Source organism: Phoenix dactylifera, chromosome 18, assembly GCF_009389715.1.
Source record: "Phoenix dactylifera cultivar Barhee BC4 chromosome 18, palm_55x_up_171113_PBpolish2nd_filt_p, whole genome shotgun sequence".
Lineage (NCBI taxonomy): Eukaryota > Viridiplantae > Streptophyta > Magnoliopsida > Arecales > Arecaceae > Phoenix > Phoenix dactylifera.
This window is the reverse complement of record NC_052409.1, coordinates 4,949,546-5,078,565: the sequence shown is the minus strand read 5'-3', so window position 1 is coordinate 5,078,565 and position 129,020 is coordinate 4,949,546. Positions and strand designations below refer to the sequence as shown.

Here is a 129,020-nt window from a genome sequence, read left to right as displayed (position 1 = left end):
TCCTCTCACGCTGCCCGGAGTTCCGCTCCAAGAGCATCTGCCTCAAAAGTACGCCATCCTCCTGCAGCTATCAACCTAAAGCAGTGGTCTCTAATCACAAATACAACACTAGCACAATCGCCGCCCTCTAGCAAACTACCATCGAAATTCACCTTCATATGTATAAAAATGTTTTTAGATACGTGCCATAGAGCATATTTGCATCCATTAGTCCAAAATGTTTTGTCTTCCGCGGAAGCCCCTGAATTTTATGTTCTGTTTTCCATTTCAATTGTCCTCCTTTTTCTTCTGGTTTAATTCCATCAAAATAGTAGCTGCTCACACAAATTCAATTCTTGGTTGAGTAAACATCTTAAAGAACTTATTCCGGTTTCATTTGGATGGAACTTATTTAAAGAAGAGCGTAACAAACAAAAGAACCACATGACGTAAATCACGTCGCACACCAAAGGGGTCCAACGACACACAGAATATTGATCAGAAGCCCAACCAGACCAACACTTTCAGCAAATAGTGTATCAACAATAGGTTACTCTAATCAATCAAAATCAAGAAAAATAACATCAGCAGTAGGAGATTTCAGCAGCCCAAGGAAGAGCAAGACAGATTCAATTCAGTAAAACTCTAAATTTACATTTTTAAGAGAAAAAAAAGATGCAAGTTCCGCTAAGATCCTGGCAAACGAGAGTGTAAGACAAATAAATTAATAACAAATAATGGATTCTTATTAGCTGTGAGTTTGGTTACAATGATCATTCAAAGCTCTGTAATCGGATCAAGGAGAACAAGATCATCTCCTTCCCGTAAAAAAGCGCAGCCTGACCAAACCTATCATTTAGAGAAGGAGTTCGATGCCTGTGTAATGATATCCTGGAAAATCCTTAGCCTTTTCCCCATTTTCCCCTCGTTCAATGCCTGACCGGTATCAGTACTATCATCCTCAAGAACAGGAGCAAGAACTGCCGCCACAATGGCGTCATTGAACTCATTATTGTCCGGCAATTCGGGCCACCAATCCTCTGTCCCCGCCGTAACAAAGACAGATTTCCTTCTGTTGCCACCTTGTTCACTTGCTTTCTCCACAGGTATTCTGGGTGGGAGGGACTTCTCCATCACATTGCCCGACCTGGTCCTCTTGAGCTGATGATTGATCATCCCATTCAGATCTTTCATCATCCTCGACGAATAGAATGGCGGTGCATCGATGTCGAGCTCGGCGTTCGATGAAATGTCGAGCTTCGCATTGCTTATTATTCTGTTCGTGTTGATATTCTCATCAGCGAAGCGTTCTCGTGCTGGTGGCATCAAGTAGTCGATGCAGGGATGAGGCTGCCAAATTGAGGAAGACTCGACGAATGCGTCGAAGATCCTGCTTTGATCAGACCGATCCTTCGCAGTGCGACCGTAGAGTTTGGCCTCGAGATCTTGGAGCATCTCCTGGGCCCTGTCGTAGGCTTTCAAGTGGGAATCAGCTCCTCTCAGGCTATCGACTGCCGCCGGACTCACCTGTCTGAGGGTCTCTTTGGCCTCGGCAATCAGCCCTTGCTTCATCAAACAGATGCCCAGGTTGCACATCTTATTGCTATCGGGGCCCATCCGAAGGGCTCTTCTGTAGGCTGCCTCAGCTTCGACATAGTTCTCCTTCTGCATCAGTGCCCAGCCCAGATTCCCCTGCAACCATACGATATCATAAGCTCTAAGTTGTGATCTGCCCCACATAAAAGCCAAATTACATAGACTGAAAATTTTTTAGAGATCGGAAGGAAAGAACTACAGAAGGAAGGTCCTCACCAGAAGTCTGGTTGCTTCTTGCTCGACAGAGACCTGGAATTTCCTCCCCTGAGACCGAGCTGTCTTTGTTCGTTTCCCATTAAAGGCCAGACCTTGCTGGATAAGTTGCAACTTGTGCTTCAAGAGAGCTATCTGCTCGTCCAATCTCCCACACCTCTGTTCACATTTCGACGAAGTCGAGGCGTTGGTTCATTGAGCATTATATCAGAAGCGAAGAAACGATATAGAGAAGAGTGGAGAATAATGAAAAACCTTGTAAAGATCCAAAAGAATGTTGTCCAAGGACTCTTGGGCTTGATCCGAGCACCGGCTCCTAAGCGACTTGATAGCTTCGATAGCTTCTTCTGCTCTGTTCTGCTGTTTCATTACGATCGCCATATCCTTGAGCGCACTATCGACCCTGTCCCCAGCATTGATGGAAGCCCAAAACAAGGCAATTGCCTTCTCAGGGTCCTTATCCACTAGCTGATCCATGAAGGATACCGAAAACAGAAAAAAAAGGGAATTAGAATAACAAACATCAACATGTCGAATTTTTTTAGATGAACAATAGGGGTGTACCTGGACCCGTTTTGCCTTCACATAAGGGGTGTCCCCGACTGGGACTTTGTGGGTAATGTGGAAAAAATCGGGCTTTGGCCTCGCGATTGGTCTAATGGCCGAGCAAGCCGCTGATTTCGATGGCCGGATTCCGGTGGGAACACTGATGTTCCAGGGGTCTTGCATCATCTTCCTCTCGTCTGGGTTTTGCTTCACTTCTTCACTGGGGAATAAAAGGATTTGTGCGAGGAGGAGTGGAAGAGAAGAACAGGGAGAGGGAGTTTTGCATACGCTTCACGGGATCATGGTGTTAATAGCAATCGTGGGAGGAGAATTTGGAAAACGCACGACCGTTGGAAAGAGAGAGCCGTTTGAAAACTAGCCGTTGGGGCTCGACACAAGCGGGTGCCCAGGTTACCGGCTCAGCCGGTTCAGTGGCACGGAAATTAAATTTAAGCAATTCTACGCACTTCGGAAAAAAAAAAGAAATAAAGGAATAATAAGATTCGGATTAGGTTCAGGTCCATTGCCCAGTGGAAGACAAGATTCCCACTGGGCCTGGATGCAATGCTTGGAAAGCTTTGAGATTAGTGCACAGTATACTGTTTACTTCCCCTGGGCCACTGGTCAGTGCGTCTGCCGTACAGGTTATCTGAAAACCCGTCACGCATTGCAAGCTTCCCTGCCGTGGATCTTGCAAGTAGAAATTTTTTTAGGAGATGGCCACTCTCTCTCTCCATTTTACTTGATTAGTTTTTTTTTTTTATGGGATTTTTACTTAATTAGTTGATTACATAGGATGTATGATGCATTTTAGTATTCAGATTTTTATTTCGTTTACATGAAATGATAAATATATTCCTTATTTTAGTTCACTAATTTTACTTTTAATTAAATATGAGAAATACTATGAGATAATTCCTATTATTCAGGTGATTGATTGCCTCTATCATTAGATAATGATATGGTGTATTCTCGTTATTCATTTAACCTTTTTTTTTAATGATTTCTTCTATAAAAGCTTTAAAATCTCTCAATTTCAAACAATATTTTACTGATGTGGCTTCTTTAACTATATAGCAGAAGCTTAACTAATAGAGAAGAACCTATTCCAACGGATAAAAGCTCAGTATATAATGCTAATAGCTTGGAGGCCAGCTCTGTGCGGTTAACCAAAAAATGCAAAGCCTCCATGCCAAAAAAATTGTCATATTTTTTTCCTTTTCACATTTACAGTAGGTATTGGATAAAGACTGAGTTCTTTCAACTTCGAAGCATGGAAAGAAAAAATATATGAAATCTTGTTCACCATTGAGTTTCCTAGTCTTTTTTTTTTAAAAAAAAAATCACATACATTGTACATATACAAGATCTTGTAAAATATATGAAAAATCATATGCGTAATATGTGTTGAGATCTACTTAAGTATAAATCTCAAAACATAGAAGATTAGAAGAGTTTTTATTTATTTTTATTTTTTTTATGAAGAAAGTCTGTTTAAGCTGGGTCTATAGCAAGCAACCCAACCTGATTTTGAGCAGGACTGGTATTGACCTGCCAACCTCCATTGTAGCCCAGAATTATGCAGGCCAACCGGACCAACAACTACATGTTGGGTCGAGGTTCAGGTTAACTTGGCCCTTATAGTTCATCCATTGGCGTAGGACTGCATCCGTTTTGTAGGAGACAAACCTGTCAAGTGGGGCCCTAAATATTAGGTATAATCTATGGCGCATGTCACCTGTGAGCAATCTTTGCTCATTAGCTCAAGCTTCTAAGTTACTACGTGCTTATCCTTATGTTAACTATGCTTGATTCCAAACGGTCACCAAGTAATTAGCTACAGAGAATCTTCAACCTAAAGAAGCAAGAAGTGATTTTTAATTCAAGAAGAAAGCAGAACATCATATGTTTGTTTTAAAATCTCGCCAAAGATTACAGCATGTGCACATAACTAGGAATCTTTTTGTGGCAGTACATTGCGATATCAATTGTCAACACATCTTACCATCAATTTCATTTTCCATTGAATAACTAGAAAGCCAATATCGGTCCCATGCTTGACTTTGTCATTCTATGTGATGCTCAATCTGCAAATTTCCTGATTCATCAATGAATCTTCCACCAATATAATTCCTGTTGTTTATTTGGATGAGGGATCATTAATAAGTTTCTATACCTCTGCTATGGTTAAAAACATCCTTGTATCTTCTTGATTACTTGTGTCGCAAATGGGTCGGGTTGAGGCATCACCTGACTGAGGCCCGGACCAATCTGATTCTTTAAACTTAGGGGGGAGACTAGGTCAGAAAAATGATTGCTTAAGATTAACGTGGTATTTGACCTGGAAAGTAGAAAACTTGGTCCGAGCCTGAATCCTCAGACTAGTCAGTCTGCTGTTTTAACTCATAGTAATATGGTCCAGATTTACTGAAAAAGAAAGGTGACGACTCCAGACAAAGCGCCAGATTCTAGACTTGGTCTTTGATTACCAGTGAGTTTTACGCAGACTTTGACTGAAGGGAATAGATGAACGCGTGGAGCTCTTGCCTGTGGGATTCGGGCACTCTGATGTACTCCCAAGCTTTCAGCAAGCGGTTTACCAAAATTTTCCCCAACCACCACGTTAACTACAACTTGTTTTAATTGACTTCAATGCAGCATAGGCACAGAGATGATTGAGGCCCTCTTCTTGCGTAAAGATACTTGTTTTTTTTTTCTTTTTTTATATTGATGGGAATAGGAACATGAGGTCTGGGTGGATTTGACTCTTGAGGGATAGGTGAACCATGAGAGCTTGGGATTATTTGGAGTTGCTTGTGGGAAGGGGAGCAAAGGGGAGGTTGGGAGATGTAGCAGTGTGGTGGATAACTTGGATAGGTCATGTGTGGTGGGGAATGCTGTGTCTCCTTGCGGAAAGAGAAAACAACAAAAAGGCCTAATTAACGTACCTCCTCCTCCCCTAAAGCTAGCAACCAAGACTTGCACCCCAAGCATGTGAGAAAAAGTGGAAGGTAAAGCAAAGCCCATACCTCAACCACACCATTCGTCTACCCTCCTTTTCACCTTCCCTTGTACCTTAGAACCCCCTCATTCTTGCAGAGAAGGAGAGGAGATCTTGTGAGGACCTACACGGGCGTATATTTAGTCCCACATCGGTTATTCGCTAAGAAAATTTTGGGTATTTATACAAGATTAAAGAACTCCAAATAATATCTTCCAGCTAGTCTTTTTGGATAAGGTCTTGGGTTGTTACAAATGGTATCAGAGCAAACTCAGCTCATAGCCTATATGGACTAGAGGACACTACAGCACGAGTTTATAGAGACTGACCACGAGCCGAACATATTGCTTGTGATTAAATTTGAATAGATTTGAATCATGACAAGGATGACAGTGCTTGAATGGGGGAGTATGTAAGAATCCACGCTTGTATGTGTTTAGTTCTATATCGGTTATTTACCGAGGAGATCTTAGTTACTTATATAGAACTAAGAAGCTGAAAAAATATCTCCCGACTAGCCTTTTTGGATGAGGTCCCGTATTGTGACAGATCTTATGTGTGTTCAAACTACTTAATTTCAATTTCAGGCCCACAAGCAATACATGTGTTCAGTTCTTCATACTAAACTGACGACTTCTTAATTTATTGTTATAGAATATGGTAAGAAGTGAAAATTCAGTTTTCACTTTATAATATAAAACCTAAACACATGTCGATTATCAACCATATATTTTCTCTCCATACATTTATGAGTTAACATATATGCCTAGACATCTTAAACACCCCAAACCTACGATTTGCATCTAAAACTCCATTGGATGATCAAATTGTCCAATATATTTACCTCACCTCTTAAACATATATAAACACCTACCATGCCTATGGATGTTCGGCCAAAAGCTAGCCATTATCACGACTAGAACAATTCCCTACTCTTCTCTATACCTTTGTAGATTCTAGACCTATCTTATTTGTGCTGAAGTGGAGTAGATCTGAAACACATTTAGACTACTTAATCAGCAAGCAGAACATTAGCCAAATTTCTCAGCTTGGGATGTAAAATATGGGGCAGATCAATCCCATCGGCATGTATAGACATCTCGAGGGTACGACTACAGAATACACTCCATTGGGAGATCAAAGATTTCTCTAGTCCTACTCCACCTCTGTCCTATGCATGAACATTTACCCATGCTCGTAGATTTCTGACCTCAAATGTGAAGAATATTAGTATTGCAAAGACTGATGCTGAGGTTACATGTTAGTTTGCAAGTTAAAATATGACCTGAGTGGCTTAAGATAGAATTGCAAAATTTAGTTACCCATTTACACAAAGGTTTCGGTTGTGGTTACATCTGAGTTGGGTTCAAGTTTTACAACTTACAAGCTAGCAAGACTTACATATTTTGTGCAAGTTATGGATTAGCTAAGTTTAGTCACATTGTTTTATCTTGACTCAGAAGTAGAAACATCCATTTAGGCTTGCAGGCTGAGTTTAAATTAGAGATTCAGGTTTTGGGTCTAGGTCAATCAAGTTCGGTCTACGTAATCCACTTTAGACTTTGGAGAAGAATGAACAAAAATCTAAAGCAGACTCGAGGTTTTACCAAAAGTTTTTAGGGGCACAGAATTAAGATTCATTCAAAATATCGTGCATATTACAACATGGGTCATTAATTTATGCAGTCACAATCATGATGGTCCCCTAAAGAGCCTCATCATTTAAGATATTTCTTCTTTTTATACCAAACAATTAGATTAGCTTTGAACTATCGAGCACTTGCTCAGATGGTATCACCTCTTACCTCTTACCTCTACTTTAAAAGTGGTCCGGTCATTCTAACCTTTTGTTCCCTGTCCGAACTCAATTTCTATATTTTGTCTATTTACAATATTACATCCTAAGCTGTTTAGCCTTTGGTAACTCCATATATAATATATGTTCTATAGCTAAAATGCAAGCTTTTTCATCCTGATAACTCAAATTTTCTTGCTCTGTAAAGCTTTCAAACATGTCCATCGATCTTAACCAAAATAGTATACCCAATTCAGGCTCTTATTCCCAAAGGGAGAAGCAAGGCAAACCTATTAATCAACATCATGCATATATAACTTAGAAAAAAAAAAAAAACATAAAGATGCTAGTTGATCGAGTTCGGTAAAATCTCTTGGTGTTCATATAAGATATTTGTATTAATTTATGAACTCAATGATCTACAGATAAGCACTTTTTAATCAATTAGAGAATTATAGTCATTCATGACTCATTTCACTTGGGATCACAGACGTTCGATTAAATATCAACTTGCCATTGAAGGATTATTTAGCCTAGTGGCAGTTCCCAGGCCACCAATTGTTTTTTCCTTTTTTTTTTATTTGTGGGAAGGGGTGGGGGGCAACAGCTAACGACCATGTAAAGGTTGACATAAAAATTAACTGCTTTAAATGATGAGGATAACACATGCCATCGACTTGGACCATCCATTTGGAGGGAGGAGTGCATCCGGAACCATAATTTTTATTTTTTTCAGATAAACATTAAAATATAAGAAGTATATAAAATTATAGTGAGTGAAGAAGAATAGTAAGACAACTACCATCCGGTTGTTTAGAAATATCCGAGCTATAGCCTATAATGAGACGGCCTTGCAAGCAAAGCATGTGTAGAGGCCAACAGTGCAATAGGTGGCCTCATATGCGGCCAACCACTTCGAGAATACTCTTTGAATGGAAGAGATGGAGCTATCTAGTGCACTTCGGAAGTTGTTATCTTTTGATTTTTTTTGACTGTATTCATATCTATAATATATGATATATCTGTTTTAGAGAGAGAGAGAGAGAGAGAGAGAGAGAGAGAGAGAGAGAGAGAGAGAGAGAGAGAGAGAGGGGAAAAGCAATAGTAAAGTGAAGGAGCAGTAAAGGGAGAGTGGAAATTAATCAAGCCTTGTCATCCCCACTGTTTCCAACCTCGCTTTACACCTACCTGAGGGTGGAGGCACCACTGATATGGTTGTGCCTTGTTACACTATTAGTAACACGACAAGGGAGGAGGCCTACTTGCAGCCACTCCCCTTGTAACCTTTTCTCGCCAACTAGCGTCAAGAAGACCTCCCTCCCAAACGGCCACCCCTTTTGGCCGGAGTCAAACGCCTATAAATCCCCATCGCCCTTTCCAAGAGGGAGCTTGCAGTGCCCACAAAAGAGTGGGAAGAGAGAGAGAGAGAAGAAAGTTGGAAAAGAATAAGCACTAAAGAGTCATGGGGAGGTCTCCATGCTGCGAGAAAGCCCATACCAACAAGGGGGCATGGACTAAGGAGGAGGATCAGCGCCTCATCGCCCACATCCGAGCCCATGGTGAGGGTTGCTGGCGCTCGCTCCCCAAGGCGGCCGGCCTCCTCCGCTGCGGCAAGAGCTGCCGCCTCCGATGGATCAACTACCTCCGTCCTGACCTCAAGCGCGGCAACTTCACTGAGGAGGAGGACGAGCTCATCATCAAGCTCCATAGCCTCCTCGGGAACAAGTAGGTCATTATAATTCTTATCATCAAACCCTATCTTCGATATTACAATAAAAGGATTTTAATATAATCCGATACCACGTTATGAATAATCTCATAATCTTCTGAATTCATACAGATGGTCTTTGATAGCTGCAAGGCTGCCAGGGAGGACAGACAACGAGATAAAGAACTACTGGAATACGCACATAAGAAGGAAGCTGTTGAGTAGAGGGCTGGACCCTACAACCCACCGGCCGATCAGCGAGCGTGCCTCCAATATAACCATCTCCTACGGGAGGAGAGAGGAGAAGGGTGCTGTGTTGTGGCATATGGAGGAGAGGAGCAGTAGCGAGGAGTCGTCGGCATGGCAGCGGCAGCAGCAGCAGCTGAAGTGTCCGGACCTTAATTTAGAGCTTTGTATAGGCCCTCCCTTCCAGCAAGAACCAGTAGTAGTGGAGCCTGTAAGGAGGAAGGGGAACCTTTGTTTCAGCTGCAGCTTGGGGTTGCACAAGAGCAAGGAGTGCAAGTGTAACCACGTCCTAGGCCTCAGCACCGAATACTAGATTATAGAAGCCTTGAGATGAATTAATAGGGCGAGGAGTATTTTAATTACACTTCGGAATTTTAGAGGTTAAGGGGAGAGAAGGGAGGACAAACTTAGAGCTTGCATCTTGATGAGAGTCTATCTATTTCCTCTTCTATTTTGTATAATTATCGATATATAATACTAGATGTCTCTGATTATTCATAACAATTGCATGGATTCGTCTCGTGGGTGTTTGTTATTGCTTGATATCTTCAGTATAGGCATCATCCGTTCCTGATTCCTATATTTCTTTTTAGGTACTCCTTGCAGCTACCTACATCTTTTTTTTTTCTCTTTCTTTCTTCTCTATATGATTGGTTTACTTGGCAGGATAGCACCGATAAACATGGCGAAAATGTAGAAATGGAGAGACCATATATGTTTGCTCTTGTTATGAGATCTTTAGGCGCCTAGTTTGGTCCTGTTGTATCCAAGTGTTGCATCCCTGTCCCCATCTCATTTAATGCATGTGGTTTGTGGATAAGAGGTGAGAGCAGGAGAAGCCGGATAGTGGGGAGGGGGTAGGTAGCCCTTCTCAATAAAGAATGGTGAGGAAGATAACCAGAAAGGAGGTTGCATTCATTTATCAATCTCAAAGGAAGAAAGGTGAGGTTTCTTCACCCTAGATATAACAATTGTGTAGCAATAACAAAAAGAAAGGTCGTTCTAAAAGAACCAAATTAATAAAGGTGCGGAAGATATCCTAGAGAGCCTTTATCCATGACACTCTTCTTTGGAACCATATAACAGCTAGGATCCCTACCCTAAACACAATATAACATAAGAAGCCAAATCCAATCCACTGTTCTTTTTTCCTGGCCAGATTATTGCATATATTCGATTTTCTCTTGATGATGGTCTCTAAATGTGCCCTTTGAGGAGAAGGTATTCAGTCCCTCAGACATATTTTATTTGTGACCTCTTAGATGTTTCAACGATCCCTTCCCACCATGTTTGTTGGATTCTTCCACCATCTAATATCAAAGAAGAAATAGTATGAATGCTTGCATCGTCTAATATATTGTTGTTTTGTGATGGTTTTTCCGTGCAAGCTATTGTGCTTGGATATGATTAGCATTTGGGCTATCGAATCCTGCACAAACAATTAAAATTAGCATTCTCAGTACCTCTTTTCTTCTTAAACTTTTGGAAAAGAAAAACATAGTCAGAAGGACATTGTAATACCATCCATCAACAAAATCTATATGGCAATCATCTTAAGTTGTTACATATTTTATACTTCGCAAATGGTTCCAGGAATCATAAGACAAAAGTAGGTGATATGGGAAAAGAAAAGGAAAAAGTGATGCCGAAAATGAGATTTTTCTTGTTAAACAAAATTGCTGGAATGACACGAGAACTTTCATGGAATCCGGTGATGAGTTTTTGGTCGTTTCCATCCTCCATATTATATTCTTCGATCGTTTTTTTTTTGTTTTAATTTTATCGGTTATATTTTAGGAGATCTCATGTGTTTAGTGTGTTGGTCTCTCTTGTGAAAAGTAAACAATTGATTTTTCCAACTGTTTTGGAGAGACACTTGGTTGCATGGAAAAACATGCTTTGTAATGGCTCCATTCCACGCGTCAATCTCTTGAAACGATTTTATTTAATCAGCATCATCTTAAACCATCGCAAGTCTGTTTTTTACTTCTTCTTTTTTTACACATCTAACTTCATTCATCACTGCACAAGACTTCAATGCTAAAAACCACAATTAAAATCGTCTTGAACAGTCACCTGATGATTTTTCTATGAAGAAGCCTTTGTTAGTTGACAAGTTATTGATGAATTGTAGATGATTTGAAGACTGGCCCCTGAGAAAAGAGGGAACCGAGTGCCGGAAAGAAAGGTCCAACTGAAAGAGTCCTTTTCCAACGCCCACCTACCTTTCACTTTTTCAACAGGTTAGGTAAGGCCAAAGAAGCATCTGGGTTCCATTTTATCTTCGATTTGTTACCCAGAGCGGAGAAAAAAAGTTATATCCTGCACCACAAGATGTGGCTGTACATTATGCCAATCAAATCGATTTATTTCTATAGATCTCATCCATCATATATTTATTACGATAATTGATCTATAATTTGATTGGCATGGTGTATAATAATGTTAGTGCATGCGGTGCAGAATATAATTTACCGTGAGAAAAAAAAAAATATGAGTCTGTCCTTTGTTCATCCATATAAATGCATCCCTTGTTTATATAATTCCTTTGTTTTTCGCGTCAAGCCTAATAATAATTCCAACCCCCACCAACAGCAGTACATGCATGAGGCTGGTGGCGGGCCCTAGGGTGCCCTGTTTCTAATGGCATCATGCTAATACGTTGCCACTCGATTTTCTTATATTTATAGAGTTGCCACTTCCTACGACCCTTGAACTAAATTTCCTTGTCCTAGGCTCCTTACCAACAAGTCGGCAACTGTGTTGCCGGGACTCAGGCTCCATCCACACACTGCCTGCTCTCCTCACCACACGCACTTCTCTCCAATTGCAAAGCACTACCAGTAGAGCTCCATGGGGTCTTCTTTTCTTCTTGAGCACTTCTTTTCTTCTTTGGCCTTTGGAAGAAATCATGGGGTGTGCCCCGCTGCATTCCTGCATGTAGCGAAACGACCCCCTCTCCTGCCTCTCAACCTAACACCCACCTCTTATTTATCTTTTATGCTTAAGAAGCTTACCTTTTTTCTTTTCCTTTACCTCACCTTTGTTAAATTAAAAGATTGCATGCTGCTTTTTGACACGACCACTACAAGTCAAAAACCAAATCTTACCCGGTATGTTTTACAGGCCAGTTCTATCGTCCTAAAGGAAGATTCGACCACGGTCATTAGCTGGATCCGAGGGGGTCCAAGAGGCAACGGTTGCATCCACCCTTTGCTCCGGATATCTAGACAATGGTGAGGGATGGAGGGACTTTTCAAGCCAAATATGTCTTCCATGAAGCTAATGGAGCCGCAGACTAGGTGGCTGCTTATATAGCAGCCAGTCACTCGGGTAGTACCATGTGGGCTGGAGATGAAGAGTTACCCCTGGCACTCCAAGGTATTTTATTTTTGATTTTATTGGATGCATCCATACTCGTCTGGTATAATCCACTCGCCTTAACAAAAAAAAAAAAGCAAAATAAAAAACCCAAATCGAGTAACACAATAAGAAAAATAATAATAATAATACACAATTTGGGTCTTGATCTACATCCATATGTATTAATTGATTTGGAGCACACTCAATTGCTTTCTTCTTTTATATTTGGAATTATAAAAAGTAAGTGTAAATCGATTTGACCTTGAACTGATATCCTAGAATAATCAAGCTAGTCAGAAAGAGGCAAGAGCATGGAAAAGGGGATAAAGAGAGAGAGAATGGATAAGATAGGAAGACCGGAAGAGTTTGCAATTTTGGTATCTGACTGGTAATTTGATTTATATCTGAATTCTAGTGTATTCCAAAAAAATCCTTAAAATTGAAAAAAATTACATATTCACCATTTTAGTTGATATCTATGTGCACTGCAAGAAACTTGGACATTAGCGATGCTTTTTTTGGCTATTAGCGACGCTTAAAAGCGTCGGTAGAAACTATCCTGACGCTTTCCAAAGCGTCGGTAAAGCGTCGCCTATGCTACAGTGGAAAAAATATTTTCCGACGCTTTAAAGCGTCGCTCTTTTCCGACGCTTTAAAGCGTCGCTCTTTCCTGACGCTTTAAAGCGTCGCGAATTCCCATTTGCCAAAAAAATACCATTTGCGGTCTGCATCTTCTCCTCCTCCATTCAGAAATACAAACAACCTTTCCAATCGGTACCTTCATTCCATCCGTGCAGAGTGGTTGGGTTTGGCTATATAAACAGTTTTTTTTTAGATCCGCCGATGTGGGAATAAAATAAGGTAATTTTTTGGCTTCCGACGACGCTTTTAACGACGCTTTTAAGCGTCGTTATTTAACAACGCTAACAGGTGTCGTTAAATGTGTCGTTAATTACATATTAACTTCGACAACGCTTTTAAGCGTCGTCACTAGCCGACGCTTTTAAAAAGCGTCGGCAAATGTTGACGAAAAAATTTTTTTGCCGACGCTTGGAATAAGCGTCGGCAAATAAGAGTCGGTAATGTTCTTTTTTTGTATAGTGGTGGTACATTAGGTCACCATCCAATTAGGAAGATAGATCTATACTGCTCATTTCAAAAAATGAATAATTAAGGAAGAAAACTATACCAAAGCAAAACTCTCATAAAAATAAAAAAAAATTAATGATTTGATTTGTTTCATAGAGTGAAATTGTGAGTATCATAATATTATGAGACAAGTGACAAACAATATTTTATGAATTGCCATCTCATGAAAAATGATATGATTATTGTAATTAGGCCAACATGCTTGACACATTAGATCATGTAAATACGCATCTTTTTTCAAAAAAACTTATCGTATTTTGATTTTGCTCCTAGGTAGTTGAGTTTTGCAAGAACTGCTAAGAGAAAACTAAGACAAACCTCAAAGTAAAATCTAAGAGATTTTACTGAAAAGGACATATTTATAAATAATTAATTAAAAATACAAAGATAACAAAGAACCTAATTAATAGGCAGCTATGAAAAATGAACATTTTGATTTTCAAGGGGTTAAAGTCCTAGCCCCTGAAAGGTGGCGAGGCCCTCTTATATATAGATAAATTTCTCAAGATCATTACTAGTTTACCCTCACTCCAACATAGTCACAAGTTCAGCATTTAACAGCAATTCAGCCGGAGATTATTTAGAGTAACAAAGTTTTTTTAAGAAAATCCAAATTAGATAAAAAAATATAGGAGAATATATAAGGCTATTACAATATTTATATACTTGTGTTTATGTGAAAGTAAGCTGCAGAAGGGTAGTCGAGGCATCCTGTGAGTCATTTGGCGTTTACCTTGACTCATGCTTAAAATCAAATGGTTTTACAGTTCCATGGTGGAAGACTCGTCGAACTCCCCTTTTCGGCTGGAAAAACTAGTCATCATTTTGTAAGCCATCAGATGGTAGAAATGTAGATGGCGCCTAACTTGGCGTGTCTTTGAAATTGGTGGGTCCAAACTCTGCTGACCCGAGTTGGTGGATAGAAGTAGCGGGGGAACGGCGACCTCACCACACACCCTCCGGAGGAAATCCATGGCCACTCATAAAGCCAGACTGAGATGGGAGGAGCTAACATCCCATAAATGTCCCCACTTCAGATTTAAATGTTTAATCTATTTAACTTATTTTAAGTCATTGTAGATCGAACTAGTTATATATTTAATAAATAATCAGGTTCGGATCTATATTTTTTGATCGATTTAATAAATAGAACAAATTTGGGTTGGTAGATGTTTGATCTATCATATGTCTAACCTAATCTGTATCATATCTGATCCGATCCGATTGCCGCCCTTATTGTTGTATCCCCAAAAACTAAGTTTTCTATGAATCTAAGAGGACATGATAAAGATGTTTTGGCCCATTCAAAACCATAACCTCTGATTCATGAATCGGAACTCAAACCTGAATTATAATTTTTGGGAGATGCAATTGGGGCATATGAAATTGTTTCATGCTAGAGCCATGTTTGGCGTTACCATGGATAACTGCCAACATCAGTCATGGATCACGAAGATTAAGGCTAGAATGAATTCTCTACAACCCTAGTTGTAATTTGTAGGATTCATGTAGTAATGGTGTGTGCTTGTAAGAGCAAAGGAAATAATGAACTGGGGCTTGCCTTAGAGGGCAAAACTCTCTTATTAGCAATTAGAGATTCTCGATTTGATTCTTAAATGGTGTATCTTTAGAAAATCTAGATCTAAATAATTACTGGACCATTTGATAATTCAATGCAACATCGATCATTTATCAAGCATCAAGATGTATGAAAGTATAGATTTTGTATGCCTATATCAATGTGCATCACATCTAGCTCATTTCTTCATATATTCTATTACATGATTAACGTCGGCATTGTTGGGAAGATCAAGAGGAGACAAATCTTCTTTTGATGGAATTATTTTAATTCGAACTCATATTCATATAATCAATGAGTAACTTGTTTTTGTTAAGTGCTCGATTTTGAGATAAAAAGGTTGCATCTACTAAAATACTAAATACTCATACAAGCAACGCTTAGATGTAGGTGGCGCCCCTTAAAAAAAATGCATTGCAATTTAATAGTAGAACATAATAGTGTCTTTTGTTTATTAAGTAAAATATATTGCATCGATAATATTGATATAAAAATAATTGTAAATTCTGCAAACTACAACTAATGTTTGTAGCACATATGGAGAAGCTAATCTTTTACAGGTTAATAAATACAATTATGTGCTATGGTGGTATCCTTTTTGACAAAAAAAAATCGTATGGATATTAACAGATACCTCCAATTACATAAATATAAAAATTGGCACAATTATTCACTAGGGAAAGGATGGTTTGCACTATGACTAGTGGAAGAATCTGATGCAGTTTTGGGGCAACTCCGTTGGACAAATCTGCAATAAGAATCCTAGAACATACTCATAATCGCAATTTCTTACAAGGTTGGGAACTTTCTGAGGAGGAATCTTGTGACAAGGCACTATCATGCTCGTGCTTGAAATCATATCCTATACCATATGCACCATATATAGTAGAGCACCACACTAATCACAACCATTTATTTCTGTAACAGTGCTACCAAGATAAATGCTTAGTAAATAAGATTTATATGAACAAGCAGCTATGATTGGTATGATGCACTATTATATCGTACATAATTTCTCTGTTTAGAGGGGCCTTTGAGCTCCTTCTCAGGCTTTTTGGACTTGTGCACAGCTTAGGATGATCTCATACAAATATGGGTAATCCAAAGTCAAGTCACATCCAAAATTAATAATAATTGAAAGAAAACAGTTGGTGGAGATACCATGAGGTGACACCACCGGTTCTTACCTGGTGGAGAATGAGAGCTTCTTCACATTCTAAAAGATGACCTCTATATATATATATATATATATATATATATATATATATATATATATATATATATATATATATATAAGTTAATAGTACGATAATAATAAATATGACCAATTATATGGACTACTGTGATAGATATTCTTTCTAATTTTATGTACATTTTATTTTCTAGTGTCAAGAAAGTATATCATTGGACCAAGCATGCAGTGGTATACTATGTGTGATGCCGTACATCCCCGGCATCACAACCATTGCCAATAAAAAGTGAGGCATATCAACTAATTTTTCAAAGAAAGCAATAATTCAACAACTCTCTACATTTTGAATCCAAGTATATTATTGTCCTATTGGTGGGACTCTTACTGTTCATAGGTTGGACCAATTCAATCCTTTTTTTTTTGTGAAGGAATGGACCAATTCAATCTCTTCCTAAAAGTGAGATAAGCTGAGAGGGACATGGCACAAAGAGTGCAGAATACAGTATGGGGTGTAGATAGAGCACCACCACTTGCATGATCAGTGGCATGCAACTACAAATCTTTCCATATGGATGCGAATCCATACAGTGACACACCGCACATCTCATGGTCCCAACGCTGGACCCACTTTAAATTGGATGGGCACTTCATCAAACAAAGGTAGAACCCAAGAGCCTAACTCTTAGTGGGGTTGTTCTCCCCACCACTGCATCCATTAATGGAAGAGGGGGAGGAATGGAAGGGTCATTGTCTCCTGAGGCCTCCTCCTTCCCCACTCACAGCAGAACAGAAAGGAGAAAGAAACATTAAGCTTATCCTCAAAGCACTGCAGCACAAGGATAGTGGGTTTCCTCAGAGAACACAGGAATAGTGAGGATTCTTTTTGTGCTTACGTGCATGGCTTATGCAATGGGACTGGGATCAATATGGTCTCTTTTTTTATGCACTTTTCGTCCCAAATCTCAGGCCACACGTAGTATGGGAGAAAAAGTTAGAATAACCCGAAGATATGATCAGAAATTATGCACTCCAGATGACAAACAGTTAACGCCATAAGGCTCTGTCTCTCGTGGGCCAGCACACAACCACTCTACTCCTTATACGGTAGTGCTCATCCCAATCCATATCCTCCCCAAATAAGTTGGGACTTGTTATGTCGGCATTAAATACTTTCAACTTGTCCTGTGGGGGTGTTGTGATCACCTCTCAAGAACAATAAATATCAAGTCGTTGTTAAGTTCGGAACCTGGATATAATGTCCCACTTATTTAGTTTTCTTCAAATTCATATGAGTCAAGGTAAGTTTTTGCACGCACCAGATAAAGCAGCAACAATTAGAAATTCTTTTGAAATGTTAATAAAAATCTAAAAGCTTTCTTCTTCTTCTTCGTCATCTTTTTTAACTGTTGGTACCCATAAACAATTAGCTTTACTCAACTTTTCTGACGAAAAGTTTTGCAAGTGTTTGAATATGGGTTATTATTGCAGGATAAAGGATTGAACGGTTCTCTTGTTTGTGACATAACTATTTCTATGATTCTTCCCTTTTCTTACACAAAAAAAAGCTATTTCTTTGATTCTTAAACAACAGTTTCTTTTAAATCATTTATTTTGACTGGCAGGGAAGGATTAAATTTCTTCTAAGTCAGTCACAATGGAATTACTTGAGCTTGGCATGTCTTCAGCTTTATGTGGATATATATATATATATATATATATATATATATATATATATATATATAGGCATCATGCAAACTAAGAAACACGTAAGGGGCGGCAATCGATGTATATCTAGAATGGTCACACCTTGGTATCTTTATGAGTTTTTTAAATGCTATATAGTTCTTTTAGGTGACATTTGCATGGTGAGATGCAATGGCCACCCCACGCCCAGCTCGATGGAGAGAAAGATGCATGAGAACAAAAGAATCGGAGTATGCAACCTCGAGCTTGCACCAAGAAATTATATCCTGCACCACATGGCTTTATACCACACCAATCATAACATCTCATTTTTGTAGGCGCCATTCATTATGCGCTCGTTTCGATGATTGGCCTACAGACATGAGACAACATGATTGGGATGGTGCATGCATGATATAATTTTCTCCTCCCAATCTTTTTGGCTTCACGGCTAACCAAAGACTTTTCCAAATTTAATTAGCAGTTAAAAGGATGCATCACCCTCTTCCACCTTCATACCCCAATTGCTTCCACCATCCACTCTCCTATCATTTTCTGACACAGTTCCTCTGAGGCTCCTCTAGATTCATAGGACCAAGATTTTGTACTAGTTTGTCATGTTGGACTATTAGAAAAGACACAGAAAAATGATGCAAGGTGAGGGTAAAATACACACGAAAGTATCACCTGCTATGTTGGAGGAGCAGTTCATGACTTCACCAACTTACCATGTATCACAAAAACTCCTGTATATTGCACTGTGTAATCCCTTCTATCATGTCAATATATAAGCCTTTCATGTGCCTTTCATGTTTGATCTGAAAGAAACTTGGACAACCCAAGCTAGCTATAGGCATCTGATACGTAATAAAGATAGCTGATGAGTCCTCTCAAGTCCTCCATCATCAAAACTGGGATCTTTACCATCATGTCCCGCCAATCACAAACCTCCACTTATTAAAGCTATAACAATTTACATGTGACAACTATTATTGATGATTCAAACTTGTTGAATCTAATGCTGGCAAGTAGATACATGGAGATTTAATTAAGGTTGTAAATCCAACTGCTAGATTGGTCTTCGCGTCTGTAATGCACATGAGAAGTCACGGACGGATGTGACCACGATCTGATTCAAGATGGACAGATACGCATCCAACTTATTGATGCATTTCTTTTGTTTCTTTCTTCTAAAGAAACTAAAAGAGGAGAATGAGGATGGGTCTGGCATGCATTTAAAGAAAATTTGATGGTTAAAATGCCCTGGCTGAGGGGACAGGCAATTGAACGGACGGTCGAGGAAATGGATTTAGACAGCATCTAAGAGGCAGCAAATTCGGCCTTGAAAGAAATTGCATCATGGTTTTCTCGCGATGACCAAAGCCTTTTCTCCTACGCTCCATCTGAATAGGGAGATTTGGACAGAAAGGAGGAGAGAGAGTGAAAATCCATCATTCAGATAATAAATCAAGGAGAGGATGTGAGAGAAGAGGAGAAAAGACGGATAGAGAGACACATATATGTCCGTTGGTATCTTTTGTCTTGAAAGTCTCTTTTTCTGCTAAGATTTTTTGTCTCGAAAGTCTAGCTCCCATGCACCAAAAAAAAGTCTCTCTCTCTCTCTCTCTCTCTCTCTCTCTCTCTCTCTCTCTCTCTCTTCTACTGTACATTCAACGGGGAAACAAAATATTATGGAACTTCCAAGATGGTTCCCCATTCGCCGCCCACAGAGTGCTACTAGCATAGTTAGCCACATATATGGCCATCCAGTTTGCAATTCCGTTGGCTTCTCTAAACACATGCTTTATCTGAATCACTCCTCCGTTCCTCACCATCATCCAGATATCGCGAATCAAGAGATGGTCAGCAGCAACGATCTTCGGACTCTTCTGAATCCAGCTGATGACCATAATCGAGTCATCCTCTAAAATGACTGAACTAGCTGAGAGCACATGATGAGCGTGTCAAAAATTCGCCCAGCTCTTTTCCTCTCAATTCTTCTTTCTTCCATCGCATATTTAAAGAAGGTGCTAAATCTATTACTTCTAAAAGACATTTCTCCATTTTTCCATCTCTGTCCCTACCCGGTTTATCTCACCTTTTCCTCCCAACAGTGGAATCATCTTCAACATTCTACCATTTTGGTTGCTCAGTAATTTTCTTTTAAAACAACAACAGTGACTAACAGACTTCGTTTCAAAGTGTTCATCCAACTTAGCCTTGGATCAAAGTTCCGGGCACTAAATTCCTTATTTCAATCGTAGTATTTTAAAAAGGAGGATGAATAGCTCATGAAACTTGGATTTTATCACAACGAGCGTTCCCTAAATCCATGTTCAACATTCTCCAGCCCTGACTAAATATATGCTCGTGTCAGCTTAATGACGTTTCTTTATTTGTTTGGCAAAAAATAAAATAAAATCTCCTAGCCAGTTCAATCATTCCTGCGTCCATGAAAATCCCTTCGAATTATATACTTTGACCTTTAAAATTATTTTCTTAAAATTATATTAGAACTCTTACTTGCTTCATTAACCTTTGATCATATTGTAGTCTAAAATTCACTTTGAATACACTATTCAACTTACGCAAGCTTCACTTGAAACTCCCTACAGATTAATCTTCAACACCTACTCCATCTCCATGTGTTTCCATCAATTTTTGACCCTGATGAATCAAAATACAAAATAATAGATTGTATTTAAGTTTGTCTGATGCTCACATTCAAGACAATCATATTTTAGCAACTCATGCACCTTCACTGCCATGCCAAACATCAGGTTCTGATGCCGTGTCATTACAAAGAACCACCACCACAAAATTTTTAAAGCCTTGAGCACTAAATATGTTCCACCAAGCTCATGGGTATGGACATAAATATTGTCACCACTAATAAATGAGATCCAATGATTTAAATACTAAAGGCCGGCTACAAAGCACCCTGTTTATGCCTACCATTCCAAAGCTTATTAGCAAAAATGTATTCAGTTATCCTTGGCATTTAATCATGGATCCAAATAAGTGGTTCCTCAAATTCCTTTGGATGGCATATATTATCTGAAGTGTTACATCCAGTAATGGTAAATAGGATCTTGCCATTCAACTTCACAACCTCTCCTAAATTATTTCTCCATTGAGACACCACTCCCCAACTTTTCCTGTAGAAGAGAATGATGAAGGGACCAAAAAGACACAATAAAATCCTGCCAATATAGGTAACCCGGAAGCATCTAGGAGTTGCCTGCAGTTTTCATGCAACCAAACTCGATGAATGGCAGAAATCCTCCACACCGATGCAAAGCAGTGGTTCAACCATAAGCAGGACCACTTTTTTCCACTTTTTTTCTCCAATCAACTTCACATTGTTTGGCAGCAATCTACTTTGCAATCATCATATGCAGCCCATGCAGTCAGACAAATTGAAGATGGTAATGAGGATCATCACAAACCATACCAGCAACACACGAAATGGACTGACTACCAGGTTTCTGCTCTCATGTTCAGCTTACATGCTCACTTTCGCAAAAGCTAGCTTGCCAGCATTAAAATTGTTTCAACAACACAGTAGGAAATATATTTGGACCCCTACCAGAAAGAAGTGATGCATCTCCAGGTTGTTAGCCGCATGGACCAGTTGGCTGCTGCCTTGCATTGGTGAATTTAGATGCAAAGAAATAATTTTATGTTTTTAAAGCACGGCAGCAAGCATCAGATGATTGTGAGCCTGTACTCTCGACCTGTTCAGAAGCTGGAAGTTGCTGTTGCCACAGAAAAAATCATCACAGCATTGTACTTGCATCCCTTCTTCCCCCTCCTCCTCTCCTCTTAATTATACTCTATTATCCTGATAAAGTAGGTGAGGCTTGACTCTTTTTCTCACAAAAAACAACATGGGATGAAGCAAACCTGGCTAAATAAGAATAATTAGGAGACAAGACCATGCAATTAACAACCGATCAAGATGACTGGAGGATTGGCAGCATAATTCGGTATGTCATAGTCCCATAGATAAAAAAAAATATGTCAGTCATGAAAACAAGACTTGACTAGCAAAAGATTTGAGTTTCCTATATTACCCCAGCATCCAGAACACAAAAAACAAGTAAAAAAAAGATGGTTTTGAGAAATAAAGAACAAGCAACTGAAAAATCCTGGGATTTATGGAAACATCCAGCATCAAATTTCCTTAGAAGGCGCCTTCTTAGCAGCCTCAGCTGCAGCTTTCTCAGCCTCAATCTCAGCAACAATAGCATCAATTTCAGCTTCCTCAAGTTGACGAAGACCCTTCTCTCTCGTCATTACAGCAATTTCTATGTTCTTTCCTCCACTCTCAACGACCTTGAAATAAAAGATAAAAATAAGGAGATTATTTGTTGTTTTCAAATATGGATAAAGATGAGAAATACAAAGACAGCATTCTTTAACACAGAGTGGGCAAACAAATGACATTGAATACAAACAACAGCAGCAGCAGCAGCAGCAGCAGCAGAAGTAAGAACAACAACAACATAGAGAACCGTCATGCAAAAAGCCTAGTTTAAAATATATGCTGCAAAAAAATTTCTACACAATAGGTTGGGCTCAAGTAAGGAGAGTGGTCAGAAAAAAGAGATGCAGCCTGAAGGAGAGGGAGCATACTTTCAATAATCTATAGAAGAAGCACAACAATTACATCTTTTCAAGGACAATTCGTTAATTAAGGGTCTTTACCTTATAATCCATATTACATTAATATTGAAGAGTGGAAGTAAACAAATGTACATAAAAGAAGACAAAGAAAGAATTACATGGATCTTGGGTCCCTAGACATAAGGACCGAAAACATACTCACTTTGGATGGAGAGGACACTGCACGAGAAAGTCAACACAAAGTCTTGAAATCTTTATTTGTAAACTTTCTTGGGTCAAGTGCACATATGAGGATGTGAACGTGTATGTCACTTTAGCCACCTCCTTATAGGCTTATGCAAATTAGGCCTGGCCCATCTAACCCTATATTGGATGGTATCAAATCAGGCCGAGCTATGATTTTTAGGCACAACTCAGTTGCAAGACGGGCCTCGGTTGACTAAATGCTAAATTGACCTTACCAACTTAGCCAAAACTTAATAAATATATAAAATATTAATATATTATATACAATAATTATTATATATCTTACATAAGACATTATAATTGACATCTTGCAATTAGGATAACCAACAACTGGGTTTCCTACATAGATTAAATAAATAGTCCACAACCACCGATCTTTAACAGCAGGGAAATCTCAAAAAGTGTTTTTAAAAGCTAAGTTACTAAGCAGGGATCAGGTTTGGGTGTTGGTGCAGGAAGTGGGTTTAGGAGTGAAATTTCAGTTAAATTTGAAGCGCGCTGATAAGCAAAAGTATCTGGGAACTGAAGCTAGAAGTATAGCATTCTGTGAAACAATTATTTTTAGATATGAATATTAGGGGCTGCTCAGAGTGGAGGAAAGTGGAGATGGACTGATGGAACTCCATGCACCCAACAAGGGAGATGGGGGATGGGCGAGGTTCGAAGCTCCTTAGGATGGTCCTCCATTCTCCATGATCGGGGGATGGAAAAGCTAGGGGTTTGAGCTCGACAGTGCGCGAATTGGCTGGTTGTTGAAAACCCTAGCTAGAGTTTCAAGGGAGGGAGGAAGGGGAGAGAGAGAGCGAGACTTATTGAAGGCATTGGCGGCAAAGCGAATGAGATGCTCGAGTCTCAAACGACTGAATGAGGGAGGGAGGGGGGCGAACAAAGGGAGCGGATGGGGGAGAACCATCAATGTATCGAACCATCGAAGTGAGCCCATTTATAGGTCAGCTGATGTATGATGTTGAACCATTCCAACTAGACGCCAATTTGGTTCTTTATAGATCAAACCGCCCAGTTTGAGCCGGCTCAACTATCCATGTTTATAACCAACCAACCACTCTTGAATACATGATATCAATGAAGAATCACCTATAAACATTTTTCAAATGCCAATGTTTTCAAACATGCATTACCAACACCAAGATTAAGCATGACTCAAGCATGATCTTAAAAAATCACCAGGTGTAAATAACAATATAGCCACATCCCTTATGTAAAGTTTTCCATAAAAAAGTTTACCAATGTTTTATGACCCACCGGAAAACTGAAAATAGCTTCAATATTCCATTCACATGTAGGACAGCTTAAGTGTACTTCAAACACAGAATATGATATAAAAATGGTCAGAGACTGCCAATAAGAGGCTTTATGAGGCTTTAGGGTTTAGTATTTTGATCAATAGCAGACTATCATTCTTGACCTAATTTACTTAGTTTCTCATGCAGGTACAAAATTGTAAGTAACAAAAAGTAATTATCTTCCCCATGTGAAGAGTACTTAGTGGCATTTTCTCATCAAGCAATAATAAGTAATGTTGTTATTTTGTTAAACCTTTGTAAGTGTTAAAAACATTAGGAAGCTTATGAATGACATTTTTCTTGAGGCATGTCCTATAGAGCAAAAGAATATATGTTAACCAGACATAGAATTTATCAAAACTTAGATGTCTCCATTTGACATGATTGTAAGGAACTAAAACAAAAATTTAGAAGACAAAAATGATGCATTACATAGAAATGTAACTTGCTTCAATTAAAGAGCCATTGATAATTTTCTAATAAGCATTAGATGAAATCCTGCCCTCTAATTTGAGGCTAAAAAAATGTATATTCTATGTAATCCTAATTTGGCCAAGAGATTGGGCCAAGAGACTGCTCATAGTGAGAATCCTAATTTGTTATAGATAACATACAGTTCTATTATCATGGACCAAGAGGAACAACCTTATGTAGCAATTTTTTCAATTGACATGCATCTCTAATTTTCATAACCATAATCATCAAGCCTCAATCCAACTATTTGGGGTATTATAATTCCTATTTAGGATCATCTATGATGTTATTTTAAACTTTTCGATATCTTTCCTCACAACTTCCATCCAATTTACCTTAAAACTTGTCTTCCTCCAATATCCTTCAAGACAAATTAAAGTACTTTTTTCTTACTGAAGCCCCTTCAAATTTTCATTGAACATGCCAATGCATCTTAATTGATTCCCCATCATTTCATCCTTAATTTACACAACTTCAACAGCTCCTCTAATATACTTATTTCTTAACCTGTCTTTTCCAAGTCTACCATACATCTATTTTAAGATTCTTATTTCTATTATACTCAATGTTTTGAGTCATACAACATTGTAAACCTTATCATTGTTCTACAAAATTTCTACTTAAGATGTAGTTAGCATCAATGATCAAACACATGATACCTCAAAAGCACCTCCCCTCTTCACCCAACTAGCTCTACTCTTATTGCATACATCTTCATCTTTTTGTCCATTATTTCATATAGTAGATCCTAAGATTATGAAACAAGTTACTTTGCGATATATCTTGTCCTTCAATCTTAAGTAGGATCTCATCTTCATTTTTATTTTCAAAAAAAAAAATGCATTCCATATATTTTATCTTTTTTTTGTGTTGATTTTTAAGCCCTTATTGTCTAAATATTTCTTCCATAAAACCAGTTTAGTATGTGATATACTCTAGAGCACCTTTGGATTTTCAATACATACCAAATTTCAACTGCCTGAACATATATCTAACTGCAGAGAAACAAGAGGCCACAAATTCAAAAGTAGGAAAGCATTAATAGCAACAAGAAACATCAAACATAACATATAAAATAGCAAAAATTATCAAAAATCCTAGATTAGGATGCAAATGTCAAAATGGACATATCTCTCTGTGGGCAACAAAGAAAATTCATTACAATTTCATACTTTCTAGTGATAATAAAGTTCCCCTGATCGCCTATAAATAATTCCAGAAGGTGTATTATATTCTTGGATGGAAGCATGTGGATGGAAATAAGGAATCCCAGAACACAAAGCGCAGAACTAGATAACTTTTCTTGCATATATGTCGCAAGAGATTATTGAAGTTCTTCATTTACTTTAGTTAATTCGGACTTTCGACTTTGAGGTGTTCCAACATACACTTAGTCCGCATACAACTTAGTCAAGTCTCGTCCATTTTGAGGGACTCCAAAAACATGTATCCATGTCCACAGCAAATATACACCTTCGAGGAGAAGGCCTAGTATTACTATGAAAACAGTTCTAAGCAATCTTAAGCACGCAGCTTTGACTACTTGAAGCAAATGAACATCCAGTACAAAACAGGATCAAATGCCAATAATTTACCTCAAGCAGCGCTCGGATGGCCAATTTCACCGTCTCCTGCCCAGATGTCTCCTTGTAGTTCTTCTCCAAGAACTCCCTCATGGAGTTGGAGTTCCTCCCAGTGGCATTGGCCTTCCAGGCAGAGAAGGTTCCCGAGGGATCGGTCTGGTAGAGCGCAGGGACCCCGGTGTAGGGATCGAAGCCAACGATGAGGGTCGAGAGGCCGAAGGGCCTGACGCCGCCGCTCTGGGTGTACTTCTGCTGGAGCCCGGCGATGTAGCGCGTGATGTACTCGACGGTGACAGGGTCCTCCACCGTAAGGCGGTGGCTCTGGCATTCGATGCGGGCCCGGTTGATGAGGATCCGCGCGTCGGCCTTCAGCCCCGCGCAAGCCAACGCGATGTGGTTGTCCAGGCTCACGATCTTCCTCACCGATCTGGAAGAAGATCAAAACAAGATCAAAACCCTAACCCTAGTCCTCACCCTGAAAAGGATGGGGGTTTGAGAAAAAGGTGGAGGCACCTGGAGTCCTGGAGCTTGGGGGTGGCCTTCTTCTCGACGCCGAGGACGATGGTGTCGGTGCCGCGGACGCCAACGGCGGCGTTGCCCTTGCGGACGGCCTCGAGGGCGTACTCCACCTGGAACAGGTGGCCGTCGGGGGAGAAGACCGTGATTGCGCGGTCGTATCGAGCCATGGCTATGACGACACCTTCTCTTCTTCTTCTTCTCTCCTACGGTTTATTCGGGTTGCTTTCTCTGTTACTCCTCCGTGTGCTTTGTTTCTTGCAGCAAGAGCAAACAAAGAGCGCAAGAAGGAGAGGGCAGAAGGTAAAGGGGGTCGGATATGCTGAACCCGATATCAGACCGGATATGCTGAACTGGGTATCCCGGATTTCTGAGACCGCGGATATCCCCTGGGAGCGGACTTCCGTAGACGGTATTTGGTATTATTCAAAAGCAATAACCTATGTCAAGGTATCGAAAGCTTCGTTAAGTATAGACTTTTCGTTTTTTTTTTTTTTTTTTCATTCTCGTTTATATGATCTTGCTATTTGATAGCGGTCTTGTTTGTCGATTTTCGTTAAAAAAAATCTTTGAAAAGTGTAAAATATCTAGAAAGATGTTACAACATCTTCCCTTCTCCATTTTATTTCAATTTTTTCAATCTACCGGATATGTTTTTGTTTTACTTTTTATTCAAATATAATATTTCCACATTTAGTCGAAATTTTTTGAAGTTGTGGTTTTATTAGAATTATCCATTTCAATTACAAATTTTGCACTAGCAACGATAAAATTTTCTCTTGCATTTCAACTACACAAGCACCCACTATTTATAAGAAGTTAATTCTTATCGACATATTGTTGATGGTAAGAATGTAATGTTTTTTATCTCTTATGCAAGCCTGCCTGCATTTCATGAGAAATTAAGATACAAACGAAAATATTATGTGGCATGTATATAAGACACTTCAGATAAGACTATAGATTTAGTATCCTTTTTAACTGCGAGTTTATATAGTTGTTGACCGAAGGGATTGTATATATGCCTTCATTCAAATTGTTGAACTACTCAACTTCCAAATTGACGGTATTTCTAATAATATATTGTAATAAGTGGGAGAGTCTTACATGCATAAATCCCATGAGAACTCGCTAATTCCTTTTATAAGCTATTTATTAATAACTCCAATTCAACTCAAATTAAAAAAGCTTGGTTGAGGTTAGCTTAATTACAAAACAGGCCAAGCTTGAAGCAGACTTGGCTTGCTTGAAGCCTTAATACTACCACCGTTTGTGGTTCTTGAATCCGAATTCTTCTATCGAGCACAAGTTGCATCATTTTTAAAACCTTGCTTTGCATATGCATTATCATGACATTATCCTACCTTCATCCATAGTCCTAAGCATCATCAGCCATGAAGTGTTGGGCTACCCATCATTTTTTGTATATAATCTCCTTGTTGATAAAGCTACATCATAATAATTTTCCCTCGTGCTCAAGCAAAGAAACAAGAGGAGCATGGCAGCTAAAAATGGAAATGCCTTCATCATATGAGATTGTAATCGTTGATGCTTTCTCTCCCATACACAGTAGCATGAGACTACAAGTTATCAATCTCGGTCCCAAACAGGCCGATCTAATGTTATAATTTATATTGATTAATAAAAGAGATGCCACATGAATTTATTAGTTTGAACTAGTCTTTCTTGTAAGTTTTTAGGCTGTATGTGGTAAGGGACATAGTTAGGCCCATTGTATACGAGCTATTTAATGAGAGATACTTAGATGGAGAGAAGCCAAGAAGATCGAATAGGATCCGGGCTTTGCATGGATCTCTCTCACTCTCAAGGAGAAATCGCATGAGTTTATTAGCCTTCCTTCTCCTAATGTGAGTCCGCGGCGCTAAATACGCGCTTGGCCTCAGCCAGGCCTACATATGCACGCTCAAACGCGCGCCCGCACGCACAAAGGGGTTGCAGGACGGCGGTTGAGAACCAGGGGACTCGCCGTGGTGCCCTAGGAAATGCGACTCCGCTAGCTTCCTCGGAGCTCTTCCCATCTCCATTCTCATGCCACCAGCTTCGGTACCACCACTCACCCCCCATCTCTCTCCCTGCTTAGATTTCATCCTAGACCGAGGCTTTTTTTTTTTTCTTTTGGCTAAGGGTACCAGTTGGATTAGTTTCTGCATAATGATCTTCTTTTTTTTTCTTTTATTCTATGCACTAATAGGCAGGGTTTGGATCACCTTCAGTCCTTCACATTTCTAAGCCAATATCATATCATGTTCTCTATTTTGATATCTAGATTGTTAAAATCAGCCTAACATGTGAAATTTTTAATAATGAGGTTAAAGAGTGCGCAGACAGGGTTTGAACTCAGGAGCTCTGCTCTGATGCCATGTTAAAATCACTGCTTGTCCCAAAAGCTTGAGCTAATAGGATGAGGTAGATTTATTTATATATTTTATATTTTCTTACATAAATTAGCTTCAGCTTCCATAATAATGAAGCGGATAAGTTGTCCGGCACCTAATTTTTCAGAAAACGTATTCTAGTAGTTTGTGGAAAGATAGGTTGCGAAATTGACTAAGGAAACCTCAGTTGCATTTGTTGAATGCGTGAGAAGATAATTCTGTACCCATTGATGAATCACTAGAATTTGGATGCACAGAATTTTCCTTATGTTTGTGCTCATACTTCAGTAGTTAGTATACAAGATCTGCTGATAGATGGAATTAAACAGTACCATTCATGTTTCAAGTGGCCTGCTGGTTGAATATGATGGATATCCATAGAATTAGGCTCATCAAGAAGCAGCAGCCAACAAAAATTTGATGCCAACGTTTTGTTACAGTTCCACAACTCCAGGCACCAAAATTAGAAATTTTCAATCACTGTTGTGAGGAGTTTTGCAATGCAAGATCTGCAGTCGTCTTCGAATATAATTGCTTGTAACTGTACAAGATACTATTTGTTGCTGAAGGATTTATGAATAAAACTTGTTCTCTTTAACAATTGAAAGCTTAAACATTTCTTTCACAATGACAAGTTCTCTGTCAAACATCTCTCTGAGTCAGTGAGAGAACAGTAGATACCATCAACTTGCTGTCAATTGGTTTTGTCAGATATGCATCCATCCCTACGTCCAAGCATTTGGCTTCATCTGATGACATTGCGTGTGCTGTCACTGCGATGATTGGGATATGCAAACCAGTTCCTGCCTCGAGATTTCTGATTGCTTTTGTTGCCTCATAGCCATCCAACTTGGGCATCTGCAATCCTCATGCACAAACCTGACTTTAAAATCTTCACTCCATTGCCAGCAGGAGATATTAATTAAAGTATCTATATGGACATCTCAGGGTGTGTTACACATCTTAAGTCTGATTGATCCTCTATAGTATGGAGATCATGGTTTTCTTATCCATTTTTAGGAGTACAAAAGGAAGATTGATTGGTTGGCATCACCAGAAGAGGAAATCAGATTATTGGATTTTTGTACTCTGTTTTTAGAAAACATCACCATGCAAACCTTTTTTGTTCTATCGATGGATCATAATTTTGATTCATGTGTATTATCTTTCTTGAGCATTTCAGGAAGAGCCATGTTAGAACTGAACATTACTTTTGTTATGGTCTGATATATTTCAATGACCTGTTCCTTAACAGCTTAAGTTTTTGGGATCTAGTGTAAGTTAACATGGTATCTGAGCCAAAAATATCCTTTTATCATCTTGACTCTTTCCTCTTTCATTCATTCCTGGTTGAGTTGTTCATTCTTGACTAGGTTGTGGCTTCACGCGCATGGTCCAGGTCGCACATGAGGTGGAAGGGGGGAGGCATTAAGGCCTGATATACATTATTGAGCCCTTCTTAACAGCTTAAGCTTTTGAGATTCTAGTGGTAGGTTAACATCTTTATTGTCAAGATAGGATAAGACATACCTTTTATGTCTCCAAACAAAAATATGAATACAAAATTGGCTGTCTTTCTTTTGAAAATATTATTGCGTGAGTTTGATCCTCTTTTTGCTAGCTCCGCTTGGTATCATGACTCCTAATGGCTATTTGAAAGTTTGCATGATAAATCTGTCCCCCCAGTACTGTTTGTCCTAGATGGGACTATATCTTCAAGAATGAAAATATAAAACTTCTACTAAAGAGTCATCACATCACGCAAACCAAGTTACAATATACAGAATGGTTTACAATCCCAATCATTTAACTTATGGATTAAATGAGTTAGTTAACATGATTAGGTCTGACCTTATTTGACTCTGATATGAGTTCACAAGCAATTTCAGTTTCTAGAGCACTCATTTTACACTACATAGGGAGGCTACAGAAAAGGGCTAAAACAAAAAGGAAACCTTCAATCAAGCATTCACATGTATAAATTTGAGAAAATAGAAAAAGGTAATAGAGAAACATAAATCAAGCATTTCCATATTATAAACTTGGAAAAAGAGAAAGGTAGTAGAGAGGAAGGTTCTGAATGTGTAACATAAAGCTTATCGTAAGAATGATACCTGACAATCCATTAGAACCAGATTGAATGATGGATATGTTTGCAATTCACTCAGTCCTGCAACACCACCTTTATGACTTGAATTTTGTCTTTTAATTTCTTCTGCACATAACATGCATTTTATAGCATCTACTGCCTGCATTCCATCTCCTGCAGTTGTAACTTTGGCTCCTTTTTTCTCCAGCATGGCTGTTGCAACTCTCTGTAGTATTTGGTTATCTTCTACAAGTAGTATATGTAAGCCTTCAAGAGGATTTTGATCTGTAACTATTGAAGCTACACAGTCCCCCTTATGCACACTATACTGCATATCCTGACTTTTAAGGAGCCTTGAACTTCTACAAGTAAGTTCAGTCAACCTTTCTGTGCTCAGTTGTTTTTTCCATTCCTTCTGCATGGGTATTACCTGATGATGCCACATTTGTTTTTGCCATCATTTTCTGTTTGGTTTCTGCTTTGTCATACAAAGTAGGCTTGGCATTCCATGGATATTCTTGCTCTATCATGCTTTCTCCTTCATCGTGCAGCTGATTCAACTTAAGAAAGGCATCTTTGTTGCCAACTGCTGAATGGGGTTTTATATCTTGTAATTTGTCATTTATTGAACTGATCATGCTCTTTTTGATGTCTTTATACTCATACCGACTTGAATAGTCCATGCTTTTATTTCCATGCTTGTCAATTTCGATGAAATCTTCTGACATATTTAGGGAGTTTTCCATTGCCAATGAAATGTTGGGGTTTTTTATAATTTTATCCAGGGAGACCCTTTGAGTAGACATTTTTCTTGAATTAGAATTAGGTTGATGAGATTCTGGCATTCTTTCTATTATTTCTTCTTCACTAGAAAATGTATTCATTTTTGAATTTTGTTTATCTAGATTGGATGCGTCAGAATCATCTGAACTGATAGCATCAAAATGAATGGAATCCAATTCATGGCTTTCATGCAAGTCTTCATCCATGGTTGAGTTTAACAGATTCCTACCATTTTGGTTTTTGAAGTTTACCTCATTTACAACAGCGTCCAAGATATGGATCATCTTTGTCTTGTATAATGGTTTGCTAATCATCAAAAAATGCCCTCTCCGTCGCAGCTCCACCTTGATGGCATTGGAGGTATTATGGCTTAACACCCATGCAAATTTTGCTTTTCCGCAGTATTGCTCTAAGAAAATCAGCTGCTGATTCCATATGTTTGTACTTTGGTCTAGCAGCGCTGTGTCCACTACAATGAGAATATCTGAACCTCCCATTTTGTGAAGATTGGTTTCCCTGTGAACGACTCTCATTCTGCTCATGTTTAATGATTCGCTTGTTGCACACTCCATATTTTCTTGGAAAACTTGCCGAAGGATTTGGGTTAGTCCATTCCATTCAGATGCTTCCCATGTGAAAACCCCCTTTCCCCTCAACCACTGGGTCATAACAAATCTGCTTTGTCTGCCATGTAATGCCAGCAAGACCTGCACAAGTTATTCACCAAATCTAGTTACCATGGAGACAACCTGGGAGATGTTGAATGTTGAAGTTCTGTAAATATTGTGGGGAATTTACCCCTGATGTTTACTGTCCTTAAACTTTTGGAGCACAAAGAATAGTGTTTCTTAAGAGTTTCTTGTGATTTTAGATATTACAATTCATTATTTTAAAATTCTGCACATTTCTCCATGCTAGAAAAAATCATAAAGTCCATGCAATCATCATTTGAAAATTTCTGCTTCTAGTGGAATTTTCGAAGTTCATGATTTTCTCCTCCCCATCGTCTTATAATTTTCCATTTTAGACTTTTATGATTTGGAAACCAAACACCTCCACAAAAGAAAAAACTCAACTTTCAAAATCAGAAAATTTTTAATCAAGAAAAAAGATATTAAAAATTTAAAACCTTCAAATGCAGCCTAAGATGTTTGTCATAAACACAACAAATTAGCAGATGGATTGTTGGATATGCACATCCATCATCTTACAAATCTCTCTGTTACTATGTATATCATATATGCTTCCCAAATTCACATCTTTTCATCCAAAATCCATCTGTTCTTCTCTACATCTTTATGTTTAGAATTGACACATTCTTTTCACTTTTTCCCATCTGAAACTTAGCCTAAAGATAACAAAAGGACTCAACTATTTTGCTATTATGTTGTTGATCAGTAACTTTTGCTTGTGACACCTATATTTGACCAGGCTTGATTGTTAGATTATGGATGCCATGTGGTCTTTTAATTGTGAGTACCACCCCAAGAAACTAAGTGATGGAAACGAAGGATTCAGCCAGAGTGAAAAGGCTGAACACCCCACAATCTACCATCACTTCTTTCTCCCATCTTTCTTCTTTTCCTTCCTAGTCTCTCTTAGGCTCCAGTGCCTTGTATTCTTTGTTGTATGCTTTCTCCTCTCTAGATATACTTTGATATTCAGAGTACAGTTTTTCAGCAGATTTATTGGATAGCAGGTATCCAGGTGTTTGGTTTGGTATTTGAGTGGTGCATATCATTGAAGTGCCTCATCTTGAAAATTGCAGTTATTGCTTCCTTGACAAGTATCCAAAATCAGGTCTTAAATCTGATCCTTTGTCTAGGCTAGAGCAACCGGGAACTTCTTGAGTCTCCTCATAAGTAGCTCTTGCATTGTATATTGAAGCCTATACATGCTTTCAATACTGTAAATATTCACATAAGTTATCCTATAATGTTATTTTTATTAATTGACCTATTAAAGCTCACTTAATTATGACCTGGAGGTCATAGGTTTGAAGCATGAAAACAGCCTCTTCACATGCAGGATAATGCTGCATGCATCTGACCCTCTCCAGATCCTGCAATGACAGGAGCCTTGCGCCACTTGACCGCTCTTTTTGTTTTTAGGGACATGTAGAATCGTCTTATTTGCTCTGTCATATCTATTTTCATTTTTCGTTTCTTATTTGTGATGTAACTAGCATATCTGAAATATTAGGTTATGTTTTTTGAATATTGTGATATTACCTGCTTTTCCTTCATCTAGCATTCTTCAAATCTTCAAACTCTCCCTGGATAGATATGCTAGTTCTTGAGCTGAGTCACTTATTTTTTTCCATGGCTTTTTAATATTTTCCTTCCTGTGGCATACTACATGGATTTTCATATTCTGCTTAGCCCAGATTATATTAATTCTTGGTCTTGTATTTCCATTGATAATCATACTTGCCTGCTACTAAGATGTTGTACCATGCTTGCTACAGAATTGAACAGCTGTAGATTCTATAGATGTTGATCCTACTTCGCACTCTGCTTAAAAGAAGCAATAATATCTCTTGTAACTGCAACCTTTGGATTTTTTTTGGCGACCAAACATACTCTCCTCACTTTCTTTCTCCTTTTCTCTAACAAGTTAGCCACATATAAGTCAAATGTATAAAAAAATGGACCATATTAGGTTTATTTGCATGTAATGTCATGCAGAAGCCAGCATAGTAACACATTTGATTTTTTTTTTCTTTTTATTGGAATGGATTCAACCATCTTTTATGCAGTTCTTATGTGATTACTACCCAGTAAGCAACAATCTTACCTTTCTTTTTTAAAAAAATGTTGGGATGTATTTGTGGCAAAAGGGTGGTTTCTGATGAGAAAAATCAGTATGCTAGGAAAATGAAGAAGAATTTAGGTAATTTAGGTATATTGATTAGGCTACTTACCTTTAAACTATACTTGCCAAATTCTGTCTGGAAGCTATTTACATTGCCATCTTCAGGCATTCCAAGGACCAAATATAACTGCATCAAGGTCCCCTGACCATCCTTCTTCGCAACCTTTATTTCTCCGCCCATCTTGTTTACCTAGGAACAATGATTGCATACAAACTTCAGCATCTTCCATGAGATGAAAAGTTGTTTCATGACAGAAGTAGAAACAGATAATGTCATATGCTAATTTTTTAATTTGCAAAGCATCTTTTATGCGACTATGGCATGGAAAACCAGTTATCCATTCTTAAAAGAATATGAGCAGTATTTCTTGAAGTAGTGGCAGGTATTCATCTTGATTACAGGTGATGAAAATATCTTTGTTCTAGACCTCTGTGATTTTATGATCTAAAAATTCAACAGATTCCAAGATTCTGTCAATGTATCTCAATGATTAAAATCTCCTTAAGTGATTGGCTATGTCAAATTACTAATAATGAATTCCCTCTCTGTTGTTGGTGAATGAAGTTCTAATGCAGAATATTTTTTTAAAGAAATTTTATGTTTATGCATTGATGGTTTTGAATGTCTCAAGCAAGGATTGGGGTGCCGGCCATGCACTCGCTGCCAGCCAACAGGTTCTGTATCAACAAGGAACCAACTCCAGGCAATTGCATAGCGTTGAACTCCTTGGAATGGAGCAGTATCATTAGATACCAATTGCACCTGTAGGTGCTGCTTTGTTTTGCTCGGCGTCGAGCCATAAGGTGTACATAACAGTAATTTTTTCAACTAGAATGCTTCTTTTAGTAGTGCTTGAATTGATCACCAAAAAAAATATAGTGCTTGACTTGGAATTTCATCAATATTTGTCTTATATATATATTAACATGTATACACATGTATAAGGCTAGATGACTGCAATAAAATAACAGTTTGATTTTTGATGCTTCAAATATGGCCAACCCAACTAGAAATAGTTTTTTCGAAGAAAAGCATGAAGCCCTATGCCAAGCTAAAATTGGTCGTGCCACAAGTTGTGTCGGCCTGTGTTTTGTATCAAGAATAACATGTGCTGTACCAGCTGGTGACTGGCATGGGTACTGGTGCTGGCTTTAAAACTTTGACTGCAAGCATTCAATACCACCTATGATCATTCTGTTTGAATATCATCCATTTTAAATGATTTTGACAGAAAAAATTGAGACATAGAATGCCAATCTTTAAAATGTAAAAAAAGAGTAATCAACTGTGACACGTTCACTAAAAAAAATCTTTTTCTAGCTAATCATTTATCGGGAAAAATTGAAAAACTCAACATGAAACCGCTTAGTATTGGTTGCTGTGGAACTGCTTTCCCTGTTATGTGACAAGTGTTTTTGGTAGTTTAAAGGTGAGATCTTGTTAACATATGGAATCAACTTTAAATCATGTTTCAGCTTGGATATTGGTGATGCTGCCTGCATTCACCTTTATCCAGGTTCATTGGCTAAAATAAATGAAACTTATGATGATGCTTTGAATTTCTTACTGAAATATCAAAATTTGATAGTGCTTTGTTTGGGTTTCAAGGAATCCTATAATTTGGAACCTTCATTCTTGCTTTTTTGCTTGACTCTGTAAAACTACTTTAGAATGTGCCAATAAAATTTTAATTCATTTTAGTCATGTCAGCGATGTTTAACTCACCAAGTTGCGCACGATACATAGGCCAAGACCGGTTCCTCCATGCCTGAAAATGATAAGAAACAACAAAAAAACATTCTCATATTAGAAATACACTATTTATTTAACCTATGATCCATGTCAAGATACGCCGTCTCAGTACCGGGCCCGTACTGGTGCTACCCCCCGTCACTGTGTCAGTACGCCCGATATGGGTTAAGGTTCAGCGTACCGAGTCTTAGTACGCCCCCCTATACCATGTACCGGTGCTGAACCGGTATGTTGCAGTATGCCCTGATTCATGTACTTATTGAAAACTGACTTTAGACACTATCAAAGATAAAGTATTTGCAACAAAGTACACAAATAGGATATAGGTTAACCTGCTTACGTTCGTGTAGTTGATGGATCAGCTTGCTCAAAGCTTTCAAATACTGATTCCCATTTGCTCGGATCAATTCCTGCAAAGCATTGGATTCCAAATTACTAGCTTCGTCTCACCAATCACCAGGAGATGGCCAACATGAGGAATAACTGCTTACCACAGCCTGTGTCTTCAACTTCAAACCACAGAGTAATTCTATCATTTTTCTGGTACTCCTTTTTCAAAATACTCTCATTTTGCTTTAATTTGTTTCTGGGTGCACATTGTGACATCTTTTGATCTTTGGAACCCTCAGGCTGCCTTGAACAATTTGAGCTTTCACACCATCCACGCAAAATAATGTGGCCCTCTGAAACCCATTCAAAAATGCTGTCTGTTAGCATCCTCTAAACCCAAATTGAACCCTGAAAGGAAAATCTGAAACGAATCTGAAACCAATCAGTATATAGGGTTTAGGATTGGGTTTAGGCATGATCTTTCTTGATCTGACCTAAAGCTGACCCATTTATGCTCCTGGAGGGGGGAGACATCTGCTGATAGAAACATCAGCAGAATTTTGGATTTTTAATTAAGTTGACTATTTTGTGATCTTCTGAGAATTTTTACCTGGAATGGTGTTCAGTTGCATAGATGCGGCATTAAAATGACAGTGTCGGGTTTAGATAAATTGCTCCACTATGTTGCTTCTTGTTTAGCTAGTTACTGTTCAAGTGTTGTGCTATTGATAAAGTAATGTTTTTCTTCAGGATGGATGGTATGATTTCTTGCAGCTTTACTAAATGTTCAAAATCCTACTTGTAACACATCACCTTTCTTTTGTTCTTTCAGGCTTGGTTGCAGAAAATCAGTAGCAAGTATCTCCTTCAAATTGTTCGTGAACAAAAAAGACATCACGATGATTTTGTGAAGTCATCAATCTTTACAAAAGAATCAAATAATCATTACAAAACTATTTGCTTCAACCAGCCAAGGAGCACTTCTGAAGCCTATATAATTTGTAAAACCAAGATCACTTTGTTTCTTCTTAGCTGTGTGGTTTGTTACTCTTCTGTGGGATATTTATCTTTTCTACTTGTCTAATTTACACAAGTATATCAGATCTCTAGTGTTTCTTGACTGATAGCTGCACTGTGGAGTCTACTTAAATAAGCTCTGATTCACTGATGGTGACTCACTTCATAATCTCACTACAAAAGCTTGTAAACAGCATCTCTGTTTAATATATATGTGCTGATATTTCCTATATAACTCACATAATGCTCGTTTGTTGCTTTGTCAATCTCCATATATTGACTTACCGGAGATTGCTTATCGCTTGTTGCTCTTATCTTCCTTTTATATTAATTTTCATACATAGGTCAATGGGGCTCAGATGTTGATGTTCTGTATTAGCAATTCATGACCAGTTTCTATGCTTATTCATAAAACTTTCTTCTTGAAAGAGTTGCTGTTGATTCTGGTGCTATAAGTCTTTAAAAAATATAGTGAAGCAAAATGCATTTATAAAAAGATAGCCACTATTCCTTACAGAGAACATGAAAACTTACAGAAGGTTTTATTCTAGGCAATCATGCGAAGTATGGTGACATATCTACTTATCTGAATTGGTTTAGCACAAAAAGAGTCCTTTGCAGTAATATTGCTCATTTAGCATAGAAAGAAAATAAAAACTGGTGAAATCCAAATTTTGTTGATACTGTTAGATGTTGATTTGAATTATCTTTGGAATCTTATCATGATTTGGGGGGGTTGGGAATTATTTGTCTTGTTTGTTCTTTATGGAGTTGTTCTCTTTTTCTTTTTCATCTTTATCAAGACTCTTTTTAGATGAGGTTGGAATAGTCAGTAATTAGCTTCTCTTTTTGGATAGAAGTTGGTAGAAGCTAGATGGAGTTAAAATTGAACATAATTATCTTGATAGAACATAGAAGTTGAATGTAGCCTCCCTTTGTAAACAGGGGCCCTTTTTTTGTTGGTGAGGGAGGGGGGGGGGGGAGAAGTTGCCATGCATGAAAAAAGTGAATGAACCTTGCCCTCCAATTTTGTTTCTGTTCCACTATTCCCATCTTTCATCTCTCTTGTTTTGCTAAAAATGCCAATAGATCTCTTTAAGACAACAAGGCGTGTTCATTTCTATCAAAATTCATGTATAATTTTTCTAATATAAAGAGTAAATGTGGGAATATGATTCATGGCTGATGTAAGATACTAACCTGATGTGAACTTTATGGAATTGCTGATAAGATTTGTAAATATTTGAACTATTCTTGCAGAGTCTCCTCGAACTACTTTTGGCATGTCATCTACAAAAAAGATTAGGCATGTGGCAGTGAATAATATGATAATGCAAATGGAGGCAATACCCCTGAAATATCAGAAGTTAATACATACACAACTAGTTATATTTTTTTTCCTTTTTATACACAGCCTTTCAACTCTTTCAGATGGATATTTTGGTCAAATAAATAAACTATAATATGCCACATTAGGTATCTATACTAAACCCCCTGTGAACTTTGAACCATCTTTTGTATCAAAACCAATCGTCTTGTTCTTTGAAGCAACGCCAAGTAATGCAGCTCCCACGGGCAGTCAATTTCATCATTAGTTTTAAAAAATCAGTTAATTGGGAGAGTAGTTTCTGTAGATTTTAGCTCTTATATAATAATGTTTGAAGTTAAGGTGTAAGAGAAGATCCTGATATCTTATATCACTTGGTCGGGATATTTCGGCAAACCTTTGACTGCAATTAGCTCAGCCTGTTAGACTAGTCCTAAAATTTAATTCAAAAATGAATGTCCCTGTACTGCCATTGATTCCCCTTTTTGAAAAAAATATAAATTATCCAATTTTTTGTAAAGCACATACCTATATCTCAAGGTTGGAAAGTTATTCTGGCACAACAACGGACCAGCAAGTACATGAGGCTGTTGAAAACCCATAGATTTGGTACTTTGAAAATGGACTAACTGCAATATCTAAACTTTTTATTGACTCGGATCAGGAATACTTTCTAAAGGATAGCATTCTCAACTTTCATACTATTTGTATCTAATAAGGATATTATTTTTAAAATTATGATGTTTATTTATTATCAAACTTTTATAAAATGTTTTCTGGAGCTCTAATTTAAAATTAGTAAGCATACCAGAGAGATCTAGTATAGTCTCCACATTATGGTCAATGCATTGCACTGAGAACATATCCACAAGTCCTTCAAGTTCTCGCCCCAAGTCAAACTCTGCTTCTTCAAGTACTAACTTTCCAGATTCAACCTGCAATGACATTATGGATTATTATTAAATGGCTTGCCTGACTCTGATTTCGTCTTAGATAATAAGTGAGGACATTAACGGAAAAATTTGTCAACGGTAAATATGCATGTTATAAAAGTCTTGTTGGTTGATTAAAAAGATGACTGGTAGTACTTCTTAACAAAAGGCTCGATGCATTGATCAATATTTGAAGCCAAATCATACTTATCTTGATATACTTTACGTACAATACAATATAGGGGCTTCTCTCAACAACTCCAGTATCAATTTATTGTGACATTCCTTTTTTATTAGTTCTTCTTCTTCTTCTTCTTTCTGAAAAATATGGTGGGTATGCTGCCATCTAGGTTCAAACCTGGAACCTCTCCCCAGCACATTCAGTGAGGAGAGAGGTGCCAACTGCCAGCCAGGGGACCCAAATCCTGTTGCCTGTGAATTTTTCTAACAGAACTTCTATATTGTACAGTTCTTAGCTTGGGTTAGTTAACATGTTGGTATATAAACTTTATAATTTCAATCCGATATATCTAATATTTCTGGAAAATGGCTAAAGCATGTGGATTTATTAATTTGAAAAGTTTAGATGTTGCTTGATCATGTTCTTACTTGTTATTGAAATCTCTAGCTCGCATATATTTCCTAAGTGTAAGTGTTTTTCAGATATCCACTTCCCCAAACCCACACCAGCACTCTTCCGTCCGCTCTTGATTCTGGCACCTAGAAGTAAACCTTGCAATGAAGTGGGTCTTCATAGTTAAGAGAAAACATAGGACATTATACGCACAAGTTCTGGTGCCATAATTGGAGGTTGAAGAAAAGTGTCAGAACACTGCAGAACTTTTTTTTTCGAAAGAGAGCATGAATTAAGCAGGAATCCTGAAGATGGAGCAATCAGATTCATGATTCATCAAAAGTGTTAAATTCCCATCAGGAAACTGTTTTATTTCAAGTTGTTTTTAGAAATCAAATGGATTCAACTAGAAACTTAACAGAGTTGTTACTCTTTCATTACTTGTTGATGTTTAGATGGTTGTCTTTCTTGATCTTCTTTAACCTGGATGTTTACTTGTGCATTTGGTAGGTAGCATGAGGATTTATTTTTATCCCTGTTTCTTTTTTCTCTAACTGATTTTACTACATTGAAAAATCATCTATTTTCTTGATGGTGAGATGGTTTAGACAAGTGACAGTTTCATTAAATTAATAGTATGTTTTAGGAACAGCTTTTTTGTTATAAGAGGGATAAATTACTTTGAAAATCATTTGTATCTTTTAAGTGCTTCCAGCTCTTGGCACTCTTGGATGACCTAATGGTAGTTCTTCAAGTGTAACATTGAAGAAGGTCCAAAAGGTGCATAACTCTAGGCCTTAATTAATTGACTTTTTTGTTTTGAGAATATTTATTTTTGTTTTTCTAAAAGTGGCTATGTAGTTGGGGTCCGAAAATAGAAACTCGGTTAGCTGGTATGCTAAGTTTTTTCTAGCTTGCAGCCCTCATGATGTATACATTGTTAACGACTAAGTCAAATCACCAGAACTAACTGTTTAAGAAGCTTATACTATTGTATAACACCAATCTGCTTTGCTGAGAAGGAAATTTGGTAAATGGCTAGTAATGAGATGGAATAGAAAAGGATAAAAGTGAAAGGAATATGGAGATGATTTGTATATAAGATAAACAAGTATGCTTATGGTTTTTAATCAAGAATTTCAGAAACACAAGTTCTGATCTGACAATACTACAATACCAAGTAATTGTTAGTAATGTGTGCATTCTGGAATGACAATAATAGAATGTACCAGAAAACAAAATGCAGCTTTAAAATAGAAAGCTAAAGGAATTTATGATAAATGCTACGGCTCTCTCTCTCTCTCTTTCTCTCTGTCTCTGAGAAACAATTCCATAAATTGAACTATTGCTACCTTACTGAGATCCAAGATGTTATTGAGAAGCCGAAGTAAAGCAGTTGAGCATTTGCGAATCTGTGTAAGTGTAGCAAATTGCTCATTTGTAAGACAGTTATCATATATAAGAATGTCCAACAACCCAATAACTGCAGCCATTGGTGTTCGCAGCTCATGACTGTAGAATAAAAGAACAAAACTGTTAAGTGGACAGCATAAAAGTGATGAATTCATAGAACAAGCTTTTATTTGTTTGAGCAACTAAGCTAGCAAAAACTTTTCAAGTGCACAAACAGATTATGCTTGATAATTTTTCAGTGTCATGATATCGCCGGCAGCAAAATTTGTTCTAATATGACTAAAACTAGTGCAAATGAGATCATGCCATCATCTTTTACTAGTTCAACTGAGATGGAAAGCAACTAAAAATGCTAGAAATGGTGAAAAGGTGCAAGAAGGAAACCATTCAAAAGGAAAGGCTTTGCCTCAGAATCTGACCCAACATATTAAAAGGGAACACACATAACTGAAAAATGAAAAAAGAAGTATCACGGAAAGTCTCTAGGTTCTTTCATGTATATGAGAGAGAGTGAGAGAGAGAGAGTTCAGTATTTTGAATGAGAAGTAACAAATCCAGCATCTGGTTATTTTCTTGGAGGACATAGGTTTGCAATTGGGTAAAATTCGACCAGAAATTCAAAGAATAGAGAAATGCATTCAGAAAAAAATACATGTTTACAAATTTAATAGATACTCTCATAAATGTGGATACAAAGTGTATAAAGATGAAAAAGAACCAAATTATTTCTTTTATACAGCATTTGTCCAAGATTGCAAAATAATTTCTGGTACAAGTCAATATGTTCTCCTTTTGTAAATCTGGAACATTCGACATGCATTCTTTGAAAAAAACAAGTGACTGGATTCAGGTCCATAACTCACTGACCAGGATTACTGCAATTCGGAGATTGTGGGATTGAAAATTGCATAACTATGGAATAAAGAATATTAAATCAATGATGGTGATTGTAAGAAGTGTCTGCTTGAGATTTATTGGATACTAAAACTTGGTAAAATAAATTTAAAAGTTACATGGCAAAGGCAGTTGTGCATAGTGCCATATTAAATTGTATGTTATGTAAAAATTTATTCTATATGCAACAAATTGTTTCAAACCTTTTAACAATAATAAGAAGATCATATATGATATCATCCTGCTAGATAATCATTAACTGTTTAATCACCTCATGTTTGCTAAAAACTGGCTTTTGTAGTTGCTTGATGCCTCTGCTCTCCTTCTTGCATCTAAATGACTTATTAGTTGTGCTTTCAGTTTCATTGCCTTTGAGACACCACTTGTCAGTATCAATATGCAAACACAGCCAATAGCAAGAATGCAAATAGATGCAGATATCAGTATAACCAATGTTGTAAATCCTATTTGGTCAACATCTCCCATTATGTATTTTCTTGGAATAATGATCACCCCCACCTGCAGAAAGTTCCAATTATCATAAAACTTTCACAGAAAACTGTGAGCATAAATACAAAAGAGACTGATGAAACTTATGGTACAATATGAACTCTATTGAAGGTAAGTTAATCAATTTCTTTCTTCTACAAATTTTAAAGTTTTCTTTGTCATTCTTATATGTAATCTATATTATACCACCAAAAACTGTAGTAGGAAAAGCCTATTTATTTATTTATTTATGGGATAGGAAAAGCCTATTTAAGTCATCTAATTCAACCATTTTCATGGAACTTTGGTCCTAAACCTATCTGAGTTCTACACATAAATTGGTGCCAGTAAATATACCTGTGGATGGGTATTGCTGATTCTGAATTGAATTAAACCTTTCATGTTTTCCCAGTCTCGGTCTTATCCAATCAAATGTATAGGAGTAACTTCTACATCCAAAACATTAAAAAATAATGTGTACTTATAAGTTGTATCAAAACTTAACTTACGACACCTATCAATAATTATTTATTAGGATTTTTTGCGAAGTACTTGCTCCCCATGTAATTGCATAGGGCTGCAAGAGCGTTTGGTTGGATAAGGTTTGGCAAAACCCAAGACTGATCCATGTCTGAATTGAATAAAAAAAATTGAATCTGAGCCTTGTCCAACTTCCATTTGTGTTGGGCTGGATCAGGTTTAAGATTTATTTTAATGATCCATGAGGTTTTCTTGGGTGAATGCAGATGACAGTAACCCAAACACAAACCGTTGAGCACATGTGTAGATTAGATTACTTGATATTACCCTGAATATATCATGTGAAGGAAAAAAGACCAATATGCAGGCAATCTCAATAACATATTCTGCATAAGATTAATTAAGAGCCACATTATTAAGTTGTTCTGAACAACGTGTTAATGATTAGTTACATAAACTTATAACTACAGAACAATATTACCTTAAATTTTTGGAGGGTTGGTACTATTGAGAAATGGCATATTTTTTCACCTTCAGGCTGTCGTGAGTTTCTAATGGGTCTTATATTTTCCAAATATTCAATCTATATTTGAAATGGTCAAACTTTTCAATCTGAGCCTAACCGGATATCTTAAGTTTGGATTGGCTTGGGTGATTTTCAGGTTGGCTCCAAATAAAAAGAAAGGGTCAATTCAATGCCCTTGCACCATCCATTTCCAAGCTAAAATTGCAAATTTAGGTGCAACTGGGCTTTCTCCTTCGCAGCAAGTCTCCAAAGCTGTTCAGAGATTTTTAATTTCAAAATAATGACTTTCTTTTTTTCCTTGAATTTGAGATTTGAGTTTTTTTCTTGGATATAGATGTTTTATTGTTAGAAATAGAAGGTTCATAAGAGAAAAAAATGGAAGATGGTCAGGCAAAAGAACATGAACTAGGAAAATTCTACTCAGAATAGAAAGTTCCAATTTTATTTAAGATCTTTTATGAAATTTTATAGAATGTGAAACACCTAATATTGTAAATCATTACTTTTTTAGGGAAAAATCATAGATTTTTAATTTCAAAATACATGAAAATTATGAAATATCATGGTCTTGTAGTTCATCCAAACAGACCCTCAGTTTTTGCCCTGTTTCTGTTTGACTCATTTTATCAGTCTGTATCTGGATATTTATCTTATACTGCCTATCTACATGCTTTTTGAAAATAAAATTTGAATCACTTGATATGTCTCTGCAAACAAGGAATCCTTGAAGAATATGAAGATATTCTAGTATAAGACTCCCCTCACTAACAATATAGTGGCAATATTAAGATTCTAATGAAATAAAATACTGATAAGTAGCATAAGTGTTGTTATCACAATTTGATAAGTCTCAGTTATTATTAATGTGGACAGTGATGATGATGAAGAATGGATAATAATCTCAAAGGAAGACCTTGTGTCATATCAGTGTATTGAAATCCTATTATACCAGATTTTGTAGAAAAGCCAAGATGCATATCTTAAAATTAACATACGTTGTGTCTTCTGCAGACTTGGAATTCTTACCAAAGGGAGCCTTTTTAAATTTAGGAAAAATGAATCTATGTAATATCGCTGATTTCCCAACAAGACATTCTCAGCGTGAACTTCATGATTGATTGGAAACTTATTTCCATTCGCTCTCTGTAACCACTCTGCTCCTGCTCTTGTAATATGATCTTCCAAATCAGTAGCCATCATAAGCTTCCGACCAGTTGTTGTATTCCTCAATAATGGAGCATCTGTAGATGTTGCAAGTACATAACCTTCCAAAGAAGTCAAATACATGTAACCACTGTGGTAGTCTACAAGTTCCTTCATCAGCTGACCGACGCTTTTAAGTGCTGTTGTGACACCAACAGCTGCCATTAAGCTTCCTCCAGTAGGATGCCTGACTGGTAATGCTGCTGAAAGCAGTGGTGAGTCTGTAAACTTGCTTACAGCTACATGCCAAGAAGCGGCACCATCTCGTACTTCTGGGAGACCTGCAATTGTAATCAGATCATCTGGGGGTATTTGCCTGCGGTCACCCTCTTTTTCACCAGTGACAGGATTGAGTCTTTCTCTATACCAAATGGCAGAGGCATTTCTGTCTCTAGATTTGTGAATACGGCCACCTTGAGCTTCTCCTTCACTTACAAGTTCAGAGTAGATGTAGAATGTATTGTTGCTCAGGTGGTCTCTGTGAAATGCCTGGACAAATCCATTTCTGTAACTTATGGTTATTGCATCAAGAGCTCTTCTGCTTGCAAATAGTGCCCATGTTACATCCTTCATCATTTGATATAGCTGTTAAGATCGAAGTTACCAATTAGTTTTAAGTGTTTTATATAGGAATGCAATTTTTGGACAAATGATAAAGCATGAATAATATATCCACCTCAACTTGTTCTTGGGCCGATGGCTTGTCATAATGACCGATGACATATTCAGAAAGCTTTACTTGGGCCATTGTTAGTTCTACAGTGGAATTCAGGATGTTCCACATTCTTAAAATAGGCCGCTGTAGAAGTTCGTAGCGAAGGCCATAAGCTAAGCTATTTATCGACTTTGTTGTATAAACCCTTGTAAAATGCCAGGTCAGCATGGTTAGCATTCCAATTAAAATGGCCAGCATGACCTGCAGTTTGAAGAAAGAAACGTAAATATGTAGTTATATATTACATGCATGTTGATTTCTATAGAAGCATATTTGTTTCGGTACAATATAAAATCATTTTGAGTGCCAATTATGTAAAAATTGTTGTTTCTCTTTCATGAATTATTTGTTTACAGTTTGTAACATACTGATAGCAATAACTGGGTCAATGTGCTGTATTGAGCAACTACCCTTCAATCAAGTTAGTAACATGACACCATCATGGAAGATTTCATGTCCTTATCGATATCCAAGTTTAAATTTTCTTCCAGAGAGAGCCTCAACTGGAGTCTGCATAGGCCTCAACATATTCATGATAGCTTAGTCATACATGCTCTTTTATTGAAAGAAACGACATAAGAAATAGATGTATTGGATGAATACATTGGTTCATTATTCAGGAAAAGAATACAATGGCCATTTGCACCTTAGCAGCAAATTACTTGATAACACCTTTTTTACATGATACTAGGCATTTTTTAAATTTAATTATATACAGATTATTTAGAAATCAGACAAGCCTCATATGGACCAGATCTGTCATGTTACTGAGAATTACTGAAATTCAAGACAGATTCAGTGCTAGAAAACAGATTGCATGAAGCAACTTCGGAGAGTATATTTACATGTATAGCAGGGAGGATCAATATATGTGGCCAATTGGGAAATTGAAAGACATGGACAATGAAGTGATGAGCCCTCAGTTTATATCGTAACTATCTTAAACCCGTTGTCTTATGCTTCCAAAATCATGGTTTCCTTCATATTGTTGAATGCATTCTACTGCATCTCAGAATCCCAAACTGCTGTTTGAATTTGTCTGCATGGATGAATTTATAATCACCAGGCTGGTTCGCAGGCATATGTGTCATGCAGCAGTTTTTATCAAGAATACTCATGCCTTTGCAGGAAAATAGAACTTACTTTCAGAATCATACTGATCTTCTTCATGATTCTTTTTACATGTATTTAGTCTCAGAGGCAAGATCCTAATTGTTTTCTTGCTTTCAGAAATCAAACCAAAGAGTCAGCCAAACCATTTACCATGATGGCCAGGCGTGCAACAAAGATGCTGTAGTAGGAGGAGAGACAGCCAGTAGTTTGGTAGCTCAATTCCTCTTCTTCTGCCGCCTCATGGGTAATTCTCCTCTGTGGAAGGGTGGATGTTCTGCTCTCTCTGCAGTTGATGAAGTTGTGGAGCTTCTTGAAGAGCATCTCCGATGGCCTCATCGCAGCTGAAGAAGTCTGATGTGCCCCTTCTGCCATGCTTCATCCACCTGAGAAAAAATATTCTGCATTACCAAGTATCCATTGTTGTAAAGCAATGCTCAGTGTGGCCCGGTTTTGACACTGTGATATGTCAACTCCCACTTAACAAGGATCCTGTAGCAAATTCCCAAAAGCAGTTTGCTCATATCTGATGCTCCTTCCATAATCTCTCGACTGTTCTTATACTTTAAAGGTTGGCCGGCTGGTGCACAGAATTTAGAATGAAAGAGATCGTTAAAATTACCCCGATGACCTTGACTAATCTTGGAAGTGACTACCTTCCCTTATCTGACTTAAAACTTACTGTGCCAAGGGTGATTTCCTCTGTTTGAAGGAGTTCTCTATTGGATGGTTGATTTGGGAGTTGTGTGTTGTTGGTTTAAGTTACCTGTAAATGTAGCTAGAGAGAGCCCAAAAAGAGGTAGCTGATAAAACTAGGCTTACAAACAGTAGTGCATCCAGACACACACTTCTGCTATCATTATCCTTTTGCCATTTTGATGCCTCCAGTCTGTAGGTGATCTCGACTCCAAGACCGGATGGATGCGCACGAGATGTGCGAAGAAACATTATTGGAAGCAAAAAGATCTCAAACTTGGAATGAGATCTAAAATGAAAGGATCTGATGATTTGCAAATGTGGAATATGATTCTCAAGCCATGTTTTTCCTGTTAGGCTGCCAATCACAGCTCTGACAGGAGATGGCTTTTTCAGTGAAAAGATCGGAACTCGGATCTAGAAAAGAGATCTTAGCTCGCATGGCCTTTATGTTAGGATAAAGCAAGTGCAAAGTTGTCATTTTATGAGCTACCCAAGTATATCATAATCCCACGATAAGATAAGATTAGGTTATGATGATGTCCCTTCCCTACTTGTAACTACTCGTGACTCTGGTCGGCTCTAAACCAACCCTCCCAGTAACTTCGGTGTTGTATTAAAAACTGTCTCTCGAGAACAATAAGGTTGGAAACTTTTTTTTTTTAAATCTTTTAGAAGAATAGAATGGTACCAATGAAGCGAGTGAATCAGAAATCCACTGCTTTGCCAATTTGCAAGTGCCTCGACCACCTGAGAAGCCAGTAAGTGGAGGCAGTGTCTTTGCCATTAGTAATGGAGCATTTTGGAACACCCATATGTCGAGCCATTCTTTCTTTTAAAGTGAGCGTATGAAGAACTTTTCTTCTGTTCGAACTTCCAATATGAAGACTCATTACGTGGGGATAAACCAATCTCAAAGAGGAGCATGAAATAATGGATCGAAAATTTTGTTTTTTAGTTACCATAACAAAAGCTATTTTGCTTTGCTCGATTGCAACGATTAGGTGCATAATTAAACTAACCCTTATTCTTTGAAGCAATTTGTATGCTTGGGGTGCCTAGATTTTTGACAAGAGACTTGTTCTTTTGTGCAGGCACCTGTGGATTGTCCTGCTGAAAACCATCTTGCTCGTTCAAATGGAATGTTTATGATCTTATGTGATAAATATTTACATAGTCATCATATAATATAATAGTGATGTAGCAAATTCGATGACAATCCAGTGATAGCACCTTCTCACATCCAAAAAATATAAAAAACCAGTGATTTAGAATCTCCTAGCGATGTGTGTGTGTGTGTGTGAGAGAGAGAGAGAGAGAGTTGTCATTCTCATAGGTCAGCATATTGCTGCCATCTGAAGGATTATTGAATTCAACAGCGGATCTCTGGTGGAACAACAGTTTATATTAGGCAGGAAGCAAAGGAGTAGCATCTGCCATTTTTTATGTCAGAAGTAACTCAAGGAACAGAAATATGGATTAAGATTTTTGACAGCTTCAACACACAATTATTATTATTAATTTGAAGTGCTCAGACAGGACAGCCTAATTATGACGTAGCATCTCACTATCCTGCTATTAATCTCAAACTCTACATTAAAAATAGATTTCTTTAAAATTAAAAATATATGCTGAATTATATTTTTATAAAAGAATTAATTAGATAAGAGATTGCAGCCATCTATAACCATGTTATCTCTTGTGTGTGTTAGGCGTGTCGAACTCTAGTATAATAAGATAAGGCCAGGAAGATGATTAAATAATTTGTATGCTTTCTCCTCCTAAACCATTCCAATGTGAATGCTTGATATACAACATTGATCCCTTTTCGAAGAATAAATATTTGATAACATGATATCATAGTATTGGAGCACGAGCCGTGAGCTCAAATCTCATTTACGCCAATTTTGCCCGTTTATTTTCTTAAATCTTGGCTCATTTCTTAACTCATTTTTATTTTGAGCCATTTTTTACTCGTTTTTATTTCGAGTCATTCATGACTCACTTATGTTCAACTCATTTTTTTTAACCATCAAGGATAAAGTTAACATTTTGATCCCTAACTAACCACCAACACATGTATGGAGCTAAAAATCTAGGTTTATGCCAATTCCAGAGAGCTTCTCGGGGAAGCGTAGCAGCATCTTTTTCATATATGAGTAAGAATATAATTGCATGAAGTCTTTAACAAAGATGAGGCAACCAAAAAGAGGGGGAAATAAGCATTCAGAATACCATAAATCACACCTTAAACAGACTGTGGTATCCCATTTATGAATGTAACTGGAGATCCAACTCCTGTGCCTTCCAAATTTCTCAGAATAAAAAAGAAAAGGTTCCCCATCAAAAGCTACTCCTATCAATAATTTTCCACCATTAACTCTCATTAGTTCCTCCCAGCAAAACAACTCATAGTTTCCCCTGATAGCAAGCACAGGCCAGTTATATCTCACTTAAACAAGAATTTAGTAGAAGACACAGCTAACCACAAATTAAAATAACAGCATGCCTGCTTATTTTGATGTGATTCTCCTGCTATTGTTTGCACTAAGCCCCATGGTTAGTCCTGACATGGCAGTTGTTCATCCTCCCAAAATATAGAGTACTATGAAAATATATGTTGACCGAAAGCATGCTAGATACATAATATAACAGAAGTGGAGGAGTTGAGTAATATATAACATGAGAGAAAAACAAAAATAAACACTTGAGGCCATCTATTTAGAACCAAAAAAAACTCAACAAAAATTTAGCTGCAGCATGCAAAGCTCCAGGAAAAGGAAAGAGAAGGAAGCCAAAATTGCAGCGCACACAGATGCTAATTTCTTTTAAGCTATTCTCGCTTCGACTTCAGTTCAGCAGCTGCTGCCTTTACAGCTGATTTTGCTGAGCTTGTGGGTTTAATGGAGCTCTTAGGGTCAAAAGCTCCATTAAATTTATACTATCAGATAGTGTGTAGATTTTTTTTTCTACAGCACAATTGCATGGCACATTCGATTAATAGCATATCAAAAATTTTGTTTTCCACACATCCTATATTCATTTCACATTCAGCAGCTAATTTAAAATCAATTTCTAGAGTCTCATTTGTTAACCCTACCCCATCATTAGTAAAACTGCATGTCCTCCAATCACAGATAGTGTACATTCATTAAATATCACAACATCATTATTCCACACTGCAATTTTCACAACAATCAGGTGACAGTTTTCAGCTGGGTGGAGTGGGCAGACTCTTTAGAAGAACACACTGGCATACAGGAAGCAATCTGAAAACGAGACTATGTACAGCCCACAAAACGCCTCATAGCAGTAATTAGGCAATTGGTTTTTCAGACAATATTTTTCAGACAGCAAGAAGATCGATTGCTGTCGAGGCTGTTGGATTGGAGAGCCTGTGGACCACCTCCCTCATGGTTGGGCGTGCCACGCTTTCCTCCTCCACGCACAGCATCGCCACCTTGAACAGATCGATGATTGAATCTAGAGGACATGGCGAGAGCCTGCGATCCACCACAGAAAGCACCGCTGCAGCATCAGACTTGTCTGTGACCTCTGATATTGTCTTCCGAACCCAGTGCACGATGTCGACGCCTTCCCCGAATGCAGCAGGGCTGACGGGTCGACGTCCAGTGATCAGCTCCAGGAGCACAACACCAAAGCTGTAGACATCACTTTTCTCATCCACTCGAAGAGTGTATGCATACTCTGTCATAGGCCAACTTCAGGATGTTAAAATTGATTTTATCCTTTAGACTTTTACAAGTGCAGTTAAGCATCTCCAGAGTTTACGCATAGAAAATTCTGTATCCATGCCCCATCTGCATCTGTTCTTTAGTGGGAAGCCATTCTGTAATCTCATATACAGCATCATGCGGGGAAAGATGACATGTATCAAAATAACAATGCAGAAGATTGACCCAGATCAAATGCTGGAATTTTTATGCATGCAAAGATGATAACAGTACCTTATCTTAGTTAGAGAAATCAAAATAAGAAAAGTTTTTAGTGTTTTATAGAAAATAAATATTTTGCAAAGATGTGGCATAGAATATGCTAGGACAGCACCCAACAGTGATAACTCAGCTGGTTGGTACCCCACTCCTCAGAGCTTGTCGCCCTCAAACCATATTGCTCATAAAAAGAAAGAAGATGTTAGGGCAGTAGAGTTGAAGATCCCTAGGCTTAGCATCCAATGCTTCTGTAGCCATTGCCCTAATCCTTTGCACCCCTAGTAGGCTAGTCCAAGGAGATCTCGAAGATCCGGGGGCATGTTGTGGTTTATACTTCAGAGCCTCAGAATAACGAGGATAACTTGAAAGAAAATTTTATCCAAAAAAAAAAAGAGAAGAAAAATTGTGTATCAACATCTTCCATGTACCATTAATGTAATTACGTCAATATAGCTTGTACAGGTTGCTTGTTTCAAGTGCAAAATGATAGGATGCAGCTTGAGTTGGACTCAACCCAACCCGCTTGCTAGATAGGGTTAGGTTGACATTCTGTTCTATGAATTTGGACTTGGCGTGGACTCAAAAATTCCAACATGGTGTCAAGCAGGGTTAGGTTAGGTTTGACTTTCAACCTAACCTAATTTAGCTGAATATGATCTGCTAAATAAATAAATAAATCTAAGTTTTATATCTTATATAGATTATTTATATATTTAATGATTATTTTTAATTTTGTTAAATTATGTGTAAGCGCAACATTGAAATTTATGAATGATAGGATCTCACTTTGACAAATATTAATCCAACAAAACATTGCAAATCTTTCCCATATCTTAAAATTTCTATTCAACCCACTTTGATCCAACTAACATGATGCAACTTAACTCAACTAACCTAACCCAACCCAAATTTAGTTTGGATTGGGGTTGAGCTATTTGAAGATAGGCTTGGGTCAAAGTCTGCCCTAAATTCCAGCCGAACGATCTGAAATGCAACCCTAAAAGATGAAAAATGGTTTAAACACCATAGAATTCTCGTACAAAAGAGCAACACGAGGTACGATAGAAATATATTGGCGCTAGTAAAAGAAGATCTCATAAAAAATATTTTTTTGGTCTATCAAAATTTGCCACATATATTTCTACCACTTGGGTTCCAGAAGATTAGATTAGCCACCAGCAATCACCATGCCCCCGACAAAGGCGAGGTATAAGAAATTATAGGCCATTAATTATTGAGCCTTCCATGCTGCAACCACCTTTTACCGTTGTGCCTAACGTTGACTAACGTTGACATCCTCCATACCAACGAACCGGTGTACAAGTTTGACGGAACGACGCAACCGTTGGTTCGAGTAAAGCAGCCGCATCAATCCCATCATAGACATCTACATCGGAAAACCCAACCGCTAGAAGCTCGCTTCTATATTAAATCCAAAAAATCGATATGACCCATGCGGATCCCACAGTCAAAAGGCCCATTTGTCTTCAAGCCTGTAGACTTCTGACTTGCGACTAAAGACAAAGCTACACGCCCAGACAACGACGGAAAGAGGAAGGCAGAAGGACTTGGGGTGAGGGTGCGTACCTGGCGCGATGTAGCCGTAGGACCCGGCAATAGAGGACATGCACTCGGACGCGCCAGGGTCCTGAAGAAACTTGGCGAGGCCGAAGTCGGCGACGTGCGCCTCAAAGTTGGAGTCGAGCAATATATTATTTGACTTCACGTCCCGGTGGATGATGAGCGGCGAGCAGTCGTGGTGGAGGTAGCACAGCCCTCTCGCCGCCTCCACCGCGATCCGGCAACGCGCCTCCCACCCCAGATGCGCCCCTTTGCCTCCATGCAGCATCTCTCCCAAGCTCCCATTCGGCATGTACACGTACAGCAGTAAATTGGTCTCCCTGTTCGACACGAACCCCAGCAGCCGGACGATATTTCGATGCCGGATTCGGCCTAAAGTTGTTATCTCCGCCGTGAATCCCCGGTCGTGCTCCCCGACGCCACGCCCAACCAGCCGCTTGATCGCCACCTCGGTGCCGCTCGCCATGCGCCCACGGTAAACGATCCCGGCGCTGCCTTTGCCGATGACGTTGTCCTCTTTCAAGCACTCCATGACGTCCTCAACCGTGAAGTTGAGCCGCTGGAACGCCGTCATCCTCCAGGCGCCGGACCGGCCTTTTCCTCCCCTCGCCTTCCACACCTTGAGCGTCGCCAGGCCCACCAGAATTATAACCCCCACCGGCACCACGACGCACGCAAAGAACCGCTTCCAATCCCATCCTCGGCCCCGCCCCGCCCCGGACCCACCCCGAGGATGGCCCCGGGACAAGCCGCACGGGATCGGCACGTGCAGCGGGCCACCGCAGAGATCCGGGTTGCCGATGAACGAGGTCTCGTTGAACACCAAGAACTGCCCCTGGACCGGAATCTCGCCCGAGAGGTTGTTGTAGGAGAGATCGAGGGTGGTCAGGCTCAGCATCCGCTGGATCTCCGACGGGATCTCGCCGGAGAGATGGTTTCGGGATAAGTTTAGTGTGTTGAGGTTCTGGAGCTCGGTGATCGCCGCCGGGATCTCGCCGGTCAGACCGTTGCGGCTGAGATCGACGGCCTCGAGCGTCCCGGTGCACCGGGCGAGATCCGGAGGGATTTCTCCGATCAAGTTGTTGCCGCTCAGGTTAAGCTTGGAGAGCTGCTTCAGATCGCCGATCTGGGGCGGGATCTCGCCGGCGATCCAGTTTGACTCCAGAGATAAGGTCTGGAGCCCGCGAAGGTTCCCGATCGCCGGCGGGATCGGGCCGGAGATCCAGTTGTTGGAGAGGATCAGCATGCCGAGCTTGTCCCCGGCCATCCTCGCCGGAAGCTCGCCAGAGAGGTAGTTGTCGCTGAGCTCGAGCATGTCGGCGGAGGGGAGGTCGAAGAGCCCGGCGGGGATCGCCCCGTTCAAGAAGTTCTTGGCGAGCCGGACGCGGACCAGCGACTTGCAATCGCCGAGTTTCTCCGGAATCGGTCCGAAGAACGCATTCTCCATCAAAACGAGCAGCTCGAGCCGCCCGCCGGCGCAGAGGTCGGGAGGGATCGTCCCTGTAAGGCGATTCGTGGCCACGTCCAGCTTCATGAGCCGGCCATTCCGGCCGAGCCCTTCTGGGAGTTCGAAGGTAAAGTTATTCTCCCAGACCTGGAGCACCTCAAGATTCGGGAGATCGGCAATGAAGGGCGGGATGCGGCCGCGGAGGTGGTTGCGGAAGATATTGAGGAGCTTGAGCTGCTTCAACCCCGCGAAGCTCTCCGGCAACTCTCCGGTGAGCTCGTTTATCGAGAGATCGAGAGACTGGAGCCGGTCGAGCCCGCCGAGCTCGGGTGGAATCGTGCCGGCGAGGCGATTCCACTGCAAGAAGAGCGAGTCAAGGAGCTTCAACCGTCCGAGGCTCGCCGGAATCGGGCCGGAGAGGTTGCAGTTAGCCATGTCGAGCCGGACCAGAGAGGTCAGCATCCCGAACTCCGGAGGAATGCCGCCCTCGTACATGCTGTAGTAGCCGATGTACATCTCCCGTAGATTCGTGAGACGACTCAAGCTCACCGGGACGCGGCCAGAGAGGGCGTCCCCGTTGAGGCCCAGGTACTCGAGGCTCTCGATACTACCGTAGGACTCCGGGATCTCTCCGGAGAAGAAGTTCCCACCGAGGTGGAGGTAGCGAAGGCCCGGGAGCTTGGCAAGGCAGCGTGGGAGCGGGCCGGAGAAGTTGTTGTTATAGGCGTCGAGGACCTCCAGTGCGGGGAACCCGCCGTCGACGTCCGGGAACAAGCCGGTGAAGTTATTGTTGGAGATGTTGAGAAGGCGGAGCGCGGGGAGGCCGACTATCTCCGCCGGGAGGCGGCCGGCGATGGAGTCGCAGGCGATGGTGAGGTTGACGAGCCGGTCGAGGCGGCCGACCTCCGGCGGCAGAGCGCGGTGGAATCGGACATTAGAGATGTTGAGGGCGACGACGCGGTCATCCGCGTCGCATGTGATGCCGGAGAAGGAGCAATGGGTCGAGGCGGAGGGGTCCCAATCGTGGAGGCCATTGCCGGCGGGGCCTATCAGCCCATGTTTGAGCTTCAGCAGAGCATCGAAGTCGCCATCACTGGAAGCGAAGAAGAGAGGGAGAGAAGAGAAGAGGACGAAGAGGAATGGAGTCAGGTACGGCTTCATCTCTATCCCTTGCTCTATTTTTGATGTTCTCGTGGTACCATCTTCCGGCGGGAGAGGGGAGGGCGAGCGGATAAAAGGCGACGGGATGGGGTGGTGTTGGAGAATAAGCATCAGGCGAGTGTTGGGTTCGTGGCCAGAGAATCAAGAGGGAAAGAGAAACACCAGAGTGGGTGCGAGTGGGGCGGAGTATAGAGAGGAAGAGGCTGCATGCCTGCATCTCATGATTCCTAACGTGACCGCGGCTGTCGTGCAACGTGACAGAACTGTCGCGGGGTGTCACGGATCTAACGGCCGTTACAGAGGATGGGGGAGGAGAACGGGAATCAACTGAAGTTTCCGCGAAGCGTTCTATCCCGTTACAACCATGGAAACCACCTGGAGCCCCCACGAACAAGAAGATAGGGGAGTCGGTTTTATTACGAGAGCCCACCACTATAAACTTATGGTGGCGGTAGATGGCAGATTTTTGACATCTTTATTATTTGAGTTGAGCTAAAAACGGCATAAAAAGGCATCCCTGTGTGAGGTATGCTTTAGATGCGGTCTGCATCCTTCTCTAAAAAATTTCAATTATGATGATCGAGTAGGTTCGAGGTCGGCATGCTATGACCGATGGACAATATTTGGTCCACAAAATCTAGAAGTTTGTGGAGAAAAGTAGCTCTTTCTAGGTCATCCATATTTATCGAGAGATGGGAGATAAATAGTGAGTGGCCTCCTTTGCCGCATATTATTCTAATAGATTTCTTTAGGTGAACCAAGCGGAGATCTCTGACTCTTTCCACTAGTTTTTTTTTTCTAACTTCATTGGTTGTACTCTTATACGGCTACTAATCAGTCATTATATTTGATTCAAAGTTTGTTATACTGAAGTAACATTTTCAAATTTTTATTTATTTAATAGAAATACTTTTCATATGATCTAAACCTCTTTCAAAAAAAAAAGAAAAATTTTGAATTTGAATATTATTTTATTAAAAACAGTAATATCAAAGAATGGTCAATACTTATATTATAATATTACAATATTTTTTAACTGAAAAAAAGAGTGTAGGAATCAGTTAAAATAATAAATAATCTGTTACAACAACTGTTATTTTTATTATTATTACATAATATAAGGGAGAGAGTAACGGCGAACCGCGACGGATCTCGTTACTGTTTAGCGTTTGGTCCGCGAGGGTCAGGTTAGTCGAGTGTCAGAAGGGTGGGTACTGGGTTGGTCTGACGGGTCGGGGGGGGGGGGGGGGCGGTTGGCGGCCTGAGCTGGCTAGCGGTTCGAGATGGCAGGCGGCGTCACGTGGGGGCCGCTGCCCGGCTCGCTCGGGCAGGGAGGGTCCTGGCTGACCGTGATCTCTTCCTCTTTCGCTGCCTTGGCCCGGGGGCAATTTTGAATACCGAAGTGGATATCGCCTTTCTATTGGGAGAGACGTGGGAAGGAAAGGACGGGCCCCACCGGCCCAGACCGAGACGGGTTCTCTCTTTCTTCCGTTTTACGTTACATGGCGTGTTATGTTTTGCAGGAACACCCACTATAATGCAGGATTTAAAATTAAGGCAAGATGGAAAAGTTAAGAAGGAAGGGGAGGTTTAAAGTTACGGCTAACATATTAACTTTAGCTCTCTCCGTTATGTTATTTACAATAACGCAGGAAAAAAATTATGGTGATTATAAAGTCATTTTAGTTTTGTAACTGTTCGTTATAACACAAATATTATTATTTTTAAGAATTTTTTTATGAATATTCTTCTAAAAATTCAAATTTGTATGAATATTTTTTAAAAATTTATATTTATTTCTGTACCTTCATTAATACTGTTTTTGTACAAATACTCCTAATATAACGATTTTTCTAATACTGTTAATAAAAACCATATTTATTTTAATTAAAAATAAAATAAAATTTTGAAATTACTTTTTTGTCCTCTATCATGATCGGCTTATCAATGTTTTTTTTGCACCTATATCTATTAAAAATATTTTAATCATTTTAATTTAAAATTGTTAATTTTTTAACAGTATTAGATGGTGCAAGTACATATACAAAAATAAGAATAAAAAAAAGATAGAATAGTAAAACAAGTATTTTACGAGGGTATACATGCAAATATCAATTTTGAGAGAATATTCATGCAAAATTAGATATTTAGAAGGGTATTCGTGCAAAAAAACTCTTATAGTAATACCAATTTTCCTCCAAAATAGATTATACAATTTGAAAAAATAATATTTTTATTATCTGAATAGTGAATTTAAAAATAATGCTGCTATGTTTCAGCTACAATCTATTATAATTTTATTTTAAAAGTTATTTTGTGAATATTAGAAAATTAAAATCATATATAGTAGAAGAAATAATAGTTATTATAATCATTATAATGGTTATGAAGCTTTTTTATGTGGATCTATTATAATGGAATTATTTTGTTATTAAGACCTTGACAGGATGACCTAAATGAGGGTAATGGAGTGTCAGCCGACAGGAGAGGGGATATTAGGGGGATAATTTGGAGGCAGAAGCCTTGAATCCCAATGGATGTTAGGAAAAGTATAGAGCACTAGCAAGAAGAATTTATTCTCCTTTGAGAACGGGAATCCATCTTTTAGGAACGGATGGATGCCGTTCTACCATTGTGGGAATCTGGATTGGGAGAATAAGTTTTTTTTTAAAAAAAAAATAGAAGGCTTTAGTGGGGAGTACACAGGCTTCTGGAAATCAAGCTTTTTGCATTTATTTAAACATTACTTTGCCTACAAAGAACAAAATTATTTGAGGTTTAATTGCTTAAAAAAAAAGGGAAAGCATAGTTGACGGTTGCAACCCTTGCACCGGGGAATTAAAAAATGGGCCTGAAACGGGTTGGGATAATGCTAAAACTTTTGCATAATTTATTGGAAAAAATTTAAGATCTTTGTCTAGTATAACTAAGGGCTTTCTAAAATACTGGGGAAAAATAAATATCATATGCAGTACATGATAAACTACTATTAGACGGTGATTTCACACGCCAAGTCAGTGGAAAAGATCTAGTTTAATTTTTACCTATTTTATAATTGACCCAAGCTCAACCTAGCTCATTAGTGAGTCAAGTTTGAGACATTAATTACAATATATTTCTAGGATTTAGCAAAAGCATTTGGTTGTAAGGTTTGTCAATTAATTTGAGCAGCTCAACCTTGGTTCAAAATGAGCTATAATTAGACTTGGTTCCAATGCAACTGACCCAAACTTGACCCTAGTTCAAATGCTCAGAATTAAACTCAATCCATGCCAAAAATAAACCTATCTTGATCAAATTTCGCAATAAAATGCATAGAATTAGTTTTAAGACTAAAATCACAACCCTATGCCCAAGTGTGCGCACGCATGCATGCACGTACATATATCTCTGTCTTAAACTAATCTTTGCCCGTAGATCTCTATATTATGTCTAAATGTATTTTTCTTGTCTTAATTTTAGCTATTATTTAATAAGTGAATATAAAAATTAAAATTATATAACAATATCTAATTTGGTGTGCAAATATAATCTAATTATTTTTTCTTCAATGATTATGATCAATTAAGCTGAAATTAAGCTAGACAAAGCACCAATTGGGATCATTTTGTAATAAAAAAACCTTTATTGAGCCAAATGATGGGCTGATCTCAAGCAGCCCATATTGTTCAACGGTGATAAACCGTATTGTTTTTGTAGGCACCGTAGCCGGTGGAGTCCTCATAGCCCTTATGACCTTTAACCGTGGGTCATGAGAAGCAGAGGCATCAAAAAGGATCAGAAAAAAATCCAATGTATCACGGTTGCGTAAACTCGCTCTGACCGAATCCTGTTAATCCAAAGATGATCGACAGCAAAGACAGCCTTTGGTATAACTTTTTCTTTTTAAAAAAAATAAAAATAAAAAATCTGTTTCTATTTTTTGTTTTTCAGATTTCTGAAAATAAAAATTATGTTTGGTATCACTATTTTTTTAAACAACTAGTTAATGAGTCAGCCGAAGGTGGCGGTAGAGGAGCAGGAGAGAGGAGGTGGGTCTGATGGAGGAGGCTAAGAATGAAGGCCATGATAGTATCGGCAACCTCCTCAATATGGCTAGTAACGATGTGTACTAGACGGAGGCCGATATCTGCGGCGAGGGCAGAGTCAATGGTTCAGTCGGTAGAGGCGATATAGAGTAGTCTTTAGTTTCTAAAATTTCATCAATATAAATGTAATATCCATTCTAATTCTATAAAAAATAAAAAAAATGAATATGAGAATATATTCCATTCTAATTCTGTCTCCAAATTTTTCTTCCAAAAATTTCCTTTCACCTATCTTACAGTATGTAACTAATTTCTATATGAGTAAATCTGACCATTTAAAAAGTCAAAAAATTGGAATTCTAGTTTTTGAAAAAGAAAAAGTATAAATTGGCAATCAACTCTTGTAAGAATGACAATACAAAATGTGGGAATCTCTTTATTTTCAACAAATTATAAAGTCCACGGTCAAATTTCATCCTAGGTTTATATAGCCATCATAAAATCATAATGTTTGTCTCAATATAATTATGGAGGACGTATTTTTCTATGTGAGAGGATTTGATGCCACTTATTTTTAGTGTGGATGATTTTTTGTCAAAGAATTCCATCCAATTCCTCCCTCGATTCAAGTAGTTGGGTTAAGTGCCCCGCTTCCCAACTAGTCTAACTATAATCTGTCATTTTTTAAAAAATATATGCATAGCTTTAATAAATTATTAATATTAAATCCGTGTTGCTTGTTTAATTATATTTTAATAATTTATATTTGCTATTCTCCTGTGCTGTAATCTGAATAGAATGTTAGATGTAATTGTCATGCTGTTTGTTTTATTCAAAAAATTTTACTATGATGATTCATTGTTCATAAAAAGAATGAAAATATTAATCATGTTACAGGTCTGTTATAACTATAATGGAATTAATAATAAATACAAAAAAAATTTAGTATGAGATGATTGGGAATAAAATTGAAAAGTAAATATAAAGAAAATTAATTTTCCATTCTTACTGGAAAAAAAAAAGAGGTGTGAGGTAACCTGGACCCTAATTTTAGTTCTCTCGATTCCATTTTTACTATTGTCACGTAGGACTAGGTTAACCCATCTTTGCAACCCACATATGCTACTATCATGTATTCATGTGGCTTGAGAAATTCATGATTTCTTTGGTTAGGGTATTCCAGATTACCTCAGAATCTAATAATTTTTATAAATTATTTATCTCAAAAATAATTATAAAGAAAAATAAATTTTATCATATTTGGTTGGTGAAAAATTACTCAAAAAAATATCATTAAAAAAATTACTATGCTTTATTACAGATAATCTTATATGAAAATGCTGTCAAATTTTCAATAATGCCCTTAAATAAATATTTTATGTAATAATATTTATTTCCATAGTCCATTTGTTGGTTATTTATAACCTACTTGCATAAATACTCTCAACATATATTAGAAAATATATTTCTTGTTACAATTAAATTTTAATATGTTTTGGTATATAAATAACTATACTAATTAAATCATTTATTATATTTATTGATAATTAATAAATATTTGCTAATTATTTATTCACAATTAAATATTTATTAAATAAATATATTAAACATATTATTATGTATAAATACTATTAATCAATATATAAATATATTATAAATATATTAATATAATATAATATTAATTATATATATAATATAATATTAATATAATTAATATTAATTATATAATATAAGTAAGGGTATTTCTATCAAGATATGATATTTTCGGATAACCACCGGTTAGTAATCCAACATGGGAAAACAAGTACGGCCTTCTTGGTGATATTTATTTTACCTTCTCTCTTAAAAAAACAAACATGAGATCCATCATTTATTTTACCATCATTTTCATCTATATTTTCTACCAAACATAATAATTTGATGTAGAATTTATTTTTTCATGTCAGATTACTTCTGACCAAATGCGCCCTAAATTTGGACTCAAGCTAAGCACCTCAAAAAGATTTATTGGGGACACAAGAACAAGGAGCCACAACAGAGACATAAACCATAGAGGCCCAAATCCAGAAACTAAATTGCACCGACAGGAGGCTTGGCTGACACCTTGGACCAGCTTGATCCACCGAGCAGTTCAAGTACAGTATTCTATGAGGTCACGGCGGCCCAAAAGGCCTATGATATAAAATTTTGGGCCCAAGAGGCCCAAAATGGTACAATATTCTCATATAACCCCGCTTTTTCGCATTCCGGCGACCCCTCCATCCACCTCCATTCCTTGAAAAGAACCCAGGCTCTGTTCCTCGCCTCCGGCCGGAAACCAAGCCCAGCCTTCATCGCCAAACTCTGCCACGGGTACCGCAGAGCAGGGCACCCAAACGTTGCAAGGAAACTGTTTGATTGAATTCCCGAGAAGAACGTTGTTTTGTGAGGATATTGGGTCTGGTAGGATGTCATTTGATTGTTTAGGGGATAAGAGCTTGGTATCATTTTGGACTGCAATAATCTCGGGTTATATCCGGAATGGGCAACCAATTGAAGGGCTGCAATTCCTCAGCAAAATGAGAAGAGAGGACAATTCAAACTCGATTCAGTTAACAGCAGTCACTTTGCTGATGGCTTGCAGCGAGCTAGCTAGTCTCGAGCTATCCCGGCAATTCCATACTTATGGTTTAAAATCAGGCTTGTTTCTATACAATTCAGTCCAGAATAGTCTGGTGGTGGAATAAGGAAAATAGCTTACCTACCGGGAGAAATATAAGAATCTGAGTAAGTTGGTCAATGAGAAAGCTGACCAACTTTTCCGGGCGAAAGGTAAAAGATCTAGAACAACTGTTCACATTTGCCGTCAAGCATTTGGCAATCAGTTGGTGACAGCTGCAATATTGGATGAAGAAGTTGACACAAAAGAAGATTATACATAGGCATTAATCTTGATTTCTTTCAAAAGTTCTTTATGTACTAAAGTAATACTTATACGAACTATGAAAAGTGGATAGAAATTTGGCACTTTTTCCTGTGGAAAACAAGGGAAACAACCTATGGGCATACAAATTTGTGATAGCAACTGCATATGCTGTCAAAGTCGTACGCACACCATAAGACCACCCAAAAAAATACAAAAATATGTACTCCTTTGATCATAAAATAAATCAACGTAACTTATATGTCGCCAAAGTCTTGCATGAAAAGGCGTACAAGGGAAACCGATTTGTAGAAATATATAGCTCTTATTCTAAATATTTTAGTATCCTTAATATATATATATATATATATATATATACATATATATATATATATATATATGTCACCATCCAAGCTGTCATGGTCTCATGGAGATCAGAATATCCTAAAATGAATGAGCACTCGGAGTCTCGGATATGTTACATACGTAAGTCCAAGTATTGGTCTTCCTCTCTTTTTTTTATTCTTTTTGTTTGCCTCTTAACTATAAAAACCCATGCTTAGGCCACCAAAGTTCAAACTTCCCCGGTCATAAATAATATATTCCTAGTAGAGGATAAGATAATTGGGGGGTCGAGAGGTGAGAGCATGGACCACCTCTTGATTCAGAATATAGGAATGATGATGAGAGATGAAAGGGCCTTTCATGCCAAGTATATATTCAGAGAAGATAATAAGGCGGCCGACTAGGTGGCTGCCTACGCGGCCCACCACTCGGGGTACATCCTTTGAACAGAAAAGGGAGAGCTGCTACTGGCACTCCGCGAGCTGTTGTATTTTGATTTTATTGGGTGTATTCGTACATGCACCGTATGAAGTACCCGCTTAAGCAAAAAAAAAAAAAAAAGAAAAAAAAAGAAAAAAAAAAGATAAGATAATTCATGTAAAGGAAGCTTATGCTAATGGGGAATTTATTCCACCCAAAACCACACCCTTTTCTCACACCTCGAAGCCCAAAGGACTCGCCTTGGAGTCAAACTATCCATTGTATCGAGACCATCCTTCACATCATGCTTAAAGCCTCTTTACCTTCAGCATATTCCTCCTGCTGATCCTGATCCGGTTTGGACCAATGCAAGATTGTGGGATGGGTGGAATCATTGTTCTGGATAACAGATATCTTCTCCATTACAATGGGTGATTGATATCAGGATATTCCAGCAAATGGGCAACTTATGGTTTTGAGTTTTTTTTTTTTGACTTCCATATATATGGAGTTCTTGAAGTAATTTTAAAAAGGGTTAAAACATTTACATATTCTAAACCTATGTGTAACACCCGAGTGATCGAAACATCGAGGTGGTGCTGAAAAATATGATTTACTATGATTTTAGGCACCAATATATTGATGTCCAGTGACTAAGAACAAACCACTTAAAAGATAGAAAACTTAGAATCATGTCCTTCCATTCTATTTGATAATTAATTTTCAAAGAGTTAGCAATTTTGTGTTTAGTTATTTTTTCAACATAATAAGGCATTTTTTGACTTGTTTCATGCATCAAAATAGAAGTAATTCCCCAACATAAAATGGAGATCAAAACTAGGAATGAGTGCAAAATGGTAGTTAATCTAAGTCATGATTTCCCTTCAAAATGATCATTGATACGAGGATAAAATAGCATGGTTTATTTATTATCAGTATTGGGTGGTCCAAGAGCTTTGATGATGGTGTATAATTTTTTTCATTATAACGTTCATGCTCATGTGAAATGTTAATTATAATCTAAATCAAATTAAAAATCATGACTTGAATAAGAGTAAACTTTGACTCAAACCCAGTTGATAAACTACCAAGAGTCCGGGACTTCGAGTGGGTTAGGTTAGGTTCAAGTTTAGATCTAGTAGATTCAACATGAATTGCAGAGCTGATCATGGGCTGAGCTTCAGGCCTAAACTCTATTACTTTTTAATCAGACTTCGGGCTAGGCCTATGTAAAATTTAACATTTTTTGTGCCCAAGCCTGACCCATGATTGGCTTTAGTGAATTAACTCCAAGATTTAGATCCCCAAAACCAATCCCATCAATTTGGGGGTCAAGTTCATATCAAGTTCTTTTCAAGTAAAATTTGGATTTGGCTTGAGACAAGGTAGCCGGATATTTTTAACTATTTTCTATCTCTTCCTTAGGCTAATCCAGCCAATTCAAGTCAGGCCTAATTTGAGGTGTCATTGAGTCAAGATTTATCAAACTTGGATTTTATCAAACATGGTTTGGAATCGATTTCGTAGCTTGAATTGCAAGATTAATCTTGATTTATTTATCATTATTTCAAGCTCAATTTAATTTCTTTTGATAGCAAAACAATGAAATTCAAGCTTAATTTCAAATCGAGCCAAACATGAGTCTACTTAATCGGCTCGATAATCCTAAATCAAGCTGAAATTAACTCGAGAATAAATCAAGGTTAGTTGAAAGATTATTCTTTATTTAAAGTTTTGATTCAAACTTTTGTTTGGATCTCAACTGATATCTAATTTGTCCAAATGATAAAAAAAGCATCAATTAAAACTTTAATCTAATGGCCTATTATATATGAAATATGTAATGTATATAATTCAAAATATATTATAGACTTATTGAGCCGAACTTGATTAAGCTGGGTCAATTTTTGACTTGATTTGGAATTAATTTTGAGCTTCTTTTGCTGGTTCAAGTTTAGTTTATTTAGCATGAAATCGAGCTTGATTTGAGCTTTTCTTGACCTAACCTTATGCGAAGCCGAGTTGTGCATCTCAGTTGACATCCCTAGGTCTAAATATTTGATATTCACATTTGAATGTGGTCCTTGTGTATACGTGCTCAAAAACTCATGATTGACGGGTGGGTTTCCATTTTGAGCATGGTTTTGTTCAAACTAGACGAGTACATGTTAGGCCACCATTCAACTAACCCATATTCATCCTTACAATCTACCCAACCACACTTTTATCCTAGACATCATCTCCAAGGTGAATAAAAGTGCAAACCATAGAGTTAACTTAGGTTGCGTAAACTTTCGATTGATGTCCAATGGGACTTCAAAGTATGTATGTGTGATGTGGATTAGCAACTAAATTGATACCATTTTGCTCTAACTGCTGTTTACGTTGTATCCAGTTTGTGCTTGAGGATGAGTCTTAGAGCTCGATTGGTTCGCGGGAAGCATTTTTTTTCTAGGAATATGATTCCTGAAAAACAGATTTCTGAGAAGAGGATGTCTAGAAAAGTATTTTTGGCATATTTGATTGACCATGAAAAAGTGACAGACTTCTAGAGTGTTTATGTTTGGTTGACCATCCACTTTCGTTGAAAAGTTATGTGTAATTCCTATTATACCCTTAATAAAAATTAGGTCTTTAATGCCTCTTTAATACTGAAGAGCTTTTTTAGAAAAAAAATAAAAATGGAGCGATTTCCGGCTTACGGAAAAGTAACTTTTTCATGTTTCTCATAGGAAAGACTTTTCAATGAAACATGGGAATCATATTTCCATGAAAATAACTTTTCCGTCTTTCTTCTTTGAAAACTCCAACCAAATAAGAGTCATCTCATTACTTTCCCATTGATCACACTTTTCCCTCTTCTTTTTCTGCGATTCAAACGAGCTCTTAATGTATTGATAAGATTGCTTTATTGTAATTTAAAATATAAAAATAGTCTTTCAACATGTAAACTAAGATTGCATGAATCCGAACATCTCCCGCTCCTGCAATAACCCTCTTCATACTTCATAATGATAGGAGTCCCGCGCATTAGGCCATTTTTTTTAAAAAACTCTTACAACTTTTCGAGTCCATGCAAAGCACAGTGGCATCAAGTTAGTTGCTACTTTGATGCCCTGCAATATATTTCTTTGAGATCGAACTAGCAAGCCCAAGATATTAATTTATTCAGATGAACAAAAAATAAATAAATAATTTTTCCTCTCCTATTCTTATGAGCATACATTAAAGTGGATGCCTTTCAAACCGTTTATAACAGGCCCAGACTGGTGCGACCCAGCGCTAGACCCCATGGCATCATTGGGTGCTCGTATGCAAGTACAGTCCGTTGGACTGAGACAGTTGGACGCGAACACCAACTGTCCACAGCGGTGTGATAAGCCCCCGGCGCACTTTAATGAGCCCACTGCACGGAAAGCGACGGTACGTAGCCCTCCATCTTCATCACTCGGGGGAGCCAGCTGATCGGGCCCCGCCGACACGAATTGACGGCTGACCAAATGCCGTACCCCACCCGCTCGCCTGGCCGCCGGTTCATCGATGCGACGCTCCCTCGCCCATCATTTTCCCGAATCCCGACGCCCCACAATCCCTCGACGTCCCAACGAATATAATATACTATTATTCTAATCCGCTGGCACATCGAAACAAAGCAAAATTACCCTCCCCAGAGACCACTTCCTACGGGGCCCAAATATCTCACCAAAGCACCCATGCCTTATGCAACATGATACCAATCCCTAACAATTTTGGTCTTAAATCTAGGTACAATACCTAATAAAAATATATACACATCGATGATGTATATTTAGATCAGGAGCGGTTCAATATATTTAGAAATCTAAGGCCGTTTTGCTTTTGAGGCATTTCTTACAGTGAGCGACGAACTCACGGTGGGATCTTTTTTCTTTCCATTTTGCCTTTGAGACCTTTCTTGTTGTAGGTCTTCTTTGGGCCGGAGCCTTAGGCGATCACCTAAGTTGCTTAAGAATTGGGCCGATCCTAATTTAGATCAAAAGGCATAACCATTTGCATTTTTTTTTTGCTAGACTAAATGTATCATACAATACAGATACAGATCAATCAAAAAAGTCGAAAAACAATAGCTTTTGGAGCGCAATGGATAACTTTCTCTCTCCACCACAAAATATCTCTGAAGTGGTTGGCCACATACGATGCAAGATGTCTCTAAGCAGCGGATGGTAGTTCTCCATATTGTTTGGGAATCATTTGCATCATTATATATGTTTACAAAAGCAGTATTTAAGCAGATTTATATGAGAAAGTTCACAGTGATATAACAAGGTTGGTGCATTTTGTAGGGTTTTTGGGTGCGAAAGACTGGTCTTCGTAACGCCAATTGGGCTCTAATTGGGGTTTTGAATCGCCCAAGGAAAAGAAGGCTAAAAGCGTGAGGGACCAAACAACACCGCTCGCTTTAGAGAGTACGGACCGCTATCCCGCCCGGACAGCGAGTTTCGCAGAAAAGAACCGGCTCGATTACGTGTAGTATTCTCATTTGTCGAAACGGCGCTTTGGTGTTGGCGACTGACATCGTCGTGAGGTGGGTCATTTTCTTTGAAAGCGCTGGTTGGAGTCAGTTCGCCCGCGTCGGAGCCCCCTGACCGGATGCAGCCGGTCAGAGACCGGACGAGCCGCGTCCGGTTCCGTGTCGCGAGGCTGTCACGCGGCCTCTCGCCGTGCTGCACGTGCCGCCCGGTGGGCCCCGGAGTTGGAATAAAGTTATTATTATTAAAATTAGTATAAGGCCGAATAGGAGGAACAATTGGTACAGAGGAGGGGAGAGAGGGGGGACGGAGGGGTCGCGCTCAGAGCCAGAGCGGGCGCTTCGAAAGCGAGGGTTCGAGGCGAGGGAGAGACGGCGAAGAAGGCGCGAGGGACAAGGGAGAGAGGAAGAGAGGGCGGTGGTCAAAGTCGGACTCCCTCCGTCAGCGGCGCTTAGGGTTACGGCTGCGCCGCGGTGGTAATCTTCTTCGGTAACGCTCCGCGCCTCTCTGTCCGAATTACTCTTTGATTTCTGCATCTTTTGCTGTGTTTGTTCTTCCGGTTTGGTTCGCGTGCTCTTCTTGTTTTCGCTCCGTGGAGAGGTCGGATTTTTTGTGACTTTTGCTGTACTCCGATGGTCATGGTTGGTTGATCGGTTTGTGTCATTGGCGCTGGGAGGAGGATGAGGCGTAGGGTTTGGAGTTTTGAGCGTTCTCCAGCGGATTTGTCTTTGTTCCTTTATTTGAGGGTTGTAATGCTCGATTTTTTGTGTTTTAATGGCTTCTCATCCTAGGTAGAGCTTTTATTTTATTTTTTAAAAATTGTTTTGTTATCTGTCATTTGCCTTCAAATGGGTTTTTTGGCGATCGGATGAAGTCTGTGTCTATGATTCAGAAGTCTTCTGCAGTTTTTTTATGGTTTCCAGTGATGCTGTTTGGGGTCTGCTTTGGTCTCGTTTTTGTGGTAGATGGATTTATCTTGAAATGTTGGGGTAATGGATTTTTAAATGTATGAATAGGTTAAATTTTGATATTCTTTTGCCTTTTTTTAAGGGTCTCCAGTGAGGCTGTTTGATGTCTACTTTGTTCATTGGTTTTGATTTTTGTGATAGATGGATTTATCTTCGAATGTTTTGAGTACTATTTTTTTTTTTTTTGAAATCCAGAAGCAGATCGAGTTTTGATGTCTGAGCATTTTTTTTAGGGTTTTCAGTCATGCTGTCTGATGTCTACTTTGTTTCATTGCTCTTGATTATGTGTTGGGCGGATTATCTGGAAATGTTGGAATCCTAGATCTTTTAAATCTAAGATTAGATTGAACTTTAAATATCTGTGGGCATTTTATCTTCCTTCGGTTGTTCCATTTATTGTCGATCATCGAACTTATTGTGACATGTGTCCTGAATTGCAAGTTCTGGCTCCAGAATCTTTCGTTATGAAATGTATGCATGTTGTCGGGGCAGTGTTCGATACTAAGTCATTGTCTGGGCAGTGTTCGATGCTAAGTCATCATGAAATTTGTCGGAATGCTAATTTGTGAAATTTGTCGTTTTCACTATGTCAACCAACTTTAGTTATATGTCAGTGCTGCATGAACTTTCTAAGAATGATTAGGAATTTACTCTGTATTTCAATCATTGATGTCTGGTTAAGTTCATGGTGGCTAAGCTGATCTTGATCATTTGATGGCATTATCGCTGGTATAATTATTGATCAAAGGTTGCTATTGTGGTTAGTTGGGAGCAAAGAGGCTATAATCCCTTATTTTCCAAGGCAAAAGCCATTATTGCTTGGCCATTAATAATGCCTGTAACGGTAGGTAGAGCTGATTAGCAATTGTTCAGCTTGGGTTGTGCTACAATCACTGTCATGTACATGTTGGATCGCTTACCTTTTTTTTTATTTGCACTGGTTTCTTTTTTTCTTCAATGAATGATAGTATACTGCATCATAATGTATCTTTTACTGTTTTTGGATATATTTTTCATAGTGCTGATGCTCATTATTGACTTAGGCTTGCTTATTGACTGTTGCTAAGTTCATTTTGTAGAAAATTTCAGTGCCGTTTTTCATTTTCATACTCTGCAATGCTCTTGTAATGATTGATTTAACTTGAGGATCATAGGTGCATAAATAATTTCAACAAGTTAACCAGCCTAACCTGTCACAAATCTCAAACTTCTCACCATATTGGAAATCTTGTGCAGAGTGCGGGCAGTCCCTTCCATGTGTTATTTGTCTTGCGTCTTTCACCTTCTCACCTGCTACTCTTGCTTTTGGTAGGAACTAGAATATCGGGCTAAAAAAGCTAGCCATTTTTTCAGACTAAAAAAATAGTACCAAAAATTTGTTAGCGAGTGTGATCATTTCGTAATCAGTGGTAGCAGATATTTGCTGGGCAGAGCTAAATTTGAATATGCCATGGTCCTTCTTAATAATGATGGTTACATTAAGGTAAAGCATAGAATTTCGTTTTCTTTGTTTTTATTTTTTTAAAAGAATACTGATAATGAAAGGATTTGTTCTGAAAAAGTCAACTTATTGTTGCCTGTTTAAGAAGATTGGATTTATGTCTTGATACATGATTTTATTGAAGCTTGCAGTGACAGTGGATGTAGCGCTAGGTCAGAGTGGAAACGTGATTTGAAGCAGTGATCCCAATGGGTAAAAGAAGGTTTTTTTAAAATATATCTGGTTATTGTCATTGTTGATATTATTACTGGGGACTGAATTTTAACTTAGGAAACTAGAAAAAAATAACATATCGATAAATTGATGTTTCTAGTGACGAAGTGATATGTAATTGCTGAATCTAAACTACAATCTGCAACCTAATATATTACACCTGAATTTAGAGGCACCGGAGAGTATCTAATTAACTAAATTAAATGATGTTGAAATGAGAAACTATTTTTTTGCTTTTCTACAAAGTAAAAAAAAAGAACCTTATGTGAAGTGCAGATTCTTGAATTCATGGATACAAGATAGGCGGGCTAGTAAGAATCACCACTGAAAACCAGATTAAATGGCAGAGAGCTAAAAAGGTAATAATGGGCTGCTAAAGAATTGCCCGTAGTGTTAACATCACTATATCTGCATTTGGCAAGCACTTTATAGTATGGGAAAATGAAAATTTGAGCTCGAAAGGTGCAATCACAAGCAGCTATTCGTAAAATTGTACTGTACAATATATTTTATGAACATACTAAATTGATGAAAGACGTTTTCCTACATGAGCAAGTTGTGGGAGAAAGAGCTAAGAAATGCTTTTGTTCAGGTTTTTTATGTTTTCCTTTTTTTGGTGAGGTTTTTTCCTTTTTCGTGTAGCTATAATTTATGTGAAATTGCATCGATAATTGAGAATGGTGTGCATGGCATATGATGAAATATTCTCATCCTTTTCCATCAAAGATGAATATTCTCAACAGTTCCATGTTGATGACAGGAGAATGGAGCTAATGTAAATTTCTGCCAATTTGACTGCGTGGCATCATAATTTCTTGCAAACTTTTGTAGGTTGCAAAAGAAACGCTGCAGTAAAATATCAGGTTTTTGCTCTATTATCCTTGCATCATGTTATTTTTTTAAATTATTACAAGAAAACAGATTTTTTTAGAGTTTTAAGATGAAGTAAATTTAAGAAGAAAAAAAGAAACAGTACATAGATGTGCTTTTATGTCTGCCATTTTTTGCTTTCACCTCCATATCACATTTTCCTCGTATCTTTTAATGTTCTAAACTCTGTAACATGTACACATGCACATCCGTCCATTGACTTGGAGTTGTTCAAGATATATTCTGTATTAAAAAGTAAAACTCTATTGTATTTTTATTTTTCTTATTTTCTAAGGGTGTCTTCATTCATTTGGTCTAGAATTGAATATCATCAATGCTCTAATTTTATCGGCTTGTGCCAAGTGCCAACTTGCTATTTTTGCATATCAGTTTTTGGCTAGCTGACCCACTGTTCCTTGCATGCTTTATTCACTTCACTGCTTATAGTTTGCCTTCTTCATAGGGCATCATGTTTAACAAGAAACTCTATCAGGCTATTCTTTTTGTATTTTTTATGGAAATAGATTTAATGGAGCCTGAAAAGGAGGATTCTTTTTTTTTGTGGTAAAACTCTGGCTGGTTTTCATAATACTTGTTCTTATAAAAATGCTAGTTCCCAAACCTGCAAAATGAGTTTTTGAGATAAAGAAATGACTTACCCTACAATCTCCTTTTCTTCCAAAAGTTGGATTTTGTTTAATAAACCTTGAAGACAATCAACAGTTATTATAGGTATCTTTATCATTAATGACTTCTTTGACAATATTTATGCTACCTGGACTCTCACATCACCTCAGAGAATTCAAGTTGCAAACGTATCCTCTAGTTACATACATGTCAGACTCTTAGATATTCTTCAAATTGTTTAGTTATTGCACCATAATAACATTGGAAATAGGCTTTATTGCTTTTAGAGCTTGGACAAGGAAATTTATGTCTCTTGTATTCTTTAGCTAATTTTGGAGCTTGAAGGAGGAAGATAGCCTAAACACCTTTACAAATAATATCTTCCGTTGTTTTCTACTATATATATTTTTTAAAACATGATATATCTAATTTGTTATTTTTTGCCGCATATCCTTGTGTCTTCTTTTTCTTTTTTAAGTCGGACTATCGGATACATGTTGGGATTCTCCATGTCCATGCAAAAAATTGTTAGCTGTGCAGTAGGTAGTGCTACTATAGTTGTTGCCTCGTAGATAAGTGGTGCCCATTTTGTTTTCCTTGCGAGATGCCAAAAATTGTAATGCACTGCTAGTACTTAAGTTGACAGCCATGCCTTTATTTTAGTACATATATTTGCTAACTATATGAGGATTTTCTTTTTTCCTTTTTTATAGAGCTTTAGCAAGTTATAGAATATTTATAGTGTACAAATTAACTTGACATGTTATCTAGACGCCAAGTCAAGGTACGTTGTCTCGATACTGGGCTCCATACTGCTGCCACCCTGTAATTGTGTCGGTATGCCCAGTACGGAGGCCGGTCCAGCGTACCTAATGTCGGTACGCCTCTGTAGGTACCAAACTGGTATGGTACGGAATGTTCCGTACCGTCAGGCTTGACAACTCATTTTTATAACCAATCTGTGTATTGCATCAATGTCCATGAGTTACGTCAATTACCTCATGCCACATGGCAGGAGGAAACCGCCCAGATCTTTCTTCATTTTCTTGCCATATAAAGACTCCTACCATTTTCTTTTCAGGCGCCTATTACTGCACATGAGAAGTCCCTTGAAGCCTACCTAATGCGGGCTTGACAACTCATTATACAACCAACCTGTGTATTGCACCAATTTCCGTAAGTTATATCAATCCCCTCATGCCACATGGCAGGAGGAACTTTGCTTCTGTGCAAAATGGGTGCCCCGATAATTTCTCCAAGACAAATCCTACTTTGACCATGTGAGCGAGAGGGACCTTGCTAGCTTGTGGCACGTGTGGGATCCATCCACTTCTAGATGCCTTTCTACTATTAAGGATGTCAGATCTGTCACAGTATCGATATTTTCCTCTATTCCTTTTCGAAATAAGACTCCTTGCCATGCTAGAAAGCTCTAAAGAAGTCACTAACTCGGGGAAACTGATCTTCTTTTCTTTTACTCCCACATTAGTAACTTTGTATCTTGAAGGACCTAATATACTATGAGGACAGTACTGTTTTTGTATGCCGATTTAATTGACTGTAATCAATCCAACAAAACTGCAAAAATGCATAAATATTTTTAGGACAGTCATGCTTACCTTGTCTTTGCTTAAGTAAAATCTTCTTCTGGCTCCTTAAAGTTATTCTCTCTCAGCTGTCTAAAAGGACAGGTACATGTGGCTCAAGAGTTTCATGGTTATTGATAATGAAATATGCATCCTTATCAGTGTTTTAAAAGGGGGCTACTATATGCGAGCAGTCAAGGGACTGCATAGCGTGTATGAGTTTGCTTGCCACATATGTGAGAGCACATGCAGTTAGTTTTAGAGATTTAAAACAAATAAAATACATTAAACACAATAAAAGCAACAACAATGAATAATATTTTGTAGGATAAATAATAGCGATATTAATACCAATAACTATAAAAGTTAGTGCTTATGACTTAGTACTTAATAGCTCATAGCAATCGTTATATTAACATATTAATTTATACCTGTATTAGGCTTGCTGAGGCCCAAGTCTAACCAAATCATCAATTTGAACCATCTCCATCTGCATAGGCCCACATAAGAGTGTGATGAATGTATGGTCCTAGAATGCTAAGTTGGCGATATATGTAGCTGCATAATGCTAGGTGGGCTGCATATGCAGCCACATAGTGCTAAGAGACCACCTTTTCAACCTCATATGCGGTATGATCACTTACAGTGACTGCATGCAGACAATATGATGCGGCTGCATATGCAGCCTCATGGTTCACATTTTAAAACGCCTTATATCTGCTTTCATGCATTTTCCTTACAAATATTACCATTTCAGGCTTTTATATTTATCTTGATAGAGCTTATTTGCTGATGCATGAGCAATAGTTATCTAATGAAAAACTAATGCAAACCCTAGGATTTGGATTTAAGGACTTGAGAACAAGGAAATTGGGGGGACTGGAGCTTCTATGGTTAGGATGAAGGATGATGTAGTTTAGTTTGCCGTGTTAGGTTGAATTTGGTTGTCTGCAATAAACAACTTAGTTGCTAATTAAATTATTTGGAAGAATATGGAAGAGGAAAAGTGCAAGATGAAGAGTAGTCCTATGTTAGCTCGGTGAAGATGTGGATGTCTTTGATGTGGACTGTGGAGAGCTATTAAAGCATTTGTTGTATAAACTTATAAGAAAGAATGGCTTATGGATATTGTTGGACAAAGATATGATGGATGAAAATAATGATATGGAAACAAGTTTGGGAGGGTATGACTGGACTGATGTAGCTATCTCTTGCAGCATATTGGTAACTAGTGATGTTCATGGAAAAACATCAATGTTGGGAGGCTATGAATGGACTAGCATAGATATCTCTTGTGGCATACTTCAAAGTAGTGATATTAGTGGTAATGCAGGGAGTAATACACGATACAAGATGTCAAATGGTGAATGTTAAGATGTGTTTCCATGATAAGAAGGAAATTTCAGTATTTAATGTTCAACAGTACTTAAGTTCAACCGGCAAACTTATGGTGTGGAATGGTTTTGTAGACCTGGGTCAGAAGGCATGTCTACAAGGCCACTGTTGTGGATATTGAATATTTTTAATTGTTTGCAGGATTTCTTCGCTCAACTACTTTTAAGATATAACCTCAGCTGGGCATGAAACCAAATACCTGATTGATTTGGAGACACCATAGTATGCAGAGAGATGACATGGTGAAAACAAAAGAAGGAAAACCTGCTCGAGAAGCAGAACCTGCTCAAGTGTGAGCTGATTTTATCGAGAATGCATAGAAATGTTAGTTACCATCGCAACTACACAGTTGATTGTGGAAATGGAAGTATGATGGAAATGTGATAAGGATATTGATCAATAGATTAAAAATAGAGCAATTGGAACAATTTTATCACATATTAATTACTATGAGACCACAGATGGAATTGATGATTATGAGATGTTATAATGCGATTATGATTGTGAACTGTGGTTGCCTTGGTGGATGCACCCTTCTGTCTAAGAAGTAGGGTTCCAGGTTCGAGTCTAGGATGGTACATTTCCTGATTTTTCTTTTTCTCATAGTATGATCATCATTATTGCCTTGGATCTATTATTTAAACAAGTGGACAGATGGAGTTTGAGTTGATGGTCAGCTGCAGTAGTGATATTATGGTGCTATATTAGTGCCCTTGTGGTCTTTTATTAAATGACAATAAGCTCTACAATACATTACGGAAATCAAGCATGCTAGATGAGTGAAAACAAGCATGGTAGATGAGTGTAGTAGAGACGAGAGTAGTGAGTTGGATGTGTGATTGATTTATGGATGATGAGTAGAGGAATGGGTACTGGAGGAATGATGGGAGTTGCACCAATTGAGGAATAAGCATTGGTTGATTGACTATTATTGTTTGGTTATGTTTCATGTGCAATGAAATGAGGATCTTAGGAAAGGGAGGTGAAGTTTGGGCTGAAGGGTCAAGAAAAAAGAGGGGAATATCTAAAATAACACTAATGGAAATATGAAAATATCTGAAAAAGCTTGTGGTGACAGCAGATGTAGGCCATAGTTGACATGGTTGAAACTTTTTTCCCATCAAAGTTGGCCCAGATAGTTGTGATATAGTTCGGCTGATGTAGTTAAGGAACTTATGAGGAAGAGTTAATATTTAGCATTCTTCTCTTTGAACACTATATTCTCTTAATATTCAATATGCTTCTTGAAATATTTGACATGTGAATGAAAATTATTTGATGCACATCAGAAACATTCATTTTTAACTATTATGTGATAAAGCCTAAGTGTTAGTGCATAAACATCAAAAGCTATTAATTATGAACCTTGTAATCACATTATTGTTATAGGACAAGAATGGGGAATAGATCATATCTTTTGCACGAAAGAAAGATTCACCTTCCTTCATGCGAATCTACCATCGGATTACCCACCTCACAGATCTCAAAGCTCTCTGAACTCCATCATTCACCCACCTGCACATATCTCAAATCGAGCAGTGGATGATCCAATGATGGATTTGCACGAAGGATGGTGATCCTTCTTTCGTGAAGGATGGTGAATCCTTCTTTCGTGCAGAAGATACAAACCGAGTCCACAAGAATGCCATAGATCTACTGTGTGTCTGTGTTGCTGAGTAAATTTGCTCCCTGGAGCTCCTTGTTGATACACTTTCTATTGATTTTTGAAAATTAAAATGGTTTATGACTTACCATCATGTTTTTTATGATTAATCAACTGATTAATCTATGTTCTATTTTGCAGAAAAGGAACCACATGAGCTTGACCACTAATTCTTATGCTCATTTCACAACTAGGAGATGGGAATATCAGCATGTCACAAGGGCTGCTTGATTGAATCTTCCAGATCCTCCTTTGTTTCTTCAACCAATATGACACTTGAAGATTTTTTTACTCTTACTGAGATGAAGGATGGGCTTTCAAATCTTGCTAGAGTTGAAGAGCTAATTTCTATGCTTCAAAAGCTAAAAGATCATATTACAAGTAATGCTGGCGATGCAGCAAGACAATGGTCAACTGTTGCGGGCACCTTAGTGGCCACAGGAAACAATGAATGTCTTGATCACTTTGTTCGGTTAAATGGGCTTTGTTTTCTAAATCAATGGCTTCAGGAAACTCAAAGGTGCAGTAATGATGTCCGTGACAGTGCTGTGGAAGAATTGATAATGAAATTGTTAGCATTGCTTGATAAGCTTCCAATTAACAGTGAAAAGTCAAATGCTTCTGGAGTTGGGATTACTGTTGAACAGCTCCTTGGTCACAATAACCTTAAAATCAAGGAGAGGGCAAAAATACTGTATGATAAGTGGAAAAATGCAGAAACTACTGAGGGAAGTTGCAGTGACCATGACAAAGGTGAAAAATGTCAAATTGAACAGCCCAAACCTTCAGATAGTGCACAGACTATTGAAGAGGGCATATCATCTGCATGTCCTGTCCTTGATATTTCTGCATGCAAAAGTGGAGCTGATGAAGGGAATTGTAAAGTAGAATCAGTGGGGAATGAATCTCATCACTCAAATGTTACCAGGTGTTCAGACATTTTGCAGAAACCTGATTCCATTAGCAGTGAGAAAACATGTATTCCAGATCAAACTCCACCAGCAACTTCTTCAGCTTCTGCTGATGCAAATGCAGCCTTGGGAGATGTGAATTCATCAGGTTCATCACTTATTTCAAACTCTTGTCAGGAAAACATATCTGCTACAGAAGAATCTTCTGTTTGCCCTGCAGCAGGATTGGCCTCCTCTGGCACATGCAGTTCACAATTTGTGAAGGGAGGAGATGATCAGCCCAATGTATCAGTGTACAAGGATGCTTCTGCTTCTGATGGTGTTAAAGAGATGGAGGTGAATATAATGGAAAGTAAACTTACTGAATCTACTCAGAAAGAGAGAACCAATGTTCTGCCATCTTCCGGTTTAACTGCTTCTGCATCTCAAGTGATTGCTGCAACAGAACGCACTCTATTGTGCAATTTAGATTCTAATAAGAATGAAGCTCGTCCATCAGAGATGTTGGAGCCTGCACCAAACACTCTAGGTGCTGACTGCAGGATGCCAAAGTGTTTGGGCAAGCCAGTTGCTCATGTCACAAAGGGCTTTCAAGATCTATCTGGTAAATCATGCGTAATTGGAAAGCTAGATGATCCTGAGAATTCTCGACAGAGGGAGGAAGATAATGAAAGTGACAGTGGCATTAAAGATCCTGGCAGCGAGGTTGATTTGAAGGCAACCAAAGGTATGGTGATTCCCTGTGATTCTTCGAATGTAAAGGACACTAAAGCAACCCGGATGACCAACCAAAAATCAGATTTGGGTCTTGAATATGAGGAGATTGATGCATTGGAAGTTGCAAGGCAAGTTGCTATAGAAGTGGAACGGGAGGTTGCTGACTATAGAGAACCTTTTAGCAGCTCTCCTGAGGTCAATTCTGGAGGGACGATGGGTGCCCATAGTCCTGATATTGAAGAAGGAAAGCAGGATGAATCAGTGATCGGCGAAGTTAATGGAAATAAATCACCAGCTCATGAAAAAGATAATTCTGGCAATGCTTCTTCTCCTAAGGAAGATGGTTCAGGAATCACAGAGAATACTAGCACTGATCCTGAGAAACCTGAGCAAGATTTACAATCCAGTAAGTTGAGTTTCTCTGCCCAAGAACCAGTTGGTAAGCCTGTTGGGGATAGATGCATCTTTGATCTGAATGCAAATATTTCTGCTGAGGAATCTGATTGTCTAACAAAGCCGATCCCTGTGGTGCCAGTCAATGTGTCTACACCTGTAGCTATTGCTCCTGCTTCTAAAGGGACTCCAGGATTGCCAGTTGCCCCTCTTCAATTTGGAGGTGAGCTGGGATGGAAGGGTTCTGCTGCCACTAGTGCTTTTCGACCAGCATCCCCTCGGAGAACTCCAGATGGCGAAAAGACACATTCAAGCCCTAAAGAGAAACCAAACTTCCTTGGGATTGATCTGAATGTGGCTGAAAGTGAGGATGATGTGGTTATTGGAATGTTATCTGTGAAAAAGTTACCTGCTTCCTCCGGCTTGCCTTCTGGGGATTCTTCTATGGAAGTCAGTTCAAGAAGAGCAGAGAGGCTGATCTTGGATCTTAACCGCCTTGGGGATGAGGATGCGTCGACCAATTTATCCTCTTCTTGGAAGATCCCTCCCCTGGTGGGAGATCAGAGCTTGTCTTCAGCATCCTCATCATCTTCAAGACAGCCTTCCATGAGAGACTTTGACTTGAATGATAACCCATCTTTCCTTGATGATGGTGGTTCACCGAACTTTTATAAACCATCTTCTGAGGCCCCTGGCACGTATGGAGGATCAAAACTAGATGAACATGTTGTTACGATCATGGGTGCAAGAGTGGCCGTTGAAAGGAAGGATTATGCCAACCAAGTTCAGCATGCCTTTCTTGGGGTTGGACTGAATATGGAATCTGGAGTGGCTACTAGATCAGTGCTGCCTTATGGTCACATGCCACCTCCTGCTTATGGGTATAATGGACTTGGGACAGGGCCTACCATGCCTTTTCCTCCTGCATACTATGGACCTGGGAGCTTTCCTTACATGGTGGATTCTAAGGGAGTTCCTCTAGCACATGTTATGGGCTCAGCAGGACTGAATGGTGCACCATCAGCAAGGCAGCCTTTCCTTGTGAGTGTAACTAATGCTCCTGCTAGTTCCAATGTGTATGGGGCTTTCCGACCTGGTTTGGATTTGAATTCTGGGATGGCGTCAATTGAGGGTGGGAGCAGGGATGGTGGGAGCTTTAAGCAGTTATTTTGGCAAGGGGAAAATGGTTTGATGGAAGAACAAACAAGGACTATGACACAGCCTTCTAGTTCAGGGACAAGACTGAAACGGAAGGAGCCAGACTCTGGGTGGGAGCCATCTCATTCTTATGGTTAGAAACAGGTGACATCATGGCAATAGTTGTTTTCTTTTCCTCTTAAATTTTATCTTCTGAGGCAGCTTGGTCATAGGTGTCTTCGCTGTTCCTTGAAGGTGGCGGGCCAATTCAACCATATGACAATGTTAGATAAAAGGAATAATTCTGGTTATAGATATTTGATGGAAATTGATTTCCAAAAAAAATGTAGGTTTAATTGTTTAAATGCCTGTTATTTGTTGCTGATTGATTATAGAGGCAATTTCAGCTGCTCGAAGCTGGATTCATGTATATCTCATAAATATTTTTATATAGTGAAGGAGTAGATGACTTTTTGGGAATTTGGTTGTCTGGTGGTGCATATGATAGTAAATTTTTTTGCCATTATGTATCCTGCTTGGTCGTTTGCTTTCATCCAATGGCTGAATCAGTTATTGTAATTATCTTCTTGCAAGAGAGCTCTCTGAAGTTGTTGAAGATTTGGATTAACGGATTGCTGATTTCGTTCGATTTTTATGCATATGTACTTGATTTTTTTGGTGGTTAGGCCAGATCAAGCTTTGGAGTGTTTGATGTACATATAAATGCCCATTATTTACTTCTTTGTGCCAAATAATTTCAAAAATAGCTTGCTGGTGTGGAATTAGGCACGTGCAATATGATTGCTCTGTATGGGCACTAGTGCCTCTCTTTTTTTTTTTTTTTGTTTTTTTGTACACCGGCTCATCACACCAAAGGCATATGAGTACAACTAGCCTTTTATCTGGGCGTTCTGGTTGTATCTTTCGTGCGAAAGAATGATTGATCTTTCATCCACCAACCATTGGATCATGCATACACAGATCTCAAAGCATTATAGCTTCTTTCTTCTATTGTCTGTGCAAATCTCGAAGCAGCTATTGTGCGATCCAACATCATGAAAGAAGATGAATCATTCTCTCCAAGTCTCTCTCTCTCTCTCTCTCTCTCTCTCTCTCTCTCTCTGTTTTTATTTTTTATATATTTATGCTGAGATCATAAATATGGCTGTAAAAATATGCTGAGAAAAACAATATTATTAGATTTTTTTTTTTTTTTTTTTGCAAGATATCACTAGAGATTTGAAACTAAGGACATAAAGAAAAGGTTAATACGGACTGGGCCCGACAGGTCTGCATTTTTTGATGACGAGCAAAACGGGCAAGCTTCAGGTTGCAACCGCAAATCAGAGGTGCCCCGGGGGGGGGGGGGGGGGGGGGGGTTCCACAGCCAATAGGCAGTTCATTTGTCGGACCATGAACGTGGTGCAGGACTTGAGTCAACCATGCCCTTCTATTTTTTTTCATGAAGGTTTAAAATAAAAGTCATCGTTTATAGCGGCTTACAATGATTTCGACTCTTTTTGTATTATTATACATAATAATAGAAAAGAATTATGATCATTAATGTTTTATTTAAGTAGTCCATCATGAGACGAATAAAAGCTATTATCTCACTTGTACCTTTGCACATTAACTCTCTCTCCATAAGAGATGGCATGGATTGAAGAAGTAGTATTTTTAATAACCAAAAAAATAAAGATAATATTTTATCAGGTCAATGATGATTGGGAAAGTAATATTGCTGTTTTTCATTATTACCCATTATTTTTCGTTGTAACATGATTATAATGGCCATTACAATATTGATAATTAAAAAACTTGAATACTGCACTCGAGTCAAATAATGGTCATTATAACAATTATAATGATTAATGATGGTAATGATAGTTTTAGTAGGAATTAGTTATAGTGGAATAACCATTAGATTTTTTTTGTCGGAGAATCTGCTCCAACCCTTGATCTTGTCAAGTCAATTTTGACAAATCCATCAAAAAAAATCTGGCACAGATTTCATAGGATGTGCAGTTTAGGATCATGCAACTGCGATTTAAAATAATTCTTTTGCGGCGCTATTGTTGTTCTCACTGAGCTACACACGTCTTGTGCAGGACTGATGTATGCCATCCAGACTCTTATAGCTACAGAAATACTATGAGAGGACGACTTAGATACTGTTAATAACTTCCATAATTTTTTCTCTAAATAAAAAGAAGTCACAGCCCATAGGCCATCATAAATCCTATCACATGCATCCAGAATATTAGTATATTTTTAGAGATATTCTTCTTAATTGCATATCTTTATTCACAATATATTGCCAAACCGCCCCCATATATTCCCAATACAAGACTTAATAAAAAGCATATGAGACAATACAAGACTTAATGGGATTTATTTCAGTAAATTTTCGGATTTAGTGGACCGGTTTTTTAAATCTTTACGGCAATCCGTCCGGGCGGAATATCTCAATCCGTTGCGGAATAAAAGCCTCCGTTACATTCGGCGACTCCGGCCTTTCCCGGACCCGGCATTTATTCCCGCCTCGTTTTCCTCTCCCGAGTCACCGTTCATGATGCATCAAGATTCGTGGATCAAACGCCCATCACGACTCGTCGTCCTCCAACGCTCAATACCTGTCCGACGTTAATCCGACGGCTGAAATCCCCAGCGATACGTGTCCGAACTAGGTTCGAGCGTTCTCTGCATCCGAAGATTCGAAACAACGTAAAACGGGGGGATCGAAGAGAGGCGGAGGCGAAGGCGAAGGCGAAGGCAAGGTGGAGTGGAACGAAAGCGGGAAGGCAGAGAGAGAGAGAGAGAGAGAGAGAGAGAGAATGGGGTGGATCGGGGACGGCGTGGAGTCCATCCGGTCTCTCGAGATCAGGCATGCCCTCACGCAAATCGTTACCCTCGGTTCGTCCATGAATCTCACGATCTCTTCTTCTTCTCTCTCACATTTTTTTTTAAAAAAATAATTGAGCTTTTATGCGCTCTCCGTGCGAAGAGTTTGATGAACTTTTTTTTTGGTGGCTTTCGGTTCGTCAGTCATGATTTGTTCTTAAAGAATCTCTTCCGGTATTCTCGTTTTTCTTAGGATGATTCCTTAAAACCCTTTTTAAATCTTCGGAAAAAAAATTGCTTCGAAAAAAGAAGAAAACTCTGAAAGCAATTAGTTATCTCTTATAGTTGAATGGCAATCTGATGGGAAAAAGATTGCTTGATTTGGTATCAGCGAATCATGAATTCTTTTTATACTTTGGGGCAGGGACGATTGGTACTATGGCGCTGATTATATGGAAGGTCTTGATATGTGTTACCGGGAGCGAATCGCCTGTGGTGGTTGTTCTATCTGAAAGCATGGAGCCGGGATTTAAGAGGGTGAGTAGTATCAAAAACTAGGAGACGGCTTATGTGGCCAACCACACTGGGACTGCATTATGGGACTCCACTTCAGATCTTCCTGCTCAATTTTTGAATATTTTATTTTCTGATTCCCATGGATATATTCATGCTCAATTGGTTTAATTTATATGATTTACCAAAAAAATGGCGACGGCTTGAAACATTTGATAGATTTGATTACATGTCCTATGACCAGAATTCGATTTTGTTATATTGTTTTCAGCTACGAAGCAGTGAAGTTTGATGGAGAATGGTATAGCTAAAATGTGTTAACTTGTTCTGATATAAATATGCGATGAGCTTGGTAATATGCTAGATACTTTTGTTTACTTCTTTGTACACCTTGTATGGGTTGTTCAGAAATGACTGCCCAATATTGGAGCAGCTGTTTGCAAGTTGCAACCCAGTACGATCACGAATTTATTAACTGGATTTGTTAAGATCATAACTCATAATTATCATAAAGTGGAGGTGTTTCTTTTTAGATCTCATGGAGTTGTCTAGAGAAATTGTTCTCTCTGACTTTATTTTTTATTATTCAAGGTTTGAGGTTCACATAGCAGTTATTTCAGTTTCTTTCTCTACTAGTCTTGGTACACCTTAACCTGACTATTCTGTATTTGACTTCCTTGCACTCTGTACGCCTTATGGTGTTTGAAAATATTATCCTTAAAATGTTGCCTTATGGTGGTTCTAAGACTTCGTCACTGGATACAATACCCAGAATACTCTTTGAAGGCATTTCCATATTCCCCACCTTGATGTAATCTGTTATAGATGTTTTCCTCCCAATGTTTATTCGTTTGTATAATAGAGTTTAGATGACAAGAAACTTCAGTGCTTGCGAATTCTCAAAGTTTAGTTTTACATTATCAAATATCTTAAGAAATCAAAATAAAGTCATTTGCTATGGTGAAAAAATAACTTATGATAGGCTTTTCACAAAGTAGTTTCGCTCTGTATTATTCATTGCCAACTACATTGCAACTGAAATTGGATACATATTCCTAAACTTCTTGGCAAAAATCCACTAAATCTTACATTGCCATACTATGTTGAGGCTGCAGATTGATAAAATTTTGGGTTAAAACCAACAGGTATATCATTAATGCACCAACTCTGGTATGTGCAATGGTGTTCGTGTAAATCTTGTGCTATAAGCTTATCAACCTCCAGACCTGTAAAAGGTTGCTTCTCAACAGTGCAAAATGAGTGCCAAATGTTTTCTATTAGAAGTGAAGTGCCAAAACTGCAACATGTTAGAGCAAGCTTACTTTATTAATGCGAACTCTTGAAAGTTTGGCAATGATTAATTTTTATAGATGTGCTGCAGATTACAGTTTGTATCTTTTTGAGTGTAAATACGTCATAGATCTGTTGCATCTTTATTATTAATAGAATAACTATTTGCTATTTACTATTGTTGCAGGGTGATATTCTATTCTTGCACATGAGTAAGGATCCTATTCGTTCTGGAGAGATAGTTGTGTTTCATGTTGATGTAAGTGTTGTTTTATTACTATTTATGGTGAAAGAACATGCATATTTTGTTAAGTCATTTACTAGCCTTTAACCTCTATAGAACTGCCTTCCGTGTATTGGAAGATGCTGTATTTGAAACTTAGTGAAGTTACTTATTCTCGTCCCACATTTGATGAGTTTATTTTTTTTCTCCATCTATTGTTGTATATCAATTACAGCTTGAGATTTCAAATCTGTTTCTTTTTCATGTTTCTGTAGTGATTTTGGCTATTACTTCATAATGGAGCTGAAAATTTCTTGGCTAATCTTTATTGTAACAAGATAAACAAGGCAATTGCCATCGGTCTCCTTCCCTCATCCTAGTTGATGTCCATTCATATCCAGGGGCATATCCTGCAGCATAGTGATTTTCCTGAAATCCAAATATAGGAGATATTACAGGCATTGAATTGTACACTTTTGTTTCATGTCCTTAATGAGAATGTTCGTGAAATGATGAGTTGATTAACTACTTTTCCTTTAGATACGCTTCTTGTGTCATTCAATCCTTTGTCACAACCTTCATTTAGAATTGCCAGTCTTTCCCTTCTTTTAACCCCTTTGCTTAGTTTAATCGCCACTCCTTTTCTGAAATATACTGAACATGACTACACCTTTCTGGCACTCCTCCACTAATTTGTAAAGCATAATTGAGAATCTGCATGGTCAATTATTGGGATTTCATTTTTAGTGTTATTTACGTCAATAATGTAATGAGGGAGTTAGGCTTTGCTGCGATTAAGCAAGCAATTCAGGCACACTGTAGCGTATATGCTTGCTTGTGTGTTGCATGAGCTTATGCATGTGTGCGTGCATATTTGAACCAGTTTGGCAGGATGATGTTAGGTGGATGGATGGTTATGATAAACGCTATCATCCTTCAGTAAATCATAGATTGATTTGTATATCCTACTCTCATGGAGGATAAACCTTGTCAGTCAAGGTTACAAAATAGTCAGTGCATTGATTTATAATAATGGATTTCCACTATTTAGTATTTGCAAATTACATCAGAGCTATGTGAATTATCCAAAACTGATATAGATGGACGTTGATTTATTTCAAAAAAGTTTGATGGTTTTGTTTTTTGTTGTCTGTTGACCTTTGTTTCGTATATCTGTGGTCACATGAGGAGCAAAACTGTAGTAGAATTAAAATTGAAGGCGGAAAGTATTGACCCTAGAAATTGATAAGAATCATCTACATTGTTTCAGAAGGCCTACTTGCAAACTGAGACACTTAATAAATGTGGCCTTGAGGTTCACAATAAATGACATATGAAGAGAAAAGTACAGTTCATAGAGGCTTATGCGGAATATGTGTCTTTCGCCTTTTTTAAATTTTCTCTAGGACACACACCCAACAGGCTTTAGATGTTCCCAGAGCATTTGAAGCGGAACAAAATAGTTCATGTTCATAGATCAATTGTCAAACTTTGACGTGGAAGGATTTGTAGCTCTACACATTTGGCTCATTTTTTTATTGGTGGTCTTGAAATAAAAGGGAAACTAGACCCTTTTTCTAGTTCCAAAATCTGTGCATACATGGAATCTGCGATGTCAGTGCCTCATTTACCAGAATTTAGTACGATATACAACAGAAATGCAAATTCATATCTGTGTTATTTATATGATCTTCTCTTATATTTCTGGACATTCTTTTAACAAAAGGAAATCATCAGAAAGCTTAATCCTTATGGTTTGCCTTGTTGATAATGAATGTTTTGCCTTATGTCTCCACCATTTGAAATGTTGAGCACTTGAGCTTGTGCCCCCTAACAGTCTATCATCTCCTCTCTGAAGCCGGTAGACAACTATGAAAAGGTAGCTATATAGTTTTAACAAGCAAGGGTTTCATAGATGGTAATCTATGTATTCTCGACCTTTTTCTAGACATTGTGTTTTCATCCATTGGTAGTCTAAAAAGTGATAACTGAGAATGGCTTTTTATCCCTTGACATCATCTTACACATGCTCCAGCTCTGCTCTATCAAGAGTTCAGAGAATCAAAATCGCGACAGACAAGTTCCTCCCAGAGTATGTCCCACCAACCTCTGCACATTTCATCTGTTCTATAATCTCCTTGGTAATCTGTTAAATTTTGAAGCAAGGCAAAAGAGGATTTAACTTTTTTTTTCCCCCTTGTAACTTGTGGAGTTATATGCAAGACCTGGTTAGAAGGTCCAAAGGTAATGCTTAGGGTTTAGGCATGTAGTTCTGAGATATTTTATTAAAGCAGCAATTGACTGTTAACTAAAGAGTATGTATTGCCTGGGGAATTTGTGTTCAATGATGTAAAAGAAGCAATGCACACAAATGGACAAAGAACGCCAAACCACAGCCCAACAAAATGGGCACGCACATGCACACACAGAGACCACCACTGCTGCCGAGCAACTCCCCACTATGCTTTGAGACCCAAAAAGAATAATACAACTTCATTGATCTCTTCATTCACCATGGTCCTTTGAAAAACATGTTACCGCAATATGTAATCTTCATTCCCTCCTAAGAAAATTACTTTAGCTTTAAGGTTATCCAAACAATTGCAAGAAATCATGGGCAACTCACGATTTCAATTTCGTTTTTAAAGCATTAACCTTTAACTAATATCAATTTTCTAGATGATCTTCCTGTCTATATCCATCACCCAGAGTGACAATCTTGGGATTGTCGACCAACATATTCTTAATTGGGCACGCATTTCACCCTACCTTCCACTCTATACTTTCGTCATTATTTTTTCTCCAACCCAACTTCCTAAATCTCTGCAACTGCTTTGAGAAACGGCCAGGCATATAAAGGGATATGGAAGTCCAAGACAAAATGAAATCTTTGAGGTGTATCCGACAAATGTATGTTTGTCAATGCATGTAGCATAATAAGACATTTTTTATTAATGGAAAGCTGGAAGGTTTGACAGAACTTTAATGAGGTATTTCAATGATATCTTTGCATCTTCTGGAGTTCTCCTTGATAAATCATGGTGGAATGCGTTTAAATTTGTTAATGAAGAACCAAGACAACGACCATTGAAAGAAATGCTTGTGCTGGAATGCTTTTTATTAAAATCTAGAATTGCTGTGCTGAATAATGTATGAGAGACATGCTGGAAGCTTTGAAATGGACAATAGATGTGAAACTTATTTTAAGACCTGTGGAAACGGGTGTTCTCTCCCCCCTCCTCTTTAGATCATAAATTATTAGATAAAAGGTCCGGTACATTTGTTTCATGACTGGTTCTGAAGTTTTTTGTTTGTACTAAAGTTACATTCACACTGCAAAATGCCAACTTGTTTCATATGGTAAGCAAGTCACACGGCATCGCTGACTTGCTTGTGCCTTACGGTCTGAAAACATTTATTCTAAGTCAATAATCTTTGCCATTCATCTTATTCTGCATATCTTGAAACACAGAATATGATTTGAGTAGGTTGAATAGTTCCCAACAATAGTTTTTCTGCCCAAAAAAAAAAAAAAAATCTTTTATCTTGTCATTGAGACCATTCATGGAGTGATCACTTGACACATAGTTATCAAGTTCCTGAAGCATTAATTTTTGTATACAGGCACTTGAGCATTGTAGATCATTGAGTAGTGTAGGACATCAATTTATATCATACCCTTTATATTGATTTACTACAAGCCTCACCCAAGTTTGTAGAGCAATCTGCATTTGACAAGTTAAGGCTGTATTTTTTGTGGATGCTTGTCTAGTCTTTGTAAATTCACTCATGTTGATCTAATAAATTCTAATATACAGGGACGTGAAATTCCAATTGTTCATCGTGTAATCAAGGTGAGCTACTAGGCTTCAATGTGGTGATGTATCATTGGAGATCTAATTTGTGATTAATGAGCTGTTTATGGTTGTAACATGCAACGGCAATATGTTGGACTTACAATATAACAAGTTAAAGGGTACATATTTTCTTGGGTACTCATCCCACCTGTATGGTACAGTTTTAATATTAAGTGAAATAATAAGGGGATACAAAATGAATAAACAGGGTTTTAAAACTTCCCACTCATCTAGTGAGAAATTGTTTTCTTAGCAAGGATTTCCCTGTCTAGTGTTGAATTTGCTTTTGACCCACATACTAGGCAAGTCATAAACAAGTAAAAGTCTTTCTGCACATACATAATGATCATGTGGCCTATCGTGGGCCTCCCCATATCCATCTTGAAATTTAGTAGGGCCAGTCCTTTGGACTCATCCATGCTTTACATAGATATTAGTCAGAGAAATTTGTCAATAAAGTTACACAGTTATTCACATGGGAGACCTAAAATAGAATAGGGTCTTGATAGATGCTCTAATTTTAAAAGAGGAACTGATATTATTTCATTGTGATTTTCAATCTTTGATCTTTTTCTTTGATTCTGTACATAGGTCCATGAGCGACAGGACACAGGAGAGGTTAATATTCTAACAAAAGGTACAAAATTCCAGATTTATCTGTTTCTAGCAGCTAATCATAGCCATGCTCAATGGATTAGCATTTGCAAGATGGAAAATGCTAATCCTATATTATATCCCTAGTTTTCATGAAAATGCTAATCCATGGTGTTTGGTTATGCTTAGCTGGAGATATCCTACATGATAGCTCAGTAAAAGTATTTCTTAGGTGTGCAAGTATATTAAAATTTTGAAAGTGATTTTACGTTGGTTAACATAATTGTCTACATTGTAGCAAAATAGAGATAAATGGAAAATACTTACTTTTCCTTAGAGAATTTTAAATGCAAAAAGTTGAAGATATTGAACTATAGATGTTATGTATGATGTAAGTTTCTCCTGCATACCCTTTACTACTGGTGCAGTTAGTTTCTCTAAAAACATTGGTGCACAGCTGTTGTTAATGTTTCCTGTTTAAAATGTAGGATGGTGAATACTTATTATTGATGTAACTTTCAGGTGATAATAATTTAATAGATGACAGACCTCTTTACGCTCAAGGTCAGCTCTGGCTTCAGCAGCATCACATCATGGGCCGAGCTGTAGGGTGAGGATGAGTGTTTTCAACCTTAAAATTGCATCTTTTATCAGGATGCCACTTTGATTTTAACCTGCAACCTCTCTTATCTGACCTTGATTTCCTGACCTTGACAGGTTTCTCCCATATGTTGGCTGGGTGACCATTATTATGACTGAAAAACCGATCCTCAAGGTATGTTATCTTGAGAATGGTAACACATAGTTACTGGAATAAAATAAATAACGATGCCAATTGTGAATTCCTTGCACTTGTAGATGCACTTGCAGATCAATATGCGATGCTTCTGTTTTTCTTTTTTATTCCTTTTCAGTAGATGATGCTTCTGTTTTTCGTGAGCAAGAATAATATCCAAACTTCTCTTAAACATTCGCAGGCTAAAATCTTTGAGGTAGCATGGCTTATATTTTCACTACTACCCTCTATCACTCTCAATTTCCACCATGTTATTCCCGTATCAGTCCTCCTAGTAAGATGCATTTTTGTCTACCCCATGCTTACTGTACTGCACATTCAACATCCTCATCACAGCCACATATCTTATTCGAAAGTTATGATGCGATGGTGTTTGTATGTGACATGGAAGCATCATAGCTGTGAGTTAAGGACTTAAGCACATAGAAACCTGACTAGGTGTTCATCGTTTAGTGTAACAATCTGATGCCTTCAGCTGTACTTGCTTTGGATAGTTTCTTTTACTAGGCCATTTCTAGGATACCAGACAGTATCAGATTGGCTGGATATGGACATCGAGATGAGGATTCCAATACCCCTATATCTAGATACAGATAATACGGACCTTAGAAGCAGGGGACTTCCATTTAGGGTGCGCATCTGCGTTGGATGCTCCTCGGAAGCTTATCCTGAGCCTGTGTAAAATTTTATTATTAAAAAAATTATATTAATGCTGCCTCTGGGGTGTTCCCGCACCCACTTCTTGTAGGTAAGGTATGGACACAGTTTTCAGCATATCATATTGAAGGTTCTTTTTTAATCTTTTTAATGCTTGGTGGTTCTAAATTAGTTATATGACTAGTTTCATATTGTCCATCTGAAAGACGTCTCGGTAGCGTTTCTTTTTCCCTGTCTTCGTTATGCATTACTTATTTATTTGTTTGAGATGATTGTAAATATTTTTCTTTACTTGCTGGAAGCAATCAGGCATCCTACAAACACATGTTCTGTATCCTGACATATATTAAAAAAGTTTTAATAGTATTGATACCCAGCCCATTTCTATTAAATTTAGAGCGTATATAGCTACCCCGGTATCTGCACACCTGGCTGATTTTCCCCCTACCTCAGCATTGTGTTTCTAATAAATAAAAAGGTGTAGATAAGAACTACTTTTGCTGATTAAACGCATATCATAAACGCAGTTATTTGCTGATGTTATGTTTTTGCTATTTGTCTTTCATACAGTACTTGCTCATCGGTGCTCTGGGATTGCTCTTTATAACCTCCAAGGAGTAGAGATTCTGCGACATTGTAGTAAATTTTTGAAAGAAAAAGAAGGAAAAATGACCCACATATACTGTAAGAGTGGCGTTGCCAGTTCTTTAATGAAAAATAAGTAGCGAGACAATTCAAGTTTTTTATAGCTGTATGTGATGTCGTGCCCTATTTGCTTCCTTAGTCTGTCCTGATCGTCTCAGATCTCTTATGAGTTGTGAGAAAAAAAAATCCTAATGTTTTAACTGTGTGGATGGAGTCTTTTTCCGTCGAAACACTCGAGGGCCCGACATAACCCTGATCCTAAGATACTCTGACAAGATCATTTTGGCATGCTTATTCATGGCCGGTCGGGTGGTTGCACGTATCACTGAACTCATTGTGTTGCAGCTTCAAGAAAGTCGCCATCAAACAAGATGACTGCATCAGTGATACCAACGATAGGAATCAGATCCTCTGATTCTTTTGTATGATATTCAACTGAGAACTGGGATATATGAAAACATTCTTTATAAAAGGTTGAATTTTTGATAAATAACATGCATTCATTCACCACAAAATCTTGAATGGATGTTTAAAACAAGGGCAGCAAACGATTCTGCTAGCTGCAGGTAATAAGCTAGAAAGCGTAGAGCGGGTAAAAGCAAACCCCCCCTCTTTTTCCTGATCCTGGAGGCAGTCTTGTTCCAACCCCTTGCAACTAATTCATCACAACTTTGCTAGAATCAGTTGCTATCGATCCGCTGTGAGACAATTGATAACTTGGAAATGTAAGAAACAAGTCGAAAGAACATGACTTAACCACAGGAAGAGAGAGGGGGCGGGGGATTTATCAAAAAAATTACCATAAGAATTAGATCATCCCATAAGATTAGGTTCTTGTTAAATTCTCATCATGGAGAACAAGCAGACTGCTTACTAAGAGAAAGCAGGCTGCAAGCATTTTAGAAGATAGAGAGTTTTCAGCCAGGTGGTATGCCCTATATAAAAGTGGGGTGGTGGGATACCGGGAATGTTACATGCCACCGACTTAAAATCCACATGGAGCCAAACTGAGTTGAACCCCTCGAATTCTCATCCACCAACTTTGACATGCACAATCTTAATTTACCACCATGGGAGTCAGTTCTTCCTGGGTTTGGCAATCAAATCCTATTGCATTGAGGGCAAGCATTTTAGAAGATAAAGAGTTTTCTCAGTACATTAGAATTGAAACCGATACTAGGAGAAGGGCTACGCCAATTGTGCAATCCATTGCCTCCAGAGTTCCATCTGTAAATTAGAAGTTGCAAATGTTACCCACGTATCATCAGCAATTTTTAAACATGACTCAATTAGTGTAATATTTTTCTGAAGGATTCATAGAGAACCTTAAAAGACTTGTTATTGGCTCACCTAATACAAGTGAAACATCAGATGGCACTTTAGATGGTTGATAACGCCTCAGGAGAAAGAATGTACATGCACCCCGCATATGCTTTTTTATGATTACTGCATGGTTTGACATCATAAGAACTTTCCATCTGTGTAAGTGCACACATATGTATACCAAAACCTAATGGAGAAATTTTGAAGGAAAAAAGTAAAATGGACAAGGTGTTATTTCTCAATCATGCCAAGAGTGCCAATCTGTTCTTTAGCTCGTGTGAATATTCGTTTATAAGTTGATTCCATGGGATAATTAACCCATTCCAGGTGGACCAAGAACATCCAAATCAACAAAACAGGTTCAACTCGAAAGGCACCAAAAATTGGAGGCACAAACTCAGCAAGATGTATGCATTTATATATGTCAATTTAGACCGGGATTGAAGTATCACTTGAAATCGTGTATCCTTTTTGCTGAGCTGAGTGTGTTGGATAGTAGCATGGCTATGGTCATTGGACCAACTCCACCAGGAACTGGTGTAATAGCAGAAGCTACCTTACAGGCCTCTTCATAACAGACATCACCAACCAGTCGATAACCACGAGGGCTTTGAGCATCCTGAAACAAACAAAGATTTTAGTCCACGTAGTACAGTATTTTCTTTGTGCGACTGAGATATTCAAAGACATTGAGAGCAATGGATTTAACATTTCTCTAAAATAATTAATGTAGATATTAACAATCAACCACGTTGCGAAGGATGGAAATGTTAAGAGAAACAAAGATTGACGTAATTTTTGTTCAATTTTACCAAGCATCTAAAAAAGCAAAAGCTTAATGAGAGGGTGTCCAGACTAATTAAGGTTAGCCTTGGGGCACAAGCTTCAAGCAATTTCTTTCTATGAAAGCAATACCTGGCATGCAAAGTAAAGTGTTTCATGTGAACATTGTTAGAAACCCAACATTTTCATGTTGGTAGAAATCATTGCAATATTCAATTGGTCAGAGATCTTGAATCAAATATATCAATAAGTTACCTGATCCAATACCATAATGCGATAGTGTCTGCATGACCATTTAGTTCTCTACAAACTATATTTAAGTTGACGACAACTAAACAATAGAAAAAAAAAACAAATAATTCTCTTATTTGGTTTTGGAAATAATTGAAATCAGATACATACGCTCACATAAATTGCATAAAAGATAGTGAATGGCAGGCACCACAAGCCACACTAGCAACAAGTATGCTCCAACTATAACCTCACTTATAAGTCTTTAGGTGTTTTTTGAGAATCATGCCTCAAGGCATTGGGCAGGCTTAGGCTCAAATAAGCCTCTGTAAACAATGGTTTCACTTAATCTAATCCTTTAAAATTGGGCACATATGCGCAATGCCTTTGAGATAAATTTGAGATAAAGCAGAACAGCCAATCAGTTGATTTATTACACATTTTTCAGACACCAAGGTAGTGTGTTCCTTTTTAATGCTGGGACACCAAGTGAGCTCCCCAGCCAAGGGAGATTACAGAGCCATCCTATTTTGGCTATCAAACGATGGAAGACTAAGGGATCAAAGTCTCAGAAATTACTTTTAGAGAGTATTTCATGAAACTAATTATAAAATTTCACGAGTTTTCATTACATCTGCAGAATTTGACCGGAAACATTGAGGGCCTGTTTCATGCAAAGAAAGAAATTACTGCAGTCCTTAAAAAAATGCAGGAATAAAGTGATGCTGCAAAAGATTATCTCCAGAATTCACTATTATTTGCTGTTTGGTTGGTTAATAATTTTTTTTTAATGAAAAATCTAGAGGAGTCGTAACTACTTATCTGAGATTAGCTTTTTTGAACTAACTATTTGAATTGCGCTGTTATGAACTAGGTGTTAACAATTGGTCATAATACTTAAGCCGGTAAATATTAGCTGTGAGTACTTCAGAATATATAGGTGGGGACAACCTCCCCTACCTAAACACATTATTTCCTGTTGTTTATCGTAGATTCTTCACCTTCCATCAATCGAAAAATATGTTGAACTTATCAACTTAAAATCTTTAGGTCTTTGAGAATTAGCTATACCAAATTTTATAGATAAGTTCAAGTAGTGCTCGTGTATCAATTAGAAACTTCAGCAAATCTTCATTAATTGGAAGATACAAACAGAATAAAACATCAAACAAAAGTATAGTTGATAGTTTGATACTTGATAACTTAGTCAAGGACTTAATATGCTAACCTTCTAATGATGAGCTCCTCCAAACCTGTAATTTACTATTATATAAATCCTAGATGTTATTTAATATACCATGTGTACATATATTGCAACAAGCAGCATCAGAAACAGGCACGGTGGCCATTAAATGACCATTAATGGCTGTCATGGTTTCAGCCGAAAATTATAATCAATAGAAAGTTGGGCTTAAAAAAATCAGTAGATGGCTGAAATCTGTATGGTTGAGAAGGGTATCTGAAAGAAATACCATCCAACAGCACAATCTGCTATTCCATACTCAAAAGAAAGGTACATTCCTCTAGTGATGTCAATGATGTCCATGGACTTCTTTCCAGAGCTTGCCCTCCTTGTGAGGGAACACGATCTTCCCAAAAAAAAAAAAAAATCTTTTTCCATAAACTGATGGGCGCTCTTCAGTCCCAACATGAACCCTATGATGAAATATCATACACCATAAGAATGATGTCTGAAAGAAGAAAACTAGAACCACAAATATTCTTAAAAAGCATTTATCTCAAGCGAGTAAATCATATGAGAATTAAAAAAAAGGCTTCAAAATGAGAACCGCATCAATAGATACACAGAGAGACAAAGAGAAAGGGTTAGAAAGATAAGAGTGGAGGGTATTGAAGGAGAGAAAGACAATAGAAACAAGCCTAAAGTAGCAATAGCTGGACCAGCAGAGACCAGGGCAGAACACATGCATATTCATGGCATGGTGGAGGAGGGTGAGCCTCATTTGATAAAGAGGGGGTCAAGCCTCTCTTAGAAAGAGAGCCACAGCCATGAGTATGGCTTCTCAGTTCAGATACAAAAATAGGGGGAAAAACAAGTCTCTGACTAGAAAAGCACTTTTTATATTTATTTATTTGATGTGGGAAATAGTTCCTGAACAGCCTTTAATAAATTTTCGCTATGTAGTTTTTTTGATTCCATAGGAGAAGTCTGATCCCTATAAAGTGTCATGATCTTTTAGCATATGCAAACAAGTAACGAAGTGTTGAAAAAGAGACAACTAACTGTGAAAATATAGCTAAAGCTGCTATACCTACCTTTTTGTCATTCCACTGGAAGTTAATAACTTTGAATTTTGTAGATTAGCAAGAACTATAGAGTTGTGATTAAGCTCGCAGATATGAGTACACAATGTCAGAAAAAATTTCACAATCAATCCAGCTATCATATTTCAGCTTGCAAGATCAGTAACAATCAAAAACAATTAGGACAGATCATTCCTATATATTTATTTTAAACAGGAATTATTAGTTAAAGATTTAAGGGAGAGATCCTCTCACATCAACTGGATTGATCCCAACGTCTATCACAACTGCACCAGGCTTTATCCAGCTACCCCTCACCAAATTAGCTACTCCAGCAGCTGAAATGATGATATCTGCCTGTCTTGTGATTTCCACAGGGTTCTTAGTGTATGAGTGCACCATGCTAATGGTTGCATTTGCTTTCTGTAAAAGTTTTAAAAGCCCATAATTAAACAAAGAAAGGGAGAAAACATAAAACTATAGAGGCCTCCTCAATAAACAGCAAAAGAAATAATATTAAATTAGATTGAAAAATGCTATATGAGAAGAACAATAAGATAAAGTGTAATACTTGCAACAATAATGCAGCAGGCATTCCAACAATATTGCTCCGCCCAATCACAACCGCTCTCTTCCCTTTGATCTCTACACCATACCTGTGCAACAACTCCATGCACCCTTTAGGGGTACAGGGAACAAACAAAGGATCTCTACCTTGCATAGAAAGACGGCCAATATTCAATGGATGGAAACCATCCACATCTTTCTCTAAACCAATGGCATTCAAAATTTTCTCCTCATTCATATGCTGCCACATAGCAAACAAACATTTGCATAAGCCACAATGATGAAAAACACAGAACATACCATTAAGAACAACTTGAAGAACAAACAAAGAATCATGGAATGATTGTGGGAACATGCTGCATACTAACTCATGATCAGTAATTTTTTTTGCATGAGCAAAAGGGACAAACTTTTTGTAGATACTAAAACAATATGAAGATACGACATAAGTGCAACAATTTTAGCGAAAAATGTGCATGATAATGGTCATAGCTCTTTAAAATATTTTCATTCACTGGCCAAGAAATAACAATTATAGTCACACGAAGGCATAATGTAAAAAACCTATCTTAAATAGGTTCAGATTCACATGTGGGGTGTGGTTGTGTTACTAATCGTCAGATGTTTTCAATATATAAGAATCTTTTTACTTACAGACATGTTCAGGTGTCACAAAAAATATCCATGTTTAGGCATCAGATGAGGGTACTTCTGAATAAATTGAAGGTACCAAGTAACATCGCTGAAAGCTAATTCCTCCACATGAAGATTATCCCTAACAATATGATGATGACAGGGTTATATAAGAAAACTAACATAGTGTGTCACCGTGCTATATTTTTAAATAAATATGTACAATATTTGTTAAAATATTCAATGATAATGATAAGTCATAACATCTTTCTGTATATAACGCAAAAGCCCGAACATGCTGCTGGACTCTGATTTCGTCACGCCTAAGATTAATTTTATAATTATCTAAAAGCTTCCATGGTTCCCTCATATGACTGAATGCTCAATGTAAAGCCAAAACCATTTTCAACATATTTTAGCAATCAACTTGCAGGCCCACATCATGCTCTGCTGGCTTCTTGTAGAAATTTAGCATCATATTCTCTTTCACATACATTACGCATGCCAAACACTATTTGTTTAATGCAACATGGTACCAATCTTATTCTTTAGTATTTATTGAGGAGTCATACAAGAATTAATCATCAAATAAACAAATAAATATATATATATATGGATATATTGCAAGAACTGATTTTTCACTAATTTAAGCATCAGAAAAAGAAACCTACACGAGGCAGAGGCAACTGAACCAGGATGCCATGAACTGATGGATCATCATTAAAGCAAGCAATGTGCTTAAGCACTTCTTCTTCAGTGCTGTCTTCAGGCAAATTAGCTTCATAAGACTTGATACCCACAGCTTCACAAGCCTTCTTCTTATTGCGAACATATGTTTGAGAGTCCTTCCGAGAACCTACCAGAATGACTGCCAATCCTGGAACAATCCCAATCCCATCCTTCATCCTCACTATTTCTCCAGCAATTTCGTCTTTTATCTGCTTTGCAACTGCCTTGCCATCAATAACCTTAGCAGAAGTTTCAGTAGTTACAGCCACTGTATACAAAAATTAACAAAAATAAGCTAGTAAAAAATATTCTAATAACAGTGCATCTAACATAAGACAACAACCATAACTGAAGGATGCAACTTTGAAAAGTCGTCTCCTAGAATGCATAACATATGCAGTTTTTTTTGATATCATAATAATACACAAGGCAAATAATAGCTTTTCCATTTACTTTCTTTTATAAGAAAAACCATATTGAATAAGGCCTACAATCATAAAAATAAAGTTTTCTCTATAAGGTTAACTCTTGCATGAGTACTGTACACACCACCACCACTCCATTCCCTACTCAGATCTCCGATCCTATGGTTGTCAGGTATAGGTGAAATACATACGCGGTAGCTAAGTGTTAGTTGGGATCGGGCAATTCTCGAAATTTCATGTCAGCATCTGTTGCTGCCACTTTTCAAGGATTGCTAGTTGCGAGGCATCCCGTTCCATCGAGAAATCGGGACACCCCTGTCCCAAAAAATTTAAAACCCTGATCACAATACAACTAATAATTAAAATTTTCATCAGCCAAGGATTAGAATTTGCGAGAAAAGGGTGCCACGGCACATAATTTTGCCCGAAAAGAAATTAAGATTCTTTTCTGCTTGCATGCGTCAGATGTCCTGTTGAAACTGCATTAGACCAAGTGTTTCTCACTTTCCCCTCTTAAACAGATTTAAACAGTTATAGTACTTACTCTGACAACTAAAATAACAAACAGTAATAAATACAATTTTTGGTTGGACAGATTTTATTATACGACTTCGGTATAAATACGTCCAGGAGAGTCAGAGGATAAGAAAAAAAAAATTTCTTAGTATTGATCTACAATTCAACAAATCAATCAAAAATAGGCTTAGCAATCTCATGAAAAAGGATGTATTTTCAACAAAATTCACCAGAATTCATTTCTCAAATCTCCGTGCAACCAGCAACTTGGGGAGCAAAGAGAAGGAAAAGGAAAAATCCATTGGGGCCGACGACAAAGGTGGCAGCTTGATCACCATTCCAGCTGCAGGCTTATAGTCTATTCAACATCTAAACTGAATTAAAGTGGAATCCGAGGGCATAAACCGTATTACCTGATGCGGAGGCCGATAAGCTCCAATGAGGAGAGGCAGTGGATCGAATCGCACTCAGGCTCAAGGGCCTCCACGCGAACGAAACCGAGCGCTGGAATTGGGACGTCCGACTTTGGACGCTCCTCTGGAATGGAAGAAGCCGAGCCGGCGCCGGCAAAGAGCAGTCCGAGAGCACCGACGATGCCATATTCCTGCGCCCGAAGACAGAAGAGACGAAAGGAAAGGAAGACTCCGGGGTTAGGGTTTTGATCGAGACGGGAAGGGAGAAGAGATGGGAGGCTCTGCTAGGGTTTCCGAGGGGGGAGAGAACGGCGGCGGAGACGCGCGCCAATTTGAGCTTTTTGTTCCCGTTTCCCAGGCTGCCGCCCGCTGCTCTGATTAGTTTCAATATATATGAAGACGACGGAATCCATGACTCTACCTGCATTCGGACTGAGACGACTTAATCGCAGCCGTTTGATTAGATCCGGGCGTGGTAAGAAAGGAGCTTACACGTGCCGCAATTCCACAAACTGTTCAAAGTTCAACCGCTGAGATACAGGAACCGGAAAGAACATTACGAACCGGCGGACGGTTACACATAACTCGGCGGTTCGCATCGAACCGGATGGGCCGGAGAGAGGAGGAGGAGGCGCGGCGGCTTTTCTTGAGAGGCGGTCCGGCTCTCGCGGCGGCGGTGGGGAGAGGCCGGGAGAAAGATGAGGAGAAGGCGTGACCCTCGCTATCTCTCCCCGCGGTTAGATTAAAACAGGATGGGAGGTATTGGTATGCCGTGCTACCTCTCGTCGCTGTTCGAGAGGAGGTGATGGGGTGGGGGTTGCAGCGCCGGTGGTATGGAGGGAGGGGGAAGAGCGGCGGCGGAGGAGAGGAGCATTGGTTGTGGTAAAGGACGAGGAAGAATGGGCGGCGACTGGGGCGTGGGAGAAGGGAGGGATGGGAGGGTGGCAGCTGGGATTGGGAGTGGGGCTTGGGGTCGGATAAAGGTAGAGGAATCCCGGCGGCCATTGCTGTGGGCGGATGCTGGAGAGCAAAGCTATCATTCACAGTTTTAGGCTTTTATCGCTTGTTTTTAATTTTTTATAAATAAAATTGTAAAAATCGAGATAAAAAATTTGACTAATATTTTTATTTTTTTATTTTTTAAAAAAAATATTTGTCATTTTTTCTATAAAAAATGAAAATAACAAATTTTTACTTTCAAGACTTTTAAAAATAAAAACCTATATTTTAACTATCATCGCCAACATCATTTTCACCATCGTTATTATTATCTCTTATACCGCTGCCATTACTATTGTCATGATCATTGCCATTATTATTATTATTATCGCTTCTATTTTCGCTACTATCATAATTACTATCATACTGTCATCATTATTATCGCTACCATCTCCGCTACGATTTGTCCTCATTAATATCATCTCCGCCACCATTACATTTGTCTCCACCATACCATCACCCCCTTTGCTACACCATTGCCAGATTTGCAGTTTACCATTGTCTCATCCACCGTGACATCCAAATTTATTTTTGAAAAAAATTAATTACATTCAAACATATTTATTTTAAAAAGAATAAAAAAAATATATTTTTTGAAAAATAGAAATATAAAGGTGATGCTAAGACAACGCCTAACTTTTTTTTTTTAATGACCTTTTTTTTTTTTTTACTTGAGACAATCCACGTGTAAGAATAACAAATGAGGCTTCGAACATATTAGTTGATGAGAGAGGTGGCGGACTCGGACTTTGATTGGAGGAGCTCAGACACAGAATCAAGTGAACTTTAGCATGTTCTTACAAACACAAGTTACAACTAGTGCTCACATAATCACCAGCAAAATAATTCTTAGCTTTGCTTGTTACCCTTTGTTCTCTTAACAACAATCACATCCTCTTACTTCACATAAATTCAGATGTGGCGTGGTACAGCTTATAAAGTCCGAACTGAACTTGATGTAACACCCATGGTATACACCCCTCGCAACTGCAGATATTACAAGGCTACAGTCATCAGTGATTAACATAGAAGGGAAGAAAAAAATAGAAAAAACTATTGCTTAATGCTAAAAATTCATGGGAATAGGGGAAATGTGATCGAAAAATACAACCAGGGAATAATGCATCACAAAACACTGATAAGACAAAAAGAAAAAAAAAATGTAATGCCAACTACTTAGCAGGGAAAACCTTCCATTATGTGATTCAGATGTAGCATCATTTTTTTTTTGGGTACAAATTCGGATGTAGCATCTTTTCATTGGTACAAGATCATACAGGTTAAGCGAACACCAGGCCTCAAGCAGCCTGTCAAACTCATATACTATCACAGAATCAGCTCTACATTGTTACAAAATGACAGCTGCTGATTGCTCAGCTTTCCTCATCCCATTGGCTTCTGGGTATCTCCCCACAGTCAACAATGATAACCTTCTTCCTTGGTTTCCCACTGTACGTCCCTGCTCCCCCCTCAATTGCGTAGACCGTGTCCATACCATGAATTACTTTACCAAAGGCAACATGCTCTCCATCCAACCTAGTTCACGAATGTAGCAGATGTATCAAATTACTTGGCAATCCTAGCTCTTACATGGTTTGAGTTCCGCATTTTACCAGCTTGCTTTAATAGTGGTTATAAAGAACTGGGATCCATTCGAATCTGGCCCAGAGTTCGCCATCGAGACAATACCTGAAAATAGGATTAAAGTAGGATTGAAGTAGGATTACTTATTCATGTAACCGAGGAATTTAAAATCAAAATTGCCAAAGATAAATTTGAGTGCAATATACATATAACATACTGGGCTATACCAGCATTACAACAACACAAATAGCATTAAGAATTTTGTAGAATTTGTGCAAACAAATTGAAGGCCACAGCAACCATCCTTAAGAAGAATACAGACAAAATTTAAATGGCTGAGCTTTATGCTTTTGGTAATGGTCATATTCCACGGATCAACTAAACACAGCCTACATAGCATGTCCAGATGACCTCAAACAACTTTTTGTTATTTACTGCTTCTAACTTCTAACCTCTCAATCAAAAATAGAGTAAGTTGCATATGCCCATGGTATCTCAAACAACTTTGGACTATTGCTCCTAGCTCCTAATTTCCTCTACCAAATTCTTACTCCCCCAATCTTTGCCAAAAATCAACTTTTAGGGGCTTCTGCTTGTGGTTTCAACATTTAGTCCCTTTTTGCAATCCCATTACTTTTATCGAGTTCTTATCATCTTTTCTTCTATCAGTGTAGTTGAATTGTCATGGTATCATACTCAATGATGTACCACATATCATTTAATCTGGTTTGCAACTAGCATATCAAGAATTGAACTATCCATCTAAAAATTTACTGGGCAGACAGAATGAGAAATGGCAAACTACTTTCTTTGGTTAGCAGTATTGGCTTCTTTGAATTCTGTTACTTGATCTTTGTCTTCCATATTCAAATCACCTTGATATTATTTGGGCTGCAAATTCTCTTCATTTAGCGTAATATTTAAAACCCTCTCTTGTATGTAAATAAAAATGTCAAAATTCATGGTACTCTCATATGTAACTTGCATTCTGACACCTTTTAAAGGGTTTGACAATATTTCTATCAAAAAATATCCTAAATGTTTAATAACAACTAAGAGTTTAAACCAATCATCAACAAGATTTGCCATTCATGAACTGGAAACAAGCAAGTTTATGAAGTTAGAATGAAACACATTTACCACTGATTAAGTGATGTCTCATCATTGGCTATAAAGAGGGAAGTGAAACAATTCCTAAATGAAACACCAACAATCGAGACTTGTTTTGGTTTTACAAAAATGATAGTATTAAATTCAAACAGAACAATTTGAAGCAAAGTGAAGAACTTAAAGAAATATTACTGACAGAAAAAGTTGAAAAATGAATGTGTTTTTATAATTCAAGATGATACTAATATTCAAAGATGGATAAATAATGTATTTGCCCTTTCAAATGAACTCGGTGATGCAAATAATGTAATACTGTTATTTCTAACTTTATGCAACTATGTGCAGATAGGGACATCATGTAATGCAACCCTATGTCATGCCCATGCCCTGACATGTAATAATTTCATGTGATAATGGTTTGAAGATTACATTATTAACATCAAATAACGCTAATCTATAATGAAATCATGCCAATGTACTATTGTTTAGTAATTAATGCAAGCATACTGCAAATTATGCTTGCCTTACGGAAAAATACTAGAGAATGATGCAACAGAAAACAAAGAAAATCCTTAAAAACCATTAAAAAATCCAATATCTTCCTCTTCTTCTTCATCGGGGCATGAAGCCAAATATGTACATTTACAAGACATACCCAAGAACATGACATCACACAAGGATCAGGTGGGCAGGGGGTTTGATTGCACTCGTTTGCTATTAGGACTCCGTCCATAATTTGCCTTCAAACAATTAACAGCATTAATTCGGATATGCAAGAGAAGCCACCCTCAAACCTCACCAAAACTTTTCAGAAGACTAACATCAGAAGTCACATGGTAGTATTTATTATCTTGTTATTCACCACAATGAGGCCTTTGTTTCTGAAACTACACACATATAGGTTGAGTTGTAATATGTAACGGATGGAAATAAGGAGTTTGCACACCATATTAAATTTAAAGACAATGGTTGCAAAATGGAAATCTAAACCATTGGATATGACCTACCAGGTCTAAAAGGTCTCTAAAAAACCTTATATTTCAGAGGTTTTCAGAGATCCCTTGCCAATTCATCTCCCCAAATCAAAACACTGTGTCATGCCATTGGAAGTTTTTATTTGGGATTACTTGATGAAAAGACAAGAGGTCTCCAAAGCACGTGTTTTTTTGTTTATTTACAGGCATTCTAGACCTCGCATATCATATTCAATGGTTTAAATTTCCATTCTGCAATCCCCATCTTTGAAATTGATACTGTGTGCAAACTTCTTCATTATAAACACAACCTCTGCCCCACCTCCATAAAAGCATGTATAACATATCCATATATAATACAGCATAGCCTTTGAGAAACAAAGGCCTCGCTGTTATGAATAACAAGATAAATTTTATTGTTTCTATATATGTATAGTGTATGTGTATAAGCAAACCCTACTACAGCACTTTAAACAACATATAAGCCATCTCACATCATCAGAATGTCCACAGAGAAACATCCAGGCCCTCTACCAAAATCTCTCTTCATCACAGTCACTTGTGTCTTCACCTGTTTACCTCTGCCCCCAACAAAACCCGAAAAAAAAAGACCCTCCAGGAAGCCTTTTCTTGCATCTTTGATGTACCAGCTTTGTTTCTTAACGAATCGGTGATAGCTTTCCCATCTTTTACATCAAGAGAATAGGTAATGAGATGAATGAGATACAAGGTTTGAAGTGCAGTATATGCCCCTGTACCTAGTCATCATTTGCAGATACTATTGTGCAGTACATACCAGTACATACCATTGTTAGATTAATTTTTTCAAACCTTGACGTTCAACTCAACTCGACTCAACTAAGCCTTAATCTCACTAGTTGGGGTCGGTTGTCAATCCATTTCCTCCATTTTGGTCTACTTAGGGCCACACTTTTTGAAAGATGTAACAAAATCAAGTCTTTTCTTCCTTACAACTTCATCCCATAAGATTTTCGGTCTACCTCCACCCCACTTTCCTTCTACATATGTTAAATCACTCCTTCATAACGGTACATCCCTCAACCTACATAGTACATGCCCGAATCATTTAAGACGTCCTTCTCTCAATTTGTCCTCAATTGATGGTACCTCCACATTTTTACGAATGGCTTCATTTTTCATTCTATCTTTTCTTGTATTACCACACATCCATCTCAACATTCTTATTTCAGCCACACTTATCTTGTGTATTTTTTTCCAAACCTTGATGTGACAAGATATAGCAACTTTTGCAATCAAAACTCATGGCGCTACAAACTATGGACAATAATCAAATAAAACTTAATACCATATGATTGCATTCTAGAAGAGGTAACCAATTATAGTATGACTTACACTAATGCATATATTTTACCTCCATAAATGAAAAGGAAGTAGATATATAAGAAAAATTAAGAAAAATATTTTTCATGAATTAGCAAATTATAAGCTGAACTAGAAGTACAACCAAAAGCATTCCAAGCCCAAGAATGAATAAGAAACATGAATGTAATATCTCAACCTGCATGTGAATGCTTTATGGTGAAGTTCTCATCAGGAAAGGTGCCACCATATATAGATTCACTACCCTTGCCATCCCCATGAATGATATCACCACCTTGAATCACAAAACCAGATATTATGCGGTGAAATGGTGTTCCCTTGTAGTGAAGATTCCTTCCCCTGGCTCCCTTGCCCTTTTCACCTGCAAACAGAAAATGGCATCATATAGATCTGTGGTAAGTGTTAGTTTGATGCGAATACTCAAAATTCTTCTGCAGTTAAAGTGTAAACGTTTCGAGATAATCGAGAACATTTAACAATTCAGAAACGCAAACATAGAAAAGCAAATGATAAGTAAAAGTACCTGTGCAAAGGGCCCTGAAATTTTCTGTGTGACAAAAAATATTAGATATCATGTCAGAAGCAAGTTTTTTAAAAAAATCATAGAGTTACAGATGAAAATATGTAAATAACTATCAAGAAGCAATGATTGGATGAAATAAATAGGTTGATCATCTGCTTAAGACAGAATAAGGACCCAAATACAAGCTAAGGACCACTACTAAAAAAGAGGGGGAAAAAGAAAAGAAATATAACCAAACTACAGCAGTGATGGCAGCAACAAGATATGGTTAATAAACAAGACAGATAAACTTTAAAAAATATTAATGTCCAAAATGAAATGCATTTCTCTTTATAAATGGAGTGGTAAAGAAATACTTACTCCTGGGAGAGAAGATGCCAACAACAGCACCAATACTAACACCAACAAACTTCCAAAGCGAGAGTTCAAAATGCTACAGTGATTAGTCAATTACAATCAAACATAATTTTTTGTACAGGGGCCTTTATTTCAAAAGCAATAAAATCATCATTTCTTTTTTAACCTCATAACCATAACCACCTAAGAGTATTTGAGACTGGCTTTCTGAATTCAGGTTCTTCAAATCCTTTTTTACAACTTAAATTCTCACATCAAGGCTTTCATCTTCTACTTAGACAGTTCGATGAAGATATCTGAGACCATCTCCTTAACGCAGTCACAAGTTCAGCAGTGGGGAATAATTCGGCAAGGTTGAAAATTTCGGAATTCAGAAAAAATTGGGTAAAAACTGAAAAGATCGGGTACAAATTTGTGAAATCAAATTAATAAGTAAAAATATAATTATTTTAGATATATAAACTTAGATAAAGAAAATCAATAAAAATTAAAAATTACAACTTTCAAGTATTTCATAATCATTTTTCATCAAATGCATCCCAAGAGATATATCGAATATATTGAGGCAGAAAAAAAGGAGGAAGCCAGAAAGTTCATTTAGGAAACGAGAGTAATGAGCATTAAGTTCCCCTAATTAATTGTTTTAGAAGATTAGAGCATGGGGCCTGAAGATCCTTTAATCCTTTTAATATTCCCATGTTCATCATGTCTCACCAGTCCCAAGACTGAAGATCCAGCCCCTTATGCTCTTATTTCCTTTCTTTTTCTTAAAAAATGTTATGGAAACTCCTTCTGTTTCAATTTCTACCCTGATTTTTTTAAAATTTCCATTTCCCTAGTACAGCATGTCTTTTCTACCCATGCGCAAGATGGTGACCAAAGTCTGACCTAATCGTTATCTTGCGATTTATTTGCAAGATTCATGAATTATACGAATTACTCGCAAACCATTCATGAAGAAGTGAATAATCTGAAGAATAATTCAGATGAGCTTCATATCACAACTAGTTCATGAATATTTGAAAAATTCACCAAATATTGTGATCATGCTCCACAATGAGCTTCCTCAAATATAGCTATACATCCTTATATCATCAAATCAAGTTCTCCATCAACTTATCCTCGCCAATGCAAACCCATAAACCCCTAAAATATCCACTCCTCAATCTGTCTTAGTTTTACCACTCACTGAACTATGTGTTCTTGTCTTAGCACATTCATCTTTATTGCTAGGTTCTTCCATATACCCCAAACATTCTGATTTACACAAATTCACCATTAAGGTGCCAAGGCATGTAAGATCCCTTGGTCACATAACAAGTCTCTACTCCATCCACCGAGCTCTATCTCTATCAGAGATGTTTTCATCTATTTCTCCATCAGTGTACAAATAGCTATAAAACTAATCACATTTTGACAGGACATCATTTTCATGTCTACTTCCATCAAAGTTGTACACAAAGTCTATGTTTGTTCTGTAGATTTTATGTTCCTATCCTCTAAACGTTTCTTCCATTATTCCATTTGAGCATTAACACGTATCAATCTTTTATATACTAGAGTAAGTTCATATATAACTGTTGCAAAGAGACATGTACTTGGTTAATCCTTGCTGCGAGCCTGCCAATGTAGTATGCTTGTCCCCTGTTACTACTTATGATGCTTGTCGCTATCTCAATATCACTTTATCATTTCTTTATGGCTTTCTTGCTATCCAATTACCTCTAGTGTATATTTTCTCCTATTCTTTCTCCAAATACATAGACATCGTGTGTAGTTTTTTTCCTCTTTTTCTTTATATCTACTTGTAGCTTCTTTTGCTCAACTTTTTGGCATTTTTAAAAAAAAAGGTGAAAATACTCTAGCATGGTTGTTATTTTCTTTTCTTTTCTTATTTTATCACCCTTTCTCATAGCTTCATAATGTGGCTCGTGAGTTGAATTTGAAAATATGTAGCACTCAGTGCAATTTCTTCTAATGCATAGTCTCGAAAGTATAGAATCAACCCATCAACTTTGTCGACACAATGCGATGATCACCATTGACCAACTATATTCACTAGTTGCAACAATCCAAGTTCTTGATGGGATAGCCGACTAACATACATACAAATATATGGTTACAAATAATGTATTCTCTTTCATCAGACAGTTAAAATATCAAAGACTGATAGAAAAGGGAAACTAACTATGACGATTAGGCATCTACATATATTAAAGACTAGATAACAGCAAATACACATTTAAAATCATAACCCGTCAAACTTACAAATATTAAAAATACCCAGAGCTCTATAGTAGAAAATAAAGTATAGCCAAATAGGCCATGGGAAAAGTAAGGCATCTTTTAGGAGAAAGAAGTTGACCACCCTAACCTAATGCCAATATAGTGATCTACACCATAATTGGATCCAATTAAGTATCAGATCTAAATGTTTCTGAAAACCTTCTTGCTATATCTATTTAGGATCCAGTCCTACTCTCATAATTATCACCAGCACTGAATTCAAACCAATGACCCAACTCTATTCAGCTTATAACCCTAGAGAAAGTATTAACAGATAGAGGTGCACCTCTGACAACAGAGAGAGCATATAGTGGTAATTAGTACACGTATGGAAGGAACCAACCAAAAGGTGATCCCGTAATATCTAGAAATGATGATTAAGTTCCACTAGTCTTGAAACAGGAATCCACTTCAGCAATTGTTGACAACCCTTCCATCAATACAGCAAACATCATACAATACATTTTAAATGAAATCATAAAAGGATCTGGAAGACAATGCCAGCATGCGTTTGATATGAGGAGCTATGTAAACCTTAGTATAAAGCCCAGTCAGACTAAAGCATACCAACAGTTTTTGGCACCACTTTTCCATATAATCCAATGACAATTCTACCTGCAAAAAAAATCAAAAAAAAAAAAAAGATGAAGGAACATAGCAATGCTACACCTTTTCTAATATCATCTATCAAAACATGTAAATTGTTCATGATGTGATACAGAAATATAGTTTTTCAACCGAATTTTCAGAAAATCATGATAGATTCGGCAATACTAGACTTCATGGCTTTCAACAAAATTCTACAACTACCGTTCTTCACAAAAAAGGAGCCCACCATGACACAAATTACTTGTATATCAGCAGCTAATTTTTCACAAAAGTTAACATGAAAAAAGTTCATCTTTTAATTCTCAAATTTTTTTATAATTTTCCTCACAAAAACAACCAATCATTGTGTGTCTAAATTTTGTTAGCTGAAAAACTCTAGCATCTGTACTGTGCACAACAGCTTATGGAATTTAACAACAAGTAGTGAAAATAAGATGATTTCACTAAATAATGTAGTGCTTCTTGGTATGACGTATGGCAAGATGATAGTATATCCTAAATACCTACTAATGGTATGATGCATCGATTTACCGCATCCTGAATTCACTGATTTTGATGATTTTGAAAATAAAGATACAGTTTGTAATTTTTTCCATCTGACTAGCACTTGAAAGATTTCAAAAGAATGGAGTGTGTTAATTTGAGGGTTATCCATTTCATAAGCCAAAAATATCATGCACAGATGCTATAATCATCAACCCCCCAAGAGGTCTAGATGCTTAAGAATTTTTGACACAATATTGTCCATTTAACTACCATAGCTTGATCAACTAACAGACATAACATAACGTGCACATTTACATACATATATACACATACATCATACATACGTAGATATGTATAATAGCTACATGCAAGTTTTACTAAACTGGCTGTAGACAATACTATGTCCTCCAAAATGCTGTCTCAATTGACGCATGAATGCATGCAAAAATAGAGAAGAAACCCCATTTCTTTCTGAACCTCTAGTTGGAAACCAATTTTCAACAATACCAACATCTGAAGATTAATTGAAGTCACAAACATTTTGATCATTCATTCTTTCTTTCTTTCTTTCTTTTTGTACAGGACTCTTTTTTATTTTTTGTATTTCTTATGAATATTTATTTTTTCTTGATAAGTCATATTTTTTTTTCTTTAATGTGTACATTGAACATTCCATCTAGTCTCAACAACATAGATTGTGATTTTAGTGTGGGAGCATGCACGGGTGGATGCATGTAAGTGTGTGTGTGCATACATACAGCGATATGAATTAAAATACATCGAGAACTGAATATAAGAACAAGGTGCGTTAGCACGTTGAACCAAGACAGCCATTTTATGAACATTTAAAAACTGATATAAGCCAGAAAAAAATTCGACTTACGAGCACCAAACTGTTAATATAAATTTAGATCCAACACTCTCTAGCGGATTTACCTGTATGCTGACCATCAATGTCAACCTCAAAGTAAATTCTATGAGTTATATCAGGCTCTTTTTGCACTCTAAATTCCTCCTGTAAATAAAAACAAACATTTTCTATAAGATAAGACGAGAAATTGTCCTTTCTTTGTCAGGTAAATAGGTGAAAACACTGAAAAAAGATTAAAGACGTAACAGATTAATGGTTTGACCTGGTGTCATGATTTTGGTGAAAGTTGCTAGGATCAAGGTAAAAGAGGCGATACTAAAGAATTAACAAAAAGCAAGCCAGAGAAACCAGATATTGCACAGCAATCATTTGTTTACCAACAAATTCTCTGGAAGAATCATTTGTTTACCAAAAAGCAACAGCTGTAGGTTTCAAAAAACTCCATAAGAAACCAAAACAGTAATCATTGCAAAAAAAATTCCCCCACCAAGCAAAAACAAGCAATACTGCGAATCTCGAGCATTTATAGCATATGCAACAAAAACTGCATCATTTAACATTACCCAAGCTCAAATCAGCAAACAAAGACCCACGTCAAGGAACTCAATTCAAGTCTCAACCTAAACAAGATGATTCTTGTAGAAAATTACAAGATAAATCACATTTATATGGAAACCCCTGAGACATTAATAATTCTCCGCAACTGATGACCCAACTAACAATATCGACATCAAAAAGCTCTCTTGGATAATCAAAACCCACATCAAAAAGCTATCTTTTTTCTCTCGGACCAAATCGAAACCCCACTAAGCTGACAATTTCTCCCTCCTCGGGGAATCATCAACAAATTAAAGAAATGAATCGGTTATAAATGGGATCTGGAAATCAGGAAGAGATCAGAGATTGGGAAATTGAGAACGGAGAGCGAAAGGATCGGGAAAATGGGTTGGAAAAGGAGACCTGGACCGGTCTGTGGGAGATGGAGAAGGCGAGAAAGACGACGGCGAGGACGAAGAATGCGATGAGGGCTTTCCGAAGCATCGCGACCTTCTCCTATTAATGTCGGCAGCTCCGCCTTCTCCTTTCCACTCTCCCTCACTTTTCCCCCTTCCTTCCTCCCTCCCTCTCTCTCGCCACCATCACACCAGCGATCAGCTCCGGTTGTCTCTCGTTTTCGAGCCTCAGGTGTGATCAAATTCCGGAATAGATCGCGTGAGATTAGCGAGAAAGAGGAAATTTAAAGAATCCAAAATATAAATTTAGATTGGTACATGGTCCTAGGATCCATTATGGGCCCGGCCCAGAATTAGTCTCAATCCAACCTCTTCCTAGCCATTGAACATCTTGGTGCAGGTTACATATATTAAAACCTAGAATCTATTCATACTCGACATGAGGTATGGTATGGATCTTCTATCTCATAGGCTAAGCCCTGCTCTAATTGGACTCGGGTACTATTATGCCTCAAATATGTTATTTGGGTCGATTACATGATGCGGCCATATGAACCCTAGAGCGATGCCCGATACATCATGCAAGGCCCGCCGGCCCAGAATTGGTCTCAATCCAACCTCTTCCTAGCCATTGAACATCTTGGTGCAGGTTACGTATATTAAAATCTAGAATCTACTCATACTCGACATAAGGTATGGTATGGATCCTCTATCTCATAGGCTTAGCCCTGCTCTAATTGGACTCGGGTACTATTACGCCTCAAATATGTTATTTGGGTCGATCACATGATGCGGCCATATGAACCCTAGAGCCATGCCCGATACATCATGCAAGGCCCGCCGGCCCAAAATTGGCCTCAATCCAACCTCTTCCTAGCCATTGAACATCTTGGTGCAGGTTACATATATTAAAATCTAGAATCTATTCATACTCGACATAAGGTATGGTATGGATCCTCTATCTCATAGGCTTAGCCCTGCTCTAATTGGACTCGGGTACTATTACGCCTCAAATATGTTATTTAGGTCGATCATATGATGCGGCCATATGAACCCTAGAGCGATGCCCTATACATCATGCAAGGCCTGCCTTTTTATTCATACACAAATCAATTCAAACTCAAGCAATGGCAGTAGCAGATAATCTAATATATTTATTTAAGAGAGATAGTTCGCCGTCATTGGTAACAAAGTCGGTACAAATTAAATTTATTCAAGAAAAAATTAATCAAGAGTCTTCTAAACTCTAAACTCCACACTGTTTGGTCCCATGTCCCGTCTATTCTGCTGCATCTGTAAAAAGAAATTGAAAAGTGTAATGAGTTTGTGGCCTAGTAAGTTTCCAAAATCTCTAGTGGGATCAAGAATAGAATAAAATTTTCAAAATATTAACAATTTAACAATGTTAAGATGCATTTATCAAAATAAATTTCTTTTTCAGAATATGCCATGCATAACTGTAAATCAAAAAAACTCTCTTAGTTTTTAATGACTATAGCCACGATCAACCCCATGATAAGGCCTGAAAGAGACTAGCCCCTAAATCATAAAATGTGATCCACCAGCATGTGCCAGTGATCAGCCCGAAAGGGAAAAGTAGCTTTGAATCACATGGTCATGTTTAACCACATGACAGAATAAAGAGACTACTCCTGAAACAAAACATACGATCTATCGGCATATGTTAGCGATCAGCCCCGACTAGCTAGGCCCGAAAGGACTAACTCTACCAGCGATTAACCTTGATTGGCTATGCTCGAAAGAAACTAGTTCTGACGTGTAGCCAACGATCATCACATTGGCTAGACCCAAATCATAGTCAAACTAGAAAGTTTTTCAAATGTCCATAACAACCAATTTCTCGTAAACATACTTTTTTTCAGCAACATAATCAAGATTTTCACATCTTATTTCCAAAGATAAGAAAATTGTTTCTTTTTAGAAATTCATGCAAAACTAAAACACAAGTAATCATCTTGTTCCAAACATTATGCAGCTTCAAAGTAGGGATATCATCATATTTCAAATTTTGCAATTATGCAGATAATTCATATTTTCATAGTCATGCCAAAACAAAGATTTATATTTGATCCATTATTTTTGAATTACCCTTTTCATGCATAATATTCATAATCATGCATATTTTCCAAAATTTTCAATTTTCAAATATTTAAATATTTTTTATTTAAAACTAGTAAATATGAATTCCAAATAAATGCATTGCATGCATTAGAAAATTCAAAAGAGATAAAGAAAACTTACTGTCCGGATTCAAAAATTGTTCTAATCACTGCTTCCAACACGTGGCTCGATCTCTAAGCCCGATGCTCCTCTGGAGTTGAAGGCTCTAGCCAAAATAATTTACCATTAGCCTTAAGAAAGAAACTTGGTCTAGGTTTATTCAGACGTTGGGTTTATTCAATTCGAATCGACGATTAGGGAACGGTCTAAGCCCGATCAGATTATGAACCCAATCTAAAGAGGTGGAAATAAAGAAATGGGTCTAAGCCTGAATACGGGCCCGATCCGAACGGTCTAAATCAATCATCAAGGCAAAGGTTTAGGTCTACCAAATCTAGAAGGGTGAGGTCACAACCGGATTTTTTTTAAAATAACAAATAAAGAAAAATTGGGAAGAAAATAGGAGGAATTAGAAGAAAGGAAGAAGAAGAATAAGTAGAGAAAGAGGGAAGAGGGAAGAGGAGATAAGAGAGAAAGGGATCAAGGATGGGTGTCGGCGATCTGACGGTTAAACATGGTGGAGCCAGCAGTTGAGGTGATCTCGGCGGCAGTGGCAACAATGGGAGGGAATGGTCGTGCACGACCAAAAATAGAGGGAGAAGAGAGGCAGTGCCCCTAGCTGCCTTGGTGGCAACTTTCTCGGCCAAGAAAGAAACGAGAGGAGAAGGGCTCACCGGCGAGCGGTGGTGGCGACGATCCATGGCCAATGCAGGCGAATTCCGGCAAGAAAAGGACCAGCGACACTCGGAACATGGTAAAACATAGCATACAGAAATTTAAAAAGAGAGAAGAGGGTTTGGGGGTGGCGGAGCTCGACTGTGGCGACACAGTGGCCCCCAGAGATAAGGAAGAAGAAAGGGAGCTCAATGATGGATCAACCAGAGAGAAGAGGAGGGATTTATAAAGGGTTTTGGGAGGGATAAGCTCAACGGTCATTGCTCCTATTTATGGATCCCAATGGTAGTTGAGCGCAACCCCCAACAGCCGGCGGCCGTTCGCACCGGCCCCGCGGAAGTCTTACCAGCCACGGCTCCGCATAGTTCTCCACAAGATGAGTGATCGGGCAGGGATCGTGATCCCTTGTTTCGACCTTCTTCCTTTTTTCGTGAATTTAAACTGAAGTCGGCTGGGCTTGCCGACTTCCATTGGAGACGGGCCCAATTTGGGCCAGTTCTCACAAATACACCGTTGAGGAATAATAGGGGCTCGTTTGGTTCGCGGGAAGCATTTTTCCTCCTAGGAATATGATTTCTGGAAAATAAATTCCTAGGAAGAGGATGCCTAGGAAAGTACTTTTGGCATGTTTGGTTGATCATGGGAAAGTGACAAATTTCTAAAGTGCTTATGTTTGGTTGGCCATCCACTTTCCTTAGAAAAGTTCTGTATAATTCCTATTATGCCCTTAATAAAAATTAGGTTTTTAATGTCTTTTTAATGCTTCTTTAATGCTAAAGGGACTTTTTGGAAAAAAGTAAAAATGAAGTAATTCCTGCCTCATGGGAAAGTAACTTTCCCATGTTTCTCATGGGAAAGACTTTCCCATGAAATGTGGGAATCATATTCCCATGGGAATTCAACTTTCCCTTCTCTCTCCTTTGAAAACTCCAACCAAACAAGAGGCATCTCATTACTTTTCCGTTGACCACACTTTCCCCCCTTCTTTTCCCGCGAACCAAACGAGCCCTAGTTGTACATCAGATAGTTAAAAAACTCTTATAGTACTTGCATACTTTTAATTTTATTCATCTAAATATCTAAATTTTTTAGATAAAATCTTAACACATTCCAGATAAATAAATAAATTATCTTTACTATATAAAAGTTCCCGAAAGTATGCTTCCACCTTTTTTTTGTTATTTTTTCCCATCTCGAAAGTATGTTCCCACTTTTTTTTAATCTATATACAGATTAGAAAATAAAATTAAAACCCTAATTTTAGACAAATAACAAAATTATCTGAATAAAATTATAGTATTAAAGAAAATAAAGAATTTTTTTTTAAAAAAAAAGAATCCAGTTGCAAGAAAGGGTCATACGAAAAAAACTTAAACAAGAAATAAAAATACCATCTATAAATAAATAAAAATAATATAATAAATATGTCCTTTTCTGATGCCTATTTCCTTTTTCAAATGTAAGTTGCCATTTTTGCTTTGCAATTGTCTTAGCTGAACAGGTGTACTGTATTTGGTCTTGATAATTAATTGAATAGTCTTGCACACATAAGCGATGGAGTCGCATCAAGCAAGCAAACTTGATACATGATACTGGCAAATGCTGTCATTTCATGCTTTCAGAAAACTTGGTTTCTCCTTCAGTTTGGATCAGGTAAGCTAACCATTGACCTAAAAGCATTGGTAAAATTTGTAGTATTTGCACTTAGCTTCTCAGCAATCTCCTTGCCCAAGCTTCCCATGGACGCAGAAATTTTAGCCAAATTAATTAATTCCTTTTTTTCAAGTACAAAAATAGATTAATTGTTTGAGGTTACAAGTCTATTTCTAGACTGCATTTGAAATCGGAATCAGAGTTAGAATCGGAATAAAACTTGAAATGATCATCACATTTCATTTGGTGACTAGAATCATAATGGAATTTGAATACCAGAAAGTAGTAGAAATTGGATTTTGGAGGATTAGAGTATTCTATTCTTCTTTGAAATTAGAATAGGGATGGAACTCCTGTCGAAATGGAGTCACTAGTTCATGTTCCTATTTCCACGGTCAAACTTCTCCCAACCAAACTCTTCCGATCTATCTGTTTGACGAATGTTTGATGATTGTGAGCTCTGATTCTCAGTTATTACTAGCAATTATCATTGTAGAACTGTAGAAATGAACTTAGAGCTCTAACTCCTCCATCTCCTGACTCGAAAGAGTCCAATCTCTTATGCATTCTACTTTGCATTTTATTGCTAAACTTGATGATGGGCTACCAACATGCAGTTGAAGTCTGTTCTCCAGAAGATTTACCATGGGATCAGACAACTTTGGCTGCTGATCATTGAACTTATGGATATTCCTGTGTTTGGAGGAAACTATATACGATCTATATATCACGTGGTCAAGTAATAGCATAAACTACAAAGTTGCAGGCAAGTCAAATTTGGCATCGGAAGAACAATGACAGGCTTCAGGATATAGCATGCAGTGTTTTTATCAATTACTCGGTCAGGGTTATTCAGGAACAAAGTGCTTATCAATAAGCAGAATTGTGATGGTTGGTGCAAGAAATTTGCCGACGTATCTTGAAGGCATTTGCGCCAGCCATTACTTTTTCCAGATGAAACAGCTTGTGGGCCTTCGGAAATAGGACTCTCTTACGTCGAAGAGGAAGAAAAGAAGCCCTCCTCGAACAAGAAGAAATGGAAGCAGCCTTTGGCAGGCTTATATTTTGTAATTCTTATTTGTTTAGTGGCGCTGCAGCACCAGATTCTTACAAAAAAAAAAAAAAAAATCTTATATATCTCAATTGATTTGAAGCTTTCAAATTGCTTGTCTGTGGTAGAGATGTATATAAAAGAAATCTACAATTCAGTGTTTTTCCTTTATAAAAGAACAATAACAGATTGATCTGAATTTTTCAAGAGGCCGATGACTGTAGATTAGCTTTTATTACGCTAGATTTACTCTACACCCTGTTTTTGCTATCCATTTCAAAGAATCATTTTAGTCGATAGAATCCAAACCTTGGTGACCTGATGGAGAATTTAGGTTATGGTGAGCTAAGTAGGAGATGGACATCTTGTCCAATGCGGCATGATGGGTGCTGCAACTTGGGTTAAGTTGTGAAAAACCGTGCAGACATGTGTTTAGTTTCACATCGGTTATTTATTATGTAGATATTAGGTATTTATATAGAATTAAGAAATTCAAATAATATCTTTTGGCCAGTTTTTTCGGATGAAATACTCAGTTGTTGCATAAGTACTTTTTATGCCCTCTCTTTTCTTTCTCTGATTGTACTTCTTTCTTTTATTGTAATCTTCCTTTTTCACCTCTAATCTTCCGTTTTCCTTAAAAAAAAAACTTGGGGAAGAGTTGGTGATTCAAATCTAGACATGTTCATTGATTTCCATAAGATTTGATATCCATTTTGCACTATATGCTTATCGACACTACTGTTTGTCAAAACATCGTACAGGGCATGGCAACTGGACGACTATAAGTTACTCCCTAGCCTCTCGAATCAACCATGTGATGAGAACAATCATTGATCATCGTCACGAAGACAGTCGGCCTACTTGCAGACCAAACAATCAAAGCTTGAATTGCATTTCCAAAAACATCACATGCTCCTCATGCTGTATACAAAAGATCCCTTAATTCATGAAAGAACCAATACAAAGAAAACATACTTAAATCATAAGCATAATGTAATTGGGCCAACTATGTTGCAAACTCTGATACATGCACGTCCGCATGGGTTATCCTCATCAGCCTAGACTGTACATTAGCCCTTACCTTCAAATTAAACCAAAGCTCGCCCTGTTGAGTCAAGTTAAGCTAGATCTCCGAACCCATTACAAGTAGAAATTCAAGCTAAACTGCAAATGCCATAGATTAGTGCAAATTTTCTTACATGACTAAGGACCTAACCTAACTAAACTAGGACAAACACAAAGCAATACTTGGTCTGATAACACACAGAAAGATTTTGCATTCAATCAAACTTCCAATTTGGTTCAACCCACAGCACTGACTAGAAACCAATACCTAACCATTGGTTTTGAAAATGGGCAGCAGCAAGAGCGAGATAGGTTTGAAGAAGGGAGGGATAAGATAAGGAGAAGAGAATAAAATAGAAGATAAGAACAAGGGAGAAAAAGGACAGGGGGAAGCAGAGGGAATGCACTTATCACGATCTCGATGCCACGCCTACGGCCATGAGTCCCGTCCGTACCTATCAAAGCTGTCCCTTCCCGATTGTCTGCCCGTGAAGCGACCACTGAATGGAACTCAAATGGTCTGGAGGCCAGACGCGGACCCAGGAAAGGAGAGGAGGAAGCGCGCGAAAGATGAGACAGTGGTGGGGGCCCATTAATTTTGGAACGGCCGCCGGTGGTCCCGGAAAGAGACGTGCGGGTACTGAGTTTGACACGGCGTCCCCCCTCACCCTCAAGTGCACCCCACAAATGGACCGAGTTGAAACCCTGGGTGTGTACACCGATGTGACGGTGTATGCGACACGGAAATTTATGTCCTCGGTCCAAACCTCCGTTCACTAGCACGTAGTCCGACCCAAGTGGTAGGTCCTCAATCTGAGCGAGAGGGTCAGAAAGCAAGTGGATGATGTATTATATTATTCGCTCTAAAGGAATTTACATCCTCCATAACCCTTGGCAATGATGTGCTTATTTTCTTCGAAGTTTTTGAGACCTATCACATGTTACTGTGTAGGAAAATCATAGGCTCCAACAGCCCTGCAAGTATAATACTGGTTATATTGCGTGGGGTCCGTAGACTATGAAATATTTCAGAGCAGTGACCCACTTACCACCAAAGTTATGTTGTGGTTTAGCTGAGGCCAGATATTTGCCGATGAAAATTATTTTCTCCATTTCATGCATCATATGGCTGTGCATGCTCCAATCATATTCGCTTGTTTTTGTGGGCTTCATTTATCAAACATGCATATTGGTGCATCGCTGCAAGAACAAGTGGACGTGATTGGTGGCATGCACGGCCACATAGTGCATGCCGTGCAGAAATTAACTTTTGGTGTTGACAGGATTAGATTTTTTGCTGCTATGCTTGAAATCCATCTTGTCCACAAAAATTAAGGCTGATGTATCCGGCCGATAATCATATATGGATCTAGAGGCAGTCGCCCAAATGAGAATGAATGACTGTCATTTGACAACGAGTTCAACATGCTTCGCCCAATAAAGCCACCAGGTAAGAAGTAAGTGAAGGATACACTTGACTCTATACTTTGTTGATATCATAAACTACGGCTGCTAGATGATTTATTTATTAGTTTTAGAAATAGACATCATATCTTCATATAAGTCTTAGTGACTTGTTTGACACTAAAGCTATGCATTAGTTGATATGAGCTCTTGCTTGATAACACTTAAAGGTGATCTAACCAATTTTGAGAATAAAAAATATTTTGTGAGAATGATGTGATTTAGTAAACTGGCACGCAAAACATATTGAGCACATAAAAGACAAACCTGGCTTACTAATACTGGTGGTTTAAACTAATATTGTACAAACAGCTAATCAAATAATTAAAATTAATATATGAAATCTTCAGAAGATCTTTTCGATGTATATGGCACCTAAAGACATGACTACTATCGATGAGAGCTTCTGCTTAATAACAGCTGCAATTGATCATTTAACATTAAAAGAGAGTAGTCAGAATGAAGCACTTATATAATTGGATACCATAAAGTGCATCAAGCGCACAGATGACCAATTGATTTCTTAATATTGGTGATTAGGCATTAAAAATAATTGTTGGAGCCAGGTATCTTAATGTTTTAATTCAAGTTAGGGGTCGAGACCATTGCGCATTGCATGTCGTAGAAGTATTGTGACTCCATCCTTTATTAAGTCTCGTTTTAGCTTGTGCTTTTCAATCTTTCCATCCTTGGAAAGAGAGCAAGGAGTTGAACTTTCCAATTTGATCCATTAAAGATTAAAATTGGCATAGATTGTGGGACTATGAAGACAGTTTCATGAAGAAGATACAACTTTTCTTTTTTTGTTTTTTGTTTGTATTTCAAGCATGGAAGAAGTAAGTGGAAATTAGAACGCCGAAGGCACGAAGTCTGTGCTTGTCCCCAGAGTTTGTGTTGCAATTGTAAAGATCTATCGAAAATATGAATATAAATCTTATTGCATATTTGGCATCGAAACCATGATATATATTGGCCAAAGTGAGAGCCAAGGACTAATGCTAATTGCTTTTGGATTGGAAAAGAACTTTGCAAGAATGATGTATTTATTATAAAGGTTTTTTGCATGGACACTCTTCTAATATCGAATTTTGCATGAATATCCTTCCAAATTGATATTTGCATGTATATCCTCGTAAAACTCTGTATTGTACAATACCTGTAATATAACGGTTTTCTAACAGTGTTAAAAAAATCATATTTATATTAATTAAAAATAAAATAAAATTTTAAAATTATACCATTGTCTTGTCTTGTTTCTACCCATTAAGGTATTTTAGTTATTTTAATTTAAAACTGTTAATTTTTTAACGTCGTTAGATAGCATGGGTACATATGTAAAAACAAAAAAAAAAAAAAAAGGTAGAATGACCAAACAAGTGTTTACGAGGGAATACATGCAAATATCAATTTAGAAAGATATTCATGCAAAATTCGATATTTAGAAGGAAATATAAAAAAAAAAAAATCTATTATAAATAATTGGCTTCTGGAGCATACGGAAACTGACAAATTTGACGTTCTAGTTTTTGGTGGTTGATTCTTAGATTACTTGGAGATCCGCATTTCCATAGATGGAGAAGGATACACTTGACTTATAAAAAAATCCCATTAAAGGCCTTGTCTTGTCTTGAACGGATACTTCTTGACGCAGTTGCTTTTATATGCGCTCTCTTGGTTGACAAGAGAAAGATTTTTTCAAGCTTACGTAGAGATTCTCTATCTAAGATAGATTGAGTAATTTTAATAGAAATTTTCAAGTGTAAAGATTTGGTAAGACTTCAAAAGTTACATAAAGACAGCCCGAGGATCTTTCAAGATCCCATAAAGAGCAGTGAACTTATCCTAGCTAGCAACGACCTAATTCAGATAACTGCTGTAGTCACCTTTATCCTGTTATACTGCCTGCTATTTACAGTGAATAATAGCTGTTATTGGTAATTTCATTGTTCATCAAATTAAAACAATAATGTTTGAGATTCAACTCCCCATGTTAAGTTAGAAAATTATAATTAACAATGATAGAATCAAGTATGTTATCGAGCTTTATTATTTTGTATATCTGCCGTTATGATGTTGACCATTTCATTTATGAAGATATCATCAAGGAATCGAACTTACAACAACAACAAAAAAAAAAAAAAAAAAAACTGTTATTCCTATCTAGCAGTAAATGAATGTTTTAGAAGGGCCTATTATTGTATATTTGGCCTTTTAAAATTTTTGATAACTAGAATTGGTTTACTTGGTTATATCCCATTCGTCGCACTTTCTTTTGCTTGCACTTTGGTTCTTGGATTAAAGTCTTAAATGATGCATCCCCATAAATTTGGCTAATTTACTTGGGGTTTGTTCCTCCCCATATAAGAGGGTAAAATACATCAAATATGTAATTGAATCAATGGTAAAATACATGAAGTTAGTACAGTATCCTCTTTTTTTTAAAGTTAAGGAGGATTAGCACCTCCTACCAGGTAATTTATTAAAAATTAGATAGAAAGTATAAAAATAAAAACAGGTAAAAAGAAGAACAGAAAACTGAAACAGTAGGCATAGGACTGCTCCACCATTAATGAATTGATATAGAGATCTCACAAAGAAGGATGATCAGCAGTTATATCCAAATTGTTTATCTGAACAATTTGTGGCTAATTGATTGGATAAAGATTCTCAAGAGCATCGTGGCCCTATCTTGGCAGAGGCAGAGCTACACTGGTAACTCGATTTTATGTCCAAACATCACATGCCAGCAATGTAGTCACCATCATGGATACACAAGATATTTTGTCTGGAGAGATAGATAGGATTACGTTTTGTCCAATCAGGACCATAGCTTTATTGTGAGGATGTTAATGGCCTCTGATTGAATAGCAGAGCAGTTTCTTTAATTCTATGGATGAAACTGCTAAAATCCGAATCTATAAAAAAAATTAGAATTACAAAAAACTATTTTTTCTTTTTAGGCAAGTCAGTTGTCTATTCTGTGACTACATCCGTCGTACCAACGACGTCAGTGATCACACCATGTTGGGGACAGCTTGAATGGTGCCAATAGCAATTCTTTCTCGACACATGAATATATAAAGAGGGAAACAAATTCATGAGAAGAATACCATTCAGCCACCCATCTTCCATAAAATAAATATCTTGCCATTACCGAGCCCCAAAGAAACACAATTCCAAAAAAGCACCAAGTTTTTGTTGATGTCCTTCCAAAGTGGTGAAAGACCAGCTGGAGACTTCCCTACTCTACACCCCAGTATCCTTATTGAGTAGAAGTCAGCTTAAACAATCTTTTGATACTCCATGATTTGAATCTGAACAATATGCATTGCTTGTTGATTTTGAATTTTGTTGGCCGCATCCATTGTACATCCCATTAAACTTGTATATTAATATTTGTCATCAGAATTTTAGTGCATCAGAATTTTTCATGTTGGAGAGCCTCATTAATACATCCATTAAACTGTATATTTAACATTTGTCAGCATGAGATTGTGTTGAAAATAACACAGACAAGCACTGATCTCAAACAATTCAGGAAGCTTTAATCACTTTACCTATGGAACAGAGCAGGTCCTTGGAATCTGCCGCATGGTAGGCAAATCTAAATAGCAGAACATTTTTTCCTCTAAAACCATCCATCTCTGTGAATATATTTGACGACAACTGGACGCTAACACCTATCACACTCGCCATGCTCTAACTTTCAATCTTACGGCCACATTGTGGATAGAGTAAATTTAGAGGTTATTAATATTTTTACATATCACATAAGAACTTGTATTAGCAAATAATATTTTTCTCTAGTATGATTCTATATCAATCTATATTATTATTTTTTGCATGGAGTCGTATACGAATATATATAATCCTTGAATATATGATTCTCTCTATTTTTTATATTTTTTTTTCTTTTGCAAATATTTTAACAATTGCCCCGATTCATAATTTGTCGCATAACCAGGTATCTGCAAGTGGTAGATCATGTATGCAGGGAGAATTTTCAAAAGAGAGACTTGCAAGTGGATTGTTCAACTTGTATCCACGACGGACTCGTGCAGACGAATATTTAGTCTCACATCGATTACTCGCTGAATAGATCTTGGAGTAATTATATATAGGGAACCAAAAAATCCAAAATAATACTTTCGATAATCTTTTCGAAAATAATTTTAAATATGATAAATAATATTAGAGCGGACTTGATTATGAGCCTATGTGCATTAAGGAACACCGCAGAATGAAATATTTTAGTTGATCTTGAGTTTATTGGTGCTTGTGATTGGATTTGAATGAATTTGGATCTAGAATGACTCACTATACGTATGTTTAGTTCGTATTTTTTGATAGATATTGTACATTTATTATAAATCAAAAAAAATCTAAATAATATTTTTTGATTAATTGTTTTTTAGATAAAGATTCTGTATTGCCACGTATTCTTCCTTGTGAGAACGCCATGTGTGCAACTTCAGTACATGCATGCAAGGTCAAGTGATGACGTCCACTGAAACCACATCAGCATTCATATCTCTATCCTCTTAACCCTCGGACATTACTGAGGCGGGTCCACGTGTCCTTTGCTGGGGTACGATTAAGATGTGACGATTACTGGCCCAAGTGGCCAACTACTACGCTTTTTTTTTTTTTTTTTTTTTGAGGTGTAAAAGGAGGAGGAAAGGCTCCTCCCCCAAATATAATGATCGCGATGGGACAAACCACTGGCCAACTCAGCCAACACCAAAAAAATGTAAACCGGAGGGGGCTTAAACGCAGGCGGCAATTCCTGCTCCCCAGAGTAAATTTTTTTTTGACAAAGTTAGAGAGTAATTAATGGTATTCTCTTAAAACTACTGGAAACTTTTCTGAGACATTCATAATTTTTTCTTTAGCAGAATGAACTCGTCCACAGGAAACTATATTCAATGGATCAAGAATTCTATGATTTATTATTGAATGTCAGAATTTTTTCTTCTTCTTCTTTTCTGGTATGCTTTCATGACTTGTTCAAAATCTGTGGACCACCTAATGGTTGCAATCTGTCCTTGGCGACAGCAGGTTTTGTAATATTGGTTATTATTTTAATTTTTTATTCTTATCCTTGCCTCATTACAAATATATAATTTTATTAATAAACTTCTATTTTATAATTTATTTTATTTTATTTATTTTTTGACCTTTTAATAAAATTTTTATTTTAAGTTTTGCGCCTTGTCAGAAGTTTTCAATGAATTTACTGAGGTATCCGGAACCATTGCCTTGGAAACCATAAGGCTGGTTGATATAGGAATAAGAAAGGGGATATCTCCTCTAAATGGGAGCATATCATATCAAACACCTGGAAATCATCATGGGGTAAAGTTATTCGATTAATGGAGAGAATTGGTGTTGGACCCAGGATACAACTATTTGACCTCCAAAGATCAATGCTTCTATTCTATGAAATGGGATAAGAAAATACTCCCACTCAGTTTACCATTTTATCCCAAGTTACTTTCATACACCATTCTTCTTTTATACTTAGACATTTCCCACAAAGAGAAGGGCAATTTCATCGAAAATAAGCTTATCTCTCCAACTAAATGGATCTAGCCATCTTTTAGTTTTGGGGATGGAGGAGAGCCATAATCCTAAAATTATGAACTAAGAAGTTGACATTAGTTTCTCAATGAAACTTTGCTATATGACCAATGTCATTGGAAAATAATTTGAGACACCTGCTATTGTATATGAAAAGTTCCTCCCTCCATATTACAATTCGAACGTTTAGGATTAAGCTCCACCTCAGGGTCCAGATGCTTAGATATGCATGGTTTTAGTTGCATAGTAATATGGCTTGGCAACTCAGTACAAACCATCATTTTTGTATCTTATGTTGCATTAAATTCTGCCTAATCTCACAAGGTAGAAGGAGTTTTCTTTGTGCAGGAAACAGATGCCCCTAAAATAAATGCTTTCTCTATGTTCTTTATTTACCCCTGATCAATGTATATTAATCTTGATCCTCCATCAAGGGTCTCCATCAAACTATTTAATTCTTTCTTTTTTGTGAAAAACTTTCCTTCTCATTCCACCAACTCAACTTGCAGGAATACATTTGTCTTTCAGAATCTTTTCTCACTTTTATATTCGGGGCATCACCATGTCCCTATCCTCCCATAAAGCAAAAACCTACCATTTTTTTTTCTTGGTAAACAAACATAACCAACTTATTAGCTTTTTTTTTTTTTTTTTTTTTGGTAACCGACGGCTCACACACAATGAGTATGAGTACAACCCAAAGAGTCAGACAGCAAAATACAATGCAAGGGAGATAAAACAGATACATAATTCTCCCAATAAAGTCTCCGGAGTGATGAACTGCATATGATGCCACCCAATCCCGCTGTACAGCCGGCCTTTCTGAATACATGGGTTACCTAGAAGGCGTCGCATTCATCAAGTAGTCGACAAATACCATGCATAGAGTAAGCCCCATCCTATGGATTACTTCCTAGAGCTTGCTTGATTTCCATGCAGCATCATGATACAGATACTAATGGCAAGTAGAGAGAGTGAGAGATGTTTAAGCTTCCAATAATAGCAACATAGTTACTACTAAAATAGATCAACAAACACTATCAAAAACAGAAAATCTTAAACAAGCCACTCAGGTTTATGACATTGCCCTCCTTAGCACATTCATTCCCCCAGCTTATTGTCTTCACCATTAAGCGCTCCTTGCTTCTCTTTTATAAAGGCAACTGGGAGCCGCAACGGTTTGCGTGCCGGTGCAGGCTGTGCCGCCCACGCAAACGGTCCCTTGTCTTGGCCGCCAGTATTACTTCTATTGCTACTCCCTTTCTCTCTCTCGAACCTCGTATACGGCTTGGCTACTCGCCATAACCTACGCTTATTAGTTGTTAGGAAGCACAAAAGTCGACGACGAAATCTTTGACGCCTCCCTCTCCTTCTCAGTAATAGCTCTAAGTATTCCTCATTCCTGACCAATTTCATTTTTTTCACTACCATTCTTTTCCTAATTTGAAGATCTGGAGAGCGTTTGGGCCGCCAGATCTTGTTTCTTTCTCCCACCTCCTTTCTTGAATACAAGAGTATTTTAATGTCGCCGTAAAATGTATACTATATGTCACCATCCATGTTTCCTTTAATTTATCACCAATTTGGCGACGAAATCTGAGGTCCCGAGCGCTATAAGTATCCCCCGCCAGCCATCCCTCTTTTACTCGCACCTCTTTCTCCTCTCAAATCCAAGAAGACCTTCTAGACTCGAGTTGGGGAATCGGAGAAAGAGAGGGAGAAGGAGATGGAGGTTTGGGCGAGGACGGGGAGTGGGTTGGGGAGATGGCTCGGATTCGTGACGGCGGTGTGGGTGCAGTGCATCTCCGGGAACAACTACACTTTCTCCAATTACTCCGACGCGCTGAAATCTTTGATGGGGCTCACTCAGCTGGAGCTCAACAATCTCTCGGTGGGCGAAGGACGTCGGCAAGGCCTTCGGCCTCCTCGCCGGACTCGCCTCCGACCGCCTCCCCACCCCACTCATCCTCCTCATCGGTTCCCTCGAAGGCCTCCTCGGCTACGGCGCCCAATGGCTCGTCGTCCGCCAGTCCATCCCCCCTCTCCCCTACTGGCAGGTCGGGAATTACAATTCCTCTTGTTTTACTTCTCTGAGGTATTTTACCGAACGGTTGGCGTGGTAATTTTTTTTCTTTCTTTGCGTTAGATGTGCGTGTTCCTGTGCATGGGCGGTAACAGTACCACGTGGATGAACACCGCGGTTCTGGTCACCTGCATGAGAAATTTCCGGCGGAACAGAGGGCCGGTGTCGGGGATTCTGAAGGGCTACGTGGGTCTGAGCACCGCCATCTTCACCGACCTCTGCTCCGCCCTCTTCGCCGACGACCCGGCCGCCTTCCTCCTCATGCTCGCCGTCGTCCCCGTCGCCGTCTGCTCCGCCGCCATGCTCTTCCTCCGCGAATCCCCCGCCCGCGCCGGGGATGACGAGACCGAAGCGAAGTACTTCGGGGCGATCAACGCGATCGCGGTGGTGATCGCGGTCTACCTCCTCGCCTTCGACCTCACCGGCGACCACGGAGCCACCGTGTCCCGCGCCTTCGTGGCCGTGCTCCTCGTCCTCCTCGCCGCCCCCAGCGGCGGTCCCGATCTACGCGGCCTTCCAGGCCAGATCCAAGAATCCGGACATGGAGGAGGGTCAGACCAAAGAACCACTCCTGATCGAGGAGGCGAAAGCAGAGCCGGCGCCGTCGGCCGGCCGCCCCAGAGGCGGCGGAGGCGAAGGGAAAGAGCGGACCGGCGATCGGGGAGGATCACACGATACTTGAGGCGGCGAAGACGGGTGGATTTCTGGATACTCTTTATCTCGTTCTTGTGCGGGGTGGGGACGGGATTAGCGGTGATGAATAACATGGGGCAGATGGGGCTCGCGATGGGGTACACGGATGTCTCAATATTCGTGTCGATGACCAGCATCTGGGGCTTCTTCGGCCGGATCGGATCCGGGTCCATCTCCGAGTACTTCCTCAAGTACGTCCCCTCACTTAACGTATCCATTTCTTTTCATAATTAGTAGATTAGACTGGAATCATAATTAAGTATCAATACTTAACTTCCAAAGGTAAGTAAAACTAATTTATTTTGAGCGTGGTGAACGGAAGGAAGGGCGCCGGAATCTTTTTATTTTATAATGCTTACTGAAAAGTA

General features: G+C 38.1%; 10 protein-coding genes and 1 long non-coding RNA gene across 28 annotated transcripts in view; 5 read left to right on the top strand and 6 right to left on the bottom strand.

The window, feature by feature from the left end:
* Positions 1-581: 581 nt before the first annotated feature.
* Positions 582-2,613, bottom strand: LOC103720606 (protein POLLENLESS 3-LIKE 2). Its single transcript, XM_017846053.2, has 4 exons — positions 2,353-2,613; positions 2,044-2,256; positions 1,792-1,947; positions 582-1,671 (listed from the first exon to the last, which is right to left on the bottom strand). Exons 1-4 carry the CDS (start codon positions 2,518-2,520, stop codon positions 832-834), a joined length of 1,377 nt encoding a protein of 458 aa, XP_017701542.2. The 5' UTR covers positions 2,521-2,613; the 3' UTR covers positions 582-831.
* A 5,774-nt stretch (positions 2,614-8,387) lies between these two features.
* On the top strand, positions 8,388-9,599 carry LOC103720607 (myb-related protein Hv1). Its single transcript, XM_008810396.4, has 2 exons — positions 8,388-8,855; positions 8,971-9,599. Exons 1-2 carry the CDS (start codon positions 8,593-8,595, stop codon positions 9,395-9,397), a joined length of 690 nt encoding a protein of 229 aa, XP_008808618.1. The 5' UTR covers positions 8,388-8,592; the 3' UTR covers positions 9,398-9,599.
* A 12,424-nt stretch (positions 9,600-22,023) lies between these two features.
* Positions 22,024-27,161, bottom strand: LOC103720608 (proteasome subunit alpha type-7). Its single transcript, XM_008810398.4, has 3 exons — positions 26,800-27,161; positions 26,299-26,713; positions 22,024-22,388 (listed from the first exon to the last, which is right to left on the bottom strand). Exons 1-3 carry the CDS (start codon positions 26,970-26,972, stop codon positions 22,227-22,229), a joined length of 750 nt encoding a protein of 249 aa, XP_008808620.1. The 5' UTR covers positions 26,973-27,161; the 3' UTR covers positions 22,024-22,226.
* A 1,363-nt stretch (positions 27,162-28,524) lies between these two features.
* On the top strand, positions 28,525-48,230 carry LOC108511774. Of its 6 annotated transcripts, none has more exons than XR_005506828.1 (6): positions 28,526-28,866; positions 31,496-31,655; positions 32,193-32,430; positions 35,577-35,748; positions 37,860-38,028; positions 47,828-48,230. It is a non-coding gene; the product is annotated as an uncharacterized LOC108511774 (long non-coding RNA). The 6 variants fall into 6 exon arrangements; XR_003388196.2 differs by lacking the exon at positions 47,828-48,230 and adding an exon at positions 44,816-44,916; XR_001880179.3 differs by lacking the exon at positions 47,828-48,230 and adding an exon at positions 40,967-41,344.
* On the bottom strand, positions 29,692-48,107 carry LOC103720619 (histidine kinase 1). Of its 2 annotated transcripts, none has more exons than XM_039115485.1 (14): positions 47,861-48,107; positions 46,559-46,798; positions 45,706-46,467; positions 43,456-43,703; positions 42,230-42,389; positions 40,180-40,306; positions 39,245-39,334; positions 37,189-37,380; positions 37,038-37,107; positions 36,671-36,713; positions 34,994-35,134; positions 31,958-32,777; positions 31,313-31,587; positions 29,692-30,056 (listed from the first exon to the last, which is right to left on the bottom strand). In XM_039115485.1, the coding sequence occupies exons 1-14, from the start codon at positions 48,080-48,082 to the stop codon at positions 29,841-29,843; spliced, it is 3,606 nt and encodes a 1,201-aa protein (XP_038971413.1). In that variant the 5' UTR covers positions 48,083-48,107; the 3' UTR covers positions 29,692-29,840. The 2 variants fall into 2 exon arrangements, with proteins under 2 accessions (XP_038971413.1, XP_038971414.1); XM_039115486.1 differs by having other exon boundaries at positions 31,313-31,674; positions 32,156-32,777.
* Positions 48,231-51,526: 3,296 nt separating the features above from the next.
* LOC103720609 (leucine-rich repeat receptor-like kinase protein FLORAL ORGAN NUMBER1) lies at positions 51,527-57,008 on the bottom strand. The gene is made up of 2 exons (XM_008810399.4): positions 53,944-57,008; positions 51,527-52,111 (listed from the first exon to the last, which is right to left on the bottom strand). The coding sequence occupies exons 1-2, from the start codon at positions 56,654-56,656 to the stop codon at positions 51,750-51,752; spliced, it is 3,075 nt and encodes a 1,024-aa protein (XP_008808621.3). The 5' UTR covers positions 56,657-57,008; the 3' UTR covers positions 51,527-51,749.
* Positions 57,009-69,040: 12,032 nt separating this feature from the next.
* LOC103720610 lies at positions 69,041-81,209 on the top strand. Of its 9 annotated transcripts, XM_039115483.1 has the most exons (5): positions 69,041-69,237; positions 70,953-71,199; positions 71,349-71,409; positions 72,191-72,293; positions 77,713-81,209. In XM_039115483.1, exon 5 carries the CDS (start codon positions 77,769-77,771, stop codon positions 80,886-80,888), a length of 3,120 nt encoding a protein of 1,039 aa, XP_038971411.1. In that variant the 5' UTR covers positions 69,041-69,237; positions 70,953-71,199; positions 71,349-71,409; positions 72,191-72,293; positions 77,713-77,768; the 3' UTR covers positions 80,889-81,209. The 9 variants fall into 9 exon arrangements, with proteins under 9 accessions (XP_038971411.1, XP_008808624.1, XP_038971412.1 ...); XM_008810402.2 differs by lacking the exon at positions 70,953-71,199; XM_039115484.1 differs by lacking the exon at positions 70,953-71,199 and having other exon boundaries at positions 71,349-71,419.
* Positions 81,210-83,437: 2,228 nt separating this feature from the next.
* On the top strand, positions 83,438-92,248 carry LOC103720620 (signal peptidase complex catalytic subunit SEC11A-like). Its single transcript, XM_039115478.1, has 8 exons — positions 83,438-83,642; positions 83,995-84,107; positions 85,561-85,632; positions 89,415-89,450; positions 90,045-90,090; positions 90,570-90,657; positions 90,765-90,822; positions 92,071-92,248. The coding sequence occupies exons 1-8, from the start codon at positions 83,564-83,566 to the stop codon at positions 92,119-92,121; spliced, it is 543 nt and encodes a 180-aa protein (XP_038971406.1). The 5' UTR covers positions 83,438-83,563; the 3' UTR covers positions 92,122-92,248.
* Positions 92,249-93,057: 809 nt separating this feature from the next.
* On the bottom strand, positions 93,058-101,047 carry LOC103720611 (bifunctional protein FolD 4, chloroplastic-like). 3 transcript variants are annotated; one of them, XM_026809819.2, is made up of 8 exons: positions 100,523-101,044; positions 100,031-100,451; positions 98,619-98,944; positions 97,319-97,555; positions 97,003-97,170; positions 93,921-94,087; positions 93,496-93,591; positions 93,063-93,372 (listed from the first exon to the last, which is right to left on the bottom strand). In XM_026809819.2, the coding sequence occupies exons 2-7, from the start codon at positions 100,215-100,217 to the stop codon at positions 93,525-93,527; spliced, it is 1,152 nt and encodes a 383-aa protein (XP_026665620.2). In that variant the 5' UTR covers positions 100,218-100,451; positions 100,523-101,044; the 3' UTR covers positions 93,063-93,372; positions 93,496-93,524. The 3 variants fall into 3 exon arrangements, with proteins under 3 accessions (XP_026665619.2, XP_008808627.2, XP_026665620.2); XM_026809818.2 differs by having other exon boundaries at positions 93,058-93,372; positions 100,031-101,047; XM_008810405.4 differs by having other exon boundaries at positions 93,060-93,372; positions 93,496-93,568; positions 100,031-101,046.
* A 1,145-nt stretch (positions 101,048-102,192) lies between these two features.
* Positions 102,193-112,417, bottom strand: LOC103720612 (peptidyl-prolyl cis-trans isomerase CYP21-1). 2 transcript variants are annotated; one of them, XM_008810408.4, is made up of 7 exons: positions 112,152-112,415; positions 111,257-111,335; positions 109,793-109,840; positions 106,583-106,606; positions 106,238-106,420; positions 102,643-102,718; positions 102,193-102,565 (listed from the first exon to the last, which is right to left on the bottom strand). In XM_008810408.4, the coding sequence occupies exons 1-7, from the start codon at positions 112,230-112,232 to the stop codon at positions 102,403-102,405; spliced, it is 654 nt and encodes a 217-aa protein (XP_008808630.1). In that variant the 5' UTR covers positions 112,233-112,415; the 3' UTR covers positions 102,193-102,402. The 2 variants fall into 2 exon arrangements, with proteins under 2 accessions (XP_008808630.1, XP_008808632.1); XM_008810410.4 differs by lacking the exon at positions 106,583-106,606 and having other exon boundaries at positions 112,152-112,417.
* Positions 112,418-126,851: 14,434 nt separating this feature from the next.
* Positions 126,852-129,020, top strand: part of LOC103720613 (protein NUCLEAR FUSION DEFECTIVE 4) — a 16,067-nt gene continuing 13,898 nt past the window's right edge. The window contains 6 exon segments of the mRNA XM_008810412.4: positions 126,852-127,770; positions 127,772-127,933; positions 128,023-128,445; positions 128,447-128,565; positions 128,567-128,654; positions 128,656-128,843. Of these exon segments, the coding sequence (XP_008808634.2) occupies positions 127,603-127,770; positions 127,772-127,933; positions 128,023-128,445; positions 128,447-128,565; positions 128,567-128,654; positions 128,656-128,843 (1,148 nt within the window). The 5' untranslated portion in view covers positions 126,852-127,602.

What these genes read in the sequence shown, in the direction of transcription:
- LOC103720609 (XM_008810399.4), bottom strand. Translation starts at nt 56,656, where the DNA reads ATGCTTATTCTCCAACACCACCCCATCCCGTCGCCTTTTATCCGCTCG. An exon ending in CTACGGCTACATCGCGCCAG is followed by an intron (nt 52,112 to 53,943) that starts GTACGCACCCTC and finishes GGCCTATGACAG; the next exon opens with AGTATGCATACACTCTTCGA.
- LOC103720619 (XM_039115485.1), bottom strand. Translation starts at nt 48,082, where the DNA reads ATGGCAGAAGGGGCACATCAGACTTCTTCAGCTGCGATGAGGCCATCG. An exon ending in AGTTGAAGACACAGGCTGTG is followed by an intron (nt 37,108 to 37,188) that starts GTAAGCAGTTAT and finishes AATGCTTTGCAG; the next exon opens with GAATTGATCCGAGCAAATGG. An exon ending in GATCCATCAACTACACGAAC is followed by an intron (nt 36,714 to 37,037) that starts GTAAGCAGGTTA and finishes TATCATTTTCAG; the next exon opens with GCATGGAGGAACCGGTCTTG.
- LOC103720620 (XM_039115478.1), top strand. Translation starts at nt 83,564, where the DNA reads ATGGGGTGGATCGGGGACGGCGTGGAGTCCATCCGGTCTCTCGAGATC. An exon ending in CACGCAAATCGTTACCCTCG is followed by an intron (nt 83,643 to 83,994) that starts GTTCGTCCATGA and finishes ACTTTGGGGCAG; the next exon opens with GGACGATTGGTACTATGGCG. An exon ending in TAGTTGTGTTTCATGTTGAT is followed by an intron (nt 85,633 to 89,414) that starts GTAAGTGTTGTT and finishes TCTAATATACAG; the next exon opens with GGACGTGAAATTCCAATTGT.
- LOC103720611 (XM_026809818.2), bottom strand. Translation starts at nt 100,457, where the DNA reads ATGCAGGTAGAGTCATGGATTCCGTCGTCTTCATATATATTGAAACTA. An exon ending in CTGCTGCATTATTGTTGCAA is followed by an intron (nt 97,171 to 97,318) that starts GTATTACACTTT and finishes AAACTTTTACAG; the next exon opens with AAAGCAAATGCAACCATTAG. An exon ending in AAAAGGATACACGATTTCAA is followed by an intron (nt 93,592 to 93,920) that starts GTGATACTTCAA and finishes CAAACCATGCAG; the next exon opens with TAATCATAAAAAAGCATATG.
- LOC103720607 (XM_008810396.4), top strand. Translation starts at nt 8,593, where the DNA reads ATGGGGAGGTCTCCATGCTGCGAGAAAGCCCATACCAACAAGGGGGCA. An exon ending in CATAGCCTCCTCGGGAACAA is followed by an intron (nt 8,856 to 8,970) that starts GTAGGTCATTAT and finishes GAATTCATACAG; the next exon opens with ATGGTCTTTGATAGCTGCAA.
- LOC103720608 (XM_008810398.4), bottom strand. Translation starts at nt 26,972, where the DNA reads ATGGCTCGATACGACCGCGCAATCACGGTCTTCTCCCCCGACGGCCAC. An exon ending in CCCAAGCTCCAGGACTCCAG is followed by an intron (nt 26,714 to 26,799) that starts GTGCCTCCACCT and finishes ATCTTCTTCCAG; the next exon opens with ATCGGTGAGGAAGATCGTGA. An exon ending in CCATCCGAGCGCTGCTTGAG is followed by an intron (nt 22,389 to 26,298) that starts GTAAATTATTGG and finishes TTTTATTTCAAG; the next exon opens with GTCGTTGAGAGTGGAGGAAA.
- LOC103720612 (XM_008810408.4), bottom strand. Translation starts at nt 112,232, where the DNA reads ATGCTTCGGAAAGCCCTCATCGCATTCTTCGTCCTCGCCGTCGTCTTT. An exon ending in AGTGGTGCCAAAAACTGTTG is followed by an intron (nt 106,607 to 109,792) that starts GTATGCTTTAGT and finishes TTTGTCACACAG; the next exon opens with AAAATTTCAGGGCCCTTTGC. An exon ending in TTTCAGGGCCCTTTGCACAG is followed by an intron (nt 106,421 to 106,582) that starts GTACTTTTACTT and finishes TTCTGTTTGCAG; the next exon opens with GTGAAAAGGGCAAGGGAGCC.
- LOC103720610 (XM_008810404.2), top strand. Translation starts at nt 77,769, where the DNA reads ATGGGAATATCAGCATGTCACAAGGGCTGCTTGATTGAATCTTCCAGA.
- LOC103720606 (XM_017846053.2), bottom strand. Translation starts at nt 2,520, where the DNA reads ATGATGCAAGACCCCTGGAACATCAGTGTTCCCACCGGAATCCGGCCA. An exon ending in TGAAGGCAAAACGGGTCCAG is followed by an intron (nt 2,257 to 2,352) that starts GTACACCCCTAT and finishes TTCATGGATCAG; the next exon opens with CTAGTGGATAAGGACCCTGA. An exon ending in AAGAAGCAACCAGACTTCTG is followed by an intron (nt 1,672 to 1,791) that starts GTGAGGACCTTC and finishes GTATGGTTGCAG; the next exon opens with GGGAATCTGGGCTGGGCACT.